This window comes from Ochotona princeps, chromosome 20 (genome assembly GCF_030435755.1).
Source record: "Ochotona princeps isolate mOchPri1 chromosome 20, mOchPri1.hap1, whole genome shotgun sequence".
NCBI classification, from domain to species: Eukaryota; Metazoa; Chordata; class Mammalia; order Lagomorpha; family Ochotonidae; genus Ochotona; species Ochotona princeps.
The window spans coordinates 31,902,266-32,046,444 of NC_080851.1; the positions used below are offsets into that span (position 1 = coordinate 31,902,266).

Sequence of the window (144,179 nt, forward strand, 5' to 3'; positions counted from 1 at the left end):
TGATTTGCAATCACTAAAGTAGGACCAAAAAACTTTACACTAAGAAAGGGAGACTGGGAGATGAGGACCTGAACATACCCACATCAGAAGCTCTGAGCAGGGGCTCAGCTCCATAAGGACAAGAAGGCCTTAAATACATTACTAAGATTATGAGGAAATAGGTGAAGTCATTGAATTAAGATCCAACTGTATTTTTCTACCTTGGAAAAATTAATTAATGCAGTTAAGTCTTAATTCTTTTTCTGTTAAGTAAGAATAATGCTGATACCTAGTTAATAGGTCACTTTGAATAGTAAATGAGATTATCTAGGCGAACTGTTTTGTAGAATTCTAGAAAAATGTTAGAAATTTGATGAAGTCTAAGTTGAAGTATTATTATTTTAAAAATATTCATTTATATATATTTTTAAAAATATGTATTTGAAAAGCAGAGTTAGAGAGAGAGTGAGAGAGAGTCTTCCATCTGCTGGGTCACTCCCCGAATGAGTGCAATGGTGGGATCTGGGCCAGGAGCTGAGCACTTCTCCCTGATCTCCCACATGGGTGCAGGGGTCCAAGCACTTGAACCATCCTCCAAAGTGCTCCCGGGCACAGTCGCAGGATGCTGGATGTGAAGCAAAGCAACTGGGACTCCAAACAGGGTCCACAATGAAAGCCTGTGCTGTAGGCAGCAGTTTAACTTGCAGTGCTGGTCTCTTTCATTTTAACGGAAAATGCAGAGAGACAGAAAGGGAGCGAATTGGGAAGAGAATACAGGAGACAGAACCAGAGGAAAAAGCAAAAAAAAAATAAATAAAAAATAGAAGAAAAAATAAAGGGAAAATAAAATAAATAAAAGCTCACTCCTTAAATGCAGTTTTGTTGGCTTAACTTCAGTTTAGTCTCCCTTGTGGTTAGCAGGGATCCACGTGCTTGAAGCATAATGTACTGCCTCATCATCAGGAAGCTGAGCTGCTAGTAGCACAGCCAGGATCCAAGCCAGACGCTACTAATTACAGGGTGTGAGGGTCCCAAGGGTCTGCCTAAATGGGTGCCAAATGCGTGCCCTGGTCTTTGCACTTGATTTACATCTATAAATGCTAAGTACTTAGAATATTTTCACATGAAAGAGGATGAACATGTCATAGAGAAATGAAAAGAGGAAGCTAATAAATCACAAAAAGACATTCAAGGGATTAAGTTTCACTCTGAGGCGTATCAGCAAATACAGTCTGAAGATTCCTTTGCATAGTTCATGATCCACAGTGGAACTCTTCACTGTATTTTGATGATCATCAAATTATTGTTTTTCATTCTCATCAGACTTGGGAAAAGGATAAAAATTAAATTTGGTTGATTTTCTTGAGACATTCTATTTTGTCTAATTTTTCCTCCTTAAGAAAATAAAAAATATCTGCTGCTCATGGAGAAAGAATTTGAGCAACAGAAGTGGGAGAAAGACGTTCAAGGAAATGAAGCTATCAGGGCCAAGCTTGTGGCACAGCAGGTTAGGACACTGCTTGGGATTTGGGAGTTTGGAGTTCCGTCTGCACTGCCCTTCCAATCCAGCTTTTTGTCAATGCACCTGGGAAACAGAGCATGGTAGTCCAGGTTCTTGGATGCTGAACACCCATGTTGGAGACTTGGAGGAAGTTCTTAGTGCATACCTTCGACCTAGCCTTGCCCCAGCTGTTGCAGGCATTTGGAAAGGAGCCAGCAGATGAAAGATCTTTCTTGCTCCCCTGTCACTCTTTCAGATCAATCAATATTCTTAAAAAGAAACTTACTATTTTTAACAATGACTTAAATTAACAAAGTTATTTATGATAATAGAAAATGGTGGTAAATAAGCTTTTGGAATCATAATTTTTTTCTGCGTTACAGTGAATTTTAAATTTATACAAAAGGAAAAAGCTCTCTTTATTAAGCTCTGTTCTACTGTTTAGACTAGGGGACTGCTCCACTCACAGTGACTTGTGTCCCATCCTTCATATTCTTAACTGAAGAATTGTGACACACAAGAAATAAAAACCCAACTTCCAGATGATTTGCTAGTCTTTTCCTCAAGAAGAGAAAATATTTTCACTGTACTGTTTAGAAATATTAGCTAGCCAAGGACCCCTTACTTTTCATGGCACCCTGGTGTCCTGGCTGCTCCACTTGTGATCCAGCTCTCTGCTAACGGCTTGGAAAAACAACAGAAGATGGCTCAGGTGTTTGGGATCCTGTCACCGCTGGATGCTCCTGCCTCTTGATTTTGGTCTGGCCTCACCCTGCCTGTTGTGGTCACTTGGGCAGTGAACCAACAAATGGACAAGTCTTTATTCTCTCTCTCCTCTAAAGAAAAAAGCACTGGGCCGTGGTAAAACAACCCAAATATTAAATAAATAAATAAGGGAGCAAAACCAAAAGAATACAATATAAAATGATCAACCTGAAATTTATACAAGATTGGGGGATTATGTAAGCAAATTAGCCTAGTCATATAAAAGTGCTTCCTCTGGGGAGGTGCTACATGGTTTTTATGCGATGACCCTATAAGGTTCTAAATCTGCCAGACTCAAAGGCATCTGTGTCCTGCCTGGTCTTCTAAGTACCTTTCTATCCTGATACTAATAGCTAGGCTGAGTCAAGGCTGAGATAGTGGGCAGGTGCGACATGGCTGTGGCCTTCATGTAATCCCAGAAATTCTGGAATGGAAGGGCTTGGAGAGCAGCTGATGTCACCACAGCTTGTGGCTTCTTGGGTTAGTGTAACTGTAGAATGAGAAATGGGAGAAAGAGGTGGCGTAAGTTAACAAGGGGTGGAATCAAGCATAGGATGGGACTTTTTTCTTACAGTGTTTCTAAGGCTTGCTATTCTCTCCATTTTATGTTATCTCCCTGCTCAGGATGATTCAAAGAATTCAGTTTGAGGGTGATCAAGGGACTAGCAGATGGAAAAGAGGCAAGAGTCAGTAAACACTTGTGAAGTAGAAGAGGCATTGGGTAAAGCATCCTGGTCTCCGAGGCGGTTTCCTCACTAGCTCACTTCACAGCTGAGGACCTGGGTCAGAATGGTTACCATTAGTGAGTGTCTGTGTGTTGGTGGGAACAATTTAAGGTCTCCTGAGTAATTAGTGTCTTACGCATTATTGTGTACTCTGTGACTTTGGCCTTGTCAATAGATCATGACTTTTTTTATATCTCACATATCAATTTGAGGCCTTTTTGGGCTTTCTCTTTCCTCCTGTGCCTAAGATAATGAGTCTGGTCCATGTTGTTCTACCAGAATATACCCAAGATTGGAAAGCACATAAATATAAGAGGGTTGTTCGGCTCCTAAGTTTTATGTCTGGAAATTCCCAGCAGCCTGGTGCTAGCACTTTGTGAGGGTCTCCTGGGGGTGTCACAACACGGTGGAGAGCAGAAAGGACACAGGCTGCATGCAGAAGCAGTACATGGGGACGATGCTGGTTAGGATGCCAGGGTCCCACACTGGAGTGCCCAGGTCCAACCCCTGCCTCTGGCTCTTGGCCCTAGCTTCACGCTAATGAACACCCTGGCAGTGATGGCACAAGGAGGTTGGGTCCCTGCCACATCAGGAGAATCCTGGATTGAGTTCGTCCCTGTGGCTTCTGGTTGGCCTGGCCCTGGGGGACTTGTAGATGTGAGCTGCAAGGGCCAGGCATGCTCTTTAATAATACCCTATGCTTGTTGGGAACGAACCCACTGCTCAGTGCCCTGAGGTCTGGCACACTCTGAGAAAACATCCACCCATTACTACGGGTGGAGCCATTTTACCCAAATGCTTCCTATGGTTTCGCCTGCTAAAGGGACCGCCAGCTCAAACCAGCCTCATGAGCATGAGCTGTCACATGAACCCACATGGAACAAACTATAACACACACTCTACTCATTCTGTCTCAGCTGCCTCCTTGGCCACCGACTTGCCTGTGCTTCACATTGCTTACCAATCTCTCCCGTATCACACACATTTACTGTTATACTTCCTGATCTGTATTGAAGGTTTCCTTTGGACCTCATCAATTCCAGTTGCTTTCTTTATTTCCTAGGAAAGGACTGAATATTCTGAAGTTGTGTGGCAAATACACATTAAAAAGGGTGTGGGAGGGGAAGGCATGAGCAGAGGCTAGGAGAAGGCAGGGGTTATATGGAGGGTAGATGTGTTTGTGTTTGTGGAACTTGGTGCCAGGATGGAGAGCTGGCAGGGATGGTTAAGGCCCTCCTCTTCCTCTAGGATCCTCCTACCCAACCTCTGACCTCTAATATTCTGGTCTGTCCTTGGAGTCTCAGGGTTCATTTGTAGGCAGCCTTGAAGAAGCATCATCATAGAGCTGTGTACTTTAAAAACATTCCTTCTGTAAACTGTATCATGCTGTTTATGCATGTCCCATCACATCTTCACCAGAAGTAATATATTATTTACTTTAGGTTGACAAGGCTTTACTAGAAAAACATGCCAAAAACAAAATCGGAGGACTTGCGGACTGCTGAAAGAGGAACACACAGACTTTCTCAGGCAGGTGGCTCCTGGATTGTTCAAGGGTGAATTGTGACTTGCATCACACTGTAACTGTGGCTCGCACATGAAGCAGGTTTGTCAGGAACCCACGGCGTAATTCCGTCTGCCACTGACTCGTGTTGTCTGGGCAAAGCCATAGGTCTGACTGATCACTCAGGGCTGTAAATTCCAGCTGAACTTTCACGAGCTGAGTTCCATTAGAAGGGAGAAAAATCCCCACTAGCACTTACAGTATAAGACTCTTTGTTTTTCATCTGGGATCGTGGAAACCACCAAAGTTTTACTGCTGTTCTTAAGATCCGAATAGGGCGGGTTGTATGAATTCAACATTTGGCAATTTCTGTTTTCCCAGGCAGCTACTTGGTAATGTCTTCACTCTGAGACAGCCATACTTTTTTTTTTCATTTTTTAAAAAATTAATTACGTTGCATTATGTGACACAGTTTCATAGGCTCTGGGATTCCCCCAAACCCTTGCCGTACCCTCCCCCCAAGGTGGATTCCTCCACCTTGCTGCAGTATTACAGTTCAAATTCAGTCAAGATTCTTACATTGCAAGCATATACCAATCATAGAGTCCAGCATCTTATTGTCTAGATACATTCAACGGTTTCTTGGGGAGACCATCTCTGGTCTGAAGGTAGAGCTGGCAGAATATCATCCTGATCAATTAAAAGCCCCAACACAAAATCAACAACAATTTACAAAATTATGGAATTCATTGACATGGTATTGAGTAACCAGTATGTTAAATAATACAAGTTCTTAGCCACATTGACAGCCATACTTTTAATAGAGAAATATTTAGCAACTTAAAGCTCCTGACTCAGGTAATAGAATCTGGAAATGGACGTAAAGTAAAGACGGGACGTAGGTAAAGATGGACATCATTGAATCATGCTGCCAGGGAAATGGTATTGTGACGTGGTGGGTGTGAGCTGTCACTTGGAATAAAGTGCATTCCATGTGAGAGGCTGCTTAGAGTCTTGGCTGCTCTGCTACTGATCCGGTTCTTTGATAATGTGCCTGGGAAAGTAGCAGATGACTCAGGTGCATGGGCCCCTTCCACGCACGTGGGAAATCCAGATGGGGTTGAGGGTTCCTCTCTAGCTTGGCCCAGCCCTTACCATTTCAGCCGTTTGGGGAATGAACCATCTGATGAAAGATCATCATTTTTTTCTCTCTCTCTCTCTCACTCTTCCTTTCAAATAGTAAGTAAAATAAGTCTTGAGAAAAAGAAAAAAAAATCCAAAGGATGCCTTTTCCATCACAGGTAGTGCTCAAACAGTGCCCTGTTCAGTGCCTCCTACTTTTAATTCTCCAAGCTGTTTATATGAAGCTGTCTTTTATTTTTAATCATTCATGAAAATGAATTTGCCTGTATTTCAAGTAGGTCCTGTGTCCAAAGATGATGAGAAATATTCAAAATGATTTTTATGAGTGGAGCCTCCTATTTCATGACAATTTGACAAAGAAACTGCTGTTACAAAACTATGCAAAACAGTTCTGAAGGATTCTGATGCATTGATGAGACCAAGTATTTTGTTCTATATGAACTTGTGCATGGGGAGAAGGAACCCGGGGTACTACCAAGGAGTAGAGATTTCAACACATAGAGTAGGTAAATGCAACACATTTTCTGCGATTAAATTTCCAAGATGTCAACTAGGTGTTACGTTTGTGTACTAAATGTAAAGCATTGCAAAGTGTCTCCTACAGGGTGTTGCTGAACATTTACTGAACAGATAAATGTAACATTCTACTTTATTCTATCTGGTAGTTCTTACAAAAGATTTTGGGAGGCACATGGGGTTGTGTTTATCTTTGTGGTTCCAATCTTCCAGAATTATTCCAAGAGTGGGAAGGGAGGAGGAAGAGGATTATCTTTGATCAGAAACAACATGACTGGAATCTCCCCAGAACTCGAGCAAGCAATTTCCTGGATTGTGGTACCAGAAAAATGCTGGTGGTGATTCTCTAATATTATTCCACTCTGCCTCATGAGTGTCCCCCTCCCCATGACTTGCCTTCACCTCTGCACTCCCCTCCTCAGTGTTCATGTGCAAGTGAGAGAGAGAGAGAGAGAGAGAGAAAGAGAGAGAGAGAGGGAGGCAAGTGACTGGAGCAAGCTACATACAGGAGGTAAAATTAAAATACCTTCAAGAGATCAGGCCAGACAGATGAAGGAAGCAGAAGGAACATTGCAGGTCAGAGGGGAAGCATCACTAAACAGAAGAGACACGCTTCAAGTTTATTCCTGCAACCTTGCTCCTGCAAGCTATGGCAAGCTAGGTAGAATGAAATTGTACCATTGGGTAGGGGCTTGGGAGCAGATGGGTGGATTTAAACTTCAGGAAGACAGAGGTGAGCATTTGGTGCAGTTAAGATAGCCCTTGAGAAGCCCGAAGCCCATACCAGAGTGCTTGGGCTGCAGACTTGGCTTCCTGCTGATGTACCTTCTGGGAGGAAAGTACATGAACCATCACCTGCTATCTTCCGGCTGCATGTATTTTTAGAAGGATGTAATCTATCAATGGAATTGAACAGACTCCAGAAATAAAGACATGGCATATATTGTCAGGTGATTTTTGGTGAAGGTGCTGAGGTTGCTTAACAAAGAAAGAATTGAAGTTCTGAGAAACAATGCTGGAACAATTAAGTTTTCAAAGAAAATGGACTTACATAGATCATACCACTAAGGCAAAAACCAAAATTTTGAAAATTACTGGAAAAAATGTAGGAAAACAGTTTGTTTCATGAGACCAAGTTTTTAAGCTAGGCTACTAAAAGAATAAACTGGTAAAGAAAAAAAATAGACAAATTGGATTTCATTCACCTACAGATTTCTTTAGAAAGTTCTGTCAAGGTATCTTTAAACACATTATAAATAAGTAAAGATTTGCATAGTACATATCTTACAAAAGGTCTATAATCGAAGTTTGGGTACCTGTCAAACATTCAAAAAAGTTTATGGTATTTATGCATAATCACACAAAAAATTGGAAATTCTGCAAATGTTCGTCACCTGGAGCTTGGATGATCTAACTGTCTAGATATGGTAGAACTACAGAATGGGATCTAATGACTCAGCAACAAAAGATGCTACGTGTACAAGCAAACATGACTGAATCTCAAAAAACATAGAGCTAAGTGGCAGAAGCCACACAAAAAAGCTATTTACCGTACTGTTCTTTATGTGATGTGGCACTCTGGAGAGACTGCAGCAACAGAAATCAGGTCATGGGTTGCCACAGGATGAGAATAAGGAAAAAAAGCTGGGGTGAAGGAAGAAGTCTGGGCAGTCATTGTCACCCTGGTTGCAGAACATTATCCGTGTGATTATTAAGACACATCTACTGATACGCCTGATAAGAATGCCGTTTTCTGTGAATTCTGTGAAATGCAGAAGAGAATGGTGGTAGGGGAGGAAAGAGAGGAGAGAAAGAGAGAGAGAGAGAGAGAGAATGAGAATGAATCTTTTATCTGTTGGTTCATTCACCAAATGGCCACAACAACTGGGACTGGGCCAGTTTGAATCCAGGAGGCAGGAACTCCATCTGTGTAACAGGAAGTCAAATGCTTTAGCCACTGTCTTCTGTTTCTTAGGCTCATAGTCAGGGAGCCAGATCAGAAACCAAGGATACAGAACTTGAACAGACACTCCAATATGGGGTGTGAGGATCTTAAGAGGTGCTTTAATCAGCTGTACCACAATGCCTCCCCCCACATTCTGTATCTTAGTGTTACTACAAAAAAATTACATTTGGGTAATTGTCAGGTGAACAGCTACTTAAGAGAAAGTAAAATGAGATGAATGTTTGAAGTCAGGGATTACATGGAAGTGAAACTGTATTAGAGTTTCTCAGAGAAACAGCTCACATGACTAGGAAGGGCTGGCCAGTTCATCATCTGATAGGCTGGCTGGAGGCACAGGATGGACCTGTGGTTTGAGTCCCAGGGAAGTAGAACAAGGCAGAGCTGCAAAGGAAGTCCAAGAGTGTCTGCTGAAGAATGAGGTCAGCCTTTTGTCCTACTCACACTTTTAGCTTGCTGGGTGAGACTCACCCACGCAATGAGGACAGCCTGCTTTACTCATAGTCCATAGGCCCATGTGCTCATCTCATCCAAAAACATCCTTGCAGACTCATGCAGTACAAGGTATGACCAAGTATGTGGGAGCTATGGCCCAGTCATGCTGACACAGGAGCAAGGTATTATTGAAGCAAGCACATAATTAAGGGAGAATAATTAATTTGCCTCTACATTAACCAATTATCCCTGATAAAACGCAACAATGTTCAGCAGAACAGGAAGCATCTGCTCAGTAGTCTTCTATGGTTTATTAATTGGCTGTCCTTCTACCAGCACTTCTGAGTCTATGATTTTTTTAAAGATTTATTTATTTTTTATTACAAAGTCAGATATACAGAGAGGAGGAGAGACAGAGAGGAAGATCTTCCATCCTTTGATTCACTCCCCAAGTGGCCACAATGGCTGGAGCTGAGCCGATCTGAAACCAGGAGCTAGGAGCTTCTTCTGGGTCTCCCATGCGGGTGCAGGGTCCCAAGGCTTTGGGCCATCCTCGACTGCTTTCCCATGCCACAAGCAGGGAGCTGGATGGGAAGTGGGGCTGCTTGGGATTAGAACTGGTGCCCATATGGGATCCTGGCGCATTAGAGGTGAGGAGTTTAGCCGCTAGGGCCCTAAGTCTGTGATTATTTTTTCATGACGTCTATTGAGGTGAGATCTAGGGGTTAATTTTATAGAGTTTCATGATTTATATATCAAGTTATGCTCTGGCCTATTTCATAAAATTTTATGGATAAAAGTTTATCACCATAAAATGAGTATACATACACATCACACTCAAAATCTGAATGTAGTATGTTCCTGAACACTTATCTTGTGGTTGACTTGTTGTGGAAAATTAGTTGAACATATTTATATTTTACATCCATCTGAGGCCTCTCTATATGTCCCACATCTTATTATTAACAAATGAATTTATATATGCTATCCATCAGCACCATGAGGGTCAATGGATAGCAGAAGGGAAAGAAGCAGAAATGTGGCAAAAACTTGAGCAAAAGTTAGTGGAATGCAGACAAATTTAGAGGCATATTTTGTACATTATTTTTTTTTCTGTCTCTGATGAAAAGAAACTATGGATTGAGCATGATCTAACTTTTGTCTCTTAATGTTAGTTTTTAGTCTGTTTGGACATTGTTCTCAAACATTGATGGGAATTAGAATCACTTCAAAAGGTTACATGGATTACCAAGAAACCCGTATGTTTTAACATAAGATTTAGTGGTAGGATTATCAGGCTAATCCTCTACCTGCTAGTGCTGGCATTCCGTATGGGTGCTGGTTCATGTCCTGACTGCTCCACTTTCAATTCAGCTCCCTCTAATGGTGGAGGATGGTCCCAAGTGGAAAGGCTGAGAGGAAGCTCCTTACTCCCAACTTCAGATCAGATCACTTCTGGCTGTTGCAACTATCTGAGGAGTGAACCAGTGAACAGAAGACCTCTCTTTCTGTCCCTCTTCTTTCTGTAAAAATCTCCCTTTCAAATAAAAAGATGGAGAGGTAGAGAAGTGTGTGAGAGATCTTCCATTTGCTTGCTTTCTCCCTGAATAGCTGCAGTGCTCAGAGCTGGACCAGTCCAAAGCTGAGAGCCGGTAGTTTCTTTCAGGTCTTCCACCTCTACTGTTTTCCCATACTATCAGCAGGGAGCTGGATCAGAAGCGGAGCAACTGGTAGTTGAACTAATATTCCAGCACAGGTGGAGAATTAGCAGACTATGCCACCGTACTGACCCCTTGAAATGTATATTTTTAGTAGCTTTCTGGGTGAGTTGATACTACTGGTTCATGGATGACCCTTTGAAAACTATGCTATTGATGGTTGTGTTGCAATTACTAGGGAAAAAAATTAGAAACTCATCTTATTTTTTAAGGGGATAATTATCCTGTATGATTTTTTTCTATTTTTATTACAAAGTCAGATATACAGGAGGAGGAGAGACAGAGAGGAAGATCTTCTGTCCGATGATTCACTCCCCAAGTGAGCCACAACGGGCCGGTGCGCGCCGATCCGATGCCGGGACCAGGAACCTCTTCCGGGTCTCCCACACGGGTGCAGGGTCCTAATGCATTGGGCCGTCCTCAACTGCTTTCCCAGGCCACAAGCAGGGAGCTGTATGGGAAGTGGAGCTGCAGGGATTAGAACCGGCGCCCATATGGGATCCCGGGGCGTTCAAGGCGAGGACTTTAGCCGCTAGGCCACGCTGCTGAGCCCTATCCTGTATGATTTCAACAATGGCTAGGATGAATTTTGCACTTATAACAAAGAAAAAAGAGAACCTGCCAAAACCAAAATAAGAGTTTTCCTCTCACCAGTGTAGTCTGGACATTTTTTTCAAATCTGAAGGAAATTTACTGGACAAAGTCTGAATAGTGCTGGGTTTTAAATACTAGGTTAGGCACCCACCCAGTTAAGCTCTGAAGAACTGCAGTGTCAGGAAGCAAGGCACTGCATGTTTTTCTCATGAAGTTCATCACTAAATCATCACTAGTTCATCAAGTGTAATCACAATACATAAATATCTGCATTAAAAGGATATTACTTGTCTTTAGTTAGATTTATTTTGATAGCGTTTGAGAGCTTGACCACTGGCATGATTTAAAAGTTCCCAGCTTTAGTTTTGTCTGGCCAAATATTTTGATACAGTTAGAATTTAGTCTAAAAGTCATAGATTGGCAAGAGCAAGGTCATTTTTGAAAAGAGATGGGGAGTTTTATCCAGATGAATGGAAGCCTACAGTGATTTCCAATGGCTCCCGTATCACCTAGATGAAGCCTTTCCCCAAGTTCTTCTGGCCGAAGTCATGCTCCCTCCCTCTCTACTTTTGTCTAGACTTTTTGTTGCTTCTCAAGTCTGCATGTCCAGGTCAATGACTCCTCTTTGTCACAACTGGAGACATCCCTGTAATGTTTCATGTGTTCATCCAGTTCTTCCTGACAGAAACATTTCTGCATATGCTAGCTACTTCTCATCCGCATACTAATTATTCAAGTCTCTGCCACTCACTAGTAAGGGATAGAGAAGAAAAGGTCTCTTCATAACAGACATAGCAGCGATAGAGGGAGGAGAAACACACTCACACACATATAGAGCAAGAATGAGAAAGTGAAGGGAGAGAGACAGAGACAGAAAGAGTGAGAAGGAGAGAAGGAGGAAGAATCTTTTATTGGTTCACTTCCAGAATGGCCACAAGGGCCAGGTTTGGGCCAGGTCAAAGCCAGGGGGCTGGAACTCTGACTGCGTCTCCCTTGTGGTGGCAGGGACCCAAGTATGTCACCTGCTGTTTAGGGAACTGGATCAGATGTGGAGCAGTCAAGGCTCTCACCAATCCTCCGAAGAGATGCTGGCATCATAGGCAGCCGGTGAATCTGCTGTGCCATAGTGTGGGCCCTGATAGCATATTTCTTTTGCAGTCACAAATAGAAGTGTATTCCTCAAAATATATAGTGATGAACATCTCCAGATTATTGGATTAGAGTTACGGTTATTTTAATTTTGATGTCTGGGCTTTTAAAATAACAGATAGATATTATTCACACAATAACAATTAAAAGGTACATAGAAAGTAAGATGAAAATATATCTGTATGTGAAAGTGATTGCCAATAGTGGGCTGGATTTTGAATAATTTATTTTCTGTTTTTACATGCTTCTGGTTTTTTAACCACAGGATTAAATAGTATGTAATTCTAGCATTAAATAGTACTTACATGTAGTGTTAGTATAAATTTATGTTGAGAACTGTGTTCACTGTATGTGAATTTTAATTTAGTTTAATTGCAAATAATACCATTTTTCTGATCTTAAATTTAGAGTTTTCTCTCTTCTGTTAGCCAGTTTCAGAATTCTGAATTTGGAAACTAAGTTCTCCTTAACCCAGGACCCGCTGGTTGTGTTTTTCGTTATCGATGCTGCACCCTAATGGGTTTCAGTGTGCTAGAATGGAGTCCTCATTTGGTCGTGCTTTGACATCCATCACCTCCGTCTCTTTGTTCTGCACGTTCATGCTCACTTCTGCTGCAAGGTCTGGGTCGTATGAAGCCCTCAGCCAACGTTCTGCTAATCCCCTAACTCAACCATATGAGTACATTTAGCATTTTGTCATTTTGAAGACATGTCTGCCTTTTCCTGGGTAGTATTTGTAGACATAAATCAGCTTCTCCAATGTGTTTGCCACATATGTTTTGTGGAATGTGAGGGCAAAGGTTAACTGGTGAAACCCATCCTCAAAATGTATACAATCTTTTCTTATGAAAAAAAAAAAACTGATTTGGGTATGAGTCTTGATTTGGCCACTTACTGGTTGCATACATTTATACACGATCCTTGACTCCCCAAGGAAAACTAAGGAATGTGATACTTGTGCTGCTGTGGATTCAGTGAACCAATTACATAAAAAGAAACACAATGAGAGTAGTGATTGTGTGCTATGGCCTCTGCTGTATCCTTACCAGCCATTACTGATGTGGGAGACAGTTAAGTGCTAAGGGAAAGCTCTGACTTCAGCCAAAGCCTGGCTTCCTTTGTATGATGTTCTCTGCTTTTTCCCTGGGTCCACATCTAGGCTTGCAGGTGCCTTTAGCTACAAAGGGAGTCTGGGGATTACTGTGTTAACTGTGTGCTCTGCTGACCCTGGAGAGGAGGATCTTGTTACTAACAGGGGAAGGGAGGAATAGGGTCGAACAGCCTTCATGCCCAAGTCAAGTTTCTGAGCCTGAAGACTGCAGTTCAAGTAACTAGACTGAGTTCATGAAACTAAGGTCTTTAGAGACTATACACACCATGCAACATTTTTAATGTGTCTACAACTCTTCCGTTTTATTCTTTCTCCAAGGTTAAATAAGGGAAAATTATGTTATTATTGTCTTAGCTGTGACCTTCCCCAGGGGATAGGTGAATGCGTGGTACACCTGCATCTAGGTGGCAGGAGAGCTCTCCAGCAGTGGGGGCCCAGGCCCAGTTTGAATATTGACCTAATTTTTCAATTCTTTTTTTTTTTTAATTACTGGAATCAGAATATTCCTTCTATTTCCATAGTTTGGAAAAGGGCAATGATGTGAACTTATCCCTTCACCACTGGCTCCATGGTTTTCTATAAGTAACTTTTTTATTCGGGAATCCTGGCATGTCTCCTCCCCACCCACGACAGTGTGTGGGCATCACTGCACAGGCTCACATATCAATGTGCTTGTGTTTGACAACTTTGAAGGTCAAGCAACACAAGCCGAATAACCAAGCAATTCTGCATCTGGGATCTTTACATTTTTATTTTAAGAAATCTTCATATTAACATTTACTTGAAACAGAAGGCTGCGTTAATGAAAGGCCTTGTCATGACAGTTGTAAGCTCTGTTATAGAAAAATATACATCTCACAACAGACTACAGTGTCAGCTCTTTAATAAATACACAGAATGGAAGTTAGTAGTCAATCAGTTCTATAAACAGGTTCATAGCGTAGTTCATAAAATTATCATATTCTCCAATCATCTGCTTAATTTAAGGCAATTATCTTCATGAATAATTAAATGACAGAAATAACAAGATGCATGTTAAGTGAGAATTTGTTTTTTCTTAGTGGATTTATAGTCAAATATTTTAAAAATACATTCCATACTAAAATTTTTACAAAGGCAGTACAAGTTAGGTGAAACAAATAAAGTTATATAACTGATAATTTAAAAACATTTCTAAAAAGTTTTGCAGAGGTTTAAACAACTTTAAAGTAGCTGGTAAATGTAAAATAGTTTTAAAGGTATGTTAAATATACACAATGATCTTCTATATTAATATGTGCAAATTTATATTTTCTTATAATTTAGAATTAAAATATTTTATATTCAGCATTCTTAATAAAAACTCTGCGTACCATATTTGTCATTGTTTAGTATTGTCATCAAAGTTACATTCATATATGTAAGACAGTGTAAAATTGATAAAAGTTCCTTACACAGATCACACACTTCCATTTATGATGATGGCAGTGTTTTTTAAAATTATTGTTTGGAAGTTTTAACTCAAGTTAGCTGTCAAAGCTAGAGACCTGATTCCAAGAGTTAGCTTACAAAGATAAATTTATGCAGAAAAAGTATCCCAGGTAGATAAAAGAGTAGTGTTATTACTCTCAGGTATTTCATTAACAGCTGCCCAGAGAGTTGAACAATTGTTTAAAATAACTATAATCATTTAAATATGTAGATTTACAATATTCATCACATGGTTTTGAAGGTATATTTATCAGAGCCAATGGAAAAAGTCAAAAGAATAGAGATGATAAAAAACAATGAAGAAGTTGGAGGATCCAAGAGGAAAATTTTTTCCATTGATGGACTGGAACATATTTTCCCCCTGCCACTGGAGTTAAGACATATAAAATGCTGCACACATCTAGTTATAATAATTTTCTACCATATTTTTTTCCAGTTAATTCTGCTTAAAAGTGAGATGATCATTCAAAGGGAACCTTTAGAAAGGAATAGAAAGCATAAAACATTGTTAACAAAACTGCAAAAGACTATCCACCAGTCTGGTCAGTTAAGCTTGCTGAATCATAGCCACAGCGTTGGGTATAGCCAGGAGTTAGAAAGAGCTGTTTTAACTTAAGCTGGGTAGAATCTTAGCCAGATTAGCTCCATATTAGGTTGCATGCGGTTCAGTTGTACTGAAAATTGTCTTCACATATTACCATATGTGAGTTCACCAACATTTATAAGAAATGCCCTTACAGTCACAAACATTCAGTTAATCTGGAATTCGTGTAATATTTATTTAAGCACAATACTGTACATGGCACCAACTGCAGATGCCAACAATTGCAAGATAGATCACAATTTCAGATGTTCAATGGAAAAAATGGATGTCTTAGAATCTGTGACATATAAATATGGGGATGTACAATCAATTACTTACAGTTCATTTGCTACAATGGAATTATAAGACAAAAGAAGAACTTGCAAGATGCCAGTTTTCTATATATTTTTAAAATATGTCTCGGTTTGCTTTGGAGGAATGAAGTTCTTAAGGGCATGACTGACATGAATAGCCATAACTGAAATATGAGTGCACAAAACACACCAGAAATTGTACATAACTGAGCTCCCTGGTAACTGTACTTTGCATGATACTCTTATGAAAACATGTATCTCAAATCCTTCAAATTGGAAAGAAATTCAGTTGGCAAAAATTTTAAACAATTAAAAGTCAGGAATGGCTAGCTTTTAGTGGTCAATCTTTGCTGAGGAGCATGGATTCAAAGATGCTTTTAAATAGGTAAGATGCTTGGAAATAAAGAAGTTCATTCTATCATTTGATTCAGTTATTTTCCCCAGTTACATCCACTGAGCTTGAAGCTTTAGGGCAACATCTTGGGAACTGTGAGTAGGAAAAACCAGGGACAAGGAAAGGAAGTAAAAGCCACTGAGTGTAATCTATGTTACCAGGTACCAAAAGGAATAGAGTTAGGTGGAGGAATCCTTCCCATGGACTACCATGATACACTTCAGTACCTTGTGAATGTCTTCAGTTCAGATTAAGTAAATATTTGTAAAATCTTGGGAATTTATTATTCTGTGAAGTGATGCATCTTATGCATCCATCCATTATTTTATTATTTTATTTCATTTTGCATTGGAAAAAATTGTCTCTAGATACATTTGTTACGTTTGCAGAGACCCAGACTTTTAGTGAATTTTTTGAACTTTCAGAGAATGTCTAAGACTTAATAAATGTTAGCAAATTTCCAGAAATATAGCAAATGTCTACACAGGCGAGTGCACTGCAGTGTAATGATGTTGCCAGAGAAATTAGACGATATTGCTGTGTTGTAGTGTATGCATGGCACATTTCTAAGTCATTACATTCTTTAGGGCACAAAAGGCTGCCGTACCAAAAATTATGTTTAAGTTCTAAATTTTGGTAGTAACCTAAACGTTTTCGTAGTTGCGTTTACTACCAAAAAACAAACAAACAAAACAAAAAACCCTCAAAAGGCTCCCGTAGTTGTAGTAGTTGAAAATTGGCTCTGTATACATAAATTATTTTTTCTATGAATACCCTGTGTCCCCTCATCTTTTAACTAATTCTAACTAGTCAAATATTAATCCTCTTTTACCAACAATTACATAGAAAAGTATCTATTATTCAAGTAAAAGATAAACCCTAAAATCATTATGAATTAGTTCTGTAAGTTAACAACAACAAAGCAAGCACTGACAGTATGAGTGTAACGATAGTCACCAATGAGCCTTGAGTTATCTTTGAAGAAGCCCGGCCTTCCTTTGGTCACACCCTTGTTCGATTGACTATGCAGTTAGGGCAAACTGGACAGGGTATAAAAATACACATCTTGGGATTAAAAAAGGATTTCATCTTATTACACTCTATGAACAGTTCGTTTCATGTGACAATTCATTTACTGCTCATGACCAATGCAATTTTTTTTAAAATAGCATTTTAACCCTGGATATCTGCCACTTTTTTTGCATTTCTGGGGTTGTCAGGGACCCGTTGTTTTCCTTTTTTTTAAAGGATGCTATGTGTGACAGGATATAATTATGATTTTTACATGATCTCGAGTGATCAAAGGTTTCTCACATAAGTCAGTCACAGTGCCAAACTTGGCCAATGTCCCCAGTCACCCTCCTGAGGAAGGAAGTGCAGCACAATGTGCTATCCTCCTCTCATGGCTGTCAAGCACAGCTGGAGGGCTGTTGTGCAACTGGCTCTAGAACCCTCAAGATTTTTTGGGGGGGTCCTCTCCAGGGTAGAATAAAGGATGGAGGTTAGACTTCACCAAAATGCAGGTACCTAGGACTTTAAGTCAAGTCCCAGAAGTCAGCAAATCTGGGGAATCGTTTAGAAGGTGTTTCACGTCAATCTCTTCATGGTCAAAGGCAAAACTGACCTGCACACACGACTGTTGGACGACTGGCCAGTCCACTCAGACTGACCAAGTCTGTAGGAATAGGGAAATTGTTAAGATGTTTACTTTGGAAAGGAGGAGTTCACAGCCTCCTTATTGAGGCTTCAAGCTACGCATGGGACAATGGGCAGGAACACTATTTATCCAGGCTCTGGAGGGATGGATTTGGGATAACGGGCAGGGGCATGGTTCATCCAGGCTGTGGAGGGCATGGATTTCCCTGGGGGACTGAGCAGGAAATACTGGAAGCCAGTTATGGGCCATTCCATGTGAATTACTCACTTCAGTGTTGCCTGGAAATTTTCTCTTACATAGCTAAGACTTCAGTTGAGAAATACTTGCCAATTGAGTATCTTACAGAGGTAGCGTGACATTGTGCAACAAACACTGGCCTGGCCATAAGAAGACAGAAGCTCTTTCCTAATGCTGTCATTTAATCAGTTGGATGTGTTTTCAGACATCTTCCTGACCCTCAGTTCCCTGGTTCACTAGAAAGCTGGTGGGCGAGTGACCTTATTTCTAAGATATCACCACCCTCCTCTGATTTTGTATTTTTATGAATTCTGGCGAGTATGGTTGGGATGAACCAGAGAGAGCATGTCTTTGCAGACTGCATTGAAGGGTAAATAGAGCTTGTAATGAAAACAAACAAGCAAACAAACCCAGAAAACTGCTAACATCTTTTTGCATGCAAAAATGTGAGAAAACTCATTCAATTGCTTGAGGCAGAACTTCTGAAGATCTTGTGTATTTTAACTTAATGGTTAGACAAATGAAGTGGTTATACAGTTCATCCAGTTTACCAGGTAAGAAAAATCCAAGCTCTAGATCTGCTAGTTTTTCAGGTTTAGATATTGACAGTGTCCCTTCTTAGCATTCAGCTTTTAAAACCTGTGTTCTAATAAAGTGACATTGTATAATTAGTTTTCTATGGCAGTAGTAACTTAGCACTTATTTAATCCAGTCATTTGTAACATATAAACTTATCCTGTAAGGGAGAAAAACCAGATACAAAGGCAAAGAGGAGATTGTTAGAATTCGCATCCATCTTGGAGAAAAGATAAACAAAACATGCATTGAATTACACAGTTTCCAAAAGCAATATCTTTTAAGATTAAGGTTCTAGCTGTTGACCTCTGACGCACTGTCTATTCATCTAGCAGTTCTTGTTCAGTCATTGCCAGTTGGTTGAAACATTTGGCAACATTAGCGAATAAGATCTGGTGTTAACTACCAGAATGTATTTTTCTCCTGCATAATCAGTGCAGAGATGACTGTACCCTTGTAGTGACACAATGCAGTTCTCTGATAGCATTGTCCCCCCTCCTCTCTCTCTCTCTCTCTCTGGGAAGCATGGGAATGGCAGTACCTATAAAGTGTAACCAGTGCTCTTCACATGATCTACATTCTAGGTTGATCTAAATAAGTTATATATTACAGTAAAGTGCTACGACGACACTAGTGTCCAACAGTAGTAAGACATTTTTCTCTGAAAAGTTCAGCAGCTATGTGAGTCGCAGACTGCGACGCTCCTCCTCAGCCTCCCCTGGAGTCCAATCAGCAATGGATCTGGAACAATCAGGCTCCTGCTGTGACTTCTACTGCGACCCTTTGTAGGGACAGTGACTGAAAAATCAGTTTCCCACAAAGCCTTTTTTAGATGTTTTTTTTTTTAGAAGTTGCACCTGAACGTCTCGTGAGCATGTAGTTTACTGATATCCAATTTTATTTCTTCAGGTTTCTCACGTCGGTAGGTTACTGCTCTTGTGCAAACACTTTGCAGAATCAACTTATCCTTGACAAAGAAGAGACAGTCTTGTGAGTAAACGTCCTCTATACCATAGCTAGACAATAGTAGGCTAGCAGCATCTGTTTTCTAGTCACTCACCTTTTTTGCTGCTGACACTCTGTAATCTGAGGAGGACTTGATTTTACTACCACTCCATTGTAGTATCACCTGCCTAATGATCAGGACTTTAAGCAACCCAATCAAGAATGTGACTATGGATATGATGAAAAATATCCTCAAGTAGCTTGGACTAGAGAAACATTCTGTAATGAACAAATACATGGGTTAAAAACCAGAATGAGCAAATCTGATACCCAGCAAATTATCTTCATAGTTCACTTAATAGGAGCAGAGATATTGGTAAATCTGTATTTTTTTAAAACAGGGGATTGATATGACATGACTGCTAGCTCATGGTAACTGGATTCAATAACAGTATTAATTGTTTGTGTAGCTTGATGCTTTAATTGTATTAATTGGAATTGTGCAGATCCCTTAACCAAAGGATGTTTTCTGTAGTGTTTACTGTTGATCACTAAGTGGAAAAATAGGATTTTTAAATAATTATCTAATAGCTTTAGGCATGAGCGTATGTTTCTCTTATTATTTCCTTGAACACACCAGTAATGGAAAAGAGAGTAAACAGCTGCAGAATCTACACTCAGTGCTCCTGTAGCAAATGAATAAATGTTTCCTCTGAAGTTGCAGGGTAGGTTTGCCTTATTTTGACACATGTAGCTTCTCCAGGAAGTGGCAGTGTCCAAGTTAGAACAATACTCAAATTGCTTCCTCAATTTTATTAATTTCCTTTTCACTTGTCTGTTAACCAAACCTACTCTGTTTTCTGCTAGAAATCCCACTCCTTCACCCGCCCCCACCACAAAGAACGAAAGATTTCCAGTTAGAAGAGGGAAAGAGCAGAATGAAGAGGAGCAACATGCTAGAGGTCTGTGCTAGCATCAGGCCCTCGGCTAATCGTCCTCGAAAAGTCTGCAGCCTTGGTTGTTGCCAGAGGTTATTACTCTCATCGGAGGGGCACGCAGTTGCACAATAGGCAAGTATTCCACAGAACTCAACAGCTGCCCCAGATGCATAAAATGACTGCCTGGCTAAAGCGGCATTTGTGCCTCTGCTTATTCTCCAGACATGGGGGACCTTGTTTGAAGGTCAGAAGTCTGCAAGAGGGTGTCCGATAGGGATACCAGCCAAGGCATGAAACAGCGTGTCTCTCGTTATGGTGGATCAGAGTCAGAATGCCCAGTGATGACCACGTGAGCTCTTGATGATGAGGGGGAAGGGGTCCTCTTTGGTGGGAGAGGGAAGACAGATTAGGGCTTTCAAGTTATTTCTGACCAGTGATAAGTTACCTTGGAGAGAGAGTTCAAAGGCAGACCCAATTGCTGCTGTTGGAATAGGAACTCTAAATGCCTATACAAGTCTTCTGCTATTACGGGACTCCCCAAGGGTTTTCTCAAAAATGTAGTTTCCCGAGTCTTCCACAGTGACCTTTGGGGTCACCACATGCATGCCTTTTTGTCATTTTCCTTGGCTAGCTTCAGACCACTCAACCAGCCAGAGCAGATGGTCAGAGTGGGCACGTGGCTGGAGTCCACTCTCTGGCTTCCTGCCTGGCAGGAGTTTGGCCACAACACCCGCCCTGTAAGTGTGATTGAGCAGCTAGATCTCAGAGGTGCCTCACAGATGCCCTTTCCTGCTCCTTGCCTAATAGCTGTGTAGGGGAGGGAATCTCCCTAGCTACTGGCACATTTCAGAGAAGTCTGATAGGTTAGCAATACTTCCGGGTCCACTTTTAAAACTGTGGTTATGGAAGGGGTTGTCAGATATTCACCACCTCGCCACCTCTGGTCCATGCTTAGTTTTTGTCAGGCCAGGGCTATTCCTAAAAAGCTTTAAGGGATTTGTGTGTGTGTGTGTGTGTGTGACAACACTTACATCAGAGAAATGTTTACTGAACATGATAAATGACATGTTGATAGTGAGGACCCTATTTATTAGAAAAGGCACTCGGCTTTTTCCAGTGATCATTGTAGGCCCAGCTGGCGGCACATGGATTCTTTTTGGAGCCAAATCCATTATGGGCTAAGATCAGTGCGTTTGCAATGGAAAACTGAAAGAAAGTCCCGGAGAAAGTTTACTCTGGTGTGCAATCTCTCCAAAAGCTAGACTTTTCTTTCAGACTGGGGTGTAGGAATGTTTTCAATGGAGAACGAGTTTCAAGGTTTCCTTCTAATGCATCTAAAGCCGTGCACCTCGGCAAAGTTGGCTCCGTGCGTTGTGGGCACAGCTCTCATGTATGTCTTTCCTTTCTGTGCCATCTTTAGAGCCCACATTCATGTTCATGGACTCACTTCATGTCTTACAGCCCTTGGAGGTGGATCTCACTTCCACTTGACAGATGAGACTTTGCAAGAGGGCTGATGGTTCTCTTTCAAAAGTGATTTATATTTATTTATTTATTGTAAAGGCAGAATGACAGAGATGTATTTGTGCACGCACGCACACACACACACACACACACACACACACACACACAGATCTTCTATCTACTGATCCCTCCCTTAAATGTCTACAGTAATCAGCTGGGCTAGATAGAAGCCAGGAACGTACAACTCCATCCTGTGTGTGTAAGGCCACCCCTACCTGGGCTGCCTTCTACTGCTCTCTGGCAGCATTAGTAGGGAGCTGGATGGGAAGCAGGGTGTTGGGAACAGGCTTTCTGTTGGAGGATGCTGACATGGTAAGCAGTGGCCCTGGGGACTGATATTTCTTAAATAGCAATGCTAAGGACCCTAAGCAAATGTCTGCAGGCTGTAAGTTCCATACTCTTTTTACTGTGTCTCCTGGATGACTCTTAACCATGTTTACACCAGAATGAAAAGCACCAGGAAGAAATGGCCATTTTGGAGTTGCATTTTCTTTTTTTGCAAAAGCAGATTATTGCTACTGGGAATGTTTTGACTTCAGGTGAAACGTGACAGTGAATGTTGCTTAGCTATGAGGAACTGGATGCACATTTGCCTCAAGAAGGAAAACAGCGGGTATGAAGATGAATCTACATGGGAGACTCCGATTTTTGGCTCCCTGAAATATCTCTTCACAATGAATTTGGATGTCCCTTCATGGAAGAATGCCTCGTGGGACTCCTGCTATGCAGGTGAGAAGGGAAACCTTGTCAATTGTTCTGGCACATCTTCTAAGGAAGACTTAAGAAACTGAATTGAGATTGATGAGATTAGCCAGTTAAATCTTTTCACTAGTAAGGCACTCAACAGCCCATGAGATATTTATTAAAAATGTCAAGTAAATCCTCTTATTTTTGTATCATAGTGTCAAATAGCAGTAAAATAAACATGTTAAGATCCTTAATCTACTGCTATGTTTCACTGTAAAATTTACCTTTGTTAAAATTTGCTTCTGTTCAAATTTGTTGAGATCGCACGTAAAGGTATCCTAATATTACTTTGGCTGGTATTTTCTAATTACTGTATAATATTTTGGGAATGCAAATTTTATTTGAATGTCAACTACAGTTAAGCATGTGCCGTTTGTTTTTCTTGCTCAGGTTTTGTAATTTGATGGAATTTGTTTATTATAGTTTAATAAATGTTTGCTTTATTAAAAAAGAAAAAAGAAAGAAACTGAATTGAAACCTCATTACATTGCATGTACAAATTATACACTTTTTTGTAGAATGATAAATTGTTTAAAAAGTAAAACAATTCTTCATAATGAAGGTCTTTTTTTTTAGCATGGTTAATTATGAGATCTTATTTATTTATTTATGTATTTATTTATGAGAGTGACATAGTTCTATATACTCTTTACTGCTTTGATTTAAACAAAGATTTAAAAAAAGGGAGAGAGAGAGAGAGAGAGAGGGAGCGAGAGGGAGAGAGACAGACAGACAGACACTAGCATTTACTGGTTTACTACTCAAATGCCTGCAACAGTGTTATGCTGGCCCAAACTGAAGCCAGGAACCCAGAACTCCTTTTGGGTATTTCTTGTGATTGGCAGGAATGCAAGGGGCTGAGACTGCAGGTGCCTTGAGTGGGGACTGGATCTCTGTGTCCATCAAACACCCTCCTCTAATGCCAGGATCCTGCAGCAGGGGCTTACCTGATGCTTGCTCCAGGTAAGCCTGTTCTGGGGAAGCGCATGAGGTCCTGCATTGATCAAGTATAGCCTGGGATAGATTGTGAGGGTGAAGGCATTGCACACAATTCCTGGAGGAGTAAAGGGAAGTGAAAACATTTATCCATTAAATATATGGTAAACAATCAAATTTTCGGAGGGAAAAACAATAGCACAGTCCTGATCAGACATTTCCAGTTTTAACAGCTTCATAAGAAATAACTCACTAGGTGAGCATTTCCACATCATTCAACCAATTGACCATGCCTAATTCAGCAACAATGACTTGAGCTACTGCTCTGAGACAGTGAATGTTTTCAAATTGAATAAAGCAAAACGTGAAGTACAATATCACTGGTTTTTTGATTAGGTCTCAAATTGCTATTGGGAAATTAGTTATTGACACAACATAATAATGTCACCTTCATTTATCGTATTATTCATTTTCTGAGGACTTCATAACCACTGTCGTCCTTTACCAGTAAAATAGAGTAATAACAGCTAATGTTTATTCTGTGATTACTATGTGCCTAGCATAAAGGTGATGTTTATATATGAAGAATTTAATTTGTATATAGCGATTTACAGCAATGATTATGATAAATATGATTTTCAGTATCAGTAAACAGAAGCACAGAAAATCCTAAAATTTATCTTGGATGACAACCAGGTAACAATGAGCTGGAAAACCCTTATAATCAAGCAATTAGAAGTCCTAAGGCCATAGAAAACACATTCAAAATCACTTGTGACAAAAGGTTTGGAATCTCAGCCTCCCTAATTTCTAAAATTCAGCATTTGATTCTTTTTAGTGTGATCATGGGACTCTACCAGGCTAAGACTAAGAAAAACTAAGAAAAGCAAGACTAAGACTTACAAGACTAAGAAAAACACAATCAATGAGGACTTAATGGAGTTTAATCCTACCAGTTCTCACTGCAGGCTGTAGGACACGTGGGGCAGTGCTCACAGAAGCGGCCGATGCTCCTGGGATCGCTGCACTCGCACCTGCCACACACGCAAGTGCCTCTTCCACTGCACACTTGGCCCTTGGAATTGACACAGTGCTGGGCCAACGCTGTCGGGCACTGGCAGCGGTCACCTTCCCAGCCACTGAAGCATCGACATAGGCCCGCTTCACACTCGCCATGCCCTGCAACACAGACACCCCGGGGGCTCAGAACCCATGCACTCCGCCATGAGCTTCCAAACGTAGCTTCCCATCGACGTCCTTCGAGACCCCTCGAAGCTTGAATGAGGCAACACAGCATCATTTTCTGTTTGAAAGACAGCTATGAAGCCAGGACTTCCAGGTGTCATTTTTCTAAGCCATTTGCTATAGATGGTTTCCCCATGTTTAAGCCTGGTGCTAATATGTGTGAAGGATGACCCTGAGTCACTGGTGGCCCAATTCCTTGAGTGCTCTTGCACAGTACTAAATAGGACAGGCAAATATAAAGGAGCCACAGAGCCTGATTCCATGCTGTCTAATTTGAATTCAATAAAATAAGAGTGCTTGGATAATGGTTTCCATATTCTGGTCCCTCAGTTTCACTATTACTATGTAGTTCAGCATAGCTTTAAAGACTGGGAGGCAAACTAGCGATTCTTGCCTCTAAGCCCAGCTAAAGATAATGGGAAACAGACTAACCCTTTCATACCATCAGTGCATTAAAAATAATTTAAACACACACACACACAGATAAAAATATATGTGTTTGTAAGGCACTACAGCCTATGCATACATTTGAATTGTCCTCTCGGGCCAAATATATATATCTGTTCAAACATGGAACATTTCCTTATGGTGAAAGTAACTAAAGGTTTGTCTTCCAGCTTGTGTGTTTTGAGAGTCATCCAGTATATTAGCTTTATCTATAGCCACTGCACAATACTATACAATAGACTCAAAGACTTTCTTACTCTGATCTAGCAATGACCTAGCACCCATAATTAAGCTTCCCACAGCCCTCCTCCCCACTTCCCTCCCTTCTACGAAATCACTGTCTGTTTGCCCCCAAGTATGAGTGAAATGGGACGCTTGTCTTTCGGTGCTTGGTGTCCTTTGCTTAAATTGATGATGGCTTCCATTTTCATCCAACTTGTTGCAAATGACAAGATTTCATGCTTTTTGTGGATGATTAATATTCCACTGTGTTTAGTTTAGATGGTTGATGGAGCCTGCCATAATACATGCTGGGAGCCTTCACTAGGTGGTGAATGGAAAAGAAAAAAGGAAAATGGCATGTATGTGGAATACTGGGGAAGAGGATAGTTAGTAGACAAGCAGGTTGAGGAAATGCTAGGTACCTATACTTAGTCATGTTCAACTGCGGCTACTGAATAAAGTAGCCACAATTGAACATGACAAAGGGAACTAGTAACTTAAGGGAATTGCATTTTGTTGTGTTATACAGTGTTTTTTTAAACTTTTTAAGGATTTATTTTAATTTTTAGTGGAAAGGCAGATAGATATACAGAGAGGAGGAGAGACAGAGAGGAAGATCTTCCATCCATTAATTCACTACCTAAGTGGCCACAATGGCTGGAGCTGAGCCAATCCAAAGACAGGAGCCAGGAGCTTCTTTCAGGTCTCCCACATGGGTGGAAGGTCCCAAGATCTTGGGCTGTCCTTGACTGCTTGCCCAGACCATAAGCAGGGAGCAGGATGGGTAGTGGGACCACTGGGACATGAACCAGAACCTGTATGGGACCCCGGTGCTTGTGAGGTGAGGACTAGGCCACTGTGCTATACAGTGTTTCTTAAACATCTTCCTTCTATCCTCCTCGTCTTCTTTCTGATTGTTGCCCTCCATAACTCCTTCAACCCACCTTCCTTCTATCCTTCCCATCTTCCCTCTGCCTGTCACCCTCCATAACTCCTTCCTTCCCTCACTTGCCCTGTCCCTCCTCATACACTGAGCATCTCACAGTGGGGGCTATTCCAGAGTGCACTGCAGCATTAGCTGAATTTTGCTGAGTGTCAAATTAATGAGCTGCAGGCCAAACAAATACGTGCCAGTCTCTGCTCCGCGGTGCAGGTGGTGAGCCAAATCCTGGCCAGCTGACCTGTGAACATGTGTTTGCATTCCCAGAGGAAATGAGTCGAGAAAATGCATGTCAGCTCTACTGTGTGTGCCCCGAGACAAACAATTCAAAGCACATATTCGCTGCTTGTGGCTCATCAGGGCCAAAGTCAGCTGGGATGCTGAGGACTTTAAGCTTGGATATTTTCCTGCAGCCAGTCTTGGATCCTCACTGTATTTGAAAGCTGTATGGGAGACAACAGTTCTCATCTCTGTAGCGTGCAGTAGACAAGTTGCTGATTCATTCCTACATCATCTAGAAATAGAATTCATGCTACTCACAATGCTAGTTCAGCTGAATAAAATGCCTGGGATTTAAAATAGTCTGGGTACACACTAGACTGCAGAGGCAATTTGCCATCACACTTCTGGATGATTTAAGTCAACTTTTGAGCTGATAAGAATAGGAAATGTGTTTGTCAACTTGGTTACTTTTCTTATGTATATGACACCAAAATATTTCTGATCATCAGTGATGTCACAAATAGCTGCTAGATGAAAATCTTATAAAGTGTTTGTCATAATAAGTAGATTTAGCACATGGTGACAGGGAAGTTTTCCCAGAAGTCAGATGACAATTTTTAATTCACTAAAAAAAATATTTCACTTTAATTTTCAGATGTGTACAGATTTCTGGCATCTAACCCCTAGGTGGCAGTAAATGTAATTAGCTCACAATAATTTTGATATTTCAATTTCATTTTGGTCTGTGTGTGGCCTTAAGTGCTAATCTTCTAGATTACTTAGTGAACCAGAATTTTCCTGAAGAATGCTCTTCTTTGGCAATTCTATCGGTGGTGGTGTTCCAAGAATAAGCTGGAAAGGTCTAAACTGCTGCAGACTCACAACATCAGCTACAATTATGCATGAAGAATTTTCCAGTGGGTGAAAAGTGTATTTTTATAGCTCACTTTCCATTTATTCTGACATGGAAAAAAAATCCTCTGAGTGAATTGGAAGGAGTGATCATCTACCAGAGTTAGTCGCATTTTTTTAGGAGAGACTCTGATTCTTGCAGAACGTGTGTTGGCCATCATCAGCCATTTCTCTTGCAGGTATTGGTCTTTTCAAGACCCAGGAATACACAGAAATGGCAGCCCACTTTATTTTTAAAAGTGTTTCCTGTATAAAATAAGTTGGAACATAAATATCAACATGTGGGGGTATAGATCAGATTTTGTGAAGTCCACAGAGAATGAACACTGAGAATTAACGACCCCAAGGTGGGCACGTGTGAAGATGTGACTGTAGGGTATTTTGACCTACATGAGCTGTGCCCACTCATACTCACCGGCGCATGGAATACCGTGGTGATACGGACAGGAAAAGTCATCCTTTTCGCAGTATTTTCCATACACCTTTCCGAGCTTCATTTTGTGACATAAACACTTTCCACAAACGCAGACTCCTCGGCCACTACACACAGGTTGACCTTCGTGGGATGTGCAGCCCTCTGCAGGGGCCTGCCCTTGCTCCAAAGGACACCTTCTCTCATCGCAATGGGGACACACAGGATCCAGAAACACCTCCTCTGCACATTTCCCGGCCTGGCCTCTGCTGGCCTCACACCGACAGCCACAGTTCCCATGTATGTGGATTTTACTGGTTTCGTTGAAACCAATAGGCTTGATGATTGCATAATTCTTCCCTCCAGTGAAACTGCATTTTTCCATGGTAACGGTTACATTCAAAAGTACCTAAATCAGGGGACATACATTTGTACACCTTGATTCTTTGGTGATCAATATTATATCTGTTCATAATATTTGAATCAATAAAACATTATCCTAACGAAATGAGTCTTTCTGACAAAATGAACATGAATATCTTTCCTAAGTAGGCACAGTTTTCTTTTCCCATGTCATTTGTTTTCTAACTAATAGAATTAAGGTTAAATTAGCAGTGATTATTCATTGCTAATACTGTGCCAATAAACAGACGAAGCCTATCTAAAGCCTCTGCTCACCTTTAATGATTCCGTCCTTAGCTGACCTGGGAAACAATAGGACACTTGCTCAATTCAGTCCTGAAAATGCCAGGCTCTTTAGGACCTGCCACTAGAGACAGACCGACTAAACACAAGCAAAGGCTCTGCTCTCTGACTGTGAAATCCTGAGATGAGATGATTCTTTAGTTCCTGTTTGCTAAAGGGCCCAAGCAAAGTGTCAGAATCAAGTGTTGGTTTGTATAGGGTTTCAGTGCAGGAAAAAAAAGTTTTCTCTGATTTACTCAAGGACAAAAGATGTGTCTACGTCACATTCTTAACCTTTAAATCCAGTGCAGGGTTAAACCTGTGTCCAGTAGGAGGAGTTATTCCCGAGCTAAGGAGCTGGACTGGCCAGCTCTGATTTCCCTTCTGAAACAGTAGTGCCCTTTGTGTATCCAATGTTTCCATTTGCTCTATTTCTCTCTCTGTGTGTGTGTGTGTGTGTGTGTGTGTGTGTATGCAGCACAGTTGACTTGATGTATCTATTTATAGTGACCCAACTTGTCATCATCAAGTAATTTATCACATTTGGCTATATATTTTTAAGTTAAACCTAAGTCCATTAAATTGCTACATATGTAATTAAACATATATAAAATTTAAACTTAAGTTTATGTACACATAAGGAATTGGAATCAGTCTCATACTATCAAGAGCAATGCTGTGGGTTTGTGCTTGAAATGACGTCGGAGATAGTTAAGGATTAACAGATGTGCAGGATAATGTGGTCACTGTCATTATTCACAGTAGAACAAAACTTCGGTTTGATACAATTAGGAGGGAGAGCAAATTAGTATTCCTGAGAGGTGAACTGTTCATGTCACTTGGTTGAAAGCTGAGGAAAATAAACAATGCAGGCAAAGAAAAGGGGGGAAAAAGTAATAAATCAGGAAAATGATTTTCCTAAATTTGAGATTTTTGAAAGAAAGAAGTACTCATAAGAACCTGTTTAAGTATGACATTTTGCTAGTGAGATTTCTCTCTCTAATGAGAATCATATGCGTACTTTATAAACTGCTATATGATGTCTTTTGAACAAAATCCAGAGGGTAATTGTAGAGGAAACCACAGAATTAGAAACTTGCAATAATTAATTTAAAATACACAACTCAGAGGAAAAACGTAAGTACTACTGCAGATTCTAAAATTTCCATTATGGAAAAATATATTCTAATTAATGAGAAAGGAAAATTCTTTTTTTTTTTTCCTTGTCTTAATCTTAGGATATAGGGCCTTCTCTCTTATTCAATAAGTTTTTCCCCCCAATAGCATAGCATTCAAGTAATTAACAATATTGTAACACCATAGAGATGGAAGGAACATGGATCAGAAATTCTCTAGTCTCAGCCACTTATTGAAATACAAGGCAAGTCTCCACTAGAGGCACCTGCATCCCAAGCAGAGGGCCTGGGTTTGGGTTTGCATCCTTGCTCTAAGTTCAGCTTCCTGTTTAGGTGCACTCTCAGGGGCAGCAGATGTTGCTAGGCTTGGATCCCTGCCCTCCACATCATATGGGAAAGCTGGCATTTGGGGCATTATCCACTGAATGGGAGTAACCTCTCTCTGTCTCTCTTCCTGCTCCCCTACTTTTCTCCCTGCCTTTCCTTCTGTCTTTCCTCCTCCTTACTTGCCTCTCTCTCTCTCCTTCCTCCTCTCCCTTGCTTCCCCATCCCTCTGTCTTTCACCCTTTCTCTCTTTCAAGTAAGAATTAAATACATGTATACGGAAGTTAAAATGAGGCAACTGACGTCCCAGGAAATGAATGCTTCCGTGAAAATCACTTTGTCTTTCAAAGACGGTGTGTTCCACTCTACACCCCAGCCATCCTCCGAGACCATATCCTTGCTCCCCGTCCCTAATGGGATCAATCTGGACCTTTCTTCTTTACATCTCATCCTTTATACATAAGTGATTCCATTTCTCCTGTTTTGTGAGAGTCTTAACAAATGCCTTAAACTGCAAGTTTTATACTGAGCATAGGAGAGCCACCAGGAAGTGAAAGATTTTGAATTCCTAGCCTCATCAATTCCTCCATCACTCCTACTCACTTCTGTGCCTTAGTATTTTTAATCTGTAGAATTGAAATCAAAATGACATTCGGGTCACCATTAGTTCAGAGACAACTTGTTTAAAGAGACTTGATTTTGCAAGCTATGCTGGTGATGACAACTTTAGAAGTTACTCATTGTTATTACAGGAGAAAGGAAAACATTTGCTTGCTATAACTTGAGAGTTGGAATAGTCAATTGAGTTTAAACAATCAGGAACTTTGTAAAGAGACAATGAAAGATACCTGGAGTCTAAATAAGGTTGGTGGAATAGGTGGAAGTGGAGATTTTCATAATGGTTGGATTTTTCTATGAGTTAGCATGTCAAACAACTTAGTTTCTTTAAGTCAGAAAGCACACTCACACGTACTTCATTATTGCTTGTCACGTTGCTGCATCCTTCCATGCCTGGCCTTCTGGCCCCATCTGGACAGATGGCTGTGATGTTAAAGTAGATGCCTGGTACCCTGTTTTCCACCTGCACTTTCACTTCTGAAATGAGTTTCTGTGGAGATAGTGGTTTTTAATTACACCTTAGGATCATTTCAGACATAAGCAATGAAGCAGAGTCGAGCTCATTAAATCATGCTAGATTGAATTGTTAGCAGAACCCAAGGGTCTGTGTCTTATCTTAAGAGGATTGATAAAAACTGTGTGTCCCTCGAGTAACCTAAGGACATGTGAAATACTGAAGGGTTAGATGATCTGCACTGAAAGGCCTCCATTTTCCCACGTATTTTCCATGACCACGTTTCAATCACTTCAAAGGAATTTCTCACTCAGCTTGTGTTGCAAAGGTAATCATTTTCAATCCAATAATATTTATGTATGTTTCCAAGAAAAACTCTAGAACATCTCTCTCATCAAAAACGGGCAACTTTGACATCTTGAAATGGTGGACTGAGCCTCTGGCATAATCAGCTGCTAAAGTTCAGCTTTCACACTTCAGACTGTTACCAAAAGCAGAAATGTGTTAGTGACGTATCACTAGGAGGTACCTGTTAAAGAGAGACCATTTTTATACTGCAGGGAGAAGAAACACCTGACAGCTGTCCCTTCAGGTTCTGCAAGAATGGCCCTGGTTTTGTGCCAAGTGCTGGGGGCCTCTTTGTGTCAGTCAAGTTTGTGCTAATTCTTAATAGCAATATGGGACCTCTTACTGAGCAGAAAATCATTTATTCATGGATTCAATCATGTATACTCTTATTCAATCAGCATCTATTTAATGTGTATTCCATATCAGGGTCATAAATAAGCACCTTTCCCCGTAACAATCTGAATTCCAGAGGATAGCTACCTTAAATACATATTTCAGATCATTGAGTATCTTGTCATGCTCAAACTAAGAGTCTGTCCCATGCTTGAATCTTTTAGCTTATAAATGACAGGAGGGAAAACCTGAGGCATATACCAATAAAGAGATAATAACAGCAGGTGTGAATAAAACTATTACAGTGGTTTCTAATTCTCGAGTAACTGTATAATTGAGAGATGTGTGCTTACTGATTCATGGCTGACATTGGAATTCTGGTACTGTATGTTTAGAACAAGACACTGCTGGCAAGTTTTTCAATGTTATTTGATTTATATAAGACTGTGTCAGCTGTATTTTGTATATCCCAGAGAGCTCATACATTAAAACCCTTAATTGAATGACTTTGCAAATCAGTAAAACTTCTGATGTCATATGAAGGCAAGAAGTATTTCCAGCTCGTCCCTTAAAATTCTACTTTCCTACATTCCTAAACTAGTTATATCAATGTTTTATAAGCCATGTGTGTAAAGACAAATTGCTCATATTGTACCCAGCTTTGGAGAACAAAAATTAACTAAGTTCTAGACACAATCTTAGCTTTTCTTCTAATATTTTTGAGTGCCAAAAGCCAAGTTCATTTTTTTCTCTAGTGCATAATTCATCAATGAATTGTGAATTGTATCTGCTTTGCTATAAAAACACAACCTTGAAAATACAGAAGTCAAAGCAATTGCAGCACCCACCATAAGGATATCAGTTAGATTTATCTGTTTTCATTAGATTGATTACTATTTGTCTACTCTTCAAGGCGAGTCAAAATTATCATGGGCTAAGACATCCCATATCTATCCGGGGCAGTGATAAGCTTGAACTCAAATGTTGCCATTTTCTTTTGCTCTGGTGTAGTGTGACATATAGGTAAATCTTTGTCAATTTATACACCTTGATTGGGGTAGAAAACAGGTTCATACCACAAAAATTTAGACAACTGTTAACAGTGCAAGCTCCTTTTAAATCTGGACTCCCTAGGAACATAACTAGGATGAAAGTGAATTATGTAAATGTTTGATTTATCTTTATAAGTATTATCCCAGTCCTAAGCTTCTTTTGGAAGGGTTGAGAAAAAGATGTAATTTAATAGGCACTCTCTCATTTCATTAAGTATAGTTTTCAGACCTAGGAAAAATCATTGGCAAAAACAAACCTAGCAAGATTTATTTTCCTTTAAAAAAAAAGAAAGTTTAAACAAGTTCTTCATTTACATCTTGTGTCTACATCCTGCCTTTCCTTTCTGTGCCCCAGTGTGGGGCAGGTGCTGCCTGGAGAAGGTTGGAAGCAGCCTGAAGCTTTTCATAAGACTTTAGCTAATATTTATTCAAGTTCACATGTTGGGGTGGCAGTTGGGGAAACTAGGGGAATGAGTTTTATAATCATTCCATAAATTCAAGAGGGAACAAAGCGTATCTTTTCACACCGAATGAAAAAGAAAGACAGGTGATGGCACACAGGAGGAAGTACCTGGGCCCGGAGGTGAGGCCGTGAGACACTGATGGGGCTGCTTAGCTTGTTAACTGTGTGCACTTGGTTGAATTTGCTTCACTTTGCTGTGCCTTAGTTTCCACTCACACAGTCATAAAATGAGAATACCAACACTTGCATTAAAGGTCAAAGGTGTGGTGTCAATAGCAGTATATGTGGAAAATGACTGATTCTTAGTGACATGAAAACAACAGCCTCTTATTAGGAAAAACATCTTAACATGTTCTAAGCAGAAATGACCCAGTGTGAGAGAGCGGATGTTTTGCTAAATTCTTGGGCATCAACATCAATGCAGAAAGAGAATATGAAGGTTTCTATTCATCAGACCGTTCACTCAAAACTGTTAACATAATTAGTTGAATGAACGGCTGATCAGAGCGATGCCATGGTCCTCTTAGTAATCTCTGTTCAGATGGCACAGTTTTCTTGGTGGAGTCTTGCTTTAAGTAGTAGTGTGAATTTCTTTCACTTTATGACATTGAAACTTGTGCAATGCCTTGGTCATAAAGCATATTGTATTGCTGTGGTTTAATGACCTCTTCAACTTTGGATTGGGAAGGAAATTGAAGCAGCCTCCAACCTGGTCTTAGTTTCTTGCCACTGGGACTCATGACGGGCTGCAGTTGAGTGATTTCCCAGTATCACTCCTACTTAGTGGTGAATCCAGAGCTAAGCTCCAGCTTCCTAATTTGTAATGTTCTTTTCACTACTGCTCTTCACATTTATATCTTACTGAAGATCATATATGTCTTGTGTGTGTGTGTGTGTGTGTGTGTGTGTAATTTACATCTTGACTCAGAGATCAGGGCTGAATTAATTTTTTGCAGGAAATGGGGTGTAATAAACACATACCTGATAGGCTTCCACCACCAAATTGTTGAGGTTTGCAGCCTTTGATTCTATTTCACCAGCAATGGTGCCAGGCAGGAGGGGTAGAAGGTCCTATAAGATATACCAGTAGCTGTTATATAATGACTACAGTGTGCAATACTTAATAATAACAACCAACAAATATTAAAACTTCCTCACATTTATCAGAAGGTGGCCAAATACATGAAAGAAAAAGGTGACACATCTAGGATGGCAGTCAAAACATGACTTCGGAAATGATTTTGTGTGTGTGTGTATGTGAGAGTAGGTGGGCGTGCATAAGCATGGTGACTGAAAAACCCATTTAAAAGCACGCATCAGCGTTTCCCAAAGTGTCTTCCACAGAACGCATGCCCTAAGAAATTTTAAACATGAAATGAGTTCAGAGAGGGAAATAGTTCTGTGTTTGATGCCTTCCCCTTAGAGACTCATAACACATCTATGATTTAATAGGATCAGAGCAGGCTTGTGATGTAGAAGGTATTTCATGTGACATTTCTTAATACTGCTTTAGTTGTCAGACTCTTTCTCATGTACCATATGTGACTATGTTACAGAACTCCTGCCCCACATAAGGATCTCCTGGGAATGCGAGGGGCCGATTGGAAGACACATCATGTTCACAGACAGAAGCAGCTGTTATTTTTGCAGGTGAGTAATTATTATGGAGAGGGCTTCTAAGTGTTTCTAGGGATGAAATGAGAACAAGAAAAGGCTTACAGTTCTACCAGAGTTGGGGAAGGGGGAAGCAGAGAAGATGAAAAAAGAGTTAAACAAGTAATGAGTGAGATTGACATCCAGACATGGGATGCAGCAGACAGTAAGCTCCGAGGAACAAACGAAAGAAAAAGACCCGTGAGTATGTGCACAGGAGGAGGGAAGTCTGGACGGAGGAACAAGTGTAAGGTCCACGAGGGTGGCCATGAGACCACTGATGCAAACAGAGAGCAGAGGGTGGCACACAGCACAAGCAGAGCTCTGGTCCTGCAACTCAAGGGGAGCCACCAGAACATTCATCTTGAGGGAGCTCTGTGGGTGCACTTGTGATTTCAACAGTTCATCCTGGCCACCACTTGGAGGATAGATTAGGGAGAAAAATTACAAGGCTGTTATAACTCAGATCAAAGAGGGTGGATAAAAAAAAATGATCCTTGGGGGCCTGGCGTGATAGCCTAGGGGCCAAAGTCCTTGCCTTGCACGTGCAGGGATCCCATATGGGTGCTGGTTCTAATCCTGGCAGCCCGGCTTCCCATTCAGCTCCTTGCTTTTGGCCTGGGGAAACAGTTGAGGACAGCCCAGCTTTGGGACCCTATAGCTGTGTGGGAGACTGGAAGAAGCTCTGGGCTCCTGGCTTTGGATTGGCTCAGCTCCAGCCGTTGTGGCTGCTTGTGGAGTGAATCAATGGATCAAAGATCTTCATCGTAGAGAAGATCTTTATCCTTCTCTCTGTATATCTGACTGTGCAATAAAAATAAATCTTTAAAAAATGATCCTTGGGGATTCAAAGCAGGAGGCTATATGAAGGTACACAGAGCACTCGTAGCAGGGATTTGTCAAGTTTTGCAGTCTGTTGATTCTTTAGTTTGCAGAGAATTCAATTAAAATTATGCCTGGATTCATGGCTTCTTACTTAGTGGAGCAATTTACAGAGTGTAGGGAGAAGTTGCTATAGCCAATAGGAAAATCAGGAAGCGTTCAAACTCAGAGAAATGGGAAGCAAAAGTTCCAAAGACAACAGTTCTTAAACGTTAAAAGTCTGGACTTCAGGTTATAAGAAAATTTGGGGAAAGTATTTAACTGCTCTAAAAAAATGTTTCCATATCTTTAAAATGGGTATATTTTTATGCATTGCAAAGAGGATGTGCTGAACTAATGTTTATAAACTCAGAGGCAGATGGTAGTTAAATATGCAATAAGCAGAAATCTTCCTATTAATGAAGTAGTGTGGGCCACTGACTTTTGAGTCAGAGCCCAACTAGCAGAGAAAGATGGTTCCATGCTTCATGCATCTGCAGAAACAGGGAATTTAAGTTTCACTCCATGTTTCTCAGGGTTAGGAAACAAGAGGAGGAGAGCAGTGCTTTGCCATGATACACATGACAGTTAGGCATCGGGAGAGCTGATGGAGGTATCAACCATGTGAAAGTCCCAAGAAAATGTAGTTTCTCCAAAGTTGTGAAAATTTAGGCAAGGTTATTGAAGATGGGTGACTTAGCAAGAGTTACAATTAAAGAGTAGAAGGAAGATACCAAAAGCAATGCACCTGAGAAAACTAGGTTGAAGAGAACAGGGGTGCACGATGGGAATGAGGCCAGTACAGAGTCATGGAAAGGAAGGGCAGAGTTTCCAGTAGGAATGAACTTGAGCCTGTGTGAGAAGCAAGCTAGTACAAGGTCACAGACGAGCAACTCTGTGCTGGGGGAATTCAGACCGCTTCCTTACGAAGGCAGATATATTTATTTATCTGAAAGCCAGAGATACAGAGAAAGAGAGAGAAGACACAGAAACTCATTATCCACTGGATCATTCTCCAAACAGTGTAACAACCAAAGCTGGGCCAGACCAAAGCTTGGAATCAGGAGCTTCTTCTGTGTTTCCCATAGAAGTGGAGGGGCTCAGTGAGTTGGACCATCCTCCACTTCTTAGAAAAGCAGTGCTGGGCCTGGTACGGTAGCTTAGTGGCTAAGGTCCTCACTTTGCAAGCACCAGGATCCTGTATGGGCACCAGTTCATGTCCCGGCTGTTCCACTTTCCATCAAGCTCCCTGCTTGTGGCCTAGGAAAGCATTCAAGGATGGCCCAAGGCCTTAGGATTCTACACTTGTATGGGAAACCCAGAAGAAGCTCCTGGCTCCTGGCTTCAGATTGGCACAACCCTGGCCATTGGGGCCACTTGGGGAGTGAATCAGCAGAAGGAAGATCTTCTGTCTCTCCTCTTCTCTCCAACCAGCACATATAGACGAGGTCAGTGTCTCAGATGGTGGTTTAACTCACTGCCTCGCAGTGCAGATCCCACACAGTTTCCAGATCCCAAGAAAATTATTTTTATGTATGAGACTGTGACAGGTTCAACCCACTTTCATGGCTCCAACTGATTCTCTGTGGGATGACCTAGACCTAGCTAGGTGTGCTTTTGCTATTGAAAAGTAACCTGGTATTTACTCTACAAGGGCATGACCAGGGAAGAGAAGATAAAGGTGCTTCAAAAAGTGGGCGTGGGGGATGGAATTAAAAGATAAGTTCATTTTGGTGACCCAAATTAGAATCCATGTGTAGTTCTATCATAAGATGCATTTCCATGAAGTTTTTGAAGACCTCTCAAATAGAGAACTTTGGAAGGTGTAGACGTGGAGTGTGAGCCACTATGTTTAGCTCATGGAACTCTTCTGTGCTATTGTTGCTTTTAGCACTGTGCACTTTGACAATAATTCTCAAACGGAATTTGGTGCCCACATTAGGTTCCATGTATTACCAACGTAGACAGAATTTATACTTGAATGTTAACTTAAGACACTGTAAAATATACTGTAATTAACACAGTATTCAACTCTGTAAGTGCACAAAATATGTTAATTCTAGAATACTTGCCTGTGGTTCCATGAAGTCTTATAAAGTTAATTACCAATGAAAAATAGTTGACGTACCTTATACCAATGAAACTGTTTGCCTTGAACTGCAAATATGACATTGATGTTGTTGTCTATTAATTTCTCAGACAGTTGGCCTAGCGAGGGATGTTCCTGCAATGGATAATGAAATAAAGGAGGGAGTCAAATTTAGTGGCTCAATCCCACACACATCCAAACATCTGTTATGAAGAAAGTCAGCCCCCACATGATTTATAAAACATGAATTCACTTTGGAAGGTCATTGGAATTTGCTAAATGCGTTTAAATTCCTTTCAAAAATAACATCAATGGCAATGTATTGAAGATCTTTGATCAGAAAAAATTTTGTGAAAACCTATAACTTAGAAAATGAAGAGGATTAATTCAACAGAGCACAAAGGGTTTGGCACCTTTGAGGTTGACAATTAGTTCAAAGTGACGTCATTGAAAGGTGACTGAATATTCAGTAATATCAACACACTAGTGGCATTTCTATTCTGCAACAAAATTCAGTAAGTGTTAAGTCATAAGTATATATTTGTGTAGTAAAGACATCTTTAAATATGTACAGGTGATGCTTAAATGATATCACCTGTATTCCATGGAATATGAGAGAGCGTAAATTCTCTTTACAAGCAGAAATCTCAGACTGATCACTTTACAAAGTTCTTGCTTTCATGATTGCTGGTGAGAGTAAAATAACAATATGATGTGTACTTTTTTAAAAAATATTTTTATTGGAGAGGCAGATTTACAGAGAGGAGGAGAGACAGAAGGGTTTTCTGTCTGCTGGTTCACACCCAAGTGGCCATAACAGCAGGAACTGAGTTGATCCGAAGACAGAAGATTCCTTTGGGTCTCTCATGCAGGTGCAGGGTCCCAAGGCTTTGGGCCATCTTCTACTGCTTTCCCAGGCCACAAGCAGGGATGGGAAGTGGGACAGCTGGGACAGAAACCAGCGCCCATATGAGATCCTGGCGCAAGGAAGGCAAAGACTTTAGCTGCTAGGTTACTGCGCTGGGTCCTATGTGCACTAGGTTATGGCGCTGGGTCCTGTGTGGGGTGGATGTTGTGGCACAGTAGGATAGACCGCTGTTTGGGATGCTCACAACTCATTTGAGTGCCTAGATTCAAGTCCTATCAGTGTTTCTATTTCAGCTTCCTGTTAATATGCACCTTTGGATGTGACAGATGATTGGCCAAGTGCTCAGCTCCTTCCCTCCCATGTAGGAGATCCAGATGGAGTTCAGGCTTTGGCCTGGCTTTGGCCTGGCTTTACTTGCTACAGGCATTTGGGGAGTAAACCAGAGGAGAGGAGATATCTTATTCTCTCTCTTTCTGTAATTCTTTCAAATAAATAAAAATAAACTTTTAGAAAGGTTAACAAATATCAATTCTAATTATTTTTTCCAATTATTTATACAAAGCATAGGTTACAGATATCTCAACTGTGTATTGTTATATATAATGTCTTTGCCATATTATCTACTATAAACCTGTTTTACATGGGTAAATTACTTAGCGTCAACTGTGGCATTCGTTGTGGTAGAGTGGAAGCCCGGGATGAGTAGAAAAAAGTATATGCAATTTTACTTAGAAGATAAGAGAAATCTAAAAACTGCAGCAATCTCTATGTAGAGCTGCGTGTTAGACATAGCACTGCTGTTTTTAATTCAAGCTGCCGATGACCATGTAGCATGCGCACATTTTCATAGGCTGTGGTGCAGCACTTCAAGACATGCACACCACAAACAAACCTTTGCATCTCCTTATCCTCCCCCTGTGTTTGGGGGCACACCAGCTCCTCCCCTCCAGTTTGTTTTACAGAGTCCAGCCTCTTAGGACAACCCACACTCACCCAGGAACTCGTCTCTTCTGTCTGTCTGTCTGTGTTTCAGTACCTGCTGTCCAGCCTCCTGCTATCCTCCTTTCCCCAACACCTCCCTGCCACTTTATGTTCTTCTAAAAGTCGAACTTGGTCCTCAAGTCACGTTCATCAGTAGACGACTCTGAGAAAGATGATACCCGTCTTCACTGGCAGCAGTCTCCTCCCACCCACTGGTGCCTACTGCGCATGGCTGTGCTTCATGAGTTCATGTAGTTCAAGTCCAGATGACCCCATAGTTATTATACCTTTCAATGCTAACTCTGTTTTCTTTAAGGAATTTTTTTTTACTAAATCATTTTAGTTGTCACTTCTGCCTTTGGACAACTATATGAATTCGCTAAAAGTAAGATCTATGACTTCAATATTAAATTTATCTATGGCTCTATGCTTAAAACTGTGAGCACTAACATAAGTAACTATAATAAATGTTTCTTTTTTTTTATTTGTTTAAAGATTTATTATTATTGGAAAGCCGGATATACAGAGAGGAGGAGAGACAGAGAGGAAGATCCTCCATCCGATGTTTCACTCCCCAAGTGAGCCGCAACAGGCCGGTGCGCGCCAATCCGATGCCGGGAACCAGGAACCTCCCCCAGGTCTCCCACGCGGGTGCAGGGTCCCAAAGCTTCGGGCCATCCTCAACTGCTTTCCCAGGCCACAAGCAGGGAGCTGGATGGGAAGTGGAGCTGCCGGGATTAGAACTGGCGCCCATATGGGATCCCGGGGCGTTCAAGGCGAGGACTTTAGCCGCTAGGCCACGCTGCTGGGCCCTAAATGTTGTTTCTTTCTATGTCCTTTAAATGTTGTGATAGAAACAAATTTAATTTTCATGAATTGTATTTAAGTGTGATATGAAACCAGTTTATGAAGACATAGAAACCACACAAGTTTGCATAACAAAAATCCCTTAAGTAAATAATTTAAAGTGTTAGAAGAAAAATCCCACAAATTTAGAGTCTGTCAGCTAAGCTCTTATTGCTGTTCCTAATATGATATATGATCTTAAGATAAATGCCAATAAATTAACAGCAACGAGTAAGGCAAGGTAGAGCTGGCCATATTGGGAATAATTTTTTAATGGCAACAAGTACTTTTGAAATACTTGTGCTTTGACAAAGAGTAATTACAGCTTGCCAAGCCCTGACCCTTCTTAATTTTTAAAGCCATTCATATTCCATGGGAAATTTAATCCATATGTTTTTACCCGGTTTACACTCAGCTCCCAGAAGTCAATGTTTGAAGAGCAGCCTCTAATATAAGCAGTTTTTGCAGCCATTCTTAATCTCTTTCCCTGTCTCAAAGACAGGAAATCATAACAACCAAAAGTATGCCCTATTTAAATCCAGAATGTTCTAGTTTGGTCAGAAATTCGTGAAGAAGGTTAGATGCAACACACTTTTTGAACTCCAGAGAGAACTCTGTTGCAAAAGAGAAGTTCAAGTACCTCCAGGCAAACTTTTTCTTTCTTTCTTCTTCTTCGTCTTTAAAATTACAAATGTATTACAGATGTTTAAGAGACCTGTGGATTAACAGCCATTGCCGAAGCCCATTTCCCTTCCTTCCATGGAACACATTGCCCTGCATGGAGTTTCACCTTTCATGTCCTCAGTGTCACCAGCTGGACAACGTCCTCCCTGTCAGCTGGCTGTCCTGTGCTGCTCCTGTCACTGTTCCTATCCTCCAACTCTCCCTCTGGATCACCCGTTGTATTTTGCTTCCAAACTCTGAAAATAGAGATGACAGAGCAAAGGGAGAAGGGAAAGCCTTCTGCCAAAGCAGCTGCTAAGTCATGAGGTTGCGGGGAGTAGCAGCGATGTCAGAGGGTAAGAGCAGGTTGGAAAGATTCATCAAGAGCCATGCTGCAACTGTGTGGGGCCATGGGTAGGCTTTTAACAGTTTGTTTGATAGAGACAGATAGATAATAGATGGAAGAAAATATGGTAGACAGAGAGATGACAGAGAGAAATATAAACAAATTGTTCCCATCCTCTGCCCTAAATGCTTGGAATAAGCAGGCTGCACCTGGCAGACAGAAGCTACCTTCATGTTGGCCGTGGGAGCAGCAGGCAAGCAATTACTTGTGCCACCACCTGCTGCCTTCCACGGTGCACATTAAATACAGGCAGCTACCGTTAGAAGCCGAGTCTGGATTTGATCCCAGGCAATCAGGCATCTTAACCAGCAGGCAAAAACTGCCTGTCCCTGGCAGGTTTTAATAATGTAGATATACTCAAGTGGACAAAAGAGAAGTGTGTATGATTCTCTTCATGTGAAGCAAAATTCATAAAAGCTCATTTTTTTTTATGATAAGATAGAATTTGAGGCATTGTGTTATAGGATAAAGTCCTGGCCACTTAGTTAAATGGAGCACTCAGTGATCGGGATTTTGTAGTGGAGTTCACTTTTCAAAGGCAGAGATACACACCAAAATACCATGGGAGTAGTCTGACGGTGGAGGTGAAATGAAAACATCACTCTTGTTAGTCCAAATCCCTGCCCATAGCCCATTTTCTATCTACTCTGCAGTGTCACCGCATACCAGGATTTCTCAGTAGTGGTGCTGTGGACATTTTGGACTGGATATTTCCTGCAGAGCAAGGAGAGTGCCAGGTGCATTGTGGGAAGTTTAGCAGCATCCCTCGTCTCTACCCTGCACGTGTCCTTTCTCCAGTGCAACAAAGTGTCTTCTACACAGGAATGTCCTCTGTGGGGCAGAATCACTCTAGCTGAGGTCGTCTGTTCCCTGGGAATAAGACTTTAGATTTTTGTTTGTTTCAGGCAGAGATTTATTTATTTGGAAGCAGAGTGACACGGAGGAAGGGGCAGAAGGAGAGATCAATCCGTGTTCTATCAGCTGGATTACTCCTCAACTGCCCACTGGGGCTGCTGGATCAGGCTGAAACTAGGAGCCCCAACCTCCACTGAGGTCTTCTTTGGCACAGGGGCCCAAGCACCATCGTCTGCTGCTTTTCCAGGTGCATCAGCAGGAGCTGGACTGGAAGTGGAGCAGCGAGGACCTGAACTGGTACTCTGATATAGAATGCTGGCATGGCAGGTGGCAGCTTAACCTACCATGACATAAAACTGGCCCTGGACTACTTATTCAAAGATGGCTCAATATAAACAAAACCCATCAATCTGATGCCAATAGGAGACGCATCTCACCAACAAAGATCAGCAGAAACTGTATCTCATGGATGTTGATGCTTTTCTTTTTAGTTTCATTTCTTCACAGCAGTTTTTTTTTCCCTCATGTTAAATTCTTCACTGACTCACGGGTCATACAATAGCATCATTTCTTCAAGAAGGTTCTTGATTTTCTTTTTCATTTCTTCAGTGACATTAGTCATTCAGTAGCATGTTATTTAACTTCATGGCATGTAAACTTCTATTTTTCTTCCTGCTGTTGATTTTGCTTTGTGGCTTTTCATTTAAGGGGATGTTTAATAACTGTGTAAAGGAGACTGTCACATCCAGATGTGAGGATACAATGCAGTATGCATCTCTACTTCCAGATCGAAGTTGGACTCCCAATGAAACTGTTAACTATATCTTGAAAATAGGATGCTGGACTCTGTCATTGTCCATACCTGCAATGATGAACTAATGGCTGTTTATGAAAAACTATACTATATCAATAATACAGGGAAAATAAGTGAGGCGGGGAGAGGATTTGGGGACATGGTAAGGGAAATCCCAGAGCCTATGGAACTGTATCACAAAATAATAATAATAATAATAAAATCAGAAAAAAATAAAAAAGACTACCTAATAAAGGTAATTGAGGGTCACTCATAAAGGTGAAATGTGTTCCGGACCTGCTCCTCATACTTGGCCTCTGAGGATGCCTGAGCCTGTGCCCAATGTTTGTAACCACAATCCTTAATTTACTAAAGGATGGCATTGGCTAATTATCTTAGTATGCTTTTCAATAAGAATGGCAATTTTATGACTGAAATATCCAGTTTAATTAGAACATTTCATTCCATTGATATGCAAATTCGAATTCCATTGCGCCACCTTTGCAAATGATCATTTTATCTATTCCAGAAACATTAAATAATCAGAGGAAGGCTACTTTGAGCCTGACTCTGGTGATTATGCTTAAAATTTTAGCTTCCAATTGAAGAAAAAATCCAACTAACACTAAGTGCAAAGACTTTATGGGTTTTTAAGAGCACAATAAGATGTAACAATGCATGTTTTTAAAGAAAAAAACACTGCACATGGACTTAAAATTTCTAAATGTTTTTGGTGTCTGTCACAGAAGAAATACACCCAATAAACTGGCATATTTGGGGCCAATGCTTGGCTTAGTGATTCAGATGGTTTCATTTCATATTTGAAGAACTGGATTTCCTATGTATCTCTGGTTCTTCACTCCAACTTCTAGGTAACAGACACCTTGCAAGGCAGAAGTGATGGCTGGAATACTTGGGTTCCTGCCTCTCATAGGGCAGATCTGGATTGAGTTGTCCACTTCTGGCTCCCTCTTTAGCCAAGCCACTGTGGGTATTTAGATAGTGAACCAGTGGATCAGAACTCTGTCTCCCTGCCTGCCTGCCTGCCTGCTTGCTTTTTGTGTTGGCTGTCAAAGAAAATGTAAGAAGTATATGAGTGGTGCTGGTGCTTTGGTGAACTAGGTAAAATCACTAATGCTAGGGATCCCTTAGGGGCTCCAGTTCATGATCCGGCTGCTCACTTCTGATCCTGCTAATGGGCTGGGAAAGCAGCAGAAATATGGCCCAGAAATTAGGCCCTTCATCCATGTAGGAGACTCAAATGAACCTGTTTTTGGCATGGCTGACCTCTGGCCATTATGGCTATCTGAGGAGTGAACCAGCAGATAAAAGACTCTTTCTCTTTTAAATCAAGAAATAAATCTTTCAAAATCAGCATGTTTATGAACATGTACCTAAAAGAAAGATTGAAGAAACAAGATGGATAGATGTATACAAGGCTGTAAAGCACAAGAAGTGATATCTTAGTTGCACGGCAGGTAAACAATGAACAAATTCTTCAACTAAAAGGTTGCAGTTATTATCTTAAATAGCATTTTGTGCAACATTGTTAATTATATATCTTCCAGACTTTGAAATGATAGAAATAGCCCCTTTGAAAGAAAATAAGAACACTGAAAAAGATGTGAAAACTTTATGAAAATGTATTAAATCAGGAAGCAAAGATGTGTACTCAGTCAGGTATATTCTTAAGCTTTTCTTCACCTGTGATTTCAGAAACACTTACTAGAATCCAAAGGATCTGAACCTGGCAGCAAAAAGAAAAGATGCCTAAATGGTGCAGCAGAAGTTAAGTCCCCGTTAGACACAGGCAGGAGAAGAGGCACAGCGTTGGCCATGTTTTACCCAGGAATGAGCAGAACTGTCCTGTGAACTGCTGATGCATTCTGTACCTGGTCTACTCAGAAGAGGCCATAACAAAAGGGACACATGCGCAAGCCAGGAGTGAGGGAATTCCAGGCCTAACGTTGTGAACTGGAGAAGATAATAGGAATGTGCCAGGAGCTGGCCCATCTGAACCTCTCTATTCAGGACTGGGAGTTACACCAACATCTAAAAATCACATTGCCGAGGGTCATCGGTTGACCTCCACATCCTTCCTCCTTGGTCTCCTCTCACTGTGGCTCAAGATCCTAGTGCTGTTCTTGACCTCCACCAAGGGTGGAGTGAAGGGTTTTGAGGAGGGCTGCGAAGGGTTGGTAGAACCCCAGAGGAACAGGGTGGGGAGGCAGGCTGAAATTCCAGACCCTCGGTATTAAACACCTGTTTTTCCCAGCACGAACTTTTTTCATCAAAATCCACCACTAGAGAAAGAACTGTCATTATCAATGCATAGATTGTAAAACCCCATGACTAGGCAGGGTTCTTCTTCTGACACAATCTTGAAGAAAAAAGCAATGAAAGTTGCATTGTTTTCAATAGTCTAACATCACGTACCAATACACAAATATGAAGCCATGTGTACAACTGAATTATTTTAAGTCATATTTTATTCTGTAATTTATGTAAGCCAAGTCCTTAGCTAGCGACACTCAGGGAGTTAGAGCAGAAATGACACTAGGAACCTCAAGTCTGCGTTTCTTCTTCCTTTCACTTAAAGTACAATGGCAAAATGGTCAAAAATCTAGATTTTTAACCTACGGCTGAAATGGACTTTTGGCCTAACTCTTCAACTTAGTCATTTTTCAACTCTTTGGCCCAAGACCAGTAACTTAGCGCTCCTGACCCTTAAACTTTTGGTTTGTAAAAGGAGATAATCATGACAATTCCATGGCACTGCTGTGAAGATAAACTTGACACTGTTTGTTGCAGTGCTTATGGTTAATACATATTCAGTGCTGCTTGTTATGATTCTGGCATTCATGTTGATCTTCTTGAAACTCATGTGAAGAAGTAGAAGAACTCTGGCCCTCATAGTTTGGACATACGCAAGGATACTTCAAACGTTTGCAGAAAGCAGAATTAAAAGATATTTATTTTGGTGCAAAAACTTGAAACTCTTGCATACAGAGTCCAAAAAGTTGACTGCAAATGCATATTATGAAAAGCTATGCATGGATTTCAATTTTCTTTGCACAAAAAGCTCATCTTTTAAAATAAGCTTTACTTACTTTATTTGAAAGGCAGAACATCAGAGAAGGAGGGTGAGAAACAATGGGAGAGAGAGCTTTCACTGCTGATTTACCCTCCCAAATACCTGCATACCTGCAACACTCAGAGCTGGTTCAGATCAAAGTCAGGAACCAAGAACACCATCTGGGTGTCCCACATGGGTGGCAGGCACTAAAGCACGTGACCCATCATCCACTGCCTTCCCAGGTGCATTAGCAGGAAGCTGGATGTGAAGCTGAGAGGCTGAGACTTGAAGTGGCACTTCAAAACAGGATGCCAGTGTTGCAAGCAGAGGCTTAACTCCTGTGCCACAGTGTCATCCCCAAGGTTAAAATTCAATTCTGTGTTTCCATGACTCTTTTGAAGTATTTATATAAATGATCATCTTTTGCCAATTATTTCCCTCATAAATCAGACTCTGGTACCAAGAAGCCCAAATAAAAGCACCATTCAACATTGTTAGTATTGGTTGCTGGAAACAAGGCAGGAAACTGAGAGTTGGATATCTGGTATACCTGATAGAAATGATAACATTCCTCCATAATGGACAGGCAGATGAAGAGGGTGATCCTTTTTAAAGGGGCAGGAAGCATGCTTAGAGGGAGGGCCAAGACATCTTTTGATAAAGGCAGTTTTGGGCTAGTGGCAGGTCTTGTGTACCGGGGGCTTCAAAAGTTGTGGGGAAATGGAATTTGAAGTGTACCTTCCATGAACTGTATGAAGTTCATGGATCTAGAAATGCATAGCTAAGAGAGCCCTTCAAAGTGCTTCCGAGCCTTTGAAACACAGACCTGTAATAACTGAAATAAAGCATTTGTCTAAGGTATTAACTAACCTACAACTACCCCTTAGCTTACACCAGTGACACATGGAGGGGTCACTCCCTTAAGGACATGACTTTATAACTCAGAAGTTGGGGGAAGTTCATGATTGTCCAATTTCCTGATGTCATTAAAACCCCAACATTGCCTGAAATTTCAAGAGAATTCTAACTTATTTTCATAAGGTCCTATGACATGATGTATGTTTAACATTATGACAGCATTTCTTTGCCTAATGAGTCCTCTCTAGATGAGCAATGGCCTCTCGTAAGTAGAGATGACCTCAGTGAGCTGGCAGAACTTCAAAAGAATCAAGCAATTTGGGAAAGACATCATTGTGATTTCTCCTGAAGGAAATAAAAGTTTCTCATTGTCTCCTGTCTCCTCCTCTGGTCTTCAATAAATAAATGAGAGCCATACCTCAGATTAACAGAGAATAGATAGAAAATGACTAATAGAAGCAGATGAGTCTGTGGCAAAGTGAGATGAGGTGAAAGAGTAGTAACACAAGGAAAGGCTGTCAGAATAATTCCAAATCCCGAAGTCTCAAATTCACTGACCAAGAGTTGAACTTACTTTCTTTGCCAACACAATTGCTCTTATAGGTGTTGGTTACATTTTGTAGAGTGTTTGAGAGAGAGAGAGTAATTGATGATTTCTTTCAGTGTTACACATGGGGACCACACAATCTTAGCATAATTTGTTTCATGCATGAAGTGCCTTGGAGCATCGCACTACACACTACACTTACTTATAGTAGAGAGAGAGAGAGAGAGAGACTGTCTGTTGGTTTACTCTGGGTCTGAAACCAGGAGCTAAAAACTTAATCCAGGTCTTCCGTATGGGTAGCAGGAACTGAACTGTTTGACCCAGGATCACTGTCTCCCAGGCCTGCAAGGCAGGAAGCTGAAATTAGGAGCCAGAGCTGGGAATCAGTTCCAGGTACTCCAACAGGGTATACAGACATCCCAAGTGGTGGCCCAACTGCTAATCCAAATGGCGGCCTCATGAAATCTTTTTTTAATTCCAAGGTAAATGCAAGTAGAGGTGGTTTACTCTTTAAAGTTACATTTGGTTTTAGTTTAAAGGGAATCGTATCTTGGTCAAGGAGGTCAACATGAAATACAAAGTGAGGGGTGCAATATCCTATCTGATCAATAGCTCCTATTAGTAACCTATTGACTAAAACAGATATAAACATAAATGTATCTATTTGATCCATAAATATTATTTTAACCACCTACTAGGAACTCATGAGATAAGCAATCAAGTCATTTGGATCTAATAGCTACAATTATTAGGTATTTATTTTGCCATGGTGCACTATGATTTGGAAAATAATCATGGAGACACTAGAATCTCAAGCACTTAGAAAAAAATGTCTGCTGTTTCATTTGTATCAAATTTATTTTGGGTATTTGAGAGGTAGAGCACTAGACTGTAAGAGATGGAGCGAGTCAGAGGGAAAGAGTGACAGGGAGGTTTTCTAGTCATTGCTTCACTTCTCAAATAGCCACGGAAACTAGGGATAGGTCAAGCTGAAGCCAGGAGCCTAGAGCTCCATCTGGGTCCTGCACATGGATGGCAGGGATCTCGCTCTTGGGTCATCTTCTGCTCCTTCCCCAGGCATGTTGACAGGGAGCTGGATCAGAAGCAGAGTAGTGGCTTGGAATTGAACTGATGCTGTGATACGGCACGAGGCATTACAAGCTATGGTTTAATCCATCACGTCGCTGGTTCTGAAAACTTCCATTGTAATGCTTGCAAGTATGTAAAAGAACAGGTGTCACTATCAGAAACAAATGATGCCTTGTGCTGTTGATTTTTACACATTCAGAACTAGCTAATATGGGAAAAGACGTGATTCTTGAGGATTTGCATTCAAGCATATGATTCAAAGGTCTCATCCTCAGGGTACCACCTGAGAGCTCACTGATTTAAGAGGAGATCTTGCACACAGGTAAGCTTCTAAAGGAGTAAGCTTCAGAGCCTCCAAACAGGGGACTCTCATCTTGTCTTCATATTTTCTCTTTCTGGTCTCGTTTGGTTTCTATCTATTGTACTTGGGCCTCAGGCCAAAGACATGTCTTACTATTCCTTAACCAGTGTGTACATATCAATACTAGAGAGCTGGTCTATTTATACAAAGTATACTTCCTTCCCTCACCAACGCCTTTTTAAGGTCCTTTAATTGCCCAGAAAGGAAAGTTCTGATCACTTTTATTTTTTTTTTAAGTGCTACATTTGTAGCTCATGAGAACAGGTGTTGTCAAAGCACTCAGTGTTTTGTTGATCAGCATTTATGGATTGACTTGTTCCATGTGTTCCTGTAGGAGAACGGCTGAACTTGCCATGTTACCCTTGTCCTCCCATCCCTCTGGAGGGCTACTGCTACATTACCATGGTGGTGGACCTGACATAGATGTTGTTCCTTAGGTGGCAGTTTCCATCATTCGGCACCACGATGCCTGCCAGCTTGCTATCAAGCGCCAGATGAGAAGTCTGATCTGTCATCACCAGCAGCAATCTCTTAGCTTCTTTTCGCCATCCAATGTGACTCTTGAAAGAAACATGTAATTAGGCCTTGCACAGTAACATAGATCTGCACTGTGGTCTGTACCTTCAGTAAATGTTCGAGCTGAGAAACTTCTAAGCCAGGCTAGAATGATGCACACGCTGAGAACGCTACTTCATAAACAGCATTTACTGCTGTTTGTACATCCGCTGTTTTCTCACAGTCATTTATCCATCATGCCGGTTCCTGGTCACAGAGTTCTGGGGTTGTCCCAGAGGAAGGCATGAACCAAAGTATAAAGTAAGCCAGTCACACGATGTGAGTGGGACAGCTGACTACTTCTGTTTTTTCCTTGAAGTGAGATGAATAAACAAAGCAATCTTACTGGAGAGGCTTCACCCACAGGCATAAGCAAGCCTTGCCTTTTTAATCTGTGTTAATGTACTCCTCTGATAGTCTAGCTCCCATCTCAAAAACAGGCCTAAGTGTACAACATTGGTGACATGCAAGAGACAGGAGTCTGCATTCCCTTGTTTTCACTCCATAAATGCAAGAGAGACAACAAACATCTGGAGTCCGGCACCCATGCTTCCCAAGGGGAAGCGTCTTACCTCGCAGACCGCAGCCTGTAGCATGGCATCGAAGCCCCCTTCGGGTGTGTCTATGTTGCCAGAGATCTTCTGTCGGTGCACGGCTCTCTCAAATTCTGTGATGTTCTCCGTCAGAGACAGCACATGGATGTACCCGTGGGGAGGCATGCAGTCTAAGTTGTAGTCACTGTATGGGGAAAAATGGAATGCAAAGTCCATTTTGCTTTGCTTCCTGGAAAGTTCCAGAACACCACTAACATGATGTCATTGAGACAAAAATGGAAATAGATTATTTTTTAAATCAGAGAAATTTAACTAAGCACACACTGAACACTTTCAAAGTTAGTGAGGAGTTATTGGTGAATGCTTTCTTGCAAGCTGCAATGCAAGCATAAAGCTTGACATTCAAAAAATGAAGATTATACATGTTTCTTTTTCATTTTTTTAATTAAAAATAATGTATTCATTTTATGATACAGTTCCAAAGGCTCTGTGATCCCATCTCCCCTCACTGATTCCTCCTATTTTATTATAATAATTTAGTCCTTCAGAAAATAGTCCTAAGTCCATCGTTCTGCTATTTAAGTCTATGCAGGGCTATATTCCTGGTTAAATTTTTTAGGGGGAACATGAGAAATTATAGTGGTTCCCTATCACAGGTGATCAGGAAGTAGTTGAGAAAAAAAATCTTTTTTGAGGAATAGTTTTGGCATTTAGCTGAAACGTATTATTGTTCAAATTAAAAATATTTCATTGATTTTATATACATTTTCTATTTATTTATTTATTTATTTATTTATTTATTTATTTATATTTGAAAGGCAGAGAGACAGAGAAACAGAGAGATATCTTCTGATTCATTTAATTCAATGCCCATGGTAGCCAACGATGGGCCAGGCTAAGTAAGACTGAGTGCCTGCAACTCAATCCTCATGGGGAAAGAAAGGACTGAGGTATTTGACCCATTACCTATTGCCTGTCAGCACGTGCATGGGCAAGAAGCTGGAACTGAGCACAGCACTGGGACTCAAGCTCCTGATGCAGGATGCAGGTGCCCTAAATGGGGACAAAGCCCTGTGCCACACTCCCTGATACGGGACACAGGTGACCTGAGTGCCACACTCCCTGATACGGGACACAGGTGACCTGAGTGGGGACTAAGTCCTGTGCCACATGCCCTGATACGGACACAGGTGACCTGAGTGCCACCCTCCTTTATATGGGACACAGGTGACCTGAGTGCCACACTCCTTTATATGGGACACAGGTGACCTGAGTGCCACACTCCCTAATACGAACGAAGGTGACCTGAGTGCCACACTCCCTGATATGGACGAAGGTGACCCGATTGCCACGCTCTCTGATACGGGACACAGGTGAACTGAGTGCCACACGCCCTGATATGGACACAGGCGCCCTGAGTGGGGACTAAGCCCTGTGCCACACGCCCTGCTATGGACACAGGTGACTTGAGTGCCACCCTCCCTGATAAGGGATGGAGGTGACGTAAGTGCTACATTCCCTGCCACCTGATTTTCAAACTGCTGCTTGGTGTGGAACTACTGATGAAGTTATTTTTAAAGATTTCTATCCCAGACCATGAGTCTCCTTATCAGTCATTCAAGGCCAGGAACTGCTGGAATTCCCTGATGGTCTGAAATGAGTCTTGGTATGAAGGAAAAAAAACATCAGCATTGCCTTACCGAATTGGAACATGCATCCGAAGTTGGCTTGGGCCATGCGTGCCAATTGTAAAGTTACTAAAATATTTTATGAAGAAAAATCACACAGATTGTTTCTCTGAAAATTCATCAGCATTATGATAATATTGCAAGAAATTTGCAATTTAAGTTAAGTATTTCTTTCAGAGTGAAACATGAACTAAACAGAAGTAGAATTCCAAAGTGATTTTATAAGAACACTCTAAGAAAATTCTCATCCTTTGACCCACTCTGCATGTGGTAGCTGAGTTTGCTTTCTACTGACGTCCTGAGCAATGCAGTCATACCAAGTCACAATGCAGATATGAGAGTCGGCTGCAGTGTTGGCAAGATAAGTAGTCCAGAATTTGAATTTAGCAAAGTTAGAACAATTGAAAAGGAGAAATGCAGGATTTCCAAAGAGATAATCATATAATCGGCAGCCTATTTGGGGACACCAATATTAGATAGAAGGGCTATTATTATTATTATTGGTGATGAAAACTGAATACCTGATAGCTGGAGCAATATAAAACAAAAACAACAAAAATGATTGATCTGCAGACCATTTTAGAAGTATTCAGATAGGAGCTAACCTCTTCCACAGATTGTTTTAATACTTATGTAATAAGACCACAATATGAAATCTACTCACACCTTTCTGTAAGAAACAAGGTGAGACTTTCGCAGAACATCAGTTTAGCAATGCTCACATCAAGCACAATGTACCTGCACTGGTTGTGAATCCTTTCTGGGTGGATGCTGATGTACGGTGACACAGTTTTATCCACATAGGAGCCAAACCCCAGGCGGAAGTCACGGGAGAAAAAGGCCATTTTTCTTGACAAGTCATTTCCGACAGAGTTTAATTTTTCTATATTATTGTGCATCGATGCAGAGACATCAACCAGGTAGTAAAGATCCACAGGATATTTCTTCAGAGGATGAATTTTCAGCATAAAGTTAGCCTCAGCTCCTAGTTCGAAGAAAGAAAAGAATATCAGGTTGTCTTCATTTTAGGCATCTTGAGATAAGACATCAGCTCATATATCAGCCCTCAGTATCCGGAACAATGATCACCAATTTCTACGTAACAAAACTTGGAATATTCTGGAATATGAAGCATGTGAAGACTATACCAAAGCATTGCTCTCTAAATTGTGCAGTGTGTTTCTTTTAATTCTGTAGGCTAGGCATGAATGATAAAATAGGAAGATCTGAATATGAACAAACAAGGGGTAATGATCTAAACACGAGTTGCTATCAACAGCTAGAAATGCAGAGTGCAAAACAGCCAACAGTAGTGTATGTCAAGAGAGTAGGTGGCTATGTTTGTGCACAAATTTGAGGAAAACCAGAACGCTATTCTAACATCAATGATCTTTTATTGGATATATGATATCTCTATACAGGTATAACACATTTCTATCTGAAAAACTCTGATACTAGAGAATCCATGAAGTCAGTCAAAATAATTAGCATTATTTCATCATGAATTAGTATGATTCTAGCAGGTAGTGAATGTGACTGGGTAGGTACACAGTGGTGTGTGTATACAGGAAGCAGCACTTGCCTAATACTTGCTGGTTGTGTAAAAAATATATATATGTTGAAGAAGAACTATAAGGATGGGGTAGGGACTGGCAAGGACAACACAGCTGGGAGAGAAGAGGGGACCACAAAGAGAAATGTTGAGTCATCTCCCATGGACAGTAATCTGCAATGGTTTTATTTCAGTCCTCTGTCACATGGTGGTTGATACAAGAAGTTGTGTTATCCTCTTAGCAGAGATGGTAGTTGAACTTTTAAAGCACATGGAGAAAAGTTATCTCCTGAAATTAAAACATGCAAATTCTACTTTTTTTTTCAAAAGCAGAAACTCACTCATTATTTGTCCATGGAAATAATTTTGAGTGGAAAATAGGTTTTAAATCAATACCAATTTGTACTCATAACTGTAGGGCTAATCTACTGATGAAGGGAATATCCAAATTTATCCAGTCATAGTTTTACTCTGCATGTTTGTGGAAATAGCAATGTATTTTAAAAAAATGTTTCACACATCAATCATTTTTCATTTGCATTAGCCACATATTCAAAATTGGATGGTTTCACCAAAAATCATAGTGGTTATAGGAGGATGGGGGTTATTCTTTTGTTCTTCATTGGCCTTTGTGTTTCAGAACCTTTGTTGGGTTATACTCCCAGCTTTTCAGCCTGAGACTAGGAGGAGAGCTGGGGTGGGCATAGCTCAGCTCAGCCCTGCTCTCACTTCCTCATTTTTGGGAGCTGGAACACAAGACAGTCTGCATGGATATTCCATAAGCTTTAAGGCTCTTGGTGACAAGACTTCAGCTGAGGAAGTGTTCTGTCAAGAGGCTGGCATTGCAGTGCAGTACGCCAAGCTGATGATGGTGACATTGGTCTTCTGTATCGGAGTGCTGATTTGAGTTCCAATGGCTCTGCTTGAGCCAAGCTCCCTGGGAATGCACCTTGGAACGTCCTTGGGCCCCTGTTACCCACAAGGAAGACACAGATGGAGTCCCAGGTTCATGGCTTCAGCTTGGCCCAGCCCTGGCCATTAGGATCAATTTGGGAGTGAACCAGTGGTCTCTTTTCTCTATCTCATCCTATCTGTCATTCTGTTTCTCAAATAAATCTTTTAAAAATGAAATGAAATCCAGAGGAAATGGAACACAATATGGGACTGCTGCTTCTAAGGGGTAGGGTAGGAGGTTTGAACTTTAAGGTACTTAATAATTAAATACTTAATTTTAAATGCAATCTATTGACTTGGATATATTGCTAAAGGCCTTAGGTATTGGCCCATGGTGTTTTTGTCTAGATGAATCATGGCAGTTTATGGTGGCTCTGTCTAAAGGTGCATGTCTGTCTGTTTTCACTGAGGTATTGCTGTGCATGCATCAGATTTGCAGCCTTTTGTGCAGGGGCCTCGGCAAAGGTGTGAGGTGGTGACCTCAGGGATCTCCAAGCAAAGGCTAGTCACACGGGGAACCTCAGCAGACACTATTCATAATGCAGAAAGCACATAGGAGACTTGACTTGCTCTACCAATGAAGAGGGCTGTATATAAGCTTTCCCAAAGGATCAGAAATTGGGGGTGCAGGCTTGATATTGGATCACATAGATGCTGACCTTGTGAGCATGGACACAGGCCTCAGTATGACAAGCTTTCAGTAAAGAAGCAAAGAGACTGTTTCCATACTCTTCCGTTGCAAGGTCTCTGAACTTCCTGGGAGGTTCTGCTTTTAAATATTCAGCTCAAGGCAGATTCATTCTAGATGGGTACATTACAAATCTCTCACATTACTTGTGAACAAGGAAACAGAAGTGGGTCAAACTTAGATCACCATGTTTTACCCATGAAATCTGAGCTGTTTCCTATAATACGCTCTGAAATCGGCTTTGGATTGGATAGTTTTGTAGGATTGCTTCTCATGGATGAAAGTTTCTTGGGCATTTGTGTCCTACTGCAAAAGGCAGTGGAAATACCTTTCTGTGGCAATGCAGATACTGCGTGCAATGGACAATCCTTCACTCAGTACTGGACTGCTCCCAAGAGAGGGCTCAGAGGGCAGAAGACAGAGATTTTGGTTCTACTGTATTAGAAAGAAACACATCTGGAAATCAGACTTCCCTGTGCTGTCATCATCATGAGGTTGTAAATGTCCTCTGAGAAAGGAGCTATGCTGAGCTGAGCTGTGCCCTAGATGGTACAAACAGGCACAGATGGGCCAGTAAAACAAAGAAGCAAATTTTCATGTAATTGCATAGTGTAACCACTTAAAGACTATCCTGGACAAGATGCAGAGGTATTATTCAGGTTGAGAAATAGAACAGGATATGAAACATGGGTTTACAGAGATCCCGGGAATGATGCAACTGATGAAGTGCAGGGTTGCAGGGTGTTGGCATAAATCTTCACTCCCCACCATTGCTCCCAGAATTGCCACCAGGTCCCAGAACTGTACTTGATACAAGGAGGTGATTGCCTGAGAACCACAGATAAACTGTGCTGATAGAGCAAGGATCTCTGTTCTGGAGGCATAGCACCCTAAGTCTGTCACATACTCAGTGGTTACATCCAATGGCTTTGAACAAAGATCCTGGGATTGCCAGGGAGGTGAGGATCAACCCCCTCATCTGCCTTGACCCTTTTTTTTGCTATCTAGAATGATCGTCTTTGGAATAACGCTCCTTTCTTTGTACACCCAGTTCTCCTCTGGGAAATATATGGTTTGCAAACCCAGTTTAGCAAAGAGTTTGTTAATGTGTCATGATCCATATCCAATACATGTCTTTCATTATTCAATAACTTTCTGGAATATTTCAAGTTTATGGTATTAAAGAGTTATATTCAGCTGAATATATTATATGAATGAGGCTAAACCCAACCTGAGTACACTCTCCAAATATTGTCCATTGTAAGGTACTAAAGCTTCATATTTTAAAGTGAATTTCAATGCCAGTGTTCTTTTTTAAAAATCTCACATTAATGATAGATGCTGTTGTCATGTTAAGGGTTTTTCTGTTGACAAATATTTATGTTTCTGGCATCTGGTATCTTTCGTTATCAGTCTCAAAGAGTAGCCAAGTAATTTCTATAAATTTGTTTCTCTATTTGGGAGGAAGAGAGCCAGAGAGACAGACACCTTCCACCTTCTGGTTCATTCTCTCAGTGCCCACAAGAGTTGGGGCTGGGCCAAGCAGAAGCTGAGTTCCAGGACGCAATCTAGGTGTCCCATACAGGTGACAGAGGCCCAAGTACTCGAGCTCCCCCTCACCTCCCATCCATCTGCTGTGTCCCAGAGTGTTCATAAGCAGGAAGATCGAACTGGGAGGGGACCCAGGCCTGGAACCCAGGCACTCTGACATGAAATGTGGGCGTCCCAAGCAGCATCAGAAGTGAAGCGCTAAGGTCCCCGCCTCCCAACCCCTGCCCGTGAAAGCCTACGTGGTTTTACATAACAAAGAATGAGATGACTCAGGCATTTTCTGATTGCAAATGCTCCCTTCTTAATAGTTTTCTATTTTTGGAGTACAGGTAAATGCGAAGGATCTACTCAGAGATGTGACTTTGCCAACGTCTTTAAACTACTGATTGCTGATTCTGTGGCAATCTTTTTTTCTGGTACTCAGGTCACATGGTTTTACTCATTGTAGTTCTTTTTTTCTCTACACACACCAGTGAATTCTAACCACTAAACATATGTGATGACTGGTTAAGGCCAATTGTGAGGAAAATAGTGTAATCGACTGTAACTTGGGGTTGACCATAACACTTGCTCTTTGGTTTCTTCTTTTTCCTTTAGAGAGGTAGAATCAGGTTGACTTGAATGCCGTACCTCAAACTCACGATTGTTGGCATGTTGAAGGGGTAAAGAGTTGTTAATCCATAGTCCTTCACTTACTATTCATCAAGTCAAAAATTTTCAATGACTTTCTTTGGCATTCCAGAATGTCAGATATGTTTCCCTCCACGTCAGCTCTTTTGGCTTTTCCCTGAATTACTTCTACAGTCTCTTCATTCATCTTTCCCTATGGTCTTGTTTATACTGCAATCGCTGTACCACTGAGCTCATCTTTTTTTTTTAAAGCTCAAAATCGCATGCATCTCTCCCTGCTTAACATCTGTCAGTAGCTCTCCATGCATCAGATCACCGCAGATCAAAGTGACTCCTCCATCCCGACTCAGTCCTCAGCTCCAGCAGGACAACAGTGCTGGGAATTACCCACGTACACGCCACAAATACACACTCCTGTGTCCTGTTTACGTGATCTCTCTGCCTGTGGTATCCTAACCGCCTCTTCTCATCCTGTGTCCGCTTACGTTCTTTCTCTTCCTGTGGTGTCCTAACCATTTCTTTCCATAATTACCACTTGAAGACACTGCTCAGTAATCTGCTCCTCCCCACAGTGGGCCGAGGTTCATGCCCCTATGTTTCCATGACAACTAGATTGTTCCCTGCATTGCAGCGTTTACTATATAATTATGAGATGCCAGAAAGGACATCTTTATCTTTGTGTAGTGGTTAAGAGCTACTACTGGACTAAGTCTATGTAGGAAATTTAGCAGAGTATTTGGTACTTGGTCAATGCATATAGGTTAGTTGTTATTGCCCTGCCACTGTATGAATCTCAGCTACATAAGGGCGTAAACTGTCCTTCATGGTTGTAGCCTCCAAGTTTGGTTCATGTACATCACTCATCAACCTTAAATAACTAAGTTGTGCTTGAAATCCCAGTGGCTCAGGCTTTTAGAGACCCCCACCTGTTAGACAGAACTTCCTACAGCACAAGGAAAAACCTGACAGCTTCCCTAAGAGGGAAAGAGAATTATTGTGCTCTCCCAAATGTTCCAAGAATATTGTATCCTCATCCTTTTGATTCTGGAAGCTCAGATCCTTACTTCCTTCAATGACCTTCCAATGGGAAGAGTTAAGTCTGTGACACAGAGTAAGAAAAGGACCCTGGAGGAAGTTTAGATACCTTATGAGAGCTGTTCCCAGGAACTAGTTAGAATATTCCAAGGAATTGAAAGTTAGCAGGAATGATGTTGTTTTAAAATTTTAATCTATTCTCTGGTTTCCTTCCTGAAAACCCACAACAGCTGGACTAGACCAGGCCAAAAGTCAGGAGCTGAGAACTCAATTCTGTTCTCAATGTGGGTGGCATGGGTCTAAGTGCCATCTCCCACTGCTTCCCACAGTGTGGGTTAGCAGACTCAAACTAAGGCATTTAGATACAGGACTTGGGTTTTAGCCACTGTACCACATGTCCCCCGGATGAATTCTTAAACTACTCAGATAATGATATAAGTAGCTCTGATGCGCTGTCTACCTGATGGACTGTCTAACTGATGGACAGTAGGACAAGATAACTAAAATACGTCTGTATATGATGAAGTTGAGAAACAGAAAGTCAATCTGGAAAACTATAGTGGGGAAGAAAGAGCAGTTAATTTCTATTCATTATAATTAAGCAGGGGAAGAGGAGCCCCACCATACAATACACACATGTGCGTGTGCATGGGTGCACACATACACGTACACAACAGGACTTGCTTAAAACACAAAAGAACAGACACCAAGACATGTTGACAATTCTAGAGAAGCAGAAGTGAGGGGTGTGGGACAGAGATAGGAGGGGGAATGTGCAAGTCTCCATTGTTTTTCAGTGTCGAAATGAAGGTAGAGTTGCAACTGCCTGGGAAACCTTCCATTTTAAATTGAACTATCGTATGTTAAAGGGGCTTCTTGATTTACTGAAGTAAATCAAGCTGGAGACATTTGCCTAAGCTGGTGAAGCACACGTAATAATCTCTGCGATTACTGTGTGATTTGGAATCCAATGCAGATTACTTTCTGTCTCCTTCCTTCCCAAGATTCAATTGCAGTGTCCTGCGAACATCAGCTAAGATAAGTGGTCTACTTTGATTGCTGTTTTTACATGAGGTTGATAGGTAAAACAGATGAAAAACAGTGCAGTTTACTAAGCAACAAGATGAAGAAAAATGTCAATTTATTCAATATTGTTTGAAATATTTGACTTTAAATAGAATCCCACTACCATTGTCTGAGGAATCTACTCAGTTTATGACATGATGAAAAAAAAATCTATGGAAAACATAAAATACTTCATAGATGTTATATTGAAGGTCACAAATTTTATCATTTAAGAGTCAAGGTGATGATCTGTTACCTCAAATTCATTATTAGAGTACACCTGCATTTTATACTTAGATCTGCATGATGCCAAAGCCTTAATATTTTTATGCTCCATAGCAAACAGGACCTCTACAATGTATATCTGTAGTTGATAGAATATACTTCTTTGTGATATGTCCTAATATTAGTATGTCATGGATGGCAAAACTCATTTTAAGATGAATTTATTACCAATGCAATTTAATACATATTTATTATATATATGAGGAATATAAAAGATTTTTCTTCCAGTAAAGATCTCATTGTTATACTGGAAAAAATGATTTGGCCACATTAGAAAATTATGCTAATTCACATAATTCTATTTTTTAGGAACACTGTTACCAAAATACCATTTTTTGTCTGATGATAATCTTCTTGCCACTTGCATTTAAAAAAAAATTATGAATTTTATTTGACAGAGCTGCAGAAGGAGAGAAGGAAGGATGGAAAGGGATCTTTCACGCTCTGGTCCACTTCTCAAGCGTCCGTCGGAGCCAGAAGCTTCATCTGGGTCTCCCAGTTGGCTGGCAGAGGCCTAAACAGGTGGGCCATCTTCTTCTAACACTTTTCCAAGGCCTTTAGCAGGGAGCTGGATTGAAAGCAGAGCAGCCAGGGCATAAGCTGACATCCAAAGTGGATAATGCCAGCATTGAGGACTGCGGCTTTACTTGCCATTCCACACACTGTCTCCTACCACAAGCAGTTTAAAGTTGCTACCTTTTTATTAAGGACTTACTGGCAAGGTGATAGTGACCTTAAAAAATTGTGAAGCCTCCAGAAGCTGTGTAAGATTTATGTGAGAGGGCTCCAAAAAGTTCATGGAAATGTTTACTACAAAAAACCATCTGCCTTGACTCCCAAATGTCCAAGATAAATGTATTTTTAAATCATTTTATAAGTAGTTATTAATGGAGAGGGAGAGCGAGAGGGAGAGAGAGAGAGAGCAAGCTCACCGTGATCTCAGTGGGCCGCAACATCAGGAGCTGAGAACAGAACGCAGGTTTCCCAAAGGTGTGGCACAAAGCCAATCCCATGGGCATTGCTCATGCCTCCCAAGGCCTGCATTAGTGGAAAGCTGAAGTCAGAGCTGGGACCCCAACCCAGGCCATCTGATTTGGGATACCTTGCCAACCCATTTCCCAGAAACACCCTTGAGTTCCAATTAGCCTGGACCTTCTGAACTATCCATAAAGTACAGAGTACATTCCTGCAAAAGCTGAGTGAACACAAAACATTCCTTCTCATGGAAATAGTTAAAACTGATGTCTTCAGAGACTTCTCTTTATTTAAATAAAAGACTATAATCAGAGTAGTTATAACCATTTATAGGAGTTAAATTTCTTATATACTTATATTTAAGTTTCTGTAAGTCCTCCTCTGAGTCAGTTTTAAATTTACATATTTCCTTAGAAAATTGTCAGTGTTATCAAGTTCTAAGCAGCTATAGATTTTTGGTATAATAGTTTCTTAAAGTCTCCTGTTTCAATATTTGCTTCTGTGATTAAGTATACAATTACCTTGTTTCTTCTCTCTTCTTCATCTGATTTGCCAACCATTTATTTTATTAGGCTGTATGGAGAACTAGCCCCTAGATATGTATCTTTTGTTTTTTATTTCTATTTTGCTGTACTCAAACTTGCTTTTGTTTTAAGAATACCTTCCTCTTGGATTTGATATAGCCATTTGTTTTTGCTGTACTCAAAAGTCTAGTTTTGGATGTTTAATCTGTTATTATTCACTCTTCATTAATGATAAAAACATTTAATACTTAGCGTAATTCTGAGAACAATTTCAGTCACATTCCATATAGTTTGATGTGTGCACTTCTTGTTATTATGAGTCTATGATTATAGTTTTGCTTTATTTTTGGTGATGGAATTATTTAAGTTTTTCTTAATTTTACCGATATTTGATCTTTATTATTTTGGATTGATTTCCAATTTTCTGGCCTTGTGCTCAGACATGTTGGCTTTTGAACATATTTTTCACTTCCTAGAATTGAGTTATCTGGCATGCCTGAAATATGATTGTTAGAAGTATTCCATGACCTTTAAAAAATGCCATTTTACATACCAAATTCTATGGGTGAAGTTCTCCACCCCAAAGCTTCTCCTCTTATATTGAGGCCCTAATGACCAACATGACTGTATTTAGAGATGAGCGCTTAAGGGACAGTTTGGTTTACTTGAGACCACGAGGGTAAGATTTTTATCACAAAGTTAGTGCTCTTGTAAGATCAGAAACTGGAGCATTTGCTTGAATCTCTCTCTCTCTCTCTCTCTCTGTCTCTCTCTTTCTCCCCCACATGAGGATATACAGAGAAGTTGACTACCTGCGGACAGGAGGAGAGTCCTTACCAGGACCTGAATCTCCCAGCACCCTCATCTTGGAAACACCAATCTCTTGGGACTTGTAGTTCTTATGGGATTGTAAAACCTACTTTTTCTGCAATTTATACCCACCCCCATCCCTGGCATTTTCTTGAGGCAGTCAAACAAACTAAGATGTCAAGTTTATGGATGATACTTAATTGTTTTATTGTACTTTGTTTACCCACAGTAAGGAGTGTGATTTTAGATTCTCCCATTTTGAAAAAAAAAAAGCATTGAGGGTAAAAGCTGGATTGAGACTGTAGAGGCAGGGTTCTAGAATATTTAAATACAGTTTTCAAAGATGATACTTATATCTTGCTCTTAAACTCATGTGTGAATTGGGGAATAGCTATAGACTCAGGTGAGTCAGGAAACTGAAATGTAATCCAGTGATATGTTTGCTGTACTTCAATGTTAATCAGCCTGAAAGAGGCAAGAGCCTAGACTAAAGCCACGAAGAGCTGTGATAGACACAGGAAAGGCATTGCTGAGAAGATGGAAATGCGGGTTTTACTTATTCTACATTATCATTGCTACATTATCATGTATTTGAATGACAGAGGGACAGAAAAAGATGGGAGATCTACCATCCACTTAACAGAAGGTGTTGGACCACATGGAAACCAGTAGTCAACAACTCAATATGGGTCTCCCACATGAGTAGCAAGGACTGGAGTACATGAACCATTATTGCTGCCTCCCAGGGCATTAAATCCAGGCACTCTTGCAGAGTTCCCAAACAGCAGTTTAACTACTGTGCCAAATGTTCACTTCAGAAACTGCAGATGGTATAAGAAGTCTCAAGAAAAGATCCAAGAAGGGTCTCACAGATGAGAAAGAACCAGGGTAATGGGCTGATTAGAATAACGGGAAGAGATAAACATTAAAGGTGTCTGGGCAATGCTAACATTAACAGTATGTGTGAAAGAGATGCTTATGAAATTACAGCCAAATCTAAGCGCAGAGTCCAGAGAATATGCTGAATTAGAATAAGGTGAACAAAGGCATAAAATATTTGCTTTTCCAACAAATAATTCATTAGTGATTCTAAACAATTTTCTGCAATCAAGGTGGCAAAAGATCTACAGTCTTATTGACCTAACAACTTTTGGTTTTCTGGCTCACTTTCCAGCTGTTGCTCATATATGCCCACACTGGGCAACATCATTATTTACATGGTGAGGAAAGTTTTAGTTGGCAGCTGGAAATAAGGCTTGGGCCAAGAAAGAAGTAGATTTTGTTTTTCTGGTAACCAAATAGCCTATAAGAAATAGCTCAATTGTGGAATGGGGCGGGGGTTGTGACAAGAGTGGTTATTAAAAATAAAAAAAAATTAATGACAGGGTAGCACCACCCAGAATTAAGTTACAATGACTTGAGGGCAATGGCATACTGCCTAAAACCAGATCCATCTAATTGAGTGTATCTGTGTATTTTAACTTGTTGTTCTCTGTGTAATTGTACAATTAGATTCTCTAGCATTACCGGAAAAGAATACTTTCCATGGGCCCATATAACTTCTGTTAAAACATAGGAAATGCTGTAACGGAAGAGGAAACTTGGGAAAAGCAGAGGAGGTGAGGGCCATTACAAAGCTGCCCAAAGAAATTACAATGATCACAGAGTATACTTTTGGGTCCACAAGTTCATTATAAAGCTTACTTCTCATCTCCTGCTAACTCATTAGTCACGGGATGCTGCACACTATGTGACAGCATGCTACTGGCCATCAGAAGCAGGAAAAGTGGAATAAAACCTGTTGCCTTTGTCTCAGTGCTGATGGTGGAGTTGAAACATGAGCATGTCATGGTGTGATCGCATGAAGTGACCAAGGCCCATAGTTCAGGTTTGCATGGTGCCCACGGCCACACCGCTGGCTATAAACATGATCAAGCCAAGAATTCTGAGTTCTTCACTCTGAGCCTATCTTAAGCACCAGCAAATTCAGATGAACTGTCATTTCCAGTTAGGAATCATCAGAGAGCTATCTAAAATCACCAAACCTGGACGCAGCTGAATCGACACTTCTCCTGGTGTCACTTGGGTGTTAATTTCATTCCCACTTGGTATTGTCACACGCACTGATGGGTACTCAATGGAATCCACTGGGCAGCCTTTGCTTTTTAATTTGGAAACGGTATCACAACGCTCACTCCTCAATCCGCCTGAAATGAAATCCTGTTCGAAACAAAGAAAATCAGTGATTTTATTAGTGTAGATCATCTCAGTTTTAAGCACAAGCAAAACAAAACAACAGAACAAATATTGCAAAGAAGCCAAACTACAATAGAGAGCACATTATGCCGCTATTCAAAATAGCACATTATTTACAATAAGAATCCTGATAAATTTATCTGAAATAGTACTTTAATTTCTAAGTCATTCTTAAAAGGAAGAAATTGCATTATTGGAGAGGATCTTTAAACCAAGCACTTTAAATGTTCCTCACTGATCAACTGTTAAATTATATCAACTTAATCCTTATTTTATGTGACAAAAAACTGATACAAAAGAAAGTAACCCAAATTCAGTGACTCTCACTGTGAGCCTCTGGTATGTTATTATTGCATACTGTTACTCTTTGAATATGAGAACAAGTCCTTAGAAATTACATACCTAATTAAAAATTGCAAACCTCCTAAAATACTGTACCAACAGTCACCCAACTTGTTAAGCATACAACAGTCTGTAAGTAATTCAGGTGTCCAAGGAAGATGCTCATGTTAGACAGAAATAAGATTGCAGTTTAGTTTCTCTTGATTTGCAACTGTATCCAAAAGTTTCACCAACATTCACGATTACATGTTTGATGGCTATTTAGAAGTCTTCCAGGGGCCAGCATGGAGACGTAGTAGATAAAGCTGCCAGTTGTGATGCTGGCATTCCATATAGGCATGGGTTTGGAACTTGGTTCCTCCAATTTTGAACCAGTTCCCTGCTAATGTCCTGGGTAAACCAGCAGAAGTTGACCCAAATGACTGGGCTCCTGACACTCATGTGGAAGATGCAGAAGAAACATCTTGCTTCTAACTTTATGCTGACACAATATTGTCTGTTGTAGCCAACTAGAGAGTGAAGTGGCAAATGGATAATTTGTGTGTGTGTGTGTGTAATTCTTTTGAAAAATAGAAGGCATCCAGTAACATTGGAACAAAAATAAAATTTAATTCATGGTTCAGAAAAGTTGTTACTTTTCATGTAACCATTTCAATTTATTTCCTACAAGTGGCATATATATTAAATGGTATGGAACTATGCTTCATATATCTACACAATGTTCTTTTCATAGGTATGTATACAGACACGATTTTGGTCTGGATTATTTGGGATATTTGCTTTGCCTATATGTGCAATGGTATTCTAGTTAGTGGCTATTTTGAGCTAATATTCAACTTTCCTTCTTTAGTTCAGATTGGCCTTCCAATCAACTAACTGATCAGTCACAAGATGTTGATCGAATACTTACTCAGAAACAATGATTTGTTGGGTTCTGAGAATATAGATTGGAAGAATTTAGAGCTTGTAACATAGATGTCAACAATCATGGGTGAATTTAGTCACTAAGCAAGTAAATATGATTTTCATGGGAATTAAACTTAGGGGAAGTGCAGAATGTCCCAGGCTTGTAGAAAAAAAAGGGGGTTATCAAGTTTAAGTAGATGTAAGTGTTGAATATGAAGTCACCAATTGCAACCAGGGACATCCCTGTCACTGGTGAGTAATTAGATGGAAAGGAGGTTGGCACTCTAAAAACATTCACACAAAGATTTAAATTTCCTTCTCTAGTTAGAGCAGGGCTTGGCCAACTACGGTCACTGGAACAAACGCAACCCACGCATTGTCTTTGTATATTTGCTAGAAAAAGTTTTCTTTTTACAATTTTAAAGGACTGTAAAACAATGAAACAGAAGAAGAATATGCAATAGCCACTGCACGGTGCGTCTATGATGGGACATGATAGTCACAGCAGGAACCAAAAATGTGGAGCACACTCGTGCCACACAGGTGAGTCCAAATCAGGAGAGAATGGCTCCTTCTCTCCAATCGGGACCGGCAGGTGGATTTTCTGGCCAATGACTTCATGGACATGGAAGGATTAAGTTTGGTTTGCTGTTGACCACACATCTAGATTTCAGACCAACTGAAGCTTAACACAACTGAAGTTTTCTTCTTTTCTTCTGCCTTCATATACCCAACCAAATGGCAAAATTTGGGGGTGCTTCCTGATGAAACAAACTTTCTTTCTTTCTTCCTTCCTTCCTTTCTTTCTCTTTTTCTTTCTCTTTTCCTCCCTTCCTCCCTCCCTTCCTTCCTTCCTTCCTTCCTTCCTTCCTTCCTTCCTTCCTTCCTTCCGCCTTTCCCTTCCTTTTCTTCCCTCCCCCTTTCCTTTCCTTTCCTTCTCTTCCCTTCCCTTCCTTTTCTTTTCCTTTCTTTCCAAGAGTTCCTTCCAGACAGGCAGCCAGGAAGCTTCTATAGGGTGTGTCACATTACCCCCCGCCCCGCACAATCTCAGGCCAAGGCCCCACTTACACAAAACTCCAGAGGGGACATGAAGCTTGACACATGGTTACTTACTCATGACTCACACTACCTGCCTCTGATAAAGGCCGCATACATTTTACACATCTGAAAACCCCAAGATCTCACATCATGGAAAGGAAATAAAGTACCAACAGCTCTTTTTAAAAATTCTTCTCAGCCAGAGAGTTTGCTAATTGTGTATACAGAACCAGAGAAGAAAGAGATGGGTTAAATCATTGTAACTATACATCACACTGTGAAATCTGACCTTTAAATGTCAGATAATTCTGCTGAAGTCAGCACATTAGTCTCCATTATTTTGCAATACTTGAATCAGCATGGCTGTTTTTTTATACCATTGTAAAAATGAAGTTAGACAAGCATTGCCAATTTGCCAATTAGGTTAGAAAAGGAAAGAAAAGACCATGGCATAAAGGAAGAGAATGGTTCCTGTTCATGTGGCCTACTTTCCACTGTGTATAAAATAAAAGCAATGTGAAACCACAACCTCTTTAATGTTTGGCCTTTTGTGCCATTTTGATTTCTTTTAATCTGGATGCCTTCCTTTTTCCTCCAGGAAAGCAGTAATCGCTATTGCTTGTGAATTTTCTGCCTCCAACACCTACTCAAGGATCAAAAACCCAAGTGGCCATGACTGTGGCTAACTTCACATCTATTGTTCCTTTCATTCATTTAATATTGGGGGATGTCAGGAAGGGAAGGGTTTGTTTCTCTTCCCCTGGGTCTGCTCCATTCATAAGTCCCAATTCTTCAGCAATGCCTCCGTGTGTAACTCATCCCAATGTCATTTCATTGGTACAGCCTGCTAAGGCAGGTCCAACTGGCATTTCCATTTTTGAGGTAGTGAAAGCCATCTTAACCTCAATGTCTACAGTTAGAACCTGTGATACTGGGACTTGACTCCAACTCAGCATCTTTGCAGAGCCTCTTTTTCAATGCATAAAGTCAGTGACACTGTATCACACAGAAGGACATTTGGGGGCCTGTGCTGCCAAGGGAATGTCTGAACAGTTTTTCCCAAATCTATTCCAAAGGACTGGCTGCAGGTCCCTCCTTTCCTCTGACAACCACCTGTTTTCCCCTTGTCTTTCCCTGAATCTGACTGTCCATTCCCATGAATACTCAAAATCCCCCTTCACATTGGCATGACTGTTTTTCCCAGTCATGACTCTCCAGGATGTTCTGTGCCTGTCAGATGTGTGACCTGGAGAAGGGGGCCTTTGCAGAGCCTGACACTCTGGATGGCATTTACACGTGGCTGATGACTGGGCTTCTGCAACACATGTTGAAAGTTCTTCTCGATGACCCTCACAGATGCGCTCAGCAGCTGATTCCAGCTTAGCACACATATCACGGATCTTTGGATCTTTCCTAACACCACAGCTGCAACTGAACTGGATCTGGTTTGCGGGTCAGGAAATATCAAGCCAGGAAGGATTCATGCCAGACAAAATCCAGATGCACACTGAAAATTCACTGAGGAAACAGAGTGGCACAGACTGAAACTGAGCACCTGCTTCATAGGAAGTGATGGGACTGGCCCAGTGATTCTGACATCATCTCCCCTGACAGGACCTGGCTCTCATGAAGTATGTCCTAGCATATCAATGGTGTCTAATTTCTCACTGATACAGCTCTGAAATACTCCGCAAGAGGTGCTGGCTCTTTAATGCAATTACTGTTCTGTGAGCTTCCCCCTTCCCACTATCCTGACATGTTTCACAAAAGTTCAGAGATAGCAAGCATCGTTTTCTACTGCTCTGCTCTCCTATTTCTCCTGAGGAAAGCACCATGGCAAGTAGTACCTAGACAGGTTGGAAAGATGATGTTGGGTGCAGTAGTCAAACCGAGTCGGAGGAGGCACAAGCTAGAGATGTATCAAACAAAAGGCAATGAATGATAAGTTTGTTCCAATTCTCGGGAGCTGCATGGGTCACAGGAAAACACCAAGGAAATCTCATGATTTAGCAGATGTCTCCTTCGGTGCACTGCACAAGTTTCTGATGGAAGACCACTGGCAAGGAAAAACTTGCAAAAACAACTTGGGAGCCAAGAAAAAAAAGGAATTCATGGTAATAGCTTCACTGCGAATTTTGTTATTGCTTCTCTTGGTACGCTACAAGAGTGCTAATTTTGAGCAATAAACATTTTCTGGATTACTCTTCTTCTAAATAATTTAAATGTATAAATCATCTCATGAAGAGAGACTCATGTCCAAAGTGAAATACCGCATTTTCCATAAGTAACTGACAAATTGATTCATGATGTTATGAAATGGAGCAAATCACTTATCTTCAAGTGTTTTAAATAAAATCAATGAAACAGCTCCATAAATTATCTGGCTTTACTTTAATAAGCAAGTACAAATGAGTGATCCAAGGGGGATATATAACCTCAGGCTGCAACAGGAATGTCACACCAAATCTCACTGAACTATCAAGAGTTACTGCCTATGTTTGCCAATTTTCTCTATAGAACAGATGGAAAGCATAAAATGGCTTGCACTTCATTTAAACATTACCATCATTTTCCTAATAAAAAATGTTATTTATTTCATATCCAGCCAGATAAAAATCAAGGAAAATTTTCCTGACGCTAAGCTGTATCTTTCTCCTAATGCACTTTCAAGGCACAGACTCTTAGGGCAATGAAACCGATTTGGTGAGAAAAATCAATTGCAAGGAACGGAAAAGAAGAAAGACAGAAAAGGCACACCTCGTGAATGCACCATCCACATTCAGGACCCAGCGCGAGGCACTCGGAGCAAGACGTGGCATGAGAGGACGCACATCTGCTGTCTTCTGCAACAGAGCATAAGAGGAGGGATTAGGGTTCATGCTCATTTTAGGGAGGGTCCATAATTCTACACTGAATTGGATTTTCAAGACTGAAATCAGGCAACCTTTCATTTCAAATATACCACATCCAAGATCTGTAGTTTTGTGAGAATGGCATTGGGGCGTAGTGAGCTGGGCTGCCATCTGCAGTGTTGGCATCCCATAGCTAAGTTCTGGCTGCTTTGTTTTTCTTTATCCAGCTCTCTATTTATGTGTCTGGGAAGGATACCCCAAGCACTTGGGCCCCTGCTACCACATGGGAGGCCTGGATGGAGCTTTGAGCTCCTGAACTGAGTCTGGACCAGTCTTGGTTGGCTGTTGTAGCCAGTGGAAAGTCAAACGGTGAATTGAAGCGCTTTCTCTGTCTCTCTCTCTCTCTGCCTTTCAGGTAAGTAAACTGATCTTTTAAGATGTGTAACTTCTCTAGGAAGAGTTAAACAGCTCAGTGCCATCAACAGAAGCCCAGACATTCACTACTTAAATGTAGAGAGAAAGCAGAGTGATTAAAAATGTGGTTTTAGACACATCTGGGGAGCTTGGCTTGAGTTTTGCTGCAACAATAATTGACTCTCCAAATGTTTAATGTGTTGACATTTTGCTGAATGAGGAAGCTAGATTTTTTTGGTTGTAATGATTTTGCTGAAGCCTTAAAATGTAGAGACATAAATCTCAACATATAAAGCTATGTTGATTCAAAGTCAGTAAGTTTCCTGAGAAATGACCTTGATGGACACACAAATTATTGAATTGGGATTTCCCTTGGTGTTGACAGTGACTGTATTGGCTTGATATCCCTCAGAATCAGATAGAACAATATAATTCAATATTTTCAAACAACAGTGGTTACATGGAATGCGTTCTTTTAATTAGATCAATTTTATGTCTCAGGCTTGATGCCTTTTTGGCTTTCAGATTTATTTTGTATTTTATCTGAAAAACTAAGTTACACAGAGAGAAGGAGAGATAGCAAGAAAGCTGTTATCCTCTGGACCACTCTCCACGTGGTCCCAATGGCTGAGGCTGGACCAAGCTGAAGACAGGACCAAGCAATCTGTCTGTGTTTCTGATACGGGAAGCAACAGTACAAGTGCATGGAGCATCATCCACCATTTTCCCAGGCATGTTAAGGGGATGCTGGATTGGAAGTGGAACAGACAAGACTTCAACTGGTGCCCAATGGGACTGCGGTGTTGCAAAGAATGGCTTAACCCACGGAGCCACAGCCCTGACTCTAACACAGTGACACATTCCAGCTGGTTTCTTTTAATTCTTCTCTACCTTTCTCTTTGTGTTTCTCCCTGTCCCTCTCAACATTCCTCCAACAGTTTGGAAACCAGTGTAAAAATAATTTCGGACATGGAGGTGGTATAGAGTGAGCATCCCTCCCTGTGTTTCCCCAGGTCTGGTTTGGGTTAAGCTACTGTTTGCTTTTTATGTCTTTCTTTTACTCCTTGTCCTGGGCTTTATATCAGCTTTATATATATGTTGTTCCAAACCTCTTCACCCATCTTTCTGAACATGACCTAGATTCCCACAGATTAAAAGCAACTCTGATGTTTGGGACTCCTGTCACTAGTAGTGTGGCCTTCTAAGTACGAAGACTCACTTGCCTACAAACTTTCCATCTGCTTAAGCCAGCAAACCTGTCAAACCTGCTTATTTTTAAAATATTCAGCAGAGTGAGTGATCTCTTACACTTGATCTTAGCCAAAAGGCTGAGAAGTGATAGTGAGTGATCTTTTTAGCTTTGTTCCAAAAAAAATAGCAAAGCAATTTAGACCTAAGAAATCAAGCACAGAGCTGGTGAGTTAAACCGCCACCTGCAGTGCTGACATCCATCTGAGTGCTGATTTGAATCTCAGCTGCTCCGCTTTCCATCTAGATTCCTGCATCGGAGCAAGCAGTGGAAGGTGGCTTTCGCCCCTGAAGGCTTTGGCCTCTGTACTCACATAGGACACGTGACATGGTTGGAATTTTACTCCTGGCTCGAGCCTGATCCAGGCCTGGCTATTTGGGAGACTAGATCAGTGGATGGAAGATCTGTTTCTCCTCTCACTTTCTCTGTATCTCTGACTTTCAAATAGCTAACTGAATGAATAAATAATAAATCTTAAAAAGAAGGAGGGCCTGGAGCAGTAGCCTAGTGGCTAAAGTCCTTGCCCTGCAGGATCCTATATGGACACTGCTTCATATCCAGGCTGCTCCAGTTACTTTCCAGCTCCCTGCCTGTGGCCTGGGAAAGCAGTAGAGGACAGCCCAAAGCCTTGGGATCCTGCACTCACTTAGGAGACACAGAAGCAGCTCCTGGCTATGGGCTTTGGATTGGCTTAGCTCTGGTCATTGGGAAGTTAAGCAGCAGATGAAAGATCTTTCTCTCTGTCTCTTCTTCGCTCTGTAAATCTACTTTTCTAATAAAATAACTAAATGTTAAAAAAAGAAAGAAACCAAGCATATATGCAAAGCACTGTGGTCTGAATGTGTTTCCGTGATTCATGCACTGAAACTTAGTGTCCCTGCAAACCCTGCAACCGTACTCAGAAAGGAAACCTTGGGCGCAGACTAGGTGGTGGTGACTTCTCAAGCACTGAATTAAGTCCCTTATTAAAGGAGCACTAAACCCTTTATGCCCTTCAGTTCTCCTGGCATACCAGAACCCAGCAGGAAGCCCTTCCCCAGACACTGACTGCCAGTACCTTGATCTTGAACTGCCCGGTCCAAGAACTCTGTTGCTTGAAATCTCTCAGTCTCTTTATTTTGCTACAGAAGCCAGCATGCACCTAACGTGACATCTAGCTTTGAACCAAGTAGAACACTGGAGCTAAGACTGTCTCAGTTCAGACTTGAGCAAGACTTTGGCTCAAGTCTGTGTTGGTGGCTCCGTCTGCAGGCTGATGGGAAGGCGGCTGTCATGGTTGTTTTCCAGTGGTTGTCAGATTGTGTATTTTGTTAATCCAGAGTCAAAGTCACTTCAGGTGCTCATTGAATTCACAAGTGAAAAATCCTCACTTTGTAATCTGACTCTTTCATTAAAAAAAAATATTGTAAGGCCAACATTGGCTCTCAAACTCAAGACACCTAAGGATGGTGGCCCAGCTGGAGAGACTGTGATCCTGTCCACATGTCTCAAGTTGCCGGGTTGACATTTCTCAGAGTCTGCATAGCTGCAGGATAAAGATCCCATAAATGGATCTGGAGGTGGGTAGGCCTCGGAGTTATGCAGAGCTGGGCAAAGGCCATAAATTGAACAAGCGAACACCATGGGAAAAACATCAGACATTTCTGGAGAGCGTCCCTGTGACACTTCACGGAGACCTGCACGATACATTTGGACATGCAGGATTTTCACGGTTTTCTTTTTCATTTCCAAACTATGCAAGTAAGTAAAATATCTGACATGCAACTATCACATCAACTGTGCAAACTATTTGGATTCCAATGAGCCAGAATGTGCTAGCAATTCTCTCTTTTCTCTCATCCTCTCTCTCTCACACACACATCATAAGCACACACACACACACACACACACACACACACACACACACACACATGCCCACACACCCTGCGAGGGTAGCAGTGTTCTCTATGGTGCACACACATCCATGCAGGACTGCTGATGGCCGACTCTGGCAGTTTGTTCATCTCTTGGTCACTCTGTTTCCTTTGCTGAGAATCCCTGAGGCTACAGCTCAGGACGGCTGCTCCCCAGCTGTGGTTTGCAGCAGCCCTTGGCACTGACTCCAGCTTATTAGCATGAGTGTCTGAGTGATGCCTCCTCCCACTCCACGGTGGTGGGATTGCGGCTGCTGCTTCTTTAGCTACTGGTCTAGGGATATTGCACTCAGCACTTTATTCATTACATTCCAGCATTACATTTTTTATGAAGGATAACTTTTTATTGGTCCTAATGGCAACTCCTTAGCCAACGGAAACAGAATGATATTGTTGCAAACCACATGTCCTTAGAGCCTGACTTTGTGAGCACCGACTTCAGCCCTTGAGGCCACAGGAATCCCAGGTCATTAAAAAGGTGCTGCTTCAGCAGAAATCGCTCAAGGATATAAGAGCATATTGCCAACAAGCACATGCATTGTAAATAATTCTATTCCTTGGTCAAAAAAGCATATGATGAGATGCTCCATTTTCTCATGATGGTACAACTGGATGTAAAAGATGTATTAGGGTAATGTTGTCCAAAGTGACGGGAAGGGAACTTGCAAATTTTAAAAGCACTGCTATATCCTAGCCAAGTGTCTGTAGGCTAGTTACTCAAACTCTCTAACTGTGGCTCATTGCACCCACTTCAGATACTGAGACAAAGGGCTAGGAGGCAGGCCTACCCAAGCCCCATATACTGCTCAGGGCATAGCAAGCATTCAATTAAGCAATAGTTGTAATGTTATTATAGTTCTTATTGTAAACAGTCACGTGTGTGTGTGTGTGTGTGTTTGTATGTGTGTGTGTGTGAATGGCCATATAATTCTAGGCTCACTAAAAGGAAGACATTAATGCATTTTAAAATTTATTGTTCCTGAAACTTAGTGTCTTCAATTGGACATTGTCTTGGGTCATAAAGATAAAGTTCTTAAAATATAGCAAACACATAAAATAGCTATTAAGCAAAATGCCATTGTGTTTATTTTGGTAGCTTTGAAATAATTCTTCAAAGTCAACCAAGATAAATATACATATTCAACTTATTACAAATACAGGCAACTCAGTTAAATACACACATTCAATCTATTGCAAATACAGGTTTTGGCACAATATGAATTGGATTACTGCAAATCTCTTTGAACGTTTTTGTTTAATTCCCGGTTTGCATTGACTTAACCTGAATCATTTCTGAATGATTTCCCAGAATCAAATGTTTATGACACTTGTGAAATGACCTCTATAACTAGCTGTCATAGAGCATAACAACCATCCATCATCAGCAGGATAGAGTGTCCAAAGACAGGAAACTACGTGTGTGTGACACCCATTGTGTATTTGTTTTAGATGATGCTCCTTATTCATATTGAGAATAATCCACAAAAGTGAAAAAGAATAAAACACATTCCTTATTTTAAAAATACAAAAAAAAAAAATCAGTTTCACATTTAGGTTGGAGTCTTTCCGTAAGTATCAGCTCTAGCAAAAGTTTTAAGAAAGATGTCTCTATTTTATTTTGCTATAGATATATATCCCTAAAAATCCACAGAACTTGAAGAATGGCCCATAATTATTTGTTAAAAAAATCAGAGAATGGATACCAATTGTAGTTCCTGATATTCAGAACAAACTTGTGTTTTCCTGTCACTCCTAGGAAGGATGATTTGTGAGAATTTTCTTTGTTCTTGTTTTTCCAACAATATCTCTTTCCTGATTGTGTTTACTGTATAAATTAGAGCAAACATGGGTAACTGCATACGGCTAGCTCTTTATACAAACAAAACAAGCATTGCTATCACGAACACACATTCTGCACAACCAAGAATCAAAGCCAGAAAAGTTGAAAGCACACAGGAGATGTTGTCAGAGCACAACTTTAGGGTTTGCTCATTCCAGAGGTCCGTGAGTAGGTGATGCTGTCATGTCAATGTTACCAAGAAAAAAAAAACTTTCAGCATGAATACATGATTTTTTAAAAATACTTATTTTCATTTGGGAAGACAGAGTCACGAACAGAAGGAAAAGCATAGAGAGGAAAAGAGGTCTTTTTTTTTTTTAAAGATTTATTTTAATTTTATTACAAAGTCAGATATACAGAGAGGAGAGGAGATAGAGAGGAAGTAGAGCTGCCGGGATTAGAACCAGCAACCATATGGGATCCCGGGGCGTTCAAGGCGAGGACCTTAGCCACTAGGCCATGCCGCCAGGCCCAAGAGGAAAAGAGATCTTTCATCTGCCAGTTCACTCCTCAAATGACTGCAACAGTCAGCGCTGAGCCAACCTAAAGCCAGGAGCCAGCCTCTTCCAGATCTACATGGGTACAAAGGCCCATGACACCCATTTGGGCCTTCCTTTCATGCTTCTCCTGCCCTTAAGCAGGGAAGTGGATGGGAAGGGAAACAGACAGGACATGAACTGGCGCCATATAGGATGCCAGAGTTTGAAGGCGGAAGATTAGCTTATTGAGCAGCCATGCTAGCCTAATTCTGTGATTACTGAGGCATTCTTTTAAGCGGAATTAAAATGTGAGTGCTTCAAAAGTTAACGGATGGGAATGAACAGATGTTTTGGTGTCAAATTTTTGAAATCCAGGCGTATGAGGTGAACTTCAATAAGTTCGTGGAAACTGTGCATTGTGGAAAGATTATGCACGGATTTGAACTAGTCTTGCACCAAAACCATGTCTTCCTTTTCCATGAACTTTCTGAAGCGTGGGCTCTGCATCTTTAGATACAGACAAGCACGGCTCATGCATGTTTGAAAGAGGCTGGTGTTCCAGTGTAAGGAGTTAAGCTGCTGCCTGTGGTGCCAGCACCCCTATGGGTATCAGCTGCTTTGCTTCCCATCCAGCTCCCTGCTAATGAGCCTGGGAAAGCAGGGAAATAGGTCCAGCTACTTGGAGTATTAGCAACCATGTTGGAGACCCAGACGGAGTTCCTGGCTTCAACCTGGCCCAGGCCTGGCTATGATAGTCATTTGTGGAGTGAAGCAGCAAATGAAATACCTCTTTCTCTTTTTGTCCTTCCATCCCTTCTCTCTGTAATTCAAGTAAACTGATGATAAATATTTTACACAACAGTCACATTGAATTGTAAGTGTAAGTGTAAGTCATCTAAACATGCTTTAAAGTATATGGGAAGATTTTACAGGTCCAGTGCAAATGCAGTGCTGCAGACACCAGGGACTTACTCATCTATGGGTTTAGGTTTCCATTTGGAGGTCTGACCCAGTATTCTGTGAATACTGAGGAATGATTGCAACTGTCTTGGTTTCCAGAAGGGTAACCTGAGATGAATTTTCATCAAGTGTTTTACTGAGAAAGGAGCGAGGGCAAGGCACTATACAGTAAGTTTGGTGCTGTTCAATTCTGCCCGCAGCCTTACCCTAACCCCAGTGAACTCTCTCAGAATCGTACGTGGCCGGAACATTATGGTGGAGATTGCTATTAGCTTCTGTTCTTTATCAGGGGTATCCTAGATCTTTTGAGGACTCCATTGAGAGGAACCTAAATACCACCAAGCCCAGCCTCTCTTGAGCTAATGGTGGCTGTAGGCTTGGGATAGAGACAGACATGGCTGAATTGGGCTTCTATGAAGCTTCTTTAAAAAACAAGACTTTTGTCTTTGCCTTTTTAGCATCTTTCTGCCTGTAATGTGGATGTAGTGGACAGCTCTTCAGCAGCTATGTTAGACTTCAGGAACTTGACTCCTGAAAACTAGGCTAATGCTGCAGAAATAAAAGGGTTCAGGTTTCTCAGAACAGTGGAAAATCGCTGCACCTGTCAGGACTAATGTTAAAATATTCTTCCTCTTCACAATCTATTTATTGAAAAAGGTAACATAATTATGCTTTCTTTATGATGTATGTCTGAGGAAGACATACCCACTGTGACATTATCATGTTAACAGCTAATTAATGCTTTGTAAAAACATTGTGCAATTCTGGACATTTATTTTCAATTAGCTTTTTCCCTCCTTAAGGAATTCTAGATATATGATGAGATGATACTGAGTTGAAATAACTAAGCAGCAATAACAACATTACTCCTACCAGACACAAACTCACTGAATTCACTTACTTTTTAACCATTGCTCAAGTCTAAACCAAATTTCCATTTGGCAAGTGCCCCATGACGCTCTGAAGCTGAGTAACTCCTTACTGATCAGGGATAGGAAATAATACTATCACTCTTGCTTCTCATAAGTGTAATTTGTGAGAATTAAGAGAATGTATTCTTTGTGTTTCTCGAACAAATCTGCACCTGTGCCACAGCAAATAACCAGTGCAGTGATAACAGGACTTGGTGCTGTTACGAGGATTTTTGGAGAGCAAAAGGGAGAAAAGCACGTCTCTGCACCTTGGGCAGGTTAAGAAATGTTGGGGCAACACTACACATTCCATTTGTCTGCCCTGCCCTTTTGGGATAATCCCAACATGAGTCAGAATTTAAAGTGGGGTAGGATGTCATAAATCAAAATGTAGTTCATGATGTAGCTCTAAAACGAAGCCATGAATGTCCCTTTCTTGTAAGGACATCTTGACAAGAAACCTGGTCATATGGAACCACACCATTTTTTTTTCATTTTAATTCACTTATGCACACAGTATCATCATCTTTGCATAGAAAAATACTCTAATCTTAGCACACACCAGAACAGTGATGAGTTTAAGATCTACACTGGCACACTTCTGAACTTGGAAGGGACACAATTTACTACACTGGTACAAGAGAAGTGAACTGGAACTCCACAAACAAGCTGAAGAGTGAGGTCAGCCTACATGCAGGATATGTTAGGGGTGTGGAATGAGAAATAAAAATGATAAATGAAGAAATCCATGCAGAGGCTACAGGACATGAGAAAGAGAACACAAACCACGAGTTTATGATAAAGGATTATTTCTTCATAAAGGTGGCCTTGAGTTTGAAGATGAATTCAAGTACAGAAATCTGTCTGAAAGGTGTTTGATTATTTTTATATGGCCTCTTACGTACACAGGGACAACCACTATTTGATGTAGGAGGCAGATGAAATGGCGCAAGCACTATTTGTCAGGCACAGCAGACTTTGCCATCTCTATTTTCTGCACCATGAAACTTCTTAGGTGGCCCAGCGGTCGCTCAACTCTCAACAAGAGTAGTTCTTGGAGAGGGTCAAGTTCAATGTGACAGTTACTTATTGACCTAAACATGTCAGTTGTCTTCTCACACTTAGCTGGGTGGGGGTGGTGATGAAGTAACAGCCGTTAAGGTAGAACCACAGGGTAGAAACCCACAGTCTCACTCAGAGCCAAGACCCCCACCATAGACTCAGAACTTCGGAAAGCATCAGCAGCTCGGGGTGCAAGCGAGCCCCAGGGGCCGCTGGGAGGCCAACTCTGCTTAAAGCTGCATTCGTCCGCCTTGCAAAAGCAGCCTTCGTCATGTGCTTCATGTCTTGTTTGCACTGGAACTTTTCCACACATTCCAACTGTCCTGTTCACGAGGCACACTCCCTTGCTATAAAAGCCAAAAACATCCACCGGTTTCCACTCTGTTCCCCTGAACAATGTTTTCAGCCTAACATGCTCGGTGGAGAGAGTTCCAGGATCCCTCCCTATTTTTCACTCCAACTCTTGGCAGGTATGTCTTTCCTTTCTCCCATATAAACAGACACACACACACACACACACACACACATGTTTCGTGTCAAAACTTCAACTGGTGTGGCTCAGGAGGTACCGGCCTAGGGCAGCAGGAGTGCATTTTCTTCACTGTGGGGCTTTGAAAGCTGAAGGCAAATTTTACGTGAGCACCCAATCAGGGGGACAAAATCACGCTCTAAATTCTGGGGAATCAGTTTCAAGTTAAGAAACAAACATGCAAATAAATAAAACTCGAACAGCATTTAAATTCATTTAAAACTTGTTTTTTTTTCCCTGTAATTTTATTTCAAAGCTCAAAAAAGTATGAAGACAGACATTTAGCTAGCAGCAGTGAGTAAAAGTGCAAACTCCTTTGATCTGGCTCTGCCAAGGCAATTGTAGGTGGGACTCTGAATCCATTGTCTATGGCAGGCTAATTTTGTATGACCCATGAGTGATGTTATAAACACCCAAATTGCTCTTGATAGGAAATTTGCCTACCCATGGAGCAGTTAAGACACCAGCATTCCAAATCAGAGTACATGAGATTGACTTACGGTAGAAGCTTCCTGATAATGAACAAACTGGGAAAGAGGGAGAGAAAGAGCAGCTGGGTCTCTGCCTCTCACACAGAGGCCTGGGCTGAGGGCCTGGCCCCCGGCTTTGCCCCAGATCCAGCCCCAGCCATTGTATGCATTTGGAAAATGGACCTGCAGATGGAAACTCATGTCTGTCCACATCTGAGCTCCCTCACTCTACTTCTGCCTCTCAAATTCCTGCATATGTGTACAAAATGAAATAAAATAGCTTCATGTTAGTAAAAAAATTCTTGACTCCATGCACATTTTGTTTTTCACATAAGGCATTTGCCACAAAACTTTAAAGTACCTTTGTACAACAGAATAAAATCAGGGAAAAAAATTTTTTTTCATTGTAAAGTCAGATATATAGAGAGGAGGAAAAACAGAGAGGAAGATCTTCTGTCCAATGATTCACTCCCCAGGCAGCCGCAATGGCTGAAGTTGAGCTTATCCGAAGCCAGGAGCCTGGATCCTCTTCCAGGTCTCCCACATGGGTACAGAGTCCCATGGCTTTGGGCCGTCCTTGGCTGCTTTTCGAGGCCACAAGCAGGGAGCTGGATGGGAAGCAGGGCTGCTGGGATTAGAACTGGTGCTCATATGTGATCCCAGCACTACAAGGCAATGACTTTAAGCACTGGGCTACCGTGCTAGGCCCCAGGGAAAATTTTAAACGAATACGTGAGTTGGGCTCCCCACCAAGAACTTCATGTCATCTACTTCAATGAAATTTTATAAAAATTGAGGAATTTTTATCATTGAAACAAAATCAAGTCAAATTATTGAAAATGAAGGATGCAATAGAGCACATTAAAAATTCAATGGAAAGTTTCCATAACAGAATGAAGGGGGTAGAAGAAAGAATCTCAAAATTGGAGGATATCTCTTGTCACAATGGGGAAACAATCAAAAAGCTGGAAGCAGAGCTGGGTCAAGCTACACAAAGCATTCAACAATTAAGAGACACTATTAAAAGGCCAAATATAAGAGTTACGGGAGTTCCAGAAGGTGCAGAAAGAGAAGCTGGGTTTTTAAAAATGTGTTTATTGAAATAACAAAGGAAATTTTCCCTAATCTGGGGAAAGAATTGGGAAACAACATCTAGAATAGACACAAAACTCCCAATAGTGTTGATCTAAAGTAATCTTCATCAAAACCGACCTTTACCATAGCACATGATAATTAAGCTTTCTTCAGTTGAACATAAGGGAAAGATCCTTACATGTGCACATGAAAAAAAATCAATGGACATATAGCGGAATGACAATTAAATTCACAGGAGACCTCTCACAGAGAACCCTACAGGCCAGCAAGCAATGGAGAGACATATTCCAGATTTTAAAAGCAAAAAAATTTTGGCCCAGAACAACATACCCAGCAAAGCTTTCCTCTGTCGTGAAAATGAAATAAAATTCTTCCACAGTAAAAAAAAAAAGTTAAAAGAACATGCTTCTTCCGAACCTGCCTTACAAACAATACTTAAAGATGTTCTCTTGACAGAGAAAATGAATAGCACCCACCAAAACCAAAGGCAAGTGTGAAGATCATCCCAGTAAAATGACAACAGAAGCCTAAATCAATGAACAACCCATTGCTAAAATGACAGGACCAAGTTACCACCTGTTTATATTAATCCTGAATGTAAATAGTTTAACCCATCAATCAAATGTCATAGATTAGTAGACTGGATTAAAAAAATAAAACCCATTTATTTGATGCCTTCAGGAGACACATTTCACCAACAAAGATCAGCAGAAATTATATCACATAAATTTTGATGCTTTTGTTTTTAGTTTCGTTTCTTCAAAACAGTTTTTTTCTCTCATTAAATTCTTCACTGACTCAGATTATACAGTAGCATCATTTTCTTGATTTTCTTTTTAATTTCTTCAGCGACACATCAGTCATTCAATAGCATGTTATTTAACTTCATGGCATTGTAAATTTCTATTTTTCATCCTGTTGTTGAGTTTGTTTTGTAGCTTTATTTTAAGGGGATGTATAGTGACTGTGTAATGAGTACTCTCGCATCCAGATGTGAGGATACAATGCAGTATGCATCTCTACTTCCAGATCAAAGATGGGCGCCCAATGTAACTGTTAAATCTATCTTGACAATAGAATGCTGGACTGTCTGCCATTGTCCATGCCTGCAATTATGGATATGACTGTTTGTGAAGAACTTACTATTGTAATAATATAGGGGAACTCAGTGGAAATGGAGGGGATTTGGGGAGAGGGTTAGGGAAATCCCAGGGCCTATGGAAATATATCATAAAATAATAATAATAATAATAATAGACTTAAAAAGAGATTGTATAAATGAACAGAAGAAAAAATTCTGTGGAAGGAATGATGACTATTCCTACTTTTCAGATGGCAAACTAAAGCTCCGATGTTCCAAGTCTCCTCCCAAGACCACATAGTTAGTGATGCACAGAAATGATTGAGTTTGAACTGAGCTCTGACTGCAGAATCTTTGTTAAAAAATGCTGTTCAAGATAGAATATAAAGCAAGACACCACTCCAAAGCTTAATGGCAAAGCCCTGATATGATTATCAGTCATTCAGTGATGATTCAGTCATACTTTCCATGTAGCTAAAGATAGTTCTTTAATCCATAAGTGCATTCTTATTTTCCCATCACACTTTCCCACTCCAAAGAATAAACTAGAGATTCCCATATAAGATTGTTTTCTACCTAACAGTGTCAAAGACATCCCTGAAAACTTGAAAGCCCTGTTGAGCCTTCATTTGGTTTGTTTGCACAAGGATACAGCTTTAGTGTGGAAGTCTAGGTGGAACAGCTCCTTAAACGTATTAATCAACTGAGCTGGCACCTGCTTAGTACAGGGGAAGATGTTCCCTTTATGATTGTGTTGTCCCAACCTCTTGCCAAGGGATGGCTCTGAGCTGCCTGCTAATTAGGCAGAAGCACACGAAATAGTGTGTGCAGTTGCTGTTTCCATTTGTGGATTCCCAGTTGTGTCCTGGAAGCCAAAACTGAAACAGAGAAGGCAACTTGTTCCTGTCCTACCCCTGCCTGAGCACTGACCTTGGCCTCAAGCTCGAACTTTCCTAAAGCTAGACTTCCTTGCTGATGAGGTGGGGAGGGTGGTCCCTCTCATTCTGAGCTGTGTTTACCCCCTGAGTTGCAAAGGCAGAGTACAGTGCTGCGTAAAACCATGTGCTAGGAGGAAAACCTTCACGTTATGGCATGTACCTTTCTGTTGGTTTGTGATATTGCTTTAATATACAATTTATAGTACAGAAGATTTATGGAAGGCCACCCAAATCCCCATAAATTAGATCTCACAGTTGTCTACAATGTAAAGTGGATATACACTGTTTTTTTTTGTATTTGAGAGGAAAAGAGTGATAGACACCAAGAGAAAGACAGATGCACACATAAGTAGATGACAGATCGATAGATCAATAATAGATCGATCGATCGATCGATAGACAGTTAGATAAACCCATTTGCTGGTTTACTTCCAAGTGTCAGCAATGACTGGGGAGGATAAAACCAGGAGCGGGAATTCAGTTCTCATCTCCCACATGAGTGTCAAGAATCCAGTCACCACAGTCATCACTGCTGCCTTCCGGGGTCTGTGACTGCAAGGAAATCCCAATCAGCAGCCAGAGGTGGGAGCTGACGCCAGGCACTCCAAGGAATTCTTCTCGCTAAACACCATCTCCCTTTACCGTGAACTGCACGGCCAGTGGAGAGACACAAGTGAACCTTGAGAAGATTCATGGGTTCTTTAGACTTCTTGCAGCTTTCAGCTTTTGGCAGGCCAAAACATCTGTATAATCCATCCATTGACATTTAGTTTACTAATGTCAGTTTAAGTGATAAACTTTATTTTAACTGAATGTTTTAGACTGACTTTGCTGAAGTATTAGTGACAATCAGTGCATAATGGAAAAATACAATCCTTTGCGAAAATATATAGAAAAACATCATATGGCTTTCAGAAAGTAGGTAATAATGCTTTATTTATATCTGTTAAATATTAGTTTGTGACTAAAATTGTTTATCTACACAACATTGAGTGGTTTTCATATCATTTCCTTTTTGGAGTACGAGGTATTATTTTAATACTCATGGACAGAGTTCAGTTGTGACATGATAAAATTCTTAAAATTCAAAAATTACTTTTGAAAATTAACTTTCAAATTCTGCAGCATGAGAAATAAGGCAGAGTAGATGGTAATATCAAATGTAAGAGCATCTTTGCTATTAATATTAATATTCTTTATTCTATTATTTTTCATTACTAGTTATGTTAATGTAGTTTGACCTTCACATAATCTACTTCATATTCTATTCTCTAAATACTCTTCTATATTCAGGGCCAAAGATGATTCTAAATCACTTGGGATTTTCTAAAACAATTATTCAGGGACTCAGGTTAAAAAGTAGGTCTGAATTACAAGCCAGAGGTATTAACTCAAGCATATCTAAACAGACAAATATTTAGTCGGCTAGAATGTGATGTATATATCATGTGATTAAATTGGCACATTGAAAAGATTTAATATTGGTGCCATTATTGCTCTATGTCCTATATAATTCTTGTTTTATAATCCCCTTATTTCCCAAATGGTTCAGCTACTGTTTCTCTTTCATGAACACTGACCCGCATCCCACTGTTCACCGTTCCTTAAGGGAAATTTTCCAACAGTGCTTTGTCTACTTGCAGGCTCCTCTCAACTTGCAATGTTTATTCCCTCTACCTCAAAGCTCACTGCTCTCATTTAAAATGCCTCTTCCTACCTCTGTTAGCACAGAACTTTCCTATATTTTACAGCATATTTGTCTCCTGGATTAAAGATCTATTGCTTCATCCAAATCCTCCTACCCGCCATGCCTCTCTGTCTCCACCATGGACAGAGCCATTAGATTAGGGATCTGGGGCCTGACACCTGCCAGGAATTGTTAAAGGCTATGGGCTCACTGGAAATGTGAAAGCAGGAAAGAGTTCTTAAGCCTGAGAGACCAAAGAGAAGTAGAAACAGCGACAAAACCAGGAGAAATCAGACTTTGGGACAGAAGGCAGGCTATAAGACCTAGAACCCTTAAATATGAAATCAAAAGAAAACAAAAATAGGAAAGACAATCAGGTGAATGAATGCCTTCTAACAACAACTTAAATCTTATCATCTTTAGATGCTGTATGGGACATGGTCATGAGTCTACCAAATATTGAATTTGCTCCCCAAATTCCCTTTCCACGTCACCTAGCAATTAGATCTGGCTTTGATCAGTTTTGATCTACCATCCCCCCCCACACATTCACTATTTTAATCCTTTCTCCTTAAACCTATAGGAAGTTCTACTGGAATGGATATTGAGCATGATGATTAAGATGCCAGTTAAGAAGTTCATGTCCTATGTCTGAGTACTGTAACTCTGGCCGCGGTCTGCCTGCAGCCCTCTGCTCACATGCACCCCGACAGGCACTAGTGTAGACTAATGTGACTGACTTCCTGCCTCCTACATGGCAGACCTGGGATTGAGTTCCTGGATACCAACTTTGGCTCAAGTCAGCCTTAGCCACTGGAGGATAATCCAGTGGATACAACCTGTCTCTTCTACTCTGCCTCTTTAATAAATAAAAAGTCAGCAATTGTAAAAGACTATCACGTCCTCCAGGCAAGGCTATGACTCTACCGAGAAAAATCTAATTAGCTTTTCTTCTTTGCAACTCAGAATCTCTTCTCTGTTCTCTTTCTCAGAGGAAGAGGAGTTCTCCTTGCCAAGATCATTTCTTCTACCTGCTTAGTGCCCTGCTTACTCAAAAACTTAATGGTAATTTCCAAATTATATTTAGCAACTAACATTGAGCCATTTTTAAATGTCATCTTCTGCTTTTCAACACGCAGAGGATACTCCATCATTCCTTTCGTTCTCAAGGTAGTCCTCTCATCAGGCCTGGGTTATGTTCACATCTCTCTCCACACTCCAAGTCGGATGGCTTTGGGAATGAACCAGTTAAGCCTCATCTATTTTCATGTGAACCATCAATTAGCAGCTTCAGTTTCAAAGTCTCACCCATACACTGGACTTGAATTTTCAAAGTCTGCTGGACATTGGACTGCTGCAATTTCAAAGTTAAGAAATCACATTCTACAGGTTAAGAAATCACATTCTTTTTCTGACATGAAAGACTTGTATTTATCTATTACATGATTGTATATTCGGAATCCCTTCACCTACCAGGCTCCTAACCACCTGTCAGGCTATAAGACTTCACTCTTCTTCACAGTCTTTAGCACTCAGTTCTCCCTCTCCCCATTCCCATCTGCTGCATCCTAGTTGGAGTCCTTGGTATTAGTTCTTCCCTTTATTGCAACTAGTTTCCTGTAGTCTCTTATAAACAAAATCTGCTACAATCATTATTCTATGCACTGTTACTAGACCCACATCCTTGATGCCTCTGCTCTTTCTGCTCTGTTACAGGTATGCAGGCCTCCATCCAGTCTCAGCTACACCTCCCCATCGTCACGACTTTAGAATCTGCAATTGTCCCTGTGAACACCGCCTCCCAACTTTCCACCTCACCACCTGGACCCCTAACACCAGCAGTCTGCTGTCTTCCATATTTTAATCTCCTATCTGTTAAATGCCTTCTATATCATGTGATTTCCAATCTTCTCCACCATTCCTCTACCTCTACAGGAGGTTTTCTCCTGCAGTGCCTTCACAGCCTTATTCACACATTACCTCTCTTGATGAACCAACCTATCCCTGTTCTAATTTCCACCTCACTTACTACCTCCTAACATTCTAGATAATTACTTAGCATCCTATTTTGCTTTTTGTTTAACCTTTCCTCTCCACAAATATATCACTCCCAAGAAGAAGGACTTTTTTTCTTTCCTCATTTTTTTTCTTTTTTATTGAGCAGTATTATCACATAGTCATGGTTGGAATATTAGCATTTGTCCGATTATAGTTAAAACAACTGAATTTACCATTTTATAATGTATAAGTGTCACTCCCATGTTAAATTGATGCAACAAAGAGAAGGATGCTATCTTAATAGTTATTTTCCTACCTAGGATTAAGGATGACTTACCACCTGCCCCTAGCATTTCTAACTCCATCATACACACACATGCACACACACATATATATGTATATTTATGTGTATATATATATATATACACACACATATATATATATATACACATTCTCTATGGAAGGTGCTAAACATATTGCACTATCCAGTGTGCTATGCATTCTTTTTCTTTGTGGAACTTCTCCTTCCATTGGAATTCACGCTGCATAAAGAGAGATGCTTATTGTCTGCCTTGTTCACTGACACATCCCCAGGTCTCACAGAAAAGCTGGGTACATGGTAAGAAGTCAGGGCAAGTATGTTGAGTGAGTAGACAGGCAGATGTCTCCTTTCTATTGACCACATGCTCCCAGGATTCGTCTCTCAATGATTTTCTCCCAACTCTGTTTTCTTCTGTTGGGGATCTGAGCATGATACCTCCCAGTGGAAAGCTTTGCCATATTATACATGTCCTGTAGTCCTTCTGTTCCCCCAACACGCCTGCCACTGAGTTTCCGTACAGGTTGGTTGGCTCTGACTTTTGCCACTTTAGTATCCGTTCATTAAGTCAGCTCTCACACATTTGTTCTTCCTGTCTTCACATTCATATTTAACATATTTTACTGAGAGCTGAACGACACAATGAAAGGCATCCTGTGTGCTTACTGCGAGGGTACCGCACATGTAACCTGGATTCCCCCCACAAGATTGAGGGCTTTAAAGACAGTAACCTCAGGTGGATAATTGCACCTATAAAGGTGAATCACGTGCATGGCAAAATCCAAGCAGTTGCAATCTTCAATGAACCAAGCTCCATACTCTAATATTTGATAACTGACAGAAATAAAATTAATCCCTATATTGTTAGCTGGAAGAGATGTCAACATAAAGCCTGACATCAGCCCACTTAAATCACCCACTTCAGGTGCCACCACTCCCTTGCACTGTGTTCCCCACATCAGGCATCTGTGTACAGGGCCTCTTGCTGCCTCTACCCACACAGAAACCCATCCAAGGCCAAGTGCCCTGGCTGCATGCCTGAGAAATACCTTCTGATGTGTTGATAAGAATGGCACCTGTGGGCATGCTCTTCGCAAATATTAAAGAAAGCTTCAATGATGAACCCAACAAGATAGGGAAGTAAAAACCTTTAAAAAGATTTTCCAAAGGAAGACTCAAAATAGGAGAGGCCTGCAAAACGTTCATGCAAAAATGCATATCATGAGCAGATACCTAGATATATTTTTTGCACCAACATAAATTTTTCTTTTAAAGGTGCATTTGTTTAAAAAAAGTATTCATATATTTATTGGAGAGAGAGAGAAAGAGAGAGAGAGAGAGAGAGGTATCTGTTTACAGCTGATTCACTTTTCAAATGCCCCCTGTGATTGGCAGCAGGAACAGCTGGGGTCAGGAAGTTCCCTTGTAAGTGGCAAGACAATTACTTGAACCAGAACTGAACCCAAGCATTCTGATGGGTAATATTGGTATTATAACCACTGTCTCAACCACTAGGTCAAATTCACCTGTTTTTAAAGATTTATTTAATTTTTATCGCAAAGTCAGAAATACAGAGAGGAGGACAGAGAGGATCCTCCGTCCGAAGATTTACTCCCCAAGTGACCATAATGGCCAGAGCTGAGCTGATCCCAAGTCAGGAGGCCCAGAGCCTCTTCCGGGTCTCCCACACTGGTGCAGGGTCCCAAGGCTTTGAACCATCCTCGACTGCTTTCCCAGGCTACAAGCAGAGACCTGAATGGGAAGTGAGGCTGCCAGGATTAGAACCAGCACCTATGTGGGATCCTGGTGTGTTCAAGGTGGGGACTTTAGCTGCTAGGCTATTGCGCTGGGCCCCAAATTCATCTTTTAACATCATTTTTCCCCCAGGAAATTTTTGAAGGACCCGCCTATGATTGACCATGAAATGGAATTAATTGAAACATCCCTTTTCATCAGTTCCGTGACTAACCAGAGTCTTACTACAGCCTAATCTCAGCTACTGCTGCGCAGCTTCATTAGAGTTATTGAAAGATGCTTAACTAAAAGAAAGAGAATGGGGTTGGAGGGCTCACATCAAAAGGAGAAGGGCATTATCATGTAAGAACACAGAGCAGAAAATTACTTTTCTTTCAGAATTTTGAGGTTATAATGATTCTGAGGTTGCACTGACTCATTGCCACAGCTTTTGATAATTATTTCATACCTGCTATTACGTCTTGGCATTGTGATGGTCTTAGCAATGGGATACCTGCCTGCATGAAGTGTTTGGAGTAGTAGCAAAACCTGAACTGGCATGAGGGCTCAATTGGTTCAATTCATGTCCCGGCTGCTCCACTTTCATCCAGCTCCCTGCGTATGGCCTGGGAAAGCAGTCGAGGATGGCGCAAAGCCTTCGGACCTTGCACTCATATGGGAGACATGGAAGAAACGCCTGGCTCCTGACGTTGGGTCAGCTTAGCTCTGGCTGTTGCAGCCATTTAGGGCAATGAACCAGCAGATGAAGATCTTTCTCCCTACTCTCTTTTTCTCTGTAAATCTATCTAACAGAAGTAAACAAATCTTAAAAAAAAAATGCTAAACAAAAAAAGAAAAAAACAAAATACCTTACAGGTGTGCTATTAAAATAAAAGGGCAAGACAGAGAGCCGAGTAAGCCTATATACGGAGTATACTGCCTCAAAGGGAGACAGAAAGACCAGAGGAAATTTCCTTGAGGGATTTCCCCAGGCCAGTTTATTACATGATTGCACCTCTATTCTGTCTAGCCCCCCAATACATGCTGTCTGTTTATGATCACCCTGTATGGCTAGGTTAGCCTAACTAGCTGGATCAATAAAAATGGGTGACACAGAAGGTATTCAGAGACCTGAGACTGCACAGATGTCCAACAATCCCACTCTCTTCCTGGATGCTTGAACTTTTCTCTTTCCTACTTGGCTTCCTCTGGGACCTCAGATCTCTGCTGTCATTTTACACTTGGCAGTCTGTTTCAACTCTCTCCGCTGGAGATTGACAAGCTGCCTTGACCAATATACAGTCAGATAGTATGTGTATGGGCCGCCTAGGAGCCAGTCTCTCATCACATGACTGCTGCTACAGGATGCCTCTCCACTTCTCAGACCACCAAGCAAGCAGACATAGCTCTCTTTATGTTTCCAGTCTCCTCTGTAGCACTGTGATTTCACTCCATGTTTCCATGTTCCCGTGCTCTTATGCACCAGGGACAGCTGTGCATCCAACCCTGAGGCCCCTGGACAACCTTAAAGCTTTCAGATATCCATCACACTCTGTTGCATACCAACAATTCAGAAATGAATAAAAGGCCTTGGAGCCAGTATGCACTATCATATACATGTAGGTTATTGATGAAGTCTTCTCAAAATCTGTAATTCTCTACAATATTTTCAGGACTCATGACAATCTCCTGTGATCTTCTGAGTGGAAAAGGTCACTGTGTATTTAGGAAGCATTCAATAACCTGGATTTCGATAAGCAACCATCCTGGGCCACTTAATGTGTAGCCTTGTCAAAGATCTAGAAAGGTGAGTTTGCATTCTTAAGGGTATTCGAAACTCCTTCAATGAAATGCACACAGAAAGAAAAGGGCCATTACGCTGCAAAGAGGGACTTCTAAGGTAACTGGACATTTCTTGAGATGATCCAGGATCTTTAGACACCTGAGTGTCAATAAGCACTCCCAGTGAAGAGACTCAAGGAGGCTGATCAGCAGGTCTTCTGCCATGGTGGCAACTTGCAGAACGTGAAGAAGAGATGACCGTGTACTCTGGGATTCAGTGTTCATTAACACAGGGCTAGACACAAGTAGTTTGTGTAAAGGGCCAAGAACATCCTCACATGGGAATTTTTGTTGACAAAAATTAAACCCAAAGGAATTGATGGATATCTAGAGCGGGGTGGGGGGTGGAATGCCACACCATCTGGGCAGGATTTAAAAAGTTTATCCTGGGAATCAAGAGGAGCAGTGGAGCCTGTGGCAATAGTTCTAACTGATCCAACATTTCCACACTGCCCAGGGGTTCTGTCAGCAGCGGTCCTTGTCTTTGTTAGTTTCAAAATCAAACACATCTCTGTAAGGAAAAATTTACCCCAAAGGCCCTGATGCTTGGCTTTCATGTACGTGTAAGTTAACTTGTATCCCGAGAAGTGTTAACGTCAGCTAATTTAGCCTCCGAGGGCGGTGAGCTCTGTCATCGTGGAGGAGCAGTCCAACGTGGATGTCAACGTCACCTGCACCCACAGAGGGACCGTCAGCTGCAGACACAGGCTCTGCAGCCTCCTCGTCTCGCATGTCTCCACAACCCCACTGGACGTCTCTGAGCACTGTCTGGCCTTGGCTTTCCCGTGCTGCACCAGATCACCACCATGTTGCACCCTCCCCAGCTGAGGACCACTCCTAACCGGGCTTAGCACTCATGTTTCTAGTCCCAATCCCAGATGTCAGGCACTGTGATTATACAGGTCAACCTCTATTATAGGGTTCACATGGAAGCGATCATCAGAAAGTACAATTGTCACCAAAATTTGGGATGTGTAAAACTGACTTCCTTCTTGACTGTTTGTTTGTTTTCTATATTACTTCCTCCTGGATGATTTTTTTTTTTAAGAATGTGAACCTCATCTATCAAATGTGCAGAATTATCTCTTGCACCTGATGATCCACTTATGTTCAGTTCCCCATCAAAATCCAACACAAATGCACACAAAGATCATGGAGCAATATCCCGGGAGGTGTGCCTTCTGCTAAGAAGATCAGCTCTGCAGGTCTTGTGCCAACAATACAACTCAGTTACAAAGGCTTCTTTGTTTCCAACTGGAACAGTCAGTTCTGTGGCAATTCCTGGCCTCCCCACAACTTTCTTTTACCCAACAAATACTTTACATGACCAGGCAGAGCCAGCCTGGTTCTTTAGCCCTTCTCTAGCAGGCAATTAAGACATTCCTCACTTTTGTCATCCCTATGACACGCAATACTTGCACAGCCCTTGTAGAATTTTGATGTTTTTTCCCTTTTAATTCTTTTAGTCTCATCTCAGCATATTTTGAAACTCCTTCAGAGTTCAGGGATAATCCCTTATCTTATTAGGATGTAGCTTTCAGAGTTCGACATAATAGTCTGGTGACTTAGGTCTTTGCCTTGCTCGTGCTGGGATCCCATAGGGGTCCCGGTTTGTATCTCAGCTTCTCTACTTCCCTTCGTGCTCCATGATTGTGGCCTGGGAAAGCAGTCAAGGATGGGCCAAAGTTTTAAGACCCTGCACCTGCATAGGAGACTCACATGGAAGACCCACATGGGAGACCCGGAGGAAGCTCCTGGCTTCAGATCAGCTCAGCTCCAGTCACTGTGGCCACTTGGGGAGTGAAGCAATAGATGGAAAATCTTTCTCTCTATCTCTCCTTCTCTCTGTAAATCTGACTTTTCAGTAAAAAAAAATAAATAAATCTTTAAAAAAAAAGATGAAGTTTTCTGCCTGATTCCTTTCCCTACTTGAAACCTACAACATTTTCCATGAAATTACACTAAGAATTGTGACTCCCAGTGAAACTAGGAGAGGGGAAAAGCTTAAGTCTGGGGAAATATTTGATGTTCAATTCCAAGGGACGGATCCTGGTATGACGATGGGGGACTGCAGTACTTAACACTGATCATGAACTTGTCTTGAAATTATAACCCTTTCTCTCTTTAGAGGAAATTTGAGTCCCACCAAACCATGAAAAACATCAAAACATTCCTGGCCCAAACACATTGTGCAGCTCACATATCTAATATGACCTACTTGGCATGACTTTTCAGAGCTGGATTCTATCTGCTCGCCTGTCCTCTTGACTCTCAACATTTTTTTTTTTTTTATCAGCTCCTTCCTACTGCCTGTCTCGGTCTCCCTCGTGGACTTTGACCTTCGTGCTCATGAGATACTCTAGTTTATTACTCTAGACTAGCAAGGGGCTGGTTTTGTTTGTTTGTTATTTTGTCAGTCCCCTAGAGCAATCCAACTGCACTGATACTGACCAGGAATGGTAAGTGTGGTGGTATTTGTCAGTTCAAAACAAAACAGCATCAAAGAACCTGGCGAAGAGACTTAATATTTCTTTAACACCATTATAGCAGTGATGGCTGACTCACAGATAAGGTCAGCACAGAAGGACACTTTTAAGATCTGTTTTAAAATACAAATTTATAATACTGTGAGTAGATGGCAACTCTCAAATTTAATAGCCAGTAAAAATCACTATAATTTAGTATTAGGATATTAATCTTATGTCTTTATTTTGGCTGGAGATCTTTAAAAAAAAAAAACGGGAAAGATAGTTATGTTTGCGTATAATGTGGTTTCTCACCAAGAATTAATCTCAGCACTTGTTTTCAAAAGTGAGATTACTTGAAATAAGTTAGAAAATCATGGAGGACAGTATTTTGACTTTTGTTACATTTTCTTGAATTATAGTAATTTTCTTACTGTGAAAAGAGGAGGAAAGAGTCACCTCGGGCTTGATTTAAAATGGAAAAACTGTCCTTTCGCTCCTTGAATGCAGTGTGACAGTACTTTCCTAAATATCCACTCATTTAAATATGAAGTCTGTGCCAGCTAACTGATCTGACGGAATTTCGCTCATTCGTGTCAGTATTCTTTTCTGTGACAAGGGATTTAAATGAATGGAAGGAAATAAAGAGTCCATTTGAATGAACCTTATGAAAATTCTTGACAAAGAGAGTAGGTGCAGAAGAGTAGACCTCAGTGTAAGCTGAGTACAACATGGAGCTCATAGAGGGGTTTAGTGACTGCAATGCAAAAGCAGTTGACATCAGATGGTTTTCCTGACACAGGGATTTCTAATGTTTTTGTTGTTGCTCGCCCTCACTTTACTTCCCCCTCAATAATACTGCAACAAGCATGCAAATCTGGCCTGAAGAATACCAATGGCAGTGGGTACAGCTAGATTATTTAACCAAGCTAGCAAACCTTTAAGTACAATAGCTTCTAACCTTCCTTGATGAATACACTTTTGAAATGACCTAGAAGACTAGTTCTGAATTTACCATTTGTAACTCTTCAGGTTTCTGGCTCGCACCTTGGCAGTGCTTGGAAGCACAGCCCCTCCAGCTTGCTATCTGCTCCAATTTTCTACCACCTGGAAATTCATTCTGCACCACGAGGATGCTGCTGTTTATTTTACTTGTACAAACACACCTGCCTGCATGTCCAAGCTCTGTTCCCTTCTCTTGCATCATTTGCTCCTAGCTGCCCTCACCTTGGGTTTGGCATGGAGTGGCATGGATTGCTCATAGAAATAAGGGACCTGCAAGTAGCTTGGCACTGTTGGAGCATAGATTTCTGGAGATGCTGTAAAAGGAGGTGGCAGAGGGTGTTCGGACACATCCTATGGACATCTTGCCTTCAGTGGGGCCCCTGTAGTCCCTGAGAGGCAGTCTGTAACAGTGACAGACTACAAGCCAAGCCCAAGTCAGCCTCAATTCTGGCTCCTGTAAGAAAGAGATCTCGTGGAAGTTTTCCAGTATCTGCTTAACTAGTTTGCTTTTCTATAAAATACAACACAGAGAGAGTTATGAACAGAAAAGGATATGAGTCCAGGTTAGCAAACATTTCATATTTTTCAGGTGTGTCCAGGAGGATTCTGATCTACAGGAAATACTCCCCAATTTTAATGTTTTGTTTCTTCTAACTCCCAAACTCAGCAGAGCTGTCACAAAGCTGAAGCTGTTTGGAGGACAGCTGCATATATAAAAATGAAACAGGACAAAACTTCCTTTTTTACTGTTTTTTGTTAAAAATGCCTGAAACTTAGTTTGTTTAATCTAAATAAAAGTCCACTTTTAAATTGACACTTAGAGTAAAGCGTCAGAATTACTTTTCGTGTTTAATTATCAACAGTAAAAATAAGTATAAGATTATGAGAATAAGTGAATTAAGAAAAACAACACTAAATATGACTGCATTTCAGCTTCGATCTTTGCCAAGGATTTGCTGTAAAGGTCTAGAGACACCTTTTTTGGAGAAGAACTGGAAAGCAAACTCAAGTGTCTTTTGTGGTGTAATCCACATGGAAAAAGAACTCTTTCCTAAATTCAAATTCTCAGGAGGATTCGAGCTAACGGGGGCTTGTTTGCTTAGCTGCCCAAGTTTACACTGTTCCTGCTATCTTCCCGGCATTCAGGGAGCCATTTATCTCAAAGAGTTGATCAAGACCTGCAGCGTGCAAGGCAGCCAAGACAGGAAAACGACAGAAACTCCAGCGTTTTTCTCCTTCACCCTGGGACGTTTCTGAGTGGGCAGAAGAGATGGATTTGGAGCACTGAAGGTTTCCTTGGGCTTTGTCCCATTGAGGGTGAGTTTAAGAAATCTTCATGGACCAAAGCCCAAAGTCCAGACACGTGCTAGGAATCCCCATTTTCCTTTAGCCATCTGTTTATTCACTCTGTTGTCATCCTTCACTGATGGATAACTTTTCTACCTACTCCCACATGGGAATTTTATTTAGTAGCAAAGAGGAACAGATATTACTGTTGTCAGCTTGGAAATGTCCACACATCATTTTTCTCTCCTTTTCTAGAAGATGCTGAACTCCAGGAAAGTTTATGAAATGTGTTAAGTGGCTACAGAAGGCAAAGAATTCAAAAAGTTCAGAGGTGCATTATTAAAATTGTCTGTTCTGAATATTATTTATATTATAACAGTCTTTCTCAGGTCAATTTGATCACTTCACATTTTTTCTTCTTTTAACCTGCATTTTTATGTGTGTGTGTGTATCTGTATGAATACACACGTGCACATACACATTGATGTACTCTCTTCAATTAAAAGGCAAGCCTCATGAAGCGGGGATCATGTTTGGTTCTTTGCTGAGTTCTTAGTGCTTCAACAGAATGTCTGCTGTCCTAGTAGCTGACTGTGGCTGAAGGAGGCAGAATAGCAGAAGCATTAGTCTAGCAAATATGGAGATGCCAAGTTGTCAATGACAAATACCAGCAGACAGAGTGAATCACTAAGAATATTCTGCAACTGAAGGGATGCCTACACTAGTAAACAGGTGTGGGATAAAAATAATATGAATCTACCAAATAACATGGAATCTTGATCTATACCTGAGTGACTATAAGCAGGTAAGAAGCCAGCCCTATGATGATCAAAAGTCTTACTCTACCATGAACTTGTCCCTTTGAGCACTTGCAATTGAACATTTTGACTTATATGTAGCGGGTCAGGCTCTTTCCTGCTTGCCCCCCTCTCTCTCATAGCTGCAAAGCATGCACATCTGTGTCCATTGGAAATTCAATGTACTGCGTGGAGGCATAGTTTAATTTGTTAGTCCCATGAAGCCACAGGTTTTCTCACGCTACCTCACTCAGAAAACCCTTCTTAGCAAGAGGTGCTAAATTCAGTTGCATGTGCCTAGAAGCTACAGGGACAGGGATGCTCTGATCATGGCCTATGTCTGTCATTACTCAACGTGAGCAGCAAGGTTTGATTCCCTTGGGCACTCAGAGTATGATCAGCAGGTAAGGCATGAGCAACAAATTCTTCCATCAGGAGACAGGCACACTGCAGGCTTTGCATCCAGGAATTCTTTGAAGAAATGAAGTAGCTTAATAAAGTTCAAATCCCATCTCTTCTGGGCTGGGAGACAGTGGGCAAATCACTGATTTCTAAGCTTAAGTTTCCTCATTTCTAAAGCAAGGGTTACAATTCTCCCTCTTACACAGTGTTATCACAGAGAACAACTTGAGACAGGAAATTATTTCAATTGGTTCCCTGCACAGAGCAAGAGCTACCCAAATGTTTCTGAAGTTTCAGAAGCATTCCACTTTTCATTGCACACAGAACCCACACTTCTTTGGTAACTATACAACACAACTTGAACAGTTTCAGTTTTAGAGATTAACAATAAAGTCACCTTTTAAAACCCTATTATTATTCATTCAATTTAACAACAGGGACCAACATGATGGCATAGTAGGTCAATACTCCACCCAAGGTGCCAGCATCCCATATGGATGCCAATTCATGTCCTGGCTGCCTCACTTCGGATTCAGTTCCCTTCTAATGCCCCGAGAAAGCAGCAGAAGATGGCCTAAAACCTTGAGCCCCCACACTCATGTTGGAGCTCCTGGCTCCCAGCTTTGGATCAGCCCATCTCTGGCTATGGTAGGTAGGCATTTTGGGTAAACCAGCAGATGGGAGATCTCTTTTTGTCTCTCTTCTGTCTCTCCCTATAATTTTTTCAAGTCAAATAAATAAATCTTTTAAACATAAAACGCAACATGAATTAGCAAAAAGTTGTTATTCCCTTCAGGTTATTTTATTTTGTAATCACTATATAGCTTCCAGAATATATTTTATATGCAATTGGACAACGTATGGATTGCAGAGTACCTCATGATCTTCCAGCTGGCAAAATTGCTTTCACAGTGTAGATCTGGCTGCATCAGGGGTTGGAGGTTGGAGTTCCAAGGGGGAATGAGTGAATATAATGTAAGAGTGGGTGAAGAGTGCAGCTGTTCAATGAGTCTATATAGTAACAAGACTACTTCTTTGTGTCAGTCTGGCAAAATACCGTTCAAGAAAATGACAAATCACATGGCTTTTATACAAGACTTGTCAAACTAGCAGAAAGGATGTCATTTAAAGAACTGAGGATTTGGGATCATAGGTACTTTGAAGGGGGTACAACTTAAGGAAACGGGGTATCTACCTAAATTCAGGTTGTATATGGTAACAACAATTTTTTTTTTAATCAAAACAGTATCCTCTAACACTTATGCTAGAGTTCAAGAAATTGGCTTTCGGTAGGGATATGGGCTGTTGGGAGCACAGAAGTAGATGTTTGGAGGAAGCAAAAGAGGAGTCAGCACGCCATCCCAGGAAACAGCGTTCCTGACAGAGGGAGAGAAGATGCAGGTTGTAGGCAGGACTGTGGCTGAAGTTCAGCAAGGACCAAGGCTGCCAGAACAAAGTGAGAGAGGGAAAGAAGGGAAAAAGATGAGACCAAATCATCAACAGAGGTAGCCTTTGTAGAGTCTTGGATGCCACGGACTTTGCCTTCAACTGAAAGCTGATAAAAGGCCAAGGTCAGTTCTGAGCAGAGGAGTGAGAGCCTCTAGAGCACACTTTGAGAAGCTGCATCCAGCTGCACTATGAAGGAGGGAGGCATTTGAAGGGCTGAGCCAAAGCTGGTGGTGTGAACCAAAGTGGCTGTGGAGGATGTGGTGAGCTGATCCTGAAATGTGAGGGCAAAGAAGGAAAGATGCCCACAAAACGTCAGCCTGAAGTGCTGGGACACTGACGTGCCATACATGGGGATGATAAGGAGCAATCTTGGGAGAGAAAATTAGGAGTTGGGTTTTGATTGAATCAGAACTGGTTTATGCCCAGAGTTAAGTTGTTGGGTTGGGCAGTTTGCTGTGCTCTTCTGGCATCGAGCACTAAAGATATATATCTGGGAGCTGTGAGCTTAGAAATGATATTTAAGACCCAAGACTGGATCAGCCCACTTGAATACTCATCATCAACAGAAAAGAGAAATTCCAACGAATGAGTCCCAGGACTTTCCTACTTTGGGCGGGAAACTCTTTCAAGAACTTAGAACAAAAGGAGAGTGAAAGCCAGGAGAGCTACCAGTACTGCAGCATATATGGACACTACTTCAAATGATTTAGCAGAGGAGAACAACTGGTAACAAAGATAAGTGGTAGTCCTTAAAGCCTTCCCAGGTACACCTGTTGAGATTCCATTAGGATAGAGTAATTAATATGTGTCTGGGGAATTTATCCTCTTTTTTTGCTTTAGTTCTTCATAGGCATGGATATCAAAACAGCTGTTAGAGACGCTTTTAAACATACAAGATTTTTGATGGAACCAGAACAGGTCCACTGAGCAGCAAATGGCTAAAGAAATGACTGTCTTTTCTTGCCTCCTTCTCTTCTGCAAGTCTTCCCTTGAAAGACTCTTGGATTCCAAAATTCATGCTCTGGGAATTAGTGACAATGTTTTTCTGCTCCAGGGGTACTTTGATTTATTAAAGATATTTTGGGATAAAGTAATAGGAGAGGCTCACTCCAAAATAATTTAGTTGGGGGAAATGATGACCTGGGTGGGAGTGGAAGCAGAGATGAAGGAATTTGGCTTTGATGTAATGATTAATGAAGCCAGGTGATGGATATATCATTTTCTCTGCTTCTGTATATGACTGGAATTTGCCATGACATAATATTAAATATTAAAAGAAACAGCATCAATAATATGCTTGTTCCCCCAAATTTCTTTAAGTGGTAAATTTCAGATATTGGTGACAAGAGAAGGGGCTATTTGGGGTGGTACATAGAAGTTTTCTGTTACTTTTCAAACCATACCAGCTACTTCACTTTCATATACACAGCAAGCATAGAAGATCAGCAGTTGTTTCCATGGCTTTATGACACAATTAATTTGGGTGCTTATTATGCAAGTAATGTGGAAGACAGGCTGTTTGAATGAAGCCTTAGCTTTTTTAAATATCTGACCACTTTCAGTAAACATCAATAATCCTGAGAACATTTACACATGAAATATGTTGTGAGAACACTGCAGTCACTGAGGCATGCTAATCGAGTTGATTCCTGGTTGCAGGAATGCACAGTCGAGGGCCTTGAATAAACAGAAGGTGAGGTTGGCGTGGACAATAACATTTGCCACGTTTGAAAAAGAAACGGTGGTTTGTGAAACTTGCCAGGCATACAGTTACATAAAACTTGAAGCAACAAATGTTCTTGCTGAATCCTTTGAAATAAGCAAAAGTCACAGCGACAGATTTGCCACAATTTAGTCTTCCCTCTGTATTTATTTCTATTACTCATTAACCAGTTTACAATGTTCTTGTTTCTCTGCTGATAATTTCCACCAGGAAAATGAAACGCTAATTTTCTTCTCTCTCGGAGATATTTGTGCTTTACAAAGAATACCTCTCTGTTCACTATACGTCCATCAGTAAATCTACACCATGTGTTGAAGCCCTATAAATTCTACTTGAAAACTTAAACCCAAAGTGACATTGTTCTCATGCAGCTTATGGCCTCTTTTGTGTGGCTTTAATGCCCTCAACATTTTCTTGGTGTAAACTACTGAGCATGGGAACAAGATTTCCTTTGTAACCGATACCTAAATTTCTATTCTGCTTGAAGCATCTAATTTGCACTGTGAAGACCTACAATTTCAGACTTGTAGCTCTATCACCAAAGTACAACAGTTTACGCTGATCTCTAATTTTCTGAGTTGTACTGGCTATAATTTAAATTTTTGGCATGTTTTTAACTACCATGCAAATCGCTACATATCACAAACCTTTGTACATGGACATAGACTGGGAAAAGGATGCTGTGTTCTGATTTCAAAGAAGCCTTCCATTCTAGGTCTGCAGGTGCAAGAAGATCCATTCATCCTGTTTTCCCATTCATCATGTTTATTCTGGTCTCTACAGGGAACGATACGGCAATCACACAAGACCTTAACTCGTCTTTGCAAGCACAGTGACTTATTTATTTACTTAACCATTATTAGCACATTCTAGACAGAAAGAGAACTACCGGGAACAAAAGACACTCTGTGGACACAAGTTTTGGCTATTTCACTAGTGTGTGTGCTGGCCAAATCTAGAGAAGAACTTCATTGCACATGGCCACAGGATGGAATTATAGAGTGGAAAAATCTGCTGAAACACGCGCACGTTCCTTTTAAGAGACAGTTGATCATGAATGTGTTTCCCTGGCCTTAAGTTTCACTTATTTTGAAATCAATATGTGAGCCAAAAAAGCAGCCACAGGATAATGGTCTTCCTTACAGATCACTGACACAAACATCAGGTAGCTCCATAGGCAGTAACTAAAAGAAGCTACTCGGATGTTTGTACTGCACACCTTTATTTGTAAGTCCTGATCTGACTGTTCTAAGTAGCCGCAAGCAGAAGCTGGGGACACTCTTTCTACGGGACAACCACACGTGTCCACTGAACGGTTCTTGACGCAGAAGAGGTTCCAATAGAACATAAAGGCTCGGTGACCCAACAGAGAAAAAGGTGAATGTTTTCTTCAAAAGTCACTACACTGCTAAAAATAAGCATTTTGCCTGCATGGCAAATCTACTCGGAAAGCATGTAAACGGGTGGCTATGTGTTGTTTATGGATTTGCTAACAAGCCAATGTGACTAACTTATGTTTGCTTTCTGCTACACACATGTCCCCCAAACACCTTATTCCTAAATTGCTCTACTTTGTGGCTTAAGGCAGGGATATTAGCATTCCCATTCTGCAATAAAAGAAAACCAGGTCTAGAAAGTGATAACATCTCCAAATCCAGGTAGCCCGCCCTGGGCAACCAGCCTCAACTTAGTGAGGGCTGTCAGTTCTGGCATTAGAGACTGAGTTCACGGAGGGATCTAGCAGCTGGGTGAGTCACGTTCTTTCTGTTCTGAAGGTAAAGGGGAACGGGTATTGCTTTCATGCATTCGCCCCATTCAAACTAGGCTCCACGAGCAAAGAAAGTTCTCTGTTGAAATGGACCGAGTCATTCTCGGTACCAACTCAGTCAGGTATGCACCGTTCGGGTCAAGTGCAAGAGAGAGGACTGAAGGATGGCAGCACGTTCTGTGCCCACGGGGCCTTAAACTGACTTCTGTAAGCGCACCTATCCCAGTACCATTCCCGCTGCCCCCACACCTGGGGGCGCAAAAACGCGTCGCGCCTCCTCGCGCACGTTTGCGACCGCTGTCCCTGCGGGGCGGAAGCGCTGGACACCTGGCCTCCGCTCCCGGATGCCGCCTGCGGAACGGGGACCTGGCCGCACTCCCTACCCCTGGCAGGCCCTGCTCCCGGTCACCGGGCAGCTGCGGGGCTGACATATGCCCGTTACCTGCCGGGTCAGGCTCCGGCCGAGGCAGCCCGCTCCCGGCGCCAGCCCCGAAGAGAAGACGACGAGAAACACGACTTACCACTTCGGCCCAATCCAAGAAGCAGGGAAAACACGCAGACTGCCCTGAGGAAGGAGGCAGGACCTGGCCGGCGGCTTCGCAGGCAGACGAGTGCGGCGGGAAAGAGACCCAGTGCCGAGCCGTACATAATGCACAGCGGCCCGCCCCGCGCCCCGCCGCCTCCTGGCTGTAGCTCTTGGCGCGGGGGAAGAGACGCACGCTCACGCCTCCCCGGGCGCACACCTCGCGGCTCAACGGCGGGGACCGGCTAGGACGCCTCCAGCAGGCCGGGCCGGCGCTCCGCGCCGCTCGCGGCAGGCGGTGCAGGTACCCGGGTCGGGGCGCCCCTCGGCATCCCAGGGCCCCCGGGGCCCTCCCAGCTCGGCGCGGCCGGCCCCGCGGTGTTGGCGAGAAGCGCCCGCTGTGACCGCTGCTGCTGGCCCGCGGCGCCGACGCGAGCCCAGGCTCTGCAGCCCGCTCCTGGACAAAGAAAAGCGCTTTTGTTCCTCTCCGGCGGACAGGGCTTGTGCTGCATAAATCAGCTTAGCGAAGAGCCAAACACAATCAAACCCAAACAAAGCCCGAAGCTGAGGGGGGTGGGGTGGGTGGGGGGAAACCACCCTAAAGTACATTCGCTGGGTGATGTTGCATTAGTGGGAGGGGACGCCTGTGAGGCCCGAGGGGGCGAAAGCCCAGGGCGCATCCATCGGCGCCAGCTCCCCCTTCCACAGGTGGGCAAGCAAGGCCACGGCTCCGGGGCTTCGCGGCAATTTAGCCTGGGCAGCGACGAGGCAGCGGCGTCCCGGAGGGCCAGGGAGGAAGCTCGGGGAGCTAGTTGCTGGGGAGGCGGCGGCGGCGGCGGCTCCTGGAGCGCCCTAGCAGCGCTTGCCGACGCCCGCAGGCACCGCTCGAGCCATCGCCGCTCCCTGCCTGGCCGCGAGTGAAGCGCACGGCCGGGAGCGCAGGCGGGGAAGTTCTGCCAGGCAGAGTGCAGGGAGTGGGGGCGGGTGCGGGAGGCCAGCCTCGCGGGGCGGGGGCTTCGTGCCCGGGTCCTTGGCTGCAGTGCACGGCTGGGGCGTCCAGCCGCCCAGAGCTCGGGCAGTTGGCGCGCTCGGGGGCGCACCCGGCCAGGACGCGCCAAGAAGGCGAGGCCGGCCACGGGCTGGGGATAGGAGGGCGGCTGTACAGGGTGTGTGTGTGTGTGTGTGTGTGTGTGTGTGTGTGTGTGTGAGAGAGAGAGAGAGAGAGGGGGGGGGCTGTCTCCCCGTCCCGGGGGGCTCTCAACCCGCGGGGAGACGGGTACGCTCTCCCCAGCCGGAGTTGCTAGGAGACCGCCCCACGCTACGGAGCCTTGCCTCTGCGGCCCCGGCGGCAGCGGCGGCTGCGAGCGCTCCGAGCAGCGTGGGCGGGACATTGGTGAGGCATGAAGTCACCACGGCCCACACTCGCTCTTTGTTTTGCTCGCTCCGGCTTCTTCTCTTCTTCCCGGCCTGGGTTCTGAGACGTGTTATTCCCATCGTTCTTAGAGCTCCCGAGGTGCAGCGGCGCAGCGGGCCTCGCTCGAACGCCACCACCCTTCCTGCTCCCTCATAAGTCCCCATTCCCTCCAACCCGCACTCTTGCACCGCCCGGCCCCCTTCCTCGGCGCTGGCCTTGCAAGGGGCCCAGCAGCCCGGCCCGCAGCCGTCTGTCTCTGCGTTTCCCGCGCGTTCCTTTGTTTCGCGGGTACTCACGACCCCGCAGCTGTTGCATGCAGAGCTGAGTCCAGGGCCTCTGCGCGCCACCCCCCATCCTTCCGCCCTCCCAGCTCTCTTGCACGGGATCCCGGGCTAGCGCCCTGCCTGGCATCGCCTGCAGACTTAGCAGCGCGCTCCGTGTTAGCACAGGGCTGTCCGGTACTGGCCGATCTGGGACAGGCTGCAGAGGGAGGGCCGACACTGCTTGCTCTCAGCGCGCGGGGCCTTGGCCCCGGGCTGGGAAAACTTCCCTCCTACTTCTATGCCATCCCCGGCAGCCCTCCCCACAGTTGCTGATGATTCTCTGCTTTGGCTGAAGACAATGGGTCCTTGGGCCTCAGGCGTCCCCTTCCCCAGTGAAGGGAACACAGAAAACAGAAGTTAGGGACGGCGGCGCTGGAGGTGAAAGGGCGGCTCTGTGCCTCCCTGGAGCTCCGTTCTGCTGTCCGGGGAGCGGTGCCCCCTTCCTCGTTGCCACCCCCCCTACCCTGGTCAGGTTTGGCTCTCGTGAGACCCCGAGGGAGGAAATTCAGTCCTCGCCTTGGAAATTTGGCCGAAGGGACCGTGCCCTTCTTCTCCCCCAGAGCAGCAGTGGGTTCCCCGCCTCCAGATCTCATTGTCCCCCAGAGGCTTAGCCGACCTCTTGGACCAAGCTGGCCGGCGTCAGACCCGTCCGGGCCAGGTCAAGGTGAAATATGCGGGGCTTTCCCTCTTGGCTGAATAGTTTCCGTCTCATTTGAAAGTGGGGGTGGGGTGAGGTGGGGAAGACAAGTAGAAGTCGCGCTCGCGCTGCCTCTTCTGTTTTCTTTCTGTTTTCTAATTATTAACAGAGCGAACGGAAAGTACCTGGTTAAAGAACTGCAACACATAAAACTCCCCCGCTTCAGGTGTGGGCTGAGCATTGGGGCTAGGGATTCGCTCAGCAAACCGGGAAGCCTGCTGGGAAGTGAACTGAGCCCTAGATCCACAGAGCAGGTGCTTTTGAGAGCACCCGGGGGCGTGACCCAAACCCATGTCAAAGCTCCCCAGAGTTCTACCAGAGCAGTGCACACTAAGAGAAATAGCTTGAATCCAGGGTTTCCACTCTTTAGTTCTAGGTTTCAACAGCTGTGATTTCGCTGGGAGTAGGGATGTGGATATAGGAGGAGAGAGATCTTAGAGGAAGAGTCTGAAAAGTTTTGGCATGAAGATGAAGACTTCATCTTTTTTAATATTTTATTTTTATAGGAAAGGCAGATTTACAGGGAGGAGAGGTAGAGACCTTCCATCTACTGGCTCACTCCCCCAAATGACTGCAATAGACTGAGCTGAGCTGATCCAAAGGCAGGGACATGGAGCTTCCCCTGCCTCCAACACCCTGGTCTTCCAGGGTGGGTTTAGCCGTCCTCTGCTACCCTCCAGGCCATAAACAGGAAACCGGTTTGAAGTGGGGCAGCCAGGCCTGGCAACTGCATCCAATGCTGGCACAGCAAGGCAGAGGATAAGCCTTGGGAAACAATGCGCTATCCCCGAAGACGAATCTTTTTTTTTTTTAAGATTTATTTATTTTATTACAAAGTCAGATATACAGAGAGAGGAGAGACAGAGAGGAAGATCTTCCGTCCAATGATTCACTCCCCAAGTGAGAGCGGGTGCAGGGTCCCAATGCATTGGGCTGTCCTCGACTGCTTTCCCAGGCCACAAGCAGGGAGTTGGGTGGAAAGTGGAGCTGCTGGGCTTAGAACTGGCGCCCATATGGGATCCCGGGGCATTCAAGGCGAGGACTTTAGCTGCTAGGCCACACCGTATAGGCCACGCCACCAGGCCACACCGCTGGGCCCCCGAAGATGAATCTTTTGAAAAGTTATTTTGGGGATGCTGGTGTGGTGGCCTGGCGAATAAAGCCACTGTTTGCGAAGGTGGCGGCAACACAGATGGTCTATATTTATTTGAAAGGGAGGAAAGAGAAAGCAAAGAGACAGAATCCTTCCTTAGTCCACTCCTAAAATGCCCACAGCAGCCAGGACTGGGCCAGGTCAAAGCCTGGGAACTCAATCTAACTTCTTGGACTATACAGCGTGATGCACATTAGTAGGAAGCTAGAATTGTAACTGAAGCAGGGATTCAAACCCAGGAAGTCAAATATTGTTTGCAAGCATCTGAAGTTGTGTCTAAAACACTACAACAAACATCTACCAAAAAAATGCAATAATTAATCAAGTAGAGACGAGCTTCTTGAGGCTCACACGCATGGCTGCCTGGATGTTAGCTTTGTGGAAGTGCTGAAAATAATGCAACATGGCGTGTCACTACTGCTCACTGCACAGCTTTGGCTATCAAAGTAAGTTAAGACAGAAGATTCTAGATGTGAGGCTTTGATTCCTGCCAAGATATTTACAACCAAGATGATCTTCATTTCAGACTACTACCAACGGAAGAGTAAATCCTCCTGATACCCTGTGGCTCTTGTGTAGGTTTTTCTTACAGTAAGGACCAGTGGTCCAGCCACAAAAACTTTTTTTCTAACAAATGCCAAGTGGTCATCACAATCTATTTTTTTTCCCCCTGTAAGAAAATAGGCAGGATATTTTGAGGAAATGCAGTTCGGGAACCTGCATTGTTTTACCTGAAGGATTTCGAGAAGGAAGTGTTCCTGAAGATGATGAATTAATTACTTCCAGTTTTTCTATTGAGTTCTGCTGTCTTGTCTTGTAATTTCTGACAGCTGCTGTTTCATCATTTGTGGTGAGGAGAACGAGTGAAATTCACCATCTATAAATAGCATTGTAGACATTCATTCCAGTCTTCTACCCTCAGATTCTTCGAGCTGCGAATCAGTCACCAAATCAGATGACTAAAATTCCTTCTCTCCTCCTTTGACCTTGATTTCTCACTAAATCCCTTTATGGTGAGAATCTGTAAGACATCCATCGGTGAGTAGCAAGTGTGAGAGAGACTTCCAGGGAGCTGGCCTTTTCATCAAGTACTTGGACTTGAACTAGGTTTTGTTCAAATGATTGACCTCAAAGTCACAGCCAAACAGAGAGATACATTCCTGTGAGTGTGACACTATCTTCTATCGAGGATTAAGAACCTGAATGATTGAAAGATAATGGGCACCAACTGATCGCCTGTGGCGTAATTGGTAACTTAACTCTTCAGTTTTATTCCAGGACATTCAGAATTGCAGCTTGTGTGTTGCCCAGGAACTGGCACTATGGACAAGCCCCTCAGATGGTGCTTCCAGGCACCAACATTTAAAAACTTCCTATTGCATTGGACTAACAAGGAGATTCCTGGCAGCCTGCTTGGGTATTTTTTGACAAAATCCAGGGTCAGGTACAGGTTCAAAGAAAGTTGAGCTTTTAAAGTCAGCATCTTTTGGTAACAGAGTCTACAGATGCTTAAGTCTTTGAGGCAATGTTTTCTCAAATAAGACTTTTTTTTTAAAGTTAAGCTTGGGAAATTCTTGGTTAAAGCTAAATTCCTGACTGCAAGAATTTCCAGAAAATTCAAGTAGGCCAAAACGTGATTAAAGTCTGCAAATGAGAACATCTTTGCTCAGCAAACATCTCAGAGGCTAATTTGCCATGTGCTATTCCCATTTTACAAATGTAGAGACTGAGACCTGGAGTACACTGAGACCATGTCTAGAGCTAGAGAATTAGTCAGCAGGTGTGAATCAGAGACCTGATTCTCCACCACCTCTCATCAGTAACACCTCCATCAGCGTTTAAGTCATTGGGTCATATTGTAGCTATTGTATGTGACAAAGAAATCAGCATGACCAAGAGCCTGAGAGACCAACAGCAAATAAATCCAGAAAATAAGGGGAGCAGCAGGAACAGTGTTTATCTCACAAAAATGAATTCTAATCAATCTCTCATCTTTGTGTTGCTTACTTACTCAAGATGCAAAAAACTTGGTTGGGATTATCTAATTTTTGTAACATTAGTCACATGTTGTTCCCCATGACTGTCTTGGAGGAAAATATGGAACTTTGGAATTTAATCTGTGCATTGTCTCACTCCAACTTTCTGTAATTCCTTTTCCTTCTCCTCCTCCTTCTGCTGCTTCTTCTGCCCCATCTCCTTCTCCTCCCTCTGCTTCTTTTGTTTCTCCTCCTCTTCCTCCTTTTTCTTTAAGACTTATTTACTCAACTGGAAACTCTCCTTTACAGAGAGGAGAGACAGACAGAAAGATCTACCGTCTGCTGGCCCTCTCTCTAAGTGGCCACAATGGCTGGCCAGAGCTCAACCAATCCAAAGCCAGGAGCCAGGAACCAGGAGGTTCCTCCTGGTCTCCCATGTGGCTACAGGGTCACAAGGCCTTGGGTCATCTTCTGCTGCTTTCTGAGACCACAAGCAGGGAGCTGAAAAGGAAGTGGAGCAGCTGGGATAAGAACCGGTACCCAGGGCCTGGAGCCGTGGCCTAGTGGCTAAAGTTCTCATCTTGCATGCCTTGGATACCATATAAATGCCAATTCTAATCCCTGTGGCCCCACTTCTCATCAAGCTCTCTGCTTGTGACCTGGGAAAGAGGACAGTGCAAAGCCTTGGGACCCTGCACCTGCCTGGGATACCCAGAAGAAGCTACAGGCTTCTGGCTTTGGATCGACTCAGCTCCAGCCACTGTGGTCACTTGGGGAGTGAATCAGTCTACGGAAAGATCTTCCTCTCTGTCTCTCCTCCTCTCTGTATATCTGACTTAGCAATAAGAATAAGTAAATCTTAAAAAAAAAAAAAAGAACCAGTGTCCATATGGGATACAGGCACATGGACAACGGGGACTAGGCTACTGTGCTGGACTCTAATCTTATTTTTTTAAAGATTTATCTATTTTTATTACAAAGTCAGACACACAGAGAGGAGAAGAGACAGAGAGGAAGATCTTCCGTCCTATGATTCACTCCCCAAGTGAGCCGCAACGGCCGGTGCTCTGCCGATCCGAAGCCGGGAACCAGGAACCTCTTCCGGGTCTCCCACACGGGTGCAGGGTCCCAAAGCTTTGGGCCATCCTCCACTGCATTCCCAGGCCGCAAGCAGGGAGCTGGATGGGAAGTGGAGCCACCGGGACTAGAACCAGCGCCTATATGGGATCCTAGCGTGTTTAAGGCGAGGACTTTAGCCGCTAGGCCATGGCGCTGGGCCCTAATCTTATTTTTTAAAATCTTCTTTTCTTGTTTTTGAGACAACAATCTTTATAATTTGCAGTGTAACCAAAGGGTGAATGGAATGCTGGTACTGTAGATGATAGCTTAATTCTGAATCACAGCAGCAGCCCCAGTTTGGCATTTTTTTTCACCAAAATAAACTTGCACAAATGTGTTTAAAGTTTTAGTAACAATTGCTCAAACTTGAAAGCAGGATGCCCGTCAATGAGTGAATAGATCAAAACAACAACAAGAACAACAAGAACAAAGCATTGTGGCAGATTCAGAAAACAAATGTGATCCATTAAGAGAAAGTTTTCAGGCTACAAAATGCATGGACAAAGCTCAGAGCTTGCTACTGACTGAATGAAACCAAATTGGAAAGTCTAGATACTTAAAAGGTTTTAATGATCACAGCCCTATGCCATTTTGGACAAGACAAAATTTTGAAGGCAGTGAAAAGAATGGTCAGGAGAGGTTGGGGAAGGAGACAGATCAGCAGAAAAACACAGGGGGCTTTCAGGGCAGTGAAAGTGTATGCACCACGCACTTCTCAGCAAGTAGCAGAATGTACAATACCAAGGTGAACCCTCATGTCAACTGTGGACTTTGGGTGATATTGATGTGAAAACAGATGCGCCAGCTAGTATGAATGTGCCACCGTGGCTGTGGGATGTTGACAGCAGGGAAGGCTGCTGTGCGTATTGGGAACTCTTCATATTTTCCTCTTTTCCTCTTGATGTACTTTTTTCTTTGAGAGAGAGAGAGAGAGAGAGAGAGAGAGAGAGAGAGAGAGAGAGAGAAGTTTTCCACTCACTGTTTCACTCCCCAAATGATTAAATGGGTGCAACCAAGAGCTGGGAGTTTCAATTGGGTCTCCCAAGTTGATGCAGAGGCCCAAGCATTTAATCATCTGTTCTTTGTCCAGGCTCAGTTGCAGGGAGCTGGATCTGAAGTAGAGCAGCTGGTACTTAATCTTGTGTCCACATAAGATGCCAGTGCCCCATGCAGCTTAACCCATTACACCACAATGCCAGTGGCCCCATCTCAGTTTCACTGTGAACAAAATAAAATGTATAAACCTCTTCCTACTCAAACACTCAATAAAATTGTCATGAAAACCAGAATAGAGATCATGAATGATACATGCCACAGTTTATGTCCAGAGGATTTCTCACAATGGTACATCATGTAAACAACATGGAACATACACAAGTACTTAACTCCAAGACTTGGCATGGTGTCATAAAAATAACATGAAATGTCTTTGATTTTGGTGAATACATAACTTTTCTTTTTCTGGCAATAATATCATAATTCCCCCCTCTTTAATAGAGATAGTGAATACATCTTTATATAGTAACCTATAATCTGGCACTTTCTTTTTATGGCAATTTGGTTTGACATGCCTTTAATTCAATAAGAGTGTTTTTGTAACTTGCAGTTGGAAGCCATGGTTTTTGAACATAGCTGTAGGAAAGCTTTACTTCTCTGCATGTGATGGGAACCTGCTTGTTACTGCTGCCTTTCCTGTAAAATGTAGCATGGTTACATCAACACATGGTTAGGAGGGCAGATGAACATGGATTAAGTATGAACTGTTCCTGTTTTATTGCTCAGCATTCTGTGTGTAAAGCAGTGTTCCAGGCCCACAGCTGCTTCTCCCAAATAGCAAATCGGCCAACATCGTAAAGACAACCTCTCCCCACTGGCCCAGTCCGTCTGGTGAGTCCCCGTGGTCTGCAGCCTGATTTGCACATCACTGCACAGTGAAACTTGAATAGCTCGCAGGAAGCCCATGACTAGAATTCTCCCTCTCAGCATTTTCTCATGATCACATAGCCTCTGGAGAGTGAAGTCACTACAAAATTTAAATGATTTCAATCAAATTCACATGGAATTTTTGTACTTGGACGGCGGCCATTCTCAGCACCCCTACTCCAGTTTCAGAATGACTTCATGTTTCACCTTGAAGCATGCGACCTTTTAACACACCGAGGAAATTCTTTGTCAGTTAGGCACAGGGTGTGCAGCTGACTCTCTCATTGAATAAACATGTAAATATTTATTGAACATTTACTATGTGTAATATGATAAGCCCCGTGGAAAATCCAAGCTGCAGTAAAATCGAATCACTTTTTTCAAAGATGTTATTATGTGATTTGTAAATAATGTACACTAACTAGTAAAGATGGCTCGGTTCAGGAACAAACTTGAAGAATCTAATAATAGTAGTATAAAATAAAACATGATCTGAGGGGGCCAGTACGGTGATGGCGCAGCAGGCACCTAGGGCGCAAGCATCTTCTATGGGAACCAGCTCTTGTGCTAGCTGCTCCACTTCAGATTCAGCTCCCTGCTAATAAACCTTGGAAAACTGTAAAAAATAAGTGGCCCAAGTTATTGGATTCCTGCACTTATTTGGGAGATCCAGAACAAGTTCCTGGCTCCCAGCTTCACAATGACCCAGCTCTGGCAGTAACAGCCATTCGGGAAGCAAACCAGTGAATGGAAGATTCTTTTCCCTGTCTCTCTCTCCCTTGCTCTGTAATTCTGACTTTAAATAAATAAATAAGATTTGAAAAATCAATGGATAAACTATTTAACAAATGATGTTGGAATCATGTCTTAATATAGAAACTTATTTTATACCAAGATTCGTTCATAGTAAATTAAATGGCGTGTATAAACCATAAGACAACAACATGGGTCTTTAAAAAGTTCATAGAAAAATGCAAAGTATGAACAACCTCGGCATGAGTTTCCAGTTTTTTACTCTATCGTAAACATACCTTTTTTTGAAGAAAAATATTATTTAATTTAATGACAGAGTAACAGAGGAGGAGGGTGTGTGTGAGAGATATATCCCATTTGTTAATTCACCCTGTACCTGCAAAAGCCGAGCGGGGCCAGGTCAGAGCCAGGAACCAAGAATTCTACCTATGTCTTTCTTGTGGGCAGGAACAGAAGCACTCGGTCTTTCTGCTGCATCAACAGGAAGATGGACTGGAAGTCTGGAGTAGGATTTGAGTTTGACACTCTGCTAACAAATCCAGGCTTTCCAATAGCGACTTAACCCAACTGTATTAGCATTACCCACCTCTGACATGTCCTCGTATACATATTTTTTTCCTAGCGTTGGTAATGAAAATTCTTTCTATGTGTTAAAATAATTTGTTTCATTTCAAAAAGAACAAGTCACCAAATGTAAAGATTTTTTTTTAAAGGTGTGCATGTTTAGAAATGCTGAAGATAAGTGTGAAAATGTGTGCCATTCAATATATTTATATGACTGGATGAGAAAACATTTGGTCTACAATAGGTGAATGTGTAAATGCTTAAAGATATATGGGAAATGTTCAGTTTCGTGAGTTACTAAAAATAGAAGCTGTTTTATCTAACTGCTGCTTGAAACCTTTTCACAGTGACAATCCACGTTATAAATGAAGAGAAAAAGAGGAACTCAGCTGTGAGCAGTAGTCAGATGGCTCCAAATTTCTTGCAAAGAGTTGGGGGCATATAATAAAGAATTCAGAAATTACTCGAAAACATTGATTTATTTGGAGCTGGGGAATGAATTCCCAAAGCAATGACTTCATAGAGGTGTGAATTTCAGCATGATTTGTAATTTGAGAGCAGAGATGATCACGTTCTTACTTCCGTCCTAGGCAGGAGTCCTCTTTCACAGATACATGCTAGCTTATCTTTGTCTTTCATTGATTTATGATTTCTATCAATCCCGCCTTTTAGAAGCAGGTGCAATCCCTCCTGTTCTCTTTCCTATCTTTACTCCTTAGGAAAACTCTTGAATTCAGCTCCCATCACCCTTTCTTGGGACCCCCCTCCACTCCCCCTACCAGGGAAGGAGAGGCTTTCTTCTGAAACACAAATCAAAACTTCTTGTCCTCTTATTTCCCCTCTGATTCATTTTGAGCCATTCCCCAGCCCCTCTCTCAGGTCTTCAAAGACATGTTTAGCATCAGTTCTGAAACCCTGGACATTCTGGTTCCAAATCGTGTTCCCACTACCCCTTTCTACAAAATCCCCAAAGCTCTTCCCAACTCCATCTGGTTACTGCTGTACAGAACAGAATCCTGAAGTTCTACCAACACTTTCACTTGCCTTTTCACAGTCTTCATCCTCACTCAGACATACATGTTTTTCCCCTTTCTCTTCTCCTTTCCCCCCAAACTTTGATTATCAAGAATCATTCCCAGTGCCACTCCTACATAATCTTTGTAGATGTTTTGGGCAGCTTGTTCAATGTTCTTCCTTTTTAAGTCATTAAAATTTGTTTTCATCAAAAGAACAGTACAGTTTGGTTACCAAACATGCATTTTAGGGTTAATTTATGTAGCTAAATTTAATTTCCTTTCATTTAAAAATATTTATTTATTTATTTGAAAGGCAAAAGGAAAGAAACCTCTCATCTTTAGGTTCCCTTCCCCAGTGGAGTCTGGGTCAGACCTGAACGGGGAATGGGGAACTCAGGCTATGTCTCCCAGACAGGTAGCAGATAATCAAGTACTTGGGCCACCATCAGCTATGTCCCAGTGTGTGCATTAGAAGGCTGGGACAGGAGGTCCAGCAATCTAATATGGAATGATGTGAGTGCACTAAATGGCATCTTAACATTGGGCCAAATGCCAGCCCTATGCATAAAAACAATCTTTTTAAAAAAGATTTATTTATTTTTATTGGAAAAGCAGATATACAGAGAGGTGGAGAGAAAGAGAGGAAGGCCTTCGTCCGCTGATTCATGCCCCAAGTGGCCGCAATGGCCGGAGCTGAGCCGATCCAAAGCCTGGAACCTCTTCTGGGTCTCCCACACAAGTGTAGGGTCCAAGGCCTTGGGCCGTTCTTAACTGCTTTCCCAGGCCACAAGCAGGGAGCTGGATGGGAAGCAGGACTGCTAGGATTAGAATCGGTACTCATATGGGATACCAGGCGTGATATAAGGCGAAGACTTTAGCCACTAGGCTACTGTGCCGGTCCCCCCATGAATATATTTCCATATCTATACATTCTTCAGGAGTATCTTTCTCTATTATATCCTCATGTTATGGATCTTAAAGGTTTTTGAGCCAAGCTAAACATATTTTAATTCCCATTTGCATGAACTTTTTGAAGTAGTTTTGTATTATCCAGAAACAAGTTTGTGCTCCTTAGTTCACCAGATGCTTGGTGGCAAAACTTACCAGGCCTATTCAAGTTAGGCGGAGGAGGCTTTGTTAGTACTTGGATTATTTGTCAACTTGGGTTGGAGTGTCAGTGATGGTGTTGTACGCTGTGTTAGAAAAAGGAGGTAATTCAAAGGTCAAAAGTAGGGTGCATTACCGGAAGGACCATCCCAAGTGGGTCACTCCAAAATTCTCCACTTCTGCTTACGACTCACGGCCTACCTGAGGTCCTCTGCAGGGAGACCATAGGAGGAGTCATTCTTCATTTCTCTGATTTGCTAATCATGACTTTTGTCCTTTAAGAAAATATACTTCCCTTTAAAGGAGCTTGACTGGCCAAGCAGGAGATAGATTGGCTGTGCTGGGACAGCCAGAATCTAAGTAAGGTTAGAAAAAGAATCAGAGAAATTGCTCCTTAGTCTAAATTTTACTTATTGGTACGGGACTCTTACATTTTGCAAATTGGTGCCTTTTCCTGACCCACCAGATACACTCATAATTGTCCACTTTGATTTTCTGGATAATCTTGGTTGATGGAGAATCTGAAATCTGAAAATCAAACTAAAGAAACAAAATGAAGGGGCCAGGTGCAATAGCCTAGTGGCTAAATCCTTTCTTGCACACACCAGGATTCCATATGGCCAGCGGTTCTAATCCCAGCAGCCCCACTTCCCGTCCAGCTCCCTGCTTATGACCTGGGAAAGCAGTCGAGGACCCAGCACCCACATGGGAGACCTGGAAGAAGCTCCTGGCTCCTGGCATTGGATCAGCTCAGCTCCAGCCGTTGTGGCCGCTTGGGGAGTGAATCAGCAGATGGAAAATCTTTTTCTCTTCTCTCTGAAAGTTTGCCTTTCCTTAAAAATACATAAATCTTAAAAAAAAAGGAATGAAAACAAAGGAAGTGAAGAAAGATCAGTTCTAAAACTCCACCATGAGAGTTAGTAATAGCAGCCCATGAAGCCAAAGTACTTTCTATAACCTTCCTGGTATCAATCCTTTGAATGGGCTAAGGAAATTTTGGTTTCCTTTTTTTTTTTTCTAAGAAAGAACTTAGTTCCAGCTTGTCTGATGTGATCATAATTTTAGGCATCCATGAGCCTGCACTCCAGCCAGCCAGTGTCCTGAATCTATATACCTTCCCAGCTTTGGCCTTACCCGGTCCTGGCTGTTGCTGGCAGTGGAAGAGTGACCCAAAGTATGGAGTTTATTTCTGCCTGTCTATCTGCCTATTCATCTAGTTCTGTCTCTCTGCTCCTCAAAACAAATAATATATTCTTTAAATGATTATGAAGGTCTAAAGTTAATGAGCTCTGAAGAACTGTAGGAGTCATTCATTCATCAGTGTCTAAAATATTATCTCTAGAATAACAGCTTGGAGGAACAACCATCCTTCAGAGTTAGAACATCAAAAGCTTGAAAAATCACTTAGAGCACCTTACTCTCTTGTGCTAGAGTGATGTTAGTGATTAGTTAATGAGTATGTGAAGAAAACGAATTCGCAAGGGCAATGTGTGAGAAAGAACAAGATAATTTTGGTGCAAACTTAATTTGGACATCCATGTATATATGTGTGTGTACATTTTTTATTACACATTTTCCATGAACTTTTGAGGATTCCTCATATTCTGGAGAAAATAGCTTAGAAGGGGCCTGAAAGACTTTCATTAGAGTTATCTAGAAGGCAGTTGGAAATATAGTGCTGAAAATTAGAAATATGAATTATGGGGATGATTGTCTTTGTGGCATAGAGGATAATGTGGGTGCCAGCTCAAATACTGGCTGCTCCTATTCTGACCCATCTCCCAGCTAATGTGCCAGGGAAAGCCTTGGAAGAGGACCGAAATGCCTGGGCTCTGTACCCATGTGGGATTGCTGGATGAAGTTCCAGGTTCATGGCGTCAACCTGGCCCAGTCCTGACCATTGATGCCATTTGGGGAGTGAACTGGCAGGTGAAAGATGTGTGTGTGTGTCCCCTTCTTTATGTAACTCTGGCTTTTTAAAATAGAACAATGAGGTACCATTACAGATTTGGGAGTGAAGATACACTCACTCGTTAAGGACATCTGATGGGCCCAAGAGTGTGCCTAACATTTTATCTTTATCCTGTCTTGCAGTCCACAAAGGCAGCTAGGATTTTAACAGGATTAAAGCTGAGTCACAGGAGATAAAAATTAATGTGACCAAGCCCACACTTGAAATGATGGAGTTAGGACTTAAACTCTGGCAACTGAACCCAGAGCTAGCAGTCTTAGCTGTGACTACCATGATGCGGTTATGTGCAATTAGCTCTTGAAATTACTCTGCACGTTCTGTTTCCTTTTGTATAGATGGTAGGCATAGACATGACATTAAAGATTTCCATTTTGGCCTTAGCAAAAAGAGCTAAAAACAAAAGTTGGTAGTTCCTGAGATATTTATTCAATTGATGTTTTCCTTTGACACTTATACTATGAAAAGCAAAACACTGATGTTTTTCTTTCTACCACAAAAGCAATGTAATAATAGCATTTCAGAAAAGTTCGTTGTTGTGAGGAAATAGCACATTTTGCCTGAGTTAACTATTGTAATAATAGGCTATTCCACATTTTTTTCTTCCCAGGCTTTTTTTTTAAATGAACATACTTTCTTTCACTTTGCTTCTAGGGCAAAAGCAGTGTATTTTCCTAATTGTTGTTTACCCATCCCTTCAGGTTGGTTGGGATGAAGTAAGTTCTACATGTGAGAGGAACCTCAGAAAAATAATAATAATGGTCCATCAGCAATTTTCATCATCACATTGAACTATTCAAATCGTATAAATTGTGTGGGTTAGTTTGACACCCACGTAATTTTGTAAGAATTATAAGGACATTGATTGATGTGCTTATATCCTTTTGTAGGTAATTATGAGAAAAATAGCAAGAGATGATTTTAGTGTCTGAGGCGTTCAAAGCTTACTGAACTCATTGTGCTAGAATTGGTGGTTCAACCTCTACTAAACCATGCATCTTACTGGCTTAGCATGAGTAAATCAACTCCTACGGTTTGCTTCTATTTCCAATACATGCAAAAGAATGAAGGAATAATCTGTGTCAGGTATTTTTTGGTCAGAATATTTTAGACTAAATATAGAAACTGAAAGGTCTTGAGGGGAAGCCACAGAATCACCTAAGAGATGTTTCTAATTTTCAGTCTCCAGGCACTGTATCAGTGGTTCTAGGGCTGACACTTGGAGACACAGGAGAATCCCCTAAGGAGCCCTTCAGAGACACTGTCGTCTAAGGGGCTTAAAATCAGAACCTCCAGCATTGGGGACTGGGCTTTGCTATTTGTATTGCTAAGTCATTTCAATTTGTAGCTGAGGTTGAGTCTGGCAATAGTCCAGAAAAAAAGTGCTTTAGAGAGTGTGCAGTTTAGAAGCAGTAAATGTGTTGCTCACAGTTCTGGGGTCTGGGAAGCACCAGATCAAGGCCCTGGCAGGTTCAGTATCTGACAAGGCCCTTTCCTTGTGGATGGTGTCTTTGAGTTCAGTATTCCTATGCGAGAAGGGCAAAATGGTCACCTCAAGCCATTTCAGTTATCCTGATTTCGTTTGTAGGAATCCTCATGGCTTATTCACATCCCAAAGCCTCACCTATTAAAACTGTTGCATTGGGGATAAGAGTTCAATGTGTAAGTTCCAGAGAGACATAAATATGTAGACTGTTGCAGGTAAGAAGGCTGGAGCTTGCTTGGATAATGCCCTTGTTCTCATCTCCCCCCACCCCTTCCTAAGTACATACACACTTTCATCAATTCCTGATTGAGACCTTTAGCATCACAGGCTAGTCAAGGAGGTTGTGGGTTAAGAACTAGGTGATTCACATTTAGTTGGTGTGAGATCTAAGTCAGAGTTTGTTACCCTTGACCTTATTTAGGCTTGATGATTCTCTCAGTTGGGGGAGCCTCCCAACAGAATGACATGGTCACTGCATTTTTTTTTTTTGATGAACTGATAGAAGAAGCTATGCAACACAAATTTCAGTAAGTCAAAAGTCTACTCGATTAAAGCAGAGGTAACATAAATCCTATCATTTGATAGAGAGATGTCAGTGTTATCAGTATGTGCATATAGGATGTCATGTTGTAGTGAAGTCATCTTTGGAAGCATAACCTACCATAAAGTCAAAAGAGGAAATTGCCGAGGATTGCTTGCTGGGGTCAACTCTGGTGCTCTCTAAAGATGGTTCGGGGTGGGGGTGGGGAGCTGGTGTAGTAACACATTAAGTTAATCCTCCACCTAAAGTGCCATGACGTGGAGGTGCCAGTTCAAGTCCCAGCTGTTCCACTTCTGATCCGGCTTTCTGATAATGATCTTGTGAATGTAGGTGGAGGCTGGCCCAAAGCCTTGGGTCCTTGCACCCACATGGGAAACCTGGAACTAGCATCTGGCCTCCGGCTTTGGATCATCTCAGTTCTTGGCCACTGCAGTCATCTGGGGAGTAATTCAGTAGATGGAAGATCTTTCGCCTTTCTACTCTGTCTCCCCATCCTTCTCTTTCTGTAACTCTTAGGACTCTAAACTAAAAAAAGAAAAAAAAAAAAAAAAAAAAAAAAAAAAAAAAAAGCTTCTGGGAAATACCTGTATCAATTAATTGGGAAGTATTTGCCACAATTCCCAGACCTTAACGGTTGTTATAGGGCTGGTCAGCCATGGAATCTGATATCTAATTTTCAATAATCTCTCAAAATAATTTTATGCATGCTAAGAATGTTCTTTGTTTATACTAATGCTTTGATCATCAACACATTTTCATTTCACACTTTCTTTTCAGATAGCTTTGCGGAATGTTGCTAGTTGGAAGAGCCATTTCAAACATTGCTTTTAGGTTGGTAATAGGTGCATGTTACTTGTCAAAAGACACTTTGAAAGCTATGTTGTTGATTGGAGTATTCTTGACATTTGATTTATTTTAGTTTCCATGCAATGCCAAAAAAGATAACATCATAGGCCAATTCAAGACATTTGGAATTATTATTTTAGTCTAGTTTTACAATTAAATTTTATATGCTTTCATGTTAGATTTGGAAACTATACTTTAGGGATCAAATGAAAAGCCAACATTTACAATGATGTTGTTGAAGTTGTATCATAAGCACAAATCCTTTGTAGATACTTAAAATGATAATGTATGCGAATTCCATTTTCAGGGAACATTATGAAAACGTGGGAAACAAAATGCTAGTATAGGGACATTTCTCTGAATCAAATGTTGCTGATCAAGCAACTCCGGCAACTTAAAATATACTTGAGAAATCAGCATAAGTAAAAAGCTTCCATGCAATCAAAATAGAAGATGAAAGTTAATACCCTTAAGTTGGACTTCAGTTACTGCAACTTTTAGGCAGATTTGAAAACAGGGTTCCAGGGTTGGGGCAAAGGGCAAATAGCATATTAGGATGGATTAGAAGTTAATGCCTATAGAGAACTAAGGGTCAATGAGGCAATAAAATAAACACTAATTGTTGCAAAGCAGAGTCATTTTTAGTTTTTCAGAAAGAGGAAATGTATCCTTCTATGTCACTTCACAGGGATACCATGATATTACACAAATGTGGCAACTCCTATCATGATTTGCTATTTTAAAAATATTCTATTTTAAGACAGGGACATACTGAACAATTTGAGAAGCAAAAAAAAAAAAAAAAAAGCCTTTAAAGTTATTAAAAGCAACAGCTATGGGCAATGGCCTAGGTTTTATTGTACCTAGGCTGGTGTCACACTGCTAGGAGAAAAGCAGCTAATAGCTGTTTGCGTTATGGGCGTGGTTAATGCCAAATCTGTAACTATACTGATGTGCCAGCATAGTTGCCTACCTTCTCCTTCTTCTTCTTTTTTTTTTCTAAAGGCATGTGGAGAGGTGCCATGTCTGAGAGCCCTGGGGGCGAGAGGTTTTGTGAGACCAAGTTGCCTTGCTTGAGTCTCTAGGTCCACCTACTTGGTGGGTGCTGGGTCCTTGAGTCCTGGGGGCAGAGGGTCCAGTGGGTTCAAGTGGTGCTTATGGTACTTGGTGTGTGCACTTGCAGAAAGTGTGGGGGATGGCACAGGTGGAGGCTTGTGGGGACATGATGTCCAGGATTAGTGGTCTGACCATAGAGTGCATGGGTCAAAACTGGGCCTCTTCAGCGGAAAAAATGGAGTAGTGGATGGTAGATCTAGATGCACATAGAAGATGAGGCAGCTCTTTGGGGCCTGCACAGGACCTCTGGTACCAAAGCAGGGGAAATGGATAGGACAAAATGGACAACAACCTCAAGCAAGTGATGATATCAAAAATCTGGGTGAAAGACTCTAAGGTCAACTATGTCAGCCAATGGACATTGGAAGCATTTTCTCATCTTTGGATTGGTAAGATTAACAGCATTTAAGAACTGGTGAAGCAGAACCCTTGGAATATGCTCCACATTGGTGGCCCTGGGCTCATATTGGGTGGCTATTAAACCATCCCTGGGTACTGGGGTGGTTGGAAGGCTGTGTTTGACTTCTTCTTTATCTTTCCCCTTCCCCCAGATACAGGAAGAAGAAAAAGAAAATTTGGAAACATGGTCTCACCCACTTTCCCCTAATCCTTATCCTTCTCACCCTGATCAACTATGTAACTATCATCAAAAATGAAAATTAAAAAATAATCAAATTGTTAAAGTAAGATAAGGTTTGATGCTTTTAATAACCTTCTGCTATAAATTAAATCAAATCTTAGTAGACAAGCTCATTTCCAGAAGACATTAGTTAATAAGTATTTCTTCCTTGATTCACAAACTGGTTGCTCTATGAATATATTTAAAAGAATATAAAAAAACCTTAAGAGTTGACATAAAATCCAACAAGAATATCTAAACCTAGGATGAAAAGGTACATCTGATTTCAAAGTTTACATTGATGTCTCAGTAAATGCTAAGAAGCTGGGGAGAAGCAGCAGCGGCATTTAGGGATTGTCAGATAAGTCCTGCTGACTCCAGGATCCAACATTCATCCTGTGTTTGCTTCCCTTTGTCCCTGCTGCTATCACCCTCAAGAAGTCACCATCACCATCAAGGTTGTCACGCCTATTTCCGGGACAGTTTTTCATCTCCCTCTTCTGCTCACTGCCTCCAACCCCTACTCCATTCAATCATCAGATCCAACTGCTTTCTCTCTTAATCTGCTATTGTGGCTTCCAAAAGTCCTCCAGACTCCAAGTCCCTACCATGACATTTGAGGCTCTGCATGATTTGATTTCTTCTTATAGCTCTATTCCAATCTCATGGCACACCTCTTTGCTTGCTCTGCTGTATTCCTTTTGGCTTGTGTTAGCAACCTGGCCTTTGCATACACAATTCTCTCTGTCTCTTTCTCTCTACCCTTGGCGGAGCTGGCTCCGTATTGTTTAGATCTCTTTAAATATTACTCAGAAAGGCCTTTCTTGACTTCTCTCCCATGTGGATTGATCTTACCACAATCTGACTCTCTACAACAGTGCAGAGTTCAGTTCCTTTAAGCAGTATCATCAGGTATTTCACTTATGTATTTTCCATTTCCTTCATAAGCTCTGTGAGAATAAAGGTCACTCTGCTTTATTGAACATTAACAAGGACAGGTGCCTGAAGCATAGCAGGCACCTGGTATGCATTTTTGTAAAGAATGAGGGAAAGAGTAGCATTCTACCAATACATCATTGGCAACATGGTCTCTGGAATGGCATGTGTGTGTGCTAATATATGTGCTGAACATGGATTTCAGTGATTTATAAATGCTCTATTCATGTGGATTTTGAAAAGAGAAATTTGTAGAGTTACTATCTAATATCTCATCATCCTGATGACGACAATGGTTCTGGTTTCCAAACATGACCCTGTTAATGCCCATGCAGGAGGTTGGAGGTGTTTGGCTGGATTCTTAGGTGGGAACGGGGAATCATTAATTCTGATATCCTGTTTAATATCTAGCCTACTGGAGAATACATTATGAATGTTCTGTATGAAATCTGAAGAGGAGAACAAATATATTACACTCCACAATGATTCGATAAGCTTGGGTACAACTGAATTTATCATAGAGAGTTGAAAAAAGAGAAGCACTTTTCTTTGTTCAAGCTTCTTCTAGATTAAAGATAAGCCAAAAACAAATTATGGCAAAGCACAAGCCTGCTTTTTGTTAACCAGTAATGAGTGCAGGCTTCTTAAAGGCAGAGACCATGGCTTAAATCTTTTTCCTTTTCTAGGATGGGCCTTGGTGTGAAGATGGTGTGTAAATAAAAGGACACTCGAAGAACTTTTTGAGTAATAGGAAAATTCTCATGTTCCTTTGAGGACCTACTTTAAATTTTTGTTAACACCAAATAGATTTAGAAGTGGGTATAATGATATATGGTGTTAATCCAAATACTTAAACATGAAAAAATGGTAAAATGATTTTCTTCACCCTATGCTCATATAGAAACATCTGGTGATGTGAACAGCAACTCTGTTATGAAAGAAATGCACAGTAGGTCTCATGTAAAATAAAAACAAAAAAAGAAACCTTTAGGTGGCGGCCAAGAGCTATGATTATGAATTCCTTAGCCTGCTTTTATGAGAATTTATGATCTAATTTTAAAGCAGTCATGTAAAATGGGCTGTTTAAACCACAATAATTTGGCACAAGGCAGCTAAAACACAAAACACATCTAGGCCTGGGAAAGAAACAGATTTGGAAGTTAAGGTCAAGTGATTAGTGAAATCTTGATTTGGATTCATTTTGACAATCGTTGTCTTGATAATCAATATTCATTGGAGACCCAGATGTGGGAAGATAATTGTATAGATATTGAGTTATGGGATTAATTATTGTCAGTGCTTATTGTTTTAATGTTGAGCTAAGTCATCTTTAAACAAAAGGGAAGCATTTTAAGATGTTGGACCATGTAATGAAGATGTCAGAACTGTCAAGTTGCTTGCTGTGCAATTGGAAACTCCACTCAAAGATGACAGAAGGCTCCAGAAAACAAGGTCAATGACTCGATTCGTTCTTGCAACAACTGGAGGAGCTGTCACTCCTTGGAGTCCTCATGTGTTCTTCCCCTCCTCCTTTAATGCTCTTCTAGATGCAAGTTTCTGGTCACATCCACCATAGCCTTTGTTATTGCTGTTCCAGGGAACAAGAGACATTAAATTAGGCATCATGATTTTGTGACGACATGCCTTGTTATTAACTCTCTGCTTGTTCTTTCCATCATGGTTCCCTCTTGAATCCAATAAAACAAATCACTTTAACCTTTTGTAGTAGGTATTATTTCTCTTTCAAAAAGATGTTTACTGTGGCTGTTAGGTTACATAGCATACTGCCCATAGGGAATCATCCAGAAATTATTTCACCTTCTAGAAATTCACCAAACAAAAGTGTCTAAAAAACACATTTGAATTATGCTTTTTGGATTTATGTGCCAGAAATGCCACATTTTCCATATCACCATGGATGTCTTCAGAGCAATATTCCAGAGGCTAATGAAGAGAGCCAGCTCTAAGTGTTAGTCCAAGCGAGTTCATGGTGTTAAAGCTGGTGTCCAGGGGATACAATTCCTCAGGCAGCATCTTTCTTGTAAAATGAAAGAAGAGGACCAGATGACCTTGAAGTTTCCTCTGAACTCTAAACTATCAGAATTCATGGAGCATGATCAAAGGAAAAAATGTAGTCCATTTGATCAGTAAATTCATAGTGTAGATTTAGTGCTACTTGCAAAAATAAATTCATCACAGGATCACACATTTAAGAGTGATGTTGCCCAGCACCGTCTCATGTTCAACCTACCCAATTACATATGCCGCCTCTTATACTACAAAGAAGAGCCTTCTCATTACCTAAAATTTTATTCTGTAGTCATTTCCCCCTTGGCCAGCCTGGGGTCTTGAACTAAGACAAAACCACTAAGGACAGACATATTTGCAAAGTATGGTGGACAAAAAAGACCAATGTTTCGAGTGATATAAAACCAGACATATTTGGAATATTGATTTTTAAAAAAGATTTATTTCTCTTTTATCAAAAAGTCAGATATACAGAGAGGAGGAGAGACAGAAAGATCTTCCGTCCACTGATGTTTCACTCCCCAAGTGGCCGCAATGGCTGGAACTGTACCGATCCAAAGCCAGCAGCCAGGAACTTCTTTTGGGTCTCCCATGCAGGTGTAGGGTCCCAAGGCTTTGGGCCATCCTAGACTGCTTTTCTAGGCCACAAGCATGGAACTGGATGGGAAGTGGCGCTGTTGCGATTAGAACCAGTGCCCATATGGGATCCTGCCAGCGAGTAGAATGTGAAGATTTTAGCTGCTAGGCTACCGCTGCGGGTCTGGAATATTGATTTTTTAATGGAAAGTTTATCAGAGACTCTAAAATAGCCAATGAATATGACTTTTAGAATATTAATAAGTGTAGACTAAGTAGATAAATTTAATTTCAGATATGTTGAAATCATCAAGAGTTGATCTGTATGCTAAAGGATTTAGTATTATATATGCCCCAAATAATGTATATTATAATAAGATATAATCTCACATATGTATAACATATATTATTTGTATATATATGTAAAACATGAAGGGCTGAGATGTAACAATATAGTTTTCTCTTTAGTTTACAGCAGTACATTTAAACTTACAAATAGGATACAATTTTCTAAGGGAAATTATTTTCCACTTTTTACTGTATGAAAGACTGCTTCAATCATCATTCTTTCACAAAGTCAGTGGCATTGGGATTCAAACCACCAGAAAAAAATGATGGAAGGAGAGAGGAAAGAAAGTCACACAGGAATGATGACTTTATAGTGAAAAGTACAATCTAAAGAAGATGGAGAGCAAGCAGCAACTTCCAGAAAAAGAATTTGCAAAGAAAGCAGAAAAAGATGGTAAGAAAGAAATAAACCAGCAAGGGAAAGACACTAAAAATAAGAATAACACAAAATCGACAACTTGAAAAGGAAGAGAATAAAAAACAAGAGTGAAGCATATAAAAAAAAAAGACAAGAAAAACATGCAGAAAAAAGAGGTCAGGGTTTTACACAGGAGAGCCTGGACGGAGCACAGCAAACAAACGGGCAGTGTCCGACAGAAAGGGAGCCAGGGTCCAGATTACAAAGTAGGGAGAAAACCCTGTCCAGGCAGGAGCTGCAGCGACCCAGGAACCAGCGATTTGCTTTGTCCTTCAGGAGCCGAGTTTATGCCACTTGAATGGAGCTTTCGAATGACTGTGAATTATTTTACTGGTGTTCAAAGCTCTGTGGTAATATTGTTTGGAATTTGGCACAGCTGTGTCAGCCTTACAAACTAAGGTTACCACATTCCTTCATCTTAAACCAAAGCAGTCGAATTTATAGCCTTTTGTTGTTTGCAGGCTCTTTCTTTTCCAATGGCCTACATCAGAAATAGGTAGTTTTGGAAAATTCTGGACTTTACACAAAGGAAATCTAAAAAGATGTCTCTGTTGATCAAAACATAATCTTAAACTCAGTTGCTCACAGTCTTACTGCTTTCGCTCATTGTTCTTTCAAATTAAATTCAATTTACAAAGTTTTGGTGAAAACGTTAAAAAAATCTTAAAAATACAAATTGCTATTAGAAGGATGAAAGGATGAAATTGCTGAAGTTAAACAACCATCAAATTACCACTAACAAGGGCTCTTTGTCAAAGTACTGATTTTTTTAAGAGGCAAAAAGTCTGCTTATTGTTGTGAATAATGACACCAAGATTGATTTGTTACTTAGAAGGTCAAAAGAAATCAGAAGTTGTTTCTTGTCATTGAACTGGAATTTGAAACCTAGATATATTTTTTTTGTCTTCTTTTGTAATAGCCTCTGAGAAAACTATCCATCGAGTGAAGTTTAACATCTTCTAGCTCAACGGTGGTCAGGTGTTCATTTTTGCTTCTCCCAGGAAACAAACACATTGCTACAGAAACTGGAGGGCACCAATACAGACAACACAGGGAGCGTTATCAGAGGAACCAAGTTCATCGCACAACATGGACTACATAAGGCAAATGCTGACTGGGCCTGCCAATATCTAGCACATTCTAGAACCTCAACAAGAATAATTTATGCCTGTGCCTTATCAAATTTTAGAACAATGAATGGAAAGAAGCCATTTTGTCTCCTCACTGGAGAAAATGTAAAGATTTGCCTTCATGTAAAAAAAAATAACTAGGAATGACAAAAATAGATTAATTGGCGTGGTGGCTTGCATTGACTAAATAGGTACATTCAGGATTTCCTTTATACATACTGCAACTGCCTTGACAGTTTCCAGGCAGTTTCTGGGAAAAACAAGTTAAGGAAAAAAAAAGGAAGTCAGAATGCAGGGTCTGAAAGTGAGGTGAGTCAACAGCATTTCCAATCATAGTGTTTAAGGGCAGTGGAACTGGATTTCCAGGCCATGGACAATTCATATGAGATGCAAATCTTGTCGGGATGATTTAAACAAAAGAAATTGTTGATTCTGTCTCCTAGCAAGGGAAGGAAAGTGTCTCGGGGATGGATATGAAGGCCAAGTCAGACCAGTCAGGGGGTAATATGCCTGTTAGACATGTTTGGCTTAGGGTACCGGTTGTAGCATCTGCAATGGAGGGTATCTGCAACAATTTGCATCCAGCAGCGAGATTTAGGTAACAACATCACCAGGTGGGAGAGTTGCTATAGTTTGTTGCATACTCCATGGCACTCGACTTGTTGGGCCCAGGCATGGGTGTTTAATTGCAAACTCCATTTCATGATGGCAGATTGGGCTGCTGTGCTAAGATTGATTCTTGAATCTAGGTGGAATAGAAACTGAAACAATAATGTTTCAGGCAACTGATAGTAGCTGTCACAGGCAGGCATTGAAAACAGAAAGGAGACCAGATATACCAACTGGCAGTAAGAATTCCATGGGAACTGATTCATGTTTGGAGAACTGTATACAAAGGGGCAGCATTTACAATTAATTGACAAAAGGAGGATCCCCACACAGGCCTTGCAATTTGTTCCATATACTTGATCATTTGCTATCTGAACACTTACTGTCTGCTACCTTTAAGTGAGATTATGTCTGATGTGACATCTATCCCTTCAATAAAAATAGTGAAATAAAAAGTAAAAGAGGAGGTGCTGTAGAAAATCAAAATGCCTGAATATCTTTTCTTTTTTGGCTAGTTAGGGTTCTCTTGTGCTGGCTGCTCAGCAGAAGCTCAAAATCCCTGCAGGGAACCAACTGGAGCTCAACTGAGGCTCATGAAGTCTGAGATCAACAGACTGGAAACGCTTGAGTATTCAGAAATAATCTGATCCTGCTTTGTGTATCACCACATGATGGGTGCAGCATCATTGAACTTGATGGAGTGCAGCAGGCCTGCATGTGGAATAATATGCTCACTTGTGAACTAAAACCAAATTCTATAGAAATTACCAGTACTATGATATTGTAAATGCTCTGATGTAGTCCAGACAGTGAAGTTAGATTTTTAGCCTCAACAAATCCTCCTGCTCTGCCAAAAAAAAGAGATAAGAAACAAGGCTACCTGTGCCTTAGGACAGGAACAAGTAGGGAGCCTGCAGTCCAACCATGCATTGCATTTAAGAAGCAAAAATTGCTTATTTATGTTAATTTCTATCTGGTTACATGTGTACACAGTTATTTTGGATTAAAGATGGCCTTGGGGCCCAGTATTGTGGCATAGGGTTAGGGCCACTACCTGCAATGCCAGATCCCAAAAGGACACTGGTTTGTGCCCCAAGTGTTCCACTTTTGATCCAGCTAATGGCCTGGAAAAGCAGCAGAAGATGACCAAAGTGCTTTGGCTCTTTCCTCCTACACAGGAAACCCAAATGAAACTCCTGGCTTTTGGCTTCAGCCTGGCCCAGCCCTACCTATGTGGCCATCTGAGGAGTGAGTCAGCGGAAAGATCTCTCTCCTTTTCTCCTTCCCTCTCTATAACTGTAACTTTGAAACAAACAAGTAAGTCTTTCAATTGAGAGATGGCTCCCTAGAAAACACTGTTGCAGTGGTGATGGGCATCCATCTGAAAAGAAAGATACTGTTTCAATTTTTACTCCATTGACTTATGAGTAAAAAGAATGTTTTCATTTCTAGGATCAAAGGCACAATACAAGGATGATCTGGACACTTGGGGTACACAAATGAGCACACCAGAGTGACTATAAACAAACACATTAGAGTGAATAAAAGAGTAGTTGAAGCAATAATTATAATATGTAAATTGAGCACAGGTATGTGAGGCTGCCAAAATTAATAATGCCAGACACTAGTTAAAGTAGTATGAACATTGCAATAGAGAAAGGAGTCCACAGTGAACTCCTCCTGACTTTGAGTTTTACAAAGTAGACTAGGTATTGTAAAGGGAGAATGAGGGCAGGGCGTAGGGTTGAGGGTGAGTAGGGACTTGAAAGATGAGTCAGGGAAATGAAAACTTATACTAGGCAGGAAGAAGGGTTTGATCCATAGGAATTCCATCTGGGTTTGCATAATGATACTTATTGAAATTTGGCTCCTAACTTCCTATAGAGATTAGGTGAGAAGGCCCTTATCTTTAGCTGTTGACCAGAACATTTGGTAAATTCTTCTGGCTGCCTTAAGTTTTCTCAGGCAAGCACTTTAAAGGAGGTTAGAGTCATTCTAAAGATACAGACTTTAACTGTTAAAAACTTGGGCTGAGTGGCAGTTAAGATACATTTTGAGATGCTTACACCTTGTGAGCAATTGATCCTAGGCCCCTGCCTGCCACCTGGTAGGTGCGGCTTAGAGCTTACTTGCCCATGATCTGAAGCACAGCTTCCAGCCTTGTATGTGGAATATGACCTCTGATGTGACTAGAAGGTCAAGGGGAATGCATGTGGAGTGTAACCTCTGACATGACCAGAAGGTCAAGGGACCAATTACAGTGTCTGGTGGGTGGGAGGCATGCTGGAAAACACTCTCCTACCTACCCCTTCCTTCACCTTTAAAACTCGTAACTTGTGTGTAATAAAGTGGACGTTCCTCACCAGCTTGTCTCCGGTGGTCCTTACGCCCGAAGAACACTGCTGCCTCATCCTTGGTGACCTTGGGGTCTCCTGGCAGGTTTAAATCCTGCGAGCACCTCGTAATGGAGCACACAGGTTCAAGTCCTGGCTCTGCTCCAATTCTACCTTCCTCCTACTGCATAGCCTTGGAAGCAACAGGTGAAGGCTCAAGTGGTTCTTGCCCCCCAACATGGGGTATTTGGATGGTATCCCAAGCTCCTGACTTTGACCCCTGGTCACTGTGGGCATCTGAGTGACTGAACCAGTGAATGGAAGCTGTCTCTGTTTCAGTCTGGCAAATTAAAGAAACAAAAAGGAAAAAGAAAAAAGAAAGAAGCTGTATTAGTGTTTGTTCATGGTCTAAAGGCCAAGACTGGGGCCTGGTTGAGAAAATGGCTCAGAGGAGACTGAGCAAGTCTGGCCAGGGGAATCCAAACCTTTGTCCATGTTATGGAGAAAGGAGTCAGAGACAGACCCCTGCAGGTGTCATATCTGAAACCTATTGAAGAGGGTGTGAGAGTTGTCATAGAAAACATGGTGGGGAAAGACATGGGGCCAAATGGGACAGCCTTTGTGTGCAATTTAGATGGAATATGTGAGTTGGACTACAGGAAATGAAATGGAGAAGCGGTAGGGAGTGGGATTACAGCAGACTGTTGAGTTGTATTTTCTCCCACAGTCCGGTAAATTCCTGACATGTGAGAGTCATCTGCAGACAGCATTTTCATGGTACAAGGGTGCAGTATTAAGTACTTGTACATTACACAATAAGAATTTATTTTCATTATCTTCTAATCCTTCTATTTAATTTAAGGAGAAAAATCTTTGCTTGATACTGATCTATGGCTTCCATGGCATTTTCTTTTATTATTTTTTCTAGGATTTATGTATTTATTGGAAAATTAGAGAGACAGAGAGAGGAGATCTGGCATCCACGGGCTCACTCCATAAGGGCTACACCAAAGCAAAGTTTTAGGATTTGATATACAATTTGCAGTTAAATCCAAGAACAGGAATTCCTTTCTGCTGGTAGTCTTTGTTTGTTTTTTTTTTTTTTTTAATAAGGACTTACTTTCACTGACATTTAGACGATTCTCAAAAAGTAACAGATTCAAATTATTAAAAAAAAACCCACAAGTTTGTACTTCCTATATTAAAAACAAAAAAACGTTTTTGTCGTAGTCTATTCTGTTTAGTTTTAGCACTTCCACTTTTTAAAAAGATGAATCATTTCCCTTGTCTGGGGCTCAGCTGCGCATGGTACCAATTTATGTACATGTATTTCCTTCATAGGAGATTGTTCCAATATAGGATTCACATTCAAATTCAGTTTCAAATTTCAACTTGATTTTTAAAATAATGCTGTTATGAAGCTAAAACACTGAAAGAATGCCTGACCTGGAAGTTATACATTTAAAAATTGCTCTTATCTCTGTCTCTAGTAGAAACAGATGTTTTTTTCACAGGTTGGATTTTTTTAACTCTCACCTGTGGGTACATAATGGAGTCTAGATTTGTACTAAGGCTCATGCTTTTCATTCACTTTTGGTTAGTTCTCCCATGCGAGGACAAGACCTTATGCTACCAGGTGCTATCATGGCTGTAACATCAAGGATATTAAAGAAAATGTATACCTGTTCCACTGCAACCCAGCATTTTAGCAGAATACAAGGCATACTACCCATCATGCTTCATAGTTGTTATTCTGTCTCATTCACCTCAGGATTTTAAGCTGCGCAGGAAGCATTACAACATATGTTGTTTTGAAAATTGCATCAAGAAATAAATGAAATGCAATAATACTGTAAAACACCTGGAATGTCAACCAGTATATTCTTAATGCACTTCCCCCTCACTGATGTTTCTCCACTCATCCCTCATCTTGTCTTTCTTGGGAGTATGAGAATGGGCAGATCTCTTCAATGTTTTCAGTTTCTTGCTTTTTAAAAATTATATGATCTTTTAACTTCATTTCCTTGTGCACTTTGACAAATTTTTATTTACCTATTCTATTCTATTCTATTCTATTCTATTCTATTCTATTCTATTCTATTCTATTCAAAAGGCAGAGCTAGATGTGCCATCTATTGTTTCACATCGCAAATGGGGCTGGGCCAGGCAGAAACCAGGAATTGGGAACTCAAGTGAGTCTCTCACACGGATGTCAGGGACTCAGATCCATCATCTGCTGCCTCCTGGGATATAGGCACACTAACTGGGAGCTGGGATCTGGAGCCGAGCTGTAACTCAAATCCAGGCACTTTGGATATGAGCATCCTAAGTAGTACCTTCCAACTGCTGTGTCAAATGTCCAATTTTCTGGTGGAAGATAATATGTCAACATCTATGGAGATGAATGGTAATGATGTATCATGAGTGGATAATGGCAAGCTTGGGTAAAATATCAGAGACCATGAATTGAGCCTCTTTTCCACATTCCACATGGTGAAACAATTTCATGTGCTCAGTAGATGGAAACAGCCTTTTTTTAGAAAGCTCTTGACAAACATTCTAGAGGAAATGAGTGCTTGAAATGGGCCTCACTAGGAGTTAAGAATCATGGTGTATATGATGGAGCAATGAGGTTGTTTATATAGAAGGCATCAGGGATGTACAGAGTGAGGGAATGTGATGTGGAAGAATGTGAATGAAATTAGTGGTAGGGAAGGGAGGAAGCTGGTCTGTAGATAAAGTTAATTTTCCATGACCCCTGAGGTTAGCAGATTCATAGAAAACTTGCAACCCATCTGTTTTTTTTAAGCTAGAAAAATGATAATTTCTTTTCTGTATCGACTTAGGAAGAGAAGCAATGGGAGCTTAGCAAGTATACCAAAAGAAATTTACAGTCACCATGGGGGCAATTTGGAGTATCAGACTCAAGTGCATGGTTTGAGTGAGCCTCATGAAGCTATCCGAATGTATGGGCTTCCCGGAAAATTTGTTGTATAAATTGCCATTATAGCATTTCAGGCAACCTTGTGTAGAGTTCTTTGGTTTTTTGTTATGTCTTGAATGGTTCTCTTTGCTGTAATGTTTCGATTGGATAATTTCAAAACTGATGATGCTCAGTTTCTTAAATTTATCATAGAAAAATTTTTCTTGCATAGTCACGAAATAAAGTAAAAATTTTTATTAGAGTTCTGACTTGGGCTGTAGGTGACATGATGTTCACCTCCCATGACAAGAACTGGGCAGGTAAGAGAACCATCATCTCAATTCCAGTTCCCTTAATCTCTAACAGTATTTGTCTTTTATTAGTCATGCAAAACTCAAATTGACACACTGACATCTCTGGACTCACAATGGGTGTTTGTGGACCTCACACTAAGTATCCGTAAAGACTAAGATATTCACATGACTCATATACCTGCTCAACGGAAAGAAAAACATGAAAGAAGGAAAAGTTTCACAGAAGGCAATGTTTGGGTGAAAAAGTATAGTTGACTGTCAATGCCATGGCTGTTGATAATCGATTTGTTTTCATGAAGTTTGTTGAGAGGTATGGCTAGCACTTAAAGAAATGTTATTTTCACATAAGGTTAAAAACCACTGGGGCTCATTTATCCCACTTCTGGGAATATAACCAAAGGAAATGAAATCTGCATGTGGGAAAGTGACCTGGACTCCTATATGTACAGCAGTGCAATTATAAAACAAAGACATGGAAAGAACCCAGATGCATGTTGAAAGAGGAGTAGATAAAGAAACTGTGGTACATCTGTGCTGTGGAATACTACTCAGCCATTAAAAATAACAAAATCCTACCATTTGCAGCAAAATAGTCCCAGCTAGAGACCATTATGTGCGGTAAAATAAGCTAATAACCAAAGGACAAATATTATACATTCTCTCTCATTTAAGGCAACCTTCATGCAAAATATAAGATCAATAGATACATAGGTAAACATGCATGTACATATGATTATCTAGAGTAACAATATAATAGAGACTATCATATCCACATGTGAAGATGCAATGCAGTATGTATCTAATTACAAATCAGATGGACACTCGATGAACCTGCTAAAAATATCTTGACAATATGATACTGAACTCTCTGCTGTTATCCATACTTACAATGTCAGGATACATGTAAAAAGCAGAATGATGGACTTGCGGCTGTTTTTGAAAGATTATACTACTGTAATAATATAAGGGAAATCAGTAGGAGGAGGACTTTAGGAAGGGGTAAGGGGAAATTCCAGAGGCTATGGGACTACATCATTAAATAAATTTTTAAAAAGAAATACAATGTATGCTTAACATTAAAAAAAAAGAGAGAGAAAACAAAATGAAAGGTGAAAGTTCAGAGGTGAGAAAACAAAATGAAAGAATGCTGGAGTTGGCATGATGGCTCAATTGGCTGTCCTCTGTCTGCAAGCACCTGTTTCCTGTATGAGTACTGTTTCATGTCCTGGCTGCTCCACTTCTCATCTAGCTCCCTGCTTATAACTTGAGAAAGCAGTGGAGGATGGCGCAAAACCTTGGGACTCTGCATCTGTGTGGGAGACCTGGAAGAGGCTCCTGCCTCCTCACTAAGGATCAGCTCACCTATGGCTATTGCAGCTGCTTAGGGAGTGCAAGAGGAGGTGGTAAACCTCATTCTGTCTCTTCTCTCAGTAAATCTGCCTTTCCAATAAAAATAACTAAAACTTAAAAAAAATGGAAAGAATTTGAGGTGTTGCATTTTTACCCTGAATTTTCGCAGTTCCGCAGGGCTGTGATAGGAAAGCAGCTTGTGATTTTTCTCGATGCCATTGACCTAACCCGGGCTGGGACTTCTGGATTTTTGTCCCAGCCTTCTGGTGGCATCTCTGTCTCTGATCTCTGATCTTTCCATTACATTCTTTATAAATCTGGCAGTGATGTTCGTGGAGCTGTGCTCCCATGCTCTTAGGATTAGCACCCAGCTCTCACAAGACCCCCCAGATGCTTTGTTCCTCTGTTTCTTGTGTTTATGCACACAGACAAATTCACAGTTCATCAGGCCCGTGTCCTGAATGCCTTCTCATCTATGGGTTTCCAGCTGTTGAAACATTTACCTCATCCCCCTTCCCTCCCCCTTCATGCATTTTTGTTCATTTCTAGTGTACAAATCCCCTCCTTTAGAAAATCTCCCTCAGTCGTCCAGAGGGTTGTTGAATTTCTCTTGCTTAAGCCTTACGAATGACCTGGAGTTGCCAGTCTTGTTGGAGTTGGGGACACATGTGAGTTGAGTTGGGAGATGAAGAGTCAGGATTCTGTGGGTTTCCAACAAGAGAAATCTCCAGCAACTGGAAGCAAAGATAGAGGCATGAGGTGGCAGTCAATGGGGCAGGTTGTGGTTGACAAAATATTAGATGCTGGGAAAGGGCCTCAGGAATTGTTGAGAATAAAGGTCAGACCATGACATATTTAGAGAGACTTTTAGTGCCTGGACAGTAAGTTTCAACTTACCATATAGGCTAAAGATCTGCACTGATGGAAATTTTAAACTTTCATCTTATGGGGTAGTGTACTAAGTCCTGTTTTGGAAAAGGGATTGGATTTTTCAAACCTTATTTTTTTTTTATTAATTACATTGCATTATGTGACACAGTCCCATATGCACTGGGGTTCCCCCCACCCCTCCCCAAACCCTCCCCCCCCTCCATGGTGGATTTCTCCACCTTGCTGCATTACCACACTTCAAAATCAGTTGAGATTCTTTCATTGCAAGCATATACCAAGCATAGAGTCCAGCATCTCATTGCCCAGACCAATTCAATGGCTTCAAACCTTATTTTCATATGAAAGAGCTAGAAAGAGAAGGAGACTCAGGGAGAGAGACATCTTCATCTGCTGGTTCGCTCTCCAAATGGCTGCAACGGCCAGAACTGAGCTGATCTGAAGCTGGGAGCCAGGAGTTTCTCCCATGAGGGTGCAGGAACCCAAGCACTGCTTTTTCCAGGCCACAATCAGGGAGCTGTATAGGAAACGAAGCAGCTGGGACGTGAACTGGTACCCATATGGGATCCTGGTGCCGCAGGTGGAGAATTAGCTTGCTGTGGGTCCCAGGAGGTTGCAATTTTTCGAAGAAATTGAGATTGGTGGTGGGGAAACAAGGTTTTGAGTAAGGCCATGAGTTAGAATTATTTGGGCAGATGTGAAAGAAAGAAAAAAAATCATAGAAGCAAGCGAGCACCAATCTGCGCAGTACAGGGAGCAAGCACATGAAATAAATTGACAATAAATGCATGGACTTCAAGCAAAATATTTTCCCTTTAAATCTGAGAAGGACTATCAAAGGGAAAATTAAGTGATGGCAGGGTATTGTTTTGGGTTTTGACTGGAAATGAAATTCATCTCAAACATTCCAATGCACATTGATTTCATTATGTGGAACCGAAGAAGTTTGTGGAGCAAAGCAAGATCTTGTTTGGAGCTTGAAGGAGTGTCAGGTGTTTATATGTATATTGACCAGGTAGTATTGTACCCTTGGAGGGTGATGTCATAGCTCTGGATTAGCTGTGTTAAAAGGGAAGTGCTAAGAAGGAAACTAAGGACAAATGCAGATTCAAGAAACTGAGAGAACTAAATAGGGAATCATCACAGAAATGAGAGGAAAATAAGGAGAGATGACACACAAGAAAACCAAAGAAGGAAAGCATTTTGAAGATGAGCATTTCAATGTTTACTGTAGGAAGACAATGCTAACCTTACTGAAATAGTTTCACTAGTTGGGACAAAAGTAGGCTGTGGGAGGTGGATGACACAATGTGTAGAATTGGAGAGGCCAGTTGATTATCTTAAGGGACATGGCTGTGAACAAAAAGAAAGAGGCCTGTCATTAAAGGGGGTCATTGGACATGTCTTTAGCTTGTCTCACCCCACTTTTTTTTAGTGAGATGTTAGGGTTAGTGTAGTGTTTGAAGATGGAGTCTGAGATCCTGGAGGTGAGTTAACTGAGTTAAGTCCTGGAATAAATCCGTCCTGCGATAGGACTTTGTCAATGTGCTATGGAAGTTGAATGGAAGTGAAGCTCTTTGGAATAGAGGAGCTCAATGTAGTAGCTTGGATGCTGGCAGGATATTGGGTAGGTGAGGATGGAGACTGTGGATCAGCTGTAAATATTGTCCAAAATGTCAGGAAAATATCTGAAGGTTAGATGATGAGACTAGGGGGACTGGGTCAAGAGTATAAAACGAGCCAACCAGTGAGAAGTTAAAGTGGAAGAGGCCTCATGAACAAAAGTCAGCGTGTGATGAGCAGAAAGTGAACTGGAAGGATGACAACATGGTCTTATGTGCTTGAGATCTTGATTTGGGGAGAACATGCTGACCTTAATGAAGAAGTGAGCATGAAAAGAACTGATTTTATATCCTTATTAGGTTTCTGTGGAAAAGGGGGCATGGGGGATAGACCCTGAGGGAGGTTTTTGCTTAACCTGTGTATTTTTTCAGAATTAAGGATTTTATACTTTTAATGATTTATTTGAAAGGAAGAGAGTGAGAGTGAGAGTGAGAGTGAGAGTGAGAGAGAGAGAGAGAGAGAGAGAGAGATTCTGTTCTTTTAATGATTTATTTGAAAGGAAGAGAGTGAAAGAGAGAGAGAGAGAGAGAGAGAGAGAGAGAGAGATTCTGTCTGCTGGTTCATTTACAAAATGACCATATGTAAGTGTTCGGGCTAGTCACAAGCCAGGAGCTGGGAACTTATTCAGTGTCTCCCATGTGAATGCAGGAGCTCAACTGCATGGGCCATCTTCTGCTGCTTTTCTAGGCCACTAGCAGGGAGTTGGATCAGTAGCCAAGACTCGAACCAGTAGTTATATGGGCTGCTGGTGTCACAAAAGGTGGCTTTTATCAACTATACAGCAGCACTGACTCCCAGAATTAGGGATTTGAAAGATCTCTAGAAGAGTCTGGAATGATCACAGAAGTAGAAGCACTGAGGAGAAAGAAACAGATGCTTAGACCACAGAGTGTGGTCTGTGGTGACCCAGTGGCTAGACACAGTTGTGGGTAAGATAGAGGAGATGGAGATGGAATTCAATAAATTTGATTATATTTATTTTTAAAGATTTATTTATTTATTTATTGTAAAGATAGATTTACAAAGTGAAGGAGAGTCAAAGAGAAAGATTTTCTGTGTGCTGGTTTACTCCCCAAGTGGCTACATCAGTCAGAGTTGAGCTGATCTGAAGCCAGGTACCAGGAACATCTTCCAAGCCTCCCAAGCAGCTGCAGAATCTTAGGGTCTTGGGCCATCCTCCACTGCTTTTCCTGGCTACAAGCAAGGAACTGTTTGGGAAGTGGAGCAGGCAGAACACAAACCAGCAACCATATGGAATCCTGGCATGTGCAAGGCAAGAACATAGCCACTTAAGCCATCATGTCGGGTCAAAATTTGATTATTTAGGAGTAGAGTGAATCTGAGTTTCCAGGTGTCTGACTTTATCTTCCTTTTGTTGAGAGATCCTGAATGACAGCCAATCCTAACAACCATCAAGGCCTCCTGTTGCTTTTTAACCTCTAAGACCTACTAGTTTTGGTCCACGCTATGGAAGTATGACCAGCTGTTACAGTTAATGCCAGTGAAGGTAACTATGTAAGGATGTTGAAATGCAGTGATTCGACTCTGACCAAGTACTGCTCAGTGGAACCAGTGGAAATCCTAGAGGTGCTCATAAGAAACCCGTGGTTGACCAGTGGCTTAGTTGAATAATGTTTGTCTGTATCCCTTTCCTCCTGGGAGTTAGCTGAAATTCCCCAGTCACCTCAAATCACAGAGTAAGTCCCTTTCAGTTCCAAGAGGGAAGAAGTAGGGATTTCCCAGGGAAAAAGAGAAGCCCCTGTTTCTGCCCCACCCTTGTTGGTAGACAAAAGACAAAATCCTTCATATCATCTATGTGTTTCCTACCTGACCCAAGAACACACACCCATCCACCTGGGAAACCATGAGTGCTAATTGTTTATTGTGAGTTTATGCATTGATTCCATTCTTATGCATGTACAGGTGATAATTATTTTTTTAAAGTTATGTGAATATGCCATTTCTATTTCAGATGTAATTCATAATATTTGCTTCTTACTTTAGAGAAGATGGGACTGTGAGAACCAATATTTAGGATATAAGAGCAATATTGCTAGACAATGAAAATCATTCTTGTACATAGGCATTTGTGGAATCCACAGAGGAAATGTGCTATGTTGTGTTTGAGACAGTTGAGTCACCAAATAGGATAACATCTAAGTAGAATAAAAAACGTGAACTATAAATTCATTACCATCTAAAATAGAATGTATTTCAGAATTGCTGGAGAAAAGACTCAAAATTGTGAAACACTTTGGGCAAACTGTAGGACAGTGGCCTTACATCATGCTTCACTTTCAATTTAGAAAGCCGTCTAGGAAAATGCATCTACTCCTACTCGATTTTTGCATTCATGGAGCGTATTGGAAGCTACTAATGACCTTTTGAAAGCCTTCTTTTGGCACCAGAGAATTTTGAAAAGATGGCAGAGTCGGAAAAACCAGGACTCCATCTCCTCATATAGACAATAATCATACTGGCAGATTCTGTCTGCCTTAACTATTTTTGAAAATGTGCAGTTTATTGAAGGTGGACACTGTCCATAGGAAGATTGGGACATTCAGTAAGCTCAGTCCATGTCAGCTCTTAGCTTAGCAATAGCTGCCCGATCACCAACATCCCCATCCTTGTGGCAGGCTGTGCACCTGCGCCTGGAGTAGCTCACCTGCAGTTTGCAGGAGGTAGATGAGCATTCAGCACTGGTCATTAGGACCCTGAGCTATCTCTGTCCTGATCACTCATCATGGAAGTTCAGGCACAGGGTGGGCAACCAGTGTTGCTGCTGCACCCTCCTCTTCCCCCCACCCCACAATTGATAGTAGCTCTTTCCCGTCCAGATGAAGAGACTTCCTGGAGATGTCACAGTGTAGTGTCCACCACTGCAAGCATTTCCTTCTTTTTCCCGTTTTAGGAGACAGACATAAAGGACAAAGGTAGTTAATAGCAGCCACCTCGGAGGGTGCTCAGGGAAAGGATGAGCTTTGCTCATCCCATCTAAAATCAGTTGTAGCAAACCAAGTGACATAGAACACAATCCAGGAAATGATGAAGAAGGGAGAAAATCTAATTCCCACCATCCCTACACTATCAGGTTCTGATGTCTAGTGTTCAGGAGAAAAAAAATCAGAAGATGTGAAAGGAACAGAAAAGCCTGTTCTACTTAAAGGAGGGAAGAAGTCATCAGCATGTCCAAACAATATGTCTGCCAGATGAAGAGTTTAAAACAACTGGTTGAAGCACACTGAAAGAATTAACGGAAAACTTTGGGCCAATCAGCAAACTTGCTGTATGAAAATGAAAGCATCAAACGCATAGAAAACACAAAAAGAAACTAAAAAAAATTTGAAGCGGAAAAGAACAACAACTTGTATTTTTAAAACTCACTGACAAGATTCCAAGGAAGTTTTGAGCCTTGAGAATAAATGATTGAGTCTAAGGGACTGAAAGAAAACAGGCCAAAGAAAATTAAGCGGAGACTAACATATGCATGGTCCTAGGTAGAGCAAAACTGTCCTTCCAAAGCGAGGGGAAATCAAGACTTCCAAATAAACAAAAGCCGAGAGAGCTAATTTCCACTGCAGCTGTTCTGAACCATGTTGACGTGAAAACATGCTAGAGAGTAATAACCCAAAGTCATGGGAAAAAATGCAGATTACAATAAATACATAGACAATTATAACAGCTCGTATTATCTTTTCCTGGGTAACTTCATATTTTGCTTTTTATATAACTAAAGAGATTATAAATTAAGATACAAGTAAGCAAATAAAGACCTGAACAAAGCAATGAGCTGATTAAGGCCAAGGGCACGTGGAAACTTTCCAACAATGGAATAGACGTTTTCTCCAGGTGTACATCAGGCATTTCGTAGGGTAGAATGCCTCTTAGACTATGGAGTCAGACGTGGCAGGTCTGAAAGGGGGAAATATCATATAAAAATGAAGATTCAAGTTAGAAATGAATGCCAGGAAGGAATTTACAAATCCTTGAAAAGAACACACTGTTAAATATATGGATCAAAGAAGAAATTACAAGGAAAATGATAAATTTCTTCTAACTAAATAAAACAATAAGGCAACATAGCCTATTGAAAGGACTACTAAGGGGGGAATTTATAATTATGTGCTCTTTTACTTACAAAGGAGAAAGATTTCAAGTCAACAACATACCTTTACAACTTGAGGAACCACTAAGAGAAGAATGAACTACATTTTAATTGGTAGAATAAGAGAATAAAAAAAAAACTACAGCAGGTATAAGCTTAGTGGATAATATAAAAATAAAAATGCTGGCTATTTGTAAGATCAATCAAATCGATCAAATTCAAACTAGATTAGCCAAGAAAAAAAGGGGAAGACTTAAGTGATTAAAAAGCAGTGAAAGACAGTTTTATTGACTCTACATAACTACAAAGGGTGAGAGGACACTATAAAACAAGGAGTGCCAGCAAATTTAATAACATGAACAAATGAACACGTGCTTAGAAACAAAATTGTCCTTGTCCAAATCAGGAAAAAAAATATACACAAACCTAAACAAGGAGATTAAATCAGTAACCAAAATTCTCCTGAAAAAACAAAAACGCAGAAGCTGATGACTTCACTGGTGAATTCTACCAAAAATGTAAAGAAATAACACAAGCATTCCTCAGAGCTTTCCAGGAAACCAAAGAGAAGGAAACAATTTCCAACTGCTTCTATGAGGTCACTGTTGAGTCTGTTACCAAAACGATCAAGAGAGGAAATTAGAACATTTCTCAATAATTTGTGCAAAAATCCTCAAAACATGCCTACAAACAAAATTCAACAGCATGTTAAGAGAATCATATGCCATAATAAACAGGGATATAGTTCTAAAACCCAAGGGTATTTCTTCCCTACCTTGGTTTCTTTTCATTCCTTCTAAAAAGAAGTTCAGAAAGCAAAGTTTATATACATATCTGCATATGATATATTTATGCTGTATATATAGGTGGATATGTATATACACACAGCACACTGAATATACATATGTACACCAAATACCCCATATGTGCACATATATACTTATATACATCATACAGCCATGCACATGTATACATATATACACCATACAGGTCTGCATATGTACAATGTGCATCACACATCACATAGCATATACATACATTGTGAAATGACTAAATCTAGCTAATTAATATGTGTACTATCTCATTGCTTTCTGTTTGAGGGAAAATTAAGTATATTCTTTCTACAATGCAAAATGTTCACTACATTGGTATTAACTGTAATTACCATGTTCGTACAATGGATCCCTTGAATTTATTTCTTTTGTGTAATGGAGAGTAATGAAAATTTTGCATTCCTTGACCAAAATCTCTCCAGCCTCCAGTCCTTCACCCAGACTCCCTTGGTTCTGACCAGTCTTATTAAATTCTATGAGTCTGTGATTTTAGATTCTGTATGTGTGAGCTCATTCAAAATCTATATTATTATATCTTGCAAGGATGTTTCACTATAGGAGTATCAAGCACTGTATCACATGAATACAAAAGCTGTAGAAAATCATGTCATAAAATACACTGCCTCGCTTTGATCAAAATACCCAGCCAAGTGAGAGTCAGTGGGAACTCTCTCAGCTTACTGAAAACTCAACATGAAAAACCCCACAGAAACAGCATCTTGAATGGGGAAAACCTGAAGGGCTTTCTTTTAAAATAAGAAACAAGGCAATATTTCTTACTTTTGCCACTTCTGCCAACAGTAGTGGACTTTTTTTTTCTGAGCAATTAAGCAAGAAAAATAAATGAATAGGATTATAGTTGAAACGGAGGTGATAAAATTACGTTTCCTGATTATATGACCTCATATTGTAGGAGGAAATAATCTTTCCTGTTTGTCTAACTCTGTATCTCAGAGGTTCAGACGACAAATCTTGCATTCTCGCTTACCACAATCAAAAATAAAGTTTTATTTGAGAAGAGAGGTTAACAGACGTTAATATTAAATGTCTCTTTAAATAAATATTGTTCATCATGCAGCAAACATAAAAGGTCACAAAAGTGGAGGGACATTGTGTATAGAAAGAATATGTTGCCAGTGGATTCTTTTATTATTTTTTTAAAGATTTATTTTTGTTGCAAAGTTAGCTATCAGAGAGGAGGAGAGATATAGAGGAAAATCTTCTATCTGCTGTTTCACTCCCTAAGTGACCACAATGTCCAGAGCTGAACCAATCCAGAGCCAGGAGCCAGGAGTTTTTTCTAGGTCTCCCACGCAGGTGCAGGTTCCCAAGGCCTTGGACCATCCTTGACTGCTTTCCCAGACCATGAGCAGGGAGCTGGATGGGAAGTGGAGGTGCGAGGATTAGAACCGGCGCCTATATGGGATGCTGGCATTTTCTAGTCGAGGACTTTTAGCTGCTAGGCCACCATGCTGGGCTTGCCAGTAGATTCTAAAAGGATTACCAGGAAGACATACCAAATAATTATTTCTTAAAAAGCAAAAGGAGAAAATGAAGATAAAGGACACTCAGATCCCTTAGGGAAAATTAAAATGTTTTTGCTTTCATAAATTTACAAGAGAATGTACTACAGACTTCACCAGTTTTACTGAGGTTTATCATAATTTTCATTGAATAGTAATGTATCACATGGATAACGAACTTAGATGAAGTTTATCTTTGAGAAGATAAACACCATATGAAAATGTCACATCAAAATATTTCCATGGTATTCTTGTATTTCAAGATATAAGGATGTTTGGAAAAGTTCATGGAAAACAGAATAAGCATATGATTACTTCTGATACAAAACAATTTGAAATTCATGAATAGTTTTTTCATAAGACACATTTTTTCTAAGGATTTATTAAAGACATCTTGAATAATTAAAGAGAGATAGGCATTAGTTTGCCCTTACTATAAGTTTTACAAAGGTTTATTTATTTTGCTTGAAAGTCAGTCAGAGAGGAAGGGGGAAAGACAGAGCAAGAGAGACAAGTCTTCCTTTGCTGATTCATTCCCTGAATAGCCGAAATGTCCAGAGCTAGCCCAGTGTGAAGCCAGGAGCCAGGAGCTTCTTCTGAGTCTCCTAGATGAGGCAGTGGCCCAAGGCTGTGAACCAACCTCTACTGCTTTCTCAGGCCAACGGCAGAGAGCTCTATTGGAAGTGGAGCAACCAAGACTTGAACTGGTGCCCAAATGGGATGCTGACACTGTAAATGGAGGATTAGCATGCTGTACCATTGGGGAGGCCCCAGATTTTTTTTTAAATCCAAACACTTAATGTTTATGGGCTGATGAGCCATGACTGGTCTGCTGCTGCTTCCTAGGGAGTGCATTGGTAGTAATCTTGTTCAAAAGAGAAACCAAAGTGGAAGATGGCATGGGTACTTTTGTACCCGCTCCTTACGTGGGAGTCTGGGATGGAGTTTCTGGCTCTGGGCTTTGGTCTGGTTCAGCCCCAGATGTTGAAGTGAACTAGCAGATGCAAGGTCTTTCTCTCACTCCATAGTTCTGCCTTCCAAATGAATTTTTAAAAAAATAATCTTTAAAAAGAAAGAAGAAAAGCTAAGAATTGAATGCAGGGACTTCAATATGGGATTAGGCACCACAAGCAAATGATTTAATTCATTGTTGCAATGAACACTCATGCCAGCAGCAGTTTTAAAAACTACGTTGTTATTTCTTTCTACAACTGACTCATATATGGGAAATGCCAATGGTGTAGTTTGGTGCCTCAAAAAGAACTTGTCGGAAATGGGAAAAGAGAGGGTGGATATTGTGTTGGGAAAACCCCATATACCTGAAAACTAAGCTAATGGATCCGGTTTGATCAGATGGTTTAGAAGCAAATGGATTTAAATGCACAACTTTTTAGACAAATTATTGCATGTCCATTCCCTTTTATCTGTAAGAGCATAGTAAAAATAGAACCAGTCTAGCAACAGTTCATGAGGATTATGTAACAACGGAAGGTCTCATTTTTTAAGGACAATACCTGGCATGATAAACATTAAGTAAATTGCTTATCTCTATTCATTATTATAGATCAACTTAAGGGAAAGGTGAGGATACAAATATCAGACCCTGGTGAGTGGTTTGTGCAAGTAATAGTTCTACTGTTTCTACCATGTTGCTGAGCTGTAATGAAAAACTGCTGCGGCCCAGCCATACCACATGTGGCCCATCACAGGAGAAGCCATTGCTTCTAGACAAATATGGAAATCAGTTCCCAAAAGGGAGAGATTGTGGAAAGATTGTTCTCATTCCATGTTCTACAGTGCAAATCACAGAGCTTGCTTGGGTCCCTAAGGTAAAAGGCATTTGGGATGGACCATGGCTGTACCCCACTGGAGATGAGTGCAGCAACAGGTAAAATTTTGACTATACTTAACGGCCTGAAGGCTGAAGCGAAATGCCTAGTGAGTCAGAATGCACACCAATGAGGTTTTATAAACCAGGAAGGGAAGCATATGCAAGATGACAAACTCTAAACCACAGCTGAAAAATTCGTTAAAAAATTGTTTTCTCTCTTTGATTTGATACTCCAAAAGTTAAGCTTAACTGTGCCTCTTTTTTTAAAGTATTGATTTGTTTTTATTAGAAAGTCAGATATACAGAGAGGAGGAGAGACAGAGAGGAAGATCTTCTGTCTGAAGGTTCACTCCCCAAGTGAGCGCAATGGCCGATGCTGTGCCGATCTGGAGCCAGGAGCTTCTTCC

At 41.4% G+C, this 144,179-nt stretch overlaps 1 protein-coding gene across 2 annotated transcripts; it reads right to left on the reverse strand.

Annotated features, from left to right (window-relative positions):
• Positions 1 to 18,827: 18,827 nt before the first annotated feature.
• Positions 18,828 to 101,535, reverse strand: ITGB8 (integrin subunit beta 8). Of its 2 annotated transcripts, none has more exons than XM_004582456.3 (14): positions 101,381 to 101,535; positions 69,348 to 69,433; positions 64,094 to 64,268; positions 52,718 to 52,964; positions 50,310 to 50,475; positions 49,584 to 49,742; positions 37,879 to 37,974; positions 34,218 to 34,307; positions 30,942 to 31,076; positions 27,828 to 28,233; positions 24,378 to 24,603; positions 23,436 to 23,542; positions 19,395 to 19,558; positions 18,828 to 19,301 (listed from the first exon to the last, which is right to left on the reverse strand). In XM_004582456.3, exons 1-14 carry the CDS (start codon positions 101,505 to 101,507, stop codon positions 19,179 to 19,181), a joined length of 2,307 nt encoding a protein of 768 aa, XP_004582513.2. In that variant the 5' UTR covers positions 101,508 to 101,535; the 3' UTR covers positions 18,828 to 19,178. The 2 variants fall into 2 exon arrangements, with proteins under 2 accessions (XP_004582513.2, XP_058534080.1); XM_058678097.1 differs by having other exon boundaries at positions 30,936 to 31,076.
• Between the last annotated feature and the right edge of the window lie 42,644 nt (positions 101,536 to 144,179).

Coding starts and splice junctions, on each gene's coding strand:
- ITGB8 (XM_058678097.1), bottom strand. CDS start 101,507: ATGTACGGCTCGGCACTGGGTCTCTTTCCCGCCGCACTCGTCTGCCTG. Junction 52,965..64,093: donor GTCGATTCAGCTGCGTCCAG/GTTTGGTGATTT, acceptor TCTTCGAACTAG/GAGCTGAGGCTAACTTTATG. Junction 24,604..27,827: donor CCACGGTATTCCATGCGCCG/GTGAGTATGAGT, acceptor TCTGTGTTGCAG/GGCATGGCGAGTGTGAAGCG.